This window comes from Muscardinus avellanarius (assembly GCF_963383645.1).
Source record: "Muscardinus avellanarius genome assembly, chromosome: 11".
Taxonomy (NCBI): domain Eukaryota; kingdom Metazoa; phylum Chordata; class Mammalia; order Rodentia; family Gliridae; genus Muscardinus; species Muscardinus avellanarius.
The window spans coordinates 7342384-7482300 of record NC_137797.1 but is presented as its reverse complement, the minus strand read 5'-3'; the positions used below and the strand labels follow the sequence as shown (position 1 = coordinate 7482300).

The 139917-nt window shown below is 52.2% G+C and overlaps 7 protein-coding genes across 9 annotated transcripts in view; 4 read left to right on the top strand and 3 right to left on the bottom strand.

Annotated features, from left to right (window-relative positions):
- Positions 1-5685, bottom strand: part of CENPM (centromere protein M) — a gene marked incomplete at both ends in the record, with an annotated part of 11946 nt that extends 6261 nt beyond the window's left edge. Inside the window, 4 exons of the mRNA XM_080706228.1 lie at positions 1410-1489; positions 2882-2974; positions 5043-5122; positions 5629-5685. Of these exons, the coding sequence (XP_080562354.1) occupies positions 1410-1489; positions 2882-2974; positions 5043-5122; positions 5629-5685 (310 nt within the window). The remainder of the gene's footprint in view (positions 1-1409; positions 1490-2881; positions 2975-5042; positions 5123-5628) is intronic.
- Positions 5686-34760: 29075 nt separating this feature from the next.
- On the top strand, positions 34761-60054 carry SEPTIN3 (septin 3; the record flags this gene model as incomplete). Of its 3 annotated transcripts, XM_080706517.1 has the most annotated exons (11): positions 34761-36126; positions 44587-44778; positions 47885-48013; positions 48672-48753; positions 48917-49054; positions 50321-50438; positions 51220-51315; positions 53510-53609; positions 57576-57627; positions 57863-57956; positions 59989-60054. In XM_080706517.1, the coding sequence occupies 11 exons, from the start codon at positions 34761-34763 to the stop codon at positions 60052-60054; spliced, it is 2433 nt and encodes an 810-aa protein (XP_080562643.1). The 3 variants fall into 3 exon arrangements, with proteins under 3 accessions (XP_080562643.1, XP_080562644.1, XP_080562645.1); XM_080706518.1 differs by lacking the exon at positions 34761-36126 and having other exon boundaries at positions 44592-44778; positions 53513-53609; XM_080706519.1 differs by lacking the exons at positions 34761-36126; positions 47885-48013 and having other exon boundaries at positions 44592-44778.
- A 5821-nt stretch (positions 60055-65875) lies between these two features.
- Positions 65876-97106, top strand: WBP2NL (WBP2 N-terminal like; the record flags this gene model as incomplete). The annotated part of the gene is made up of 7 exons (XM_080704771.1): positions 65876-65937; positions 81581-81689; positions 82177-82318; positions 82498-82590; positions 89285-89479; positions 89568-89648; positions 96979-97106. 7 exons carry the CDS (start codon positions 65876-65878, stop codon positions 97104-97106), a joined length of 810 nt encoding a protein of 269 aa, XP_080560897.1.
- Positions 97107-101296: 4190 nt separating this feature from the next.
- NAGA (alpha-N-acetylgalactosaminidase) lies at positions 101297-109235 on the bottom strand (the record flags this gene model as incomplete). The annotated part of the gene is made up of 9 exons (XM_080704770.1): positions 101297-101443; positions 101882-102025; positions 102938-103135; positions 105696-105857; positions 106965-107059; positions 107219-107396; positions 107857-108028; positions 108415-108550; positions 109220-109235. The coding sequence occupies 9 exons, from the start codon at positions 109233-109235 to the stop codon at positions 101297-101299; spliced, it is 1248 nt and encodes a 415-aa protein (XP_080560896.1).
- Positions 109236-114835: 5600 nt separating this feature from the next.
- On the top strand, positions 114836-118039 carry PHETA2 (PH domain containing endocytic trafficking adaptor 2; the record flags this gene model as incomplete). The annotated part of the gene is made up of 2 exons (XM_080704769.1): positions 114836-114883; positions 117248-118039. The coding sequence occupies exons 1-2, from the start codon at positions 114881-114883 to the stop codon at positions 118037-118039; spliced, it is 795 nt and encodes a 264-aa protein (XP_080560895.1). The 5' UTR covers positions 114836-114880.
- A 2130-nt stretch (positions 118040-120169) lies between these two features.
- Positions 120170-123085, top strand: SMDT1 (single-pass membrane protein with aspartate rich tail 1; the record flags this gene model as incomplete). The annotated part of the gene is made up of 2 exons (XM_080706342.1): positions 120170-120355; positions 122948-123085. The coding sequence occupies 2 exons, from the start codon at positions 120170-120172 to the stop codon at positions 123083-123085; spliced, it is 324 nt and encodes a 107-aa protein (XP_080562468.1).
- A 3278-nt stretch (positions 123086-126363) lies between these two features.
- On the bottom strand, positions 126364-133958 carry NDUFA6 (NADH:ubiquinone oxidoreductase subunit A6; the record flags this gene model as incomplete). The annotated part of the gene is made up of 3 exons (XM_080706126.1): positions 126364-126495; positions 128131-128246; positions 133820-133958. 3 exons carry the CDS (start codon positions 133956-133958, stop codon positions 126364-126366), a joined length of 387 nt encoding a protein of 128 aa, XP_080562252.1.
- Positions 133959-139917: the final 5959 nt, after the last annotated feature.

Sequence of the window (139917 nt, the reverse complement as noted above, 5' to 3'; positions counted from 1 at the left end):
TATTTACTTATTTATTCATTCATTCATTTTAATCTTTTTTGGGGGGTCTGGGGATGGAACCCAGGGGCATTTGACCTTTGAGCTACACCCCCAGCCCAATTTTTTATTCTTTATTTTGAAATAGGGTCTCACTAAGTTGCTGAGAGCCTAAGTTGCTGAGAGCCTCACTAAGTAGCTGAGGCTGGCTTCTAACCTGTACAATCCTCCTGTCTCAGCTTCCCAAGTGCTGGGATTACAAGCGTGTGCCACCATGCCCGGCTATTTATTTATTTACTTACATCCCCCCCCCCCCAGTATTGGGGATGGAACTCAGGGTCATTCTACTTCTGAGCAATAGCCCCAGCCTTATTTTTTATTCTTTATTTTGAAATAGGGTCTCACTGAGTTGCAAAGGGCCTAAGTAACTGAGGCTGTCCATGAACTGCGATCCTCCTGTCTTAGCCTCTCAAATGCTGGGATTACAAGTGTGCACCACCACGCCTGGCCTCAGCCCTGTTTTATTCTTTTTATACTTTATTTGAAAACAGGGTCTCACTGAGTTTCTGAGAGCCTCACTCAGTAGCTGAGGCTGGCTTCGAACCTGTGCGATCCTCCTGTCTCAGCCTCCCAAGTGCTAGGATTACAAGCATCCGCCACCACGCCCAGCTTATTTTTTTTATTATTTTGAAACAGGGTCTCAATCGTGGAGGGCCTCGCTAAGCTGCTGAAGCGGCCATAAACCTGTGATCCTCCTGTTTCACCCTTCAAGTGCTGGGATTACAGGTGTGCACCACCATGCCCAGGCTCAGGCACACATTTATTCCGCAAGGCTTACTGAGTGCCAGGCCTTCCCCTCTAGGAGCTCACAGTTCGGTTAGGGAGGCAGACCCCATGTCCTTGGTGCCGGAGAGGACCCTGGTGCCCAGTTCTAAGGTATTTGTAGGGATTGCCAGACAAGGGGAACTAAGTATCTGAGAGGGGCCCCACAGTAGTCATTAAGAGGATGGGCATGGACTCGGGCTCTCTGTGAAGCTCAGCTCTAATGCTGTAATAGCTATGGGGTCTCCGAGTCATCTAACCTCAGGACCAGTTTCTTAAGTTATAAAACCAGGATGATACCTGCCTCAAAAACTAAAGATACTGCAGGGCCTGGTGCACAGCGAGAGCTCAATAAAGGCCAGCTACCATTCTTTCCACTGTCCCTTTTGCAGTCTCAGGCAGAGCAGGATTTTTTTTGAGAACTATAGCTGACCCAAAGAACGGGAGTAACGGGGTGGCACCAGAGGGCGGAGGCCGGACCACACAGCACTGTGCCTTTACTCTGAGGATTTCACTCTGAAAGCGGCAGGGAGCCGTGAGGCAACTCCAAGCAACAGCAGCAGTTACGGACTCATAACTAGGGGGGCTGGCGGCAGGGCAGCTGCGCTTACCGCCCGTGGCGAGGAAGCACACCTTCCCCAGGAAGAAGTTGGCGTCCACGTGGTGCAGGGAGTCCTCCACATTCTTCAGGCTGGGGTGGCCGGCGGGGCGAGAAAACAAAGCAGATTTCACAACAGATCCAAGAGAAGAGTGACAGCAAACAGCCCTGGAGGGATGCTCCTGTTTTTATCCCTCCCTCCCTCTTTCTTTCCTTCCTTCTTTCCTTCCTTCTTTCCCTCCCTCCCTCCCTCCCTCTCTCTCTCTTTCTTTCTTTCTTTCTTATACTGAGGATTTAACCCAGGGGCGTTCTACCTCTGAGCTACACCCCCCAACCCTTTTTATCTTCTATTTTGAGACAAATTCTCACTCAATTGGTGAGACTCTAGCTAGATTGCTGAGGCTGTCCTAGAACCTACGATCCTCCTGTCTCAGCCTCTAAGCGCTGGCATAGCAGGTGTGTGCCCCACCCAGCTCAGAGCTCCGAGCCCACGTCCCACCGCGGCCTTCCTTACAGTACTCTTCTTTTGGACTCTAGCTGCCCACGCACAGGGAGTCTGCTCCCCGCTGCTTGCGCACCCTGCGGGGACAGGACCTCTTGTTTGTGTCTGTCCCTGCTCTTGGGTATACAGAGATTTCAGAGGCTGTTAATTAAAAGATCAGATGACACTGTTGGAATCTATTTATTTTATTTTATTTTTTGTGGGACTGGGAATGGAACCCTGGGGCATTCTGCTTCCTAGCTACACCCCCTGCTCTATTTTTTATTCTTTATTTTGAAACAGCGTCTCACCGAGGTGCAAAGGGCCTCACTAAGTAGCTGAGGCTGGCCATGAACCGCGATCCTCTGGTCTCAGCCTCCCAAGTGCTGGGATTTCAAGTGAGCGCCACCACACCCAGCTTTTAATTTTTTTTTTTTAATATTTTATGGCACTGGGGGTTGAATCTGGGGTATTTCACCTCTGAGCTACGAACCTATTTCCTTTTATTTTTGTTTTGAAACAGGGTCTTGCTAGGTTGCTAAGAGTTTCATTACATAGTTAACATCGTCTCTGAACCTGTGATCCTCCTGTTTAGCCTTCCAAGTATAGGAATTATAGGCATGCACCATGCTTGGCTGTCAGTATTTTTTATTTTATTTATTTATTTTTGGCAGTACTGGGGATTGAACTCAGGGGCATTCTACCTCTGGGCTAGATCTCCAGCCATTTTTTATTTTGAAACAGGGCTTAAGTTGTAGCGGCCTCTAAATGGCTAAGGCTGGCTGAGAACCTGCCATCCTCCTGTCTTCGCCTCTCAAGTACTGGGATTACAAGCGTGCGCCACCACGTCCGGCTTGTCAGTGTCTCTTAAACACCAAATACTAGCGGCTGGCTCCTCAGGGGTTGCCCCAGGCAGCCTCCCCCGCCTCCTCCCGGTCCTGGCCCAGCACGCTCCCTCGCCAGCTCTGCCCGAGCCCTGGCAGCCCCTATCCTCTGGTTCTTACCTGTATTTGCTATGAAGGTTAATCACAAACACAATCAGGTCAATTCGGGGACGATGTGCATTGGAGGGCAGGGGGAGGGACTTTGCCAAGTGGCTGAAAAAAGAGAAACCACATGATTAGAGACCTGTACCCATCTGGAACATGGCTGTCACCATGGGGAGCACAGGGCCCCCGGAGTTCTCCTGCTACCAATGACGTGCAGCACTGAGGAGAGGATCATCTTTGCTCACACCTCATTGGCCAGGACTAGTCACATGGCCCCACACACCCACAAGAGGCAAGAAGTCCTCTTAAGTCCTTCTGTGTGCTATAAACACAGAGCATGCAAATCTGTACAATGGAGAGAACAGATGACCATACAGGTGATTTGTTCTTCTAGATTAAAAGTCTTATTTACCCTTCAATTTTTTTTTTTTTTTTTTTTGGTGGTACTGGGGGTGGAACCCAGGGGCTTTCTACCTCTGGGCTATACTCCCAGACCTATTTTATATTTAATTGGAAACAGGGTCACACTAAGTTGCAGAGGGCCTCACTCAGTAGCTGAGGCTGGCTTCAAACCTGTGCGATCCTCCTGTCTCAGCCTCCCAAGCGCGGGGATTACAAATGTGCACCACCACGCCCGGTTTACCCTTTGATTGTGTGTGTGTGTGTGTGTGCGTGTGTGTCTGTCCATGTGGTACTTGTGATTGAAGCTCTGAGCTACACTCATCAAACAGGTTGATGAGTCTCACTACTTGCTGAGGCTGTCCTCGAACCTATGATCCTCCTGTCTCAGCCTACAACATATTGGGATCACAAGCATGTACCACCACACCAATTTTTTTTTTTTTTTTTTGGTGGTAGTGGGGATGGGACCCAGGGGCATTCTACCTCTGCGCTACACCTCCAGTCCTATTTTTTTGTCTTTTTATTTTTTGAAACAGGGTCTCACTGAGTTGCGAAGGGCTTTGCTAAGTGGCTGAGGCTGTCTGGGAACCGCGATCCTCAGGTCTCTGCCTCCCAAATGCTGGGATGACAAGTGTGCGCCACCACGCCCTGTGCCACCATGCCTGGCACCCACCACCACATCAATTTTAATAACTTAACTAGGATATAACTTGACAACAAGTATTCTTTTTTCTTTTTTTGTACTAGGGATTGAGCCAGGGCATTGTACCTCTGAACTACACCCCAGTCTTTTTTATTTTATTTTGAAACAGGGCCTCAGTTGCTGAGGGCCTCACTTGGTTGCTGAGGCTGGCCTCGAATTTGTAATCCTCCTGTTTCAGTCTCCCAAATACTAGGATTATAGATGTGCACCACTGTACCCGCTGACATCAAGTATTCTATGGCCATTTTTCCTGGGACAAGATATTTATATTCTCCTTTTAATGCAAAAATTCAACTTTTCATTCATTTCAGGAAACTTTCTCTTATTATATCTTTGGACACTTTTGCTCTGATTTTTCTCAAATCTTCCTTTTTTTTTTTTTTTTCTTCCCAGAACTGGGGATTGACCCCAGGGGTATTCTACCTCCGAGCTACACTCCCATCCCTATTTTTTATTATTTATTTTTGCAGTAGTGGGGATTGAACTCAAGGGCATTCTACCTTTGAGATACACCCCCAGCCCTATTTTTATTCTTTATTTTGAAACAGGGTCTCACTAAGTTGCAGAGGGCCTCACTAAGTAGCTGAGGCTGGCCTCAAACTTGTGATCCTCCTGTTTCTGCACCCCAAGTACTGGGATTATAGGCATGTGCCACCACCCCAAGCTGGACAGTTGATTTCTTTCTTTCTTTCTTCTTTCTTTTGTGGTACTGGGAGTGGAACTCAGGGTCTCACTGAGTTGCTGAGAGCCTCACTAAACAGCCGAGGCTGGCTTGGAACCTTTGCGATCCTCCTGTCTCAGCCTCCCAAGCACAGGGATTAAAAGCGTGCGCCACCACGCCCGGCTTGGACAGCTGATTTCTTATGTTGATAAAATACTAAGAGGAAAACAGAACAAGCGTGGTAACAGAAAGATGGGGTGCTCAAGTGTGGAGGAGCCAGCTTCGGGAAGAGGTCAGGCTCAGGGAGGGCTGCAGGCGGCTGGGAGACGCCGGCCACGCGCCACCTCACCCGCCCCCTTCCCTGTCCTCCACACCCGGCCCGAGTGCAGGCCACAGCCTCGGCTACTTACACTCTCAGCTCGGATTTACAGTCCTCCTTAAGCATCGAGTCCGCCAGCTGTTGCAGAAGAGCATCCTCTGTGCCCACCAGCTGCCCAGGGAGAGAAAGCAGCGGGTGAGACGGGGGCAGGACAGGGCCTCCCTCGGGGACATCGAGTCACAGCCCGAAGGGGGCGTGGAAGGCGCCATTTCCGGAGAAGAGGACCCCGCGAGGAGACGCGGGTTGAGGGCCTGAGGTCTGGATCCTTTCCAGGCCCGTGGGCACGGCACTGACCCTCCCACGCCTCCCGGCCTCTCCCCAGGCCAGACTCGACGACTCGGAAAAATCACCCGCTGCTCAGTTCCGCCGGACCTTGGGGCACCCCGCCCAGCCGCCCCACCAATCACAAGCAGGGAAAGATCCCGCCGCGCACCGATTGGCGGGTGTGTGGCCAGCCTCCGAGGGCGGCGACTCTGATTGGCTCAGAGTGTGCCTCCCGCCCGCCCCGCCCCGCCGGAGAAGCGCACGCCACAGTTCGGGAAACGCGGGGCCGGGGCGGCTGAGCCAGGGCCAAGGAGGGAAGGAGGGCAGCCCCGGGAGTGGGGCCGCGGCCTCACCAGGATGGCGGCTGTGTTCAGGCCAGGCAGCTTGTCCAGAGGCCGCAACACCGACATCCTGGTCGCAGGCACAAACCTCGCTCCCGCGGCGCGCGCAGACCTTTCGAACTGTCAGAGCCCCGCCCCAGGGCGCGACGGAGGGCCACGTGGCTCTCTGTGGGCGGGGCTTATGGGGCGGGGCCTTCTTAAAGGAACAGTTACCGCCTTTTCTAAGGGGGTGGTCCCACTTTAGCCCTAGGTAAGGAAAAAAGGTTTTCAGTGATTGATTCATAATTTATTTTCCTCCTTTCGGTCTTGTTCATGGTTCCTTCCAAACCTGTTCTGCCTATATCTTCCCATCTCTTCTCTGTCCTTGCAGTTGGTTAGAACAAAGGGTGTGTGTGTGTGTGTGTGTGTGTGTGTGTGTGTGTGTATTAGGGATTGAACCCAGATGCATTCCATGACTATACACCAGCCTTATTTTATTTTATTTTATGTTAGACACTGGAGATTGAACTGGGTGGCATTTTATCTCTGAGCTACATCCCCAGCCCTATTTTATTTTTTAGTTTGGAACAGAGTCTCACTAAATTGCTGAGGCTGGCTTCAAACCTGCAATCCTCCTGTCACAGCCTCCCAAATTACCACTACACCTGGGTTTTGATAAGTAAAATAAAAAATTAAATGCGAGTAAAATAAAAATAATTGAGTACGGCGGAGTGTGAAAAACACGAGAGAGGTCCGGTACACATGGCATGTAAAGTTTTAATGGCACGGCTCTCCCGGGGATCAGGGCGAGGCACCGTGGGGCCCGCGCGCCTGTCCGAAGCTTGAGGACGTGGGCTCCTTTTAAAGGCATGCATCCCGCGAGATGAGGGTTTACTCGCGGGAATGCCCAATTCTCGCGGGGGTTTCAGCCCCTCCCTTGCCCTGCAGAGGTCATGTGACACAAAGTCACAAGAGTGCAGGACCCAACTTAACATTCCGGCCTTTTGATGGTAGGGATAATGGATGACGATTGGACCCTCTAGCTTCTTCCTGCTGTCAAGGGGCGTCGTCAGGGGCCCCAGGCTGGGAGGAGTCGGGAGTCCAGTCCCCCAGAAGGGGGTGCAGGTGGGTGCATAGCTGCAGTGCGAATTGGAGGTTACCCTGGACAGCTTAGTGATGTGCGCTTGAGGAGGCTTGAACAGGCAAGGGCTATTAAAGAAAAAAAACAAATTATGAGATTGAGCAGGCGACCAAAAAGGAGACTGGTTTACTCAGTACCTGGAGAGCTACCCTGAGCTGGCAAAGAGGATGGAGGTTGAGGGATCCAGGAGCCATCAGTCTTCAGCCAGGCTGAGTAGGGCCAGCGGCGGGGCCTGGTCTGGAAAGGTGCTCCCCCTGTGTTGAGGCACCTGGGGCTCACCCTTTTCCAAGGGCATTGTTCCAGTGGCCCTCCTGGCCACATGCCGAGCAGTTAGGCGTGGCTTTGCCCCACTTGAGGCAGGCTCCTGGAGGTAGTTGTTGTTGCAGTCCTCCACACCTAGGTGGCGCTCCAGGGGGCTGAGCCGCCACCGCCAGCCGAAGGGCAGCTACCAGGGATCTGCTTTTTGGCAAAGTCAAGAGTGTACGCTCCATTTCCGCCTGTTTCTCTCTGGAATTAAAACTTAGATGCTATGTTAAGGTTCTGTCAGCTGCGACGGACCTATACTCACAAAGAGCAAGTCCCGAGACGGGTGTCCAGCAAGAATGGCAACGCGGACTCCGCACGGGCAGACAGAGAGTGTCGCCCCAGCCCCGGCCTGTCGTTTCCCGCAGCACCTAGGGCGCGCCCGAGCGGGCCACCCAGCAAAATTGCAGTCTGGCGCAGGCCAAGATGGTGACTGTGACATCACCAGGCAGTGACTATGCGCCATCACAAAATGGCAGCTGGCAGGAAAATAAATGGAAGCTGATGGGGGAGAGCATTTGGAAGGATACCAGACCGCTTATAAAAGTTCCTAACTATTCCTGGGCCACCGCAACCTATTTCCCAACTCGTATCAAGGCAGACAGGGTCTCAGGGCATCTGCTAGTATAAAGGTTCGACTCCCCATAATTGGTTCGCGGGCGGAAACGAAGAACAGGAAATGGGCGTCCCCGATTTCCCTGCTCAATCGTTCGGAAACAGAGGTTAAGAGATAGGGAAGAACGTCTTCATTCCTTCTCAAAACCGGAGGATGACCTGGTCATCCGCAGCGTGGTCCCAGTGGACCGGGGGACAATGGGTCACCAAGCGCTTGGATTTTTAGGTCCCAGTGGACCGGAAGACCCAAGTCCGGAACCCGCTAACCAAGGGAAGGAGGCAGTTTACCGGAGTGAAGTGTTGCCAGCCAGCGCTGGCTGCGACAGAAGCGCTGAGAAGCTGCTGGGAGCGTGGTGGAGCTGGGGCGCGTGGATGCCGGTGGCTGGTGTGGACGGCACTGGCGGCTGGCGCAGGTGGGATCAGTGGGGGTGCGCAGGAGGCATGGCTTGCCGGGCCCGTGGCGTGGAGACAAAATGGCTTCCAGATACGCGCCAGACGCTGAGGCTGGGCCCCGAGGAGCACCGCCAGTGAGCCTGGCTCGGGGCGGGTGGGGCAAACCGGCCAGAGGTCCCGGCGGTGACCGGAGAACCAAGCTGGAACGGTGCTTTAGGAGGTCCAAGCGGCAGGCAGAGGTCCTGGCCCGCGCAGGCGGTTGGCAGGCAGAGCAAGTGCCAAGCTGCCTGGCTCGGGCCGGAAAGATGGCCGCCGACTCCTAGGATTGGTTAGGAGTGGAAAGTGGGAGGGATTAAAGATTGTGAGGCCTCCAGTGAGGCCATGAGGTGGGAGGGGTTAAAGATGGCGAGGCCTCCAGTGAGGCTATGAGGTGGGAGGGGTTAAGGATGGCGAGGCCTCCAGTGAGGCCATGAGGTGGGAGGGGTTAAAGATGGCGAGGCCTCCAGTGAGGCCATGAGGTGGGAGGGGTTAAGGATGGCGAGGCCTCCAGTGAGGCCATGAGGTGGGAGGGGTTAAGGATGGCGAGGCCTCCAGTGAGGCCATGAGGTGGGAGGGGTTAAGGATGGCGAGGCCTCCAGTGAGGCCATGAGGTGGGAGGGGTTAAGGATGGCGAGGCCTCCAGTGAGGCCATGAGGTGGGAGGGGTTAAGGATGGCGAGGCCTCCAGTGAGGCCATGAGGTGGGAGGGGTTAAGGATGGCGAGGCCTCCAGTGAGGCCATGAGGTGGGAGGGGTTAAGGATGGCGAGGCCTCCAGTGAGGCCATGAGGTGGGAGGGGTTAAGGATGGTGAGGCCTCCAGTGAGGCCATGAGGTGGGAGGGGTTAAAGATGGTGGGGCCAAGATGGCGGCCCCCCAGTGATTCCACGTGTCCAAGATGGCGGGCCAAAGCTGGCGACCCCCCCCCCAGTAATTCCATGTGGCTGCTTACCGGAATGGCCAGGCCCAGGCAGCAGGGGTGGGCAGGCACAGGGTGAAGGGCGCCAGGGTGCGAGTCCGAGTGGAGGAACCAGCTGGAGCGCGGGCTGGACTTGGCGGGCTGGGGGCTGTTTAGCAGAGTGGCGGCCACCTAGATGGAGGAGGCAGGCGGCCCCGGCAGGCGGGTCTAAGCAACGCCAGGCGCGGAGAAGACATAGGCGCGCGGTGTGGCGCAGTCCGCGGGCGGCGCGGTCCCATTCCAGCGGCGGGCAGCGTGGGCAGGCGGGAACGGCGGTTTTAGGAGGTCCAAGCGGCAGGCAGAGGTCGGTCCAGGCAGGCACGGGGCAGCAGTGGCGGCAGTGGCGGGAGCAACGCCTGCAAGCGGAGCGCTGGTGTGGGACCTCACAGTCGAGCTGCTGGCGGGTCGGAGAGTCCGGGGCTCCAAAAGAGAGTAAAAATAAAAAGAGAAAACAGAAAAAAAAAAAAAAAAGGAAAAAAATGGGGAGGGACCCAAGAGTTCTCCCGGTTCGGCACCAAATGATAAGTAAAATAAAAAATTAAATGCGAGTAAAATAAAAATAAGTGAGTACGGCGGAGTGTGAAAAACACGAGAGAGGTCCGGTACACATGGCAAGTAAAGTTTTAATGGCACGGCTCTCCCGGGGATCAGGGCGAGGCACCGTGGGGCCCGCGCGCCTGTCCGAAGCTTGAGGACGCGGGCTCTCCTTTTAAAGGCATGCATCTCGCGAGATGAGGGTTTACTCGCGGGAATGCCCAATTCTCGCGGGGGTTTCAGCCCCTCCCTTGCCCTGCAGAGGTCATGTGACACAAAGTCACATGAGTGCAGGACCCAACTTAACAGGTTTTATTTATTTACTCAGTACTTGGCATTGGACTCAGAGGTATTCTACCTCCAAGCAACACTCCCAGCCTTTTAAAATTTTTTTCTTTTTCTTTTCTTTCTTTCTTTCTTTTCTTTTTTCTTTTTTCCTTTTTCTTTCTTTCTTTCTTTTTTTTTTTTTTTGCGGTACTGGGGTTCCTGGCAGCCCTTCTACCTCCGGGCTACACTCCCAGACCTGTTTTATATTTTTATTTAGAAACAGGTTCTCTTAAGCCAGCGCAGCTGGCTTCAAACCTGAGCGATCCTCCTGTCTCTGCCTTCCAAGCGCGGGATTACAAGCGTGCGCCACCACGCCCGGCTTTAATTTTCGTTTTTAAAACAGGATCTTGCTACATTGTTGAGAGTCTCACTAAATTGTTGAGGCTAGTCTTGAACCTGGGATCCTCCTATCTCAGTTTCCCAAATAGGAATTACAGGTATGCACAATCATGCCTGGCTTATTTTTTATTTTGAAACAGGATCTCACTATATTGCTGAGATTGGCCTGGAGCCTGCAATTCTCCGGTCTCAGCCTCCTATGTCTTGGGATTACAAGCATGCTCCACCACGCCCAGTTCCATAGGACTTGCTATTTTAAGTAAGTCTTTAAGAAAGACCGTTCCGCCGGGCGTGGTGGCGCACACTTGTAACCCCAGCATTCAGGAGGCTGAGACCAGAGGATCACAGTTCGTGGACAGCCTCAGCTACTTAGTGAGGCCCTCTGCAACTTAGTGAGACCCTGTTTCAAAATAAAGAATAAAAAAAAAAATAGGGCAGGGGTGTAGCTCAGAGGTCGAATGCCCCTGGGTTTCATCTCCAGACCTGCAAAAAAAAAAAAAAAAAAAAAAAAAAAAAGAAGAAGAAGAAAGAAAAGAAAAGAAAGGAAAAAAGGAAAAAAAGGGAAAAAGAAAGAAAGGCCCTTCTGATAAGATGGCGTTGGACTGAGGGCTGGACCGACTTCGAGAGTGCCGGGGAAGTGCTCTTATCATTGAACTCCAGCCCTACCCCACCACCCCTGTTTTCTGTTTCTGCTGTTTTCTCTGTGGCACTGATCATAGCTGGGCGCCGTGGGGCACGCCTGTAAGGCCAGTACTTGGGAGGCTGAGACAGGAGGATCGCAGGTTCGCGGACAGCCTCAGCAAGTTAGGCTGTCAGCAACTTAGTGAGAACCTGTTTCCAAATAAAAAATAAAATAGGTGTGAGAGTTGTAGCTCATAGGTAGTTCTCTGAATTCAATTCCCAACACCACAATTTTTTTAAAAAAGGAAAGCTGGGAGTATAGCTTCGAGGAAGAATGCCTGTGGGTTCAATTCCCCAGTACCACAAAACGTGTGTGTGTGTGTGTGTGTGTGTGTGTGTGTGTGTGTGCCTGGTACATAGTAGTTGCTCAGTAAATATTTGTTGAGCCAGGTGTAGTGGCGCACGCTTGTAATCCCAGTACTTGGGAGGCTGAGACAGAAAGATTGCGGGTTCGCGGCTAGCCACAGCAACTTGTGAGAATGTCTGCAACTTAATGAGACCCTGTTTCAAAATAAACAATAAAAATAGGGCTGAAGGTATAGCTCAGAGGTAGAATGCCCTTGGGTTCAATCCCCAGTACAATCAATCAATCAATCAATCAATCAGTATCTGTTGACTGAACGGATTGATTTTCATCCAGCCATTCATTGCCAACAGTCATCCATTCATCAGTTCCAGACCCACCCTGGAAATACAGCCGAACCAGACCTCATTGACGGGGCCGTGATGGGGGACAGCGTGCTGGCAGTGTGCTCTTTGCTGCCATATCTGCGCGAGTGAAGGCACACGCCGTTACTCCACGCCCACCCCGAGTCCTTACTGCACACTCAGCTGGTCGTCTTGTTCACAGAAGCAGGAAGTCCGTAGCTTCATGGAGCCCGCCCCCGGCACGGCAGGGCTCTGGATCCTCTTGGCAGGGGGTGTGGAGGGGGGTCCCTGAAAGCCGGGTGCAGGGGCACTGTGAAGATCGCACAGCGAAGGCGGAAGAGTGATGGGTGGGAGGAAGACACTGCCGGCCGGGGCCTCCGTGGCCGAGACGCCCGTGAGCAGAGAGAGGTCGGTGGAGGGCCCGGGGGTATGGTGGGGAAGAGGTTTCAGGCGGAAGCAGGTGCAGAGACCCGGTGGGGATGCTCCTGGCACTGATGAGGCTAGAGAGGACGTTGAGGGCCAGGCGGCTGGTGTCCTTAGTCACAGGCCGTGGAAAGGCTTTGGACCCTGGCCAGGGCCTCCCAGGAGGGGCCACGCTGAGACCCATTCAAACAACAGCTGCCGAAGGTCTGCTGCGGGCCGGCCCAGTGCTGGCACAGGGGACCCGGGCTATGGAGGTGTCGCCTTGCCTCTGGGACTTATCAGAGGCAGACAGCAAAAAAACAAGCGCAGCGCAGTGGCTGAGAACCACCCGGGAGCAGCCAGGGAGCAACAGGTGAGGGGCATTAAGCGTCCCTGCGGAGCCTGCGCTGGGCTTCACCAGGGTGGGGATCGTTGGCTGAAATGCCAGGGGGCAGTTGGTGCTTGCCCCATGGGTGGTGGAATAGAAGATAGAGGTGTGCAGGTTCCGTACTCCCATGATGAATAGGGATCAGCAGGAAGGCCAGACCCAAGCCTGGGGGGTCGTGTATGTGCACACTCGGAGCTGGCAGGTCACCGGAGACCTCTGGGCCAGAGTTCGTCAGACTGACTTCTCTGGAGTCCTGCGGAATGCCTTGGGGCTCCTTGAAGGGCAGGGGAAATATGACGGGGTGGGGCCTCTGACCTCCCATCTCTGAACAGAACCCTGGTTTTATTTCTATTACACTTTGAGCTTCCCAGCTTTTGTGTGAATAAAGAATCAGGGGCTAGAACAATACCTATAGGCATTGATCACCTTTTGCAGATATTTCAAGGTGTAATTGACATAAAATACTACTGGCTAGGTAGCCAGGCGTGGTGGCCCACGCTTGTAATCCCCGTGCTTGGGAGGCTGAGACAGGAGGATCGTGCAGGTTCAGAGCCAGCCTCAGCTGGCTTAAGAGACCCTGTTTCCAAATAAAATATAAAATAGGTCTGGGAGTGTAGCTGGAGGTAGAAGGCCCCTGGGTTCCATCCCCAGTACCACCAAAACAAAAACAAAAACATCTACTGGCCAGGTATGGTGAGGCACGCCTGTAATCCCAGTACTTGGGAGGCTGAGACAAGAAGATCGCAGGTACAAGGACAGCCTCAGCAAGCAGTGAGACTAAACCGGGCATGGTGGCACATGCTTATAATCCCAGTATTTGGGAGGCTGAAACAGGAGGATTGCAGATTCAAAGTCAGCTACTTAGGTCCTTTGCAACTCAGTGAGACCCTGTTTCAAAAATAAAGAATAAAGCTGGGCTTGGTGGCGCACTTGGGAGGCGGAGACAGGAGGATCGCGCTGGTTCGGAGCCAGCCCCGCTGGTTTAAGAGACCCTGTTTCCACAGAAAAAGTAAAAAAGTAGGTCTGGGAGTGTAGCCCGTGAGAGTGTATGTCGGAGGTAGAAGGACTTCCAGGAATCCCAGTTTGGTGGTTCCAGGAAACCACCAAAAAAAAAAAATAAATAAATAAATAAATAAATAAAGAAAGAATAAAGCCGGGTGTGGTGGCGCACGCTTGTAATCCCTGCGCTAGGGAGGCAAAAACAGGCGTATCATGCAGGTTCAAAGCCAGCCTCGCTGGCTTAAGAGACCCTGTTTCAAAATAAAAATATAAAAAATAGGTGTCTGGGAGTGTAACCCGGAGGTAGAAGGGCTTCCAGGAACCCCAGTACCACCAAAAAAATAAATAAATAAATAATAATAATAAAGAATAAAAACTAGGAATAAGGGTGTAACTCGGAAGTAGAATCCCCCTAGGTTTCACCGGGCGTGGTGGCGCACGCTTGTAATCCCTGTGTCTGGGAAGCTGAGACAGGAGGATCACACAGGTTCAAAGCCACAGGCTACTTAGTGAGACCCTGTTTCCAAATAAAATATAAAATAGGTCTGGGGGTATGTATAGCCCAGAGGTAGAAAGCCTCTGGGTTCCACCCCTAGTACCACCACCAAAAAAAGAAAGGAATCCCCCTAGGTTTCATCCCAGTACCGCAAAATAAATAAATAAATAAATAGTGTAATTTGATGTTCTGACATATGTATGTACTGACCACCACCATCACTACCAAGGTGCCCAAAATATCCATTACCCCCAAATGTTTCCCCCTGTTTCATGGACTCCTCCTCTCTGCCCTCCCACCCCAAACAAACCGTTAAGCGCTTTCTTTGTGTGTGATACTGGGAATTGAACCCAGAGGCATACTACCTCCAACCCACACTCCCAGACCGACTTAATTTCTTATTTGGAAACAGGGTCTCACCAGGTTGCTGAGGCTGCTCTGAACCTGCGATCCTCCTGTCTTAGCCTCCCAAGTACTGGGATTCCTAGCGTGCGCCACCACACCGGGCTGTTAAGCACTTCGACGGCCTTGCTCATCAGAGTCCCACCCTGGAACCAACCTAAATGTCCTCTGGTGGCGAGCAGACCAACAGCCGTGGTGGACGGTCACATGTGACAGCGCGGGTCATCTCAGAAGCTATGCTCTCGTGCCTGAAAGGTGTGCACACTGAGTGATCCGTCCGTATGAGACCCAACCCCAGGCAAAACCTATCTGTGCGGGCAGAAGTCAGAGCAGAGGGTGTCTTGGGAAAGGAGTTGTGTCTCCGGCCCCCAGGTTCACCCCCAGGGCCTCTAAGCACTCTGAGTGGCGAGACGCAGGAGGGTCCTCCCTGGGTGGGAAGAGTCCTGTGCCCTGGTCCGGATGGCCGCTGAACAGGTGTATACACAGGTAAACATCTATCACTTACGATTTGTGTTTTATGATATATACCTTATACTGAATTTAAAGACATCCCTCTGTATATTCAAAATCAGCCCTTGCCCCTTGCGCTGGAGAAGATCCCCCACCCTGGCAGGACCCCCAGCTGGCCCCGGCTGGCAGGGTGTCTGTGGGTGGGATGAAGGGTCCTGAAGTCACTCCGCTTATAGCCTTTTGCACCTGCCGGTCCTCAGGTGTCTGGGAATAGCCCCTGGGAGCCTCTTCCCCGCACTGTGGGCCCTGGGGCTGCCCTCTCCTCCCGAGACAGCGGTTGTTTGTGGAATGGTCCCTGGGTGCCTGGCAGTCACTCCCGCTTACTGCCCCCAGGGGTTAGGGTCCAGGCTTGGGAGGGGCCCGTGCTCTCCACACCCCAGCTTAGCTTTGAGTTGCAGCCTAGTCACAGTCACCCAGCTGCGGAGCGCCCTACACGGGGAAGGCCAGTGCTCCCCTTGGAACTTGGAACCTCACAGCCTCAAACCCACACAGCGGGGAGGACCGAATGAAGGGCCCTGTGGAGCCATGCCTGGCAGGGGTGCCGGGCGCCAGGGAGCCAGGACCCTCGCAGGTGAACCCAGCCAGGGGAGCTGAGGGGCAGAGGAGGCCGTTGGGTGGGGAGCCCTCCATGGGGGCCCGAAGGCCGGGCTAGGGCTCCAGCCTCGACATTGCTGTTGTCTCCCTGTGTGACCTGGAATGAGGATTGCATGAGTTAATAAGCCGGTCATGGTGGTGTTCACCTGTAATCCTAGTACCTGGAGGCTGAGACAGGAGAATTGCAGATTCAAGGACAGCTTTAGTAAGTAGTAAGACTCGTCAACCTAGCGAGACCGTTTCAAAATAAAAATAAAATAGGGCTGGGGGTATTGCTCAGAGGTAGACTGCCCCTGGGTTCAGTCCGCAGTCCCCTTCCACACACAAATAAGTTAGTAGAAGGCGGGTGTGGTGGCATGCACCTGTGATCCTAGTATGTGGGAGGCTGAGACAGGAGGATCATAGCTTCAAAGGCAGACACACACAGACACACAGACACAGACACAGACACACATACACACGAGTTAATATAATTAAAGCCCCATAAAGTGTCCTGACATGTTAAGTGCCAGTGTGTTCAGGCTCTCAGTCTCAGACCTGGTGCTTTCTCTAACGTGTGACCCTCATTCGCTCTACTGGTCACTGCTCTGTGTCCACCCACCTGCCAGAGACCCCAGCCTCTCCCTACTTCCAGTGGGCAGACCACCATCCCTCAGTTATCGGCTGGGTGCTCGCCTGCCAAGTGGTCCTTACCGCCCCCATCCTGCCTTCTTGTCATTTGCTGCACCACGTGCACAGTACAGGGATCCTGAAAAGGAGGCTGGTTGCCAGGGCAACGGAGGATAAAACCGTTGCTCTGCCTGGCTCCTGATTGGCTGAGGCAGGTCCCGCCTCCTGCCATCCTGAGTGTGTGTGGGGGGTAGAGGAAAGGGTCTCCGGTGGGCAGGGAGAGGTGCCAGGGTGTTGAGGCATCCTGGGACTGTCCCCTCCTCGGCCCACAGAACTCCTGGGTCTGAGAAGCTCCGTCTCCTGTGGGGGGCACTGGCCTCGCCCCATCTCTACCTCCAGCACCCAGAGCGGCCACAGATGGCAGTGTCTCTGGGGACAGCAGCTGCGGCTGAGTCCACGGGCCGACGCTGAGCTGCTCAGGCCAAGGCGGTGCGCTCAACGCAGAGACCCCGGAGCAGGCGTCTGCAGGGTGCGAGGTGGGTCTGCGGGCACGCAGCGGCGCTGGGTGGTGCCAGTGGCCTGGGAGGCAGGGAGGCTCTGCAACCTTCACACTGTCCTGCAGGGGACCTTGGCTGAAAGGGGCCTGGAAAACCTCTTGGGATCATCTGGTGATCCCCATCCCCACCTACCACTGTGCTCAGGGCCCCTGAAGCCCAGAGACGGGAGGGCTGGCCAAGGTCACACAGCGGGCCTGTGAGCGCGTTGCATCTAAGCTTAGGCCAGTCCCCGAGAAGCCTGGAAAGGCCTGGGGGTCCTCTAGCTGCCCACAGGGTGGGAGAGGTTGGGGGACCCTGAGCTCTGCCCACAGATCCATGACACCGCAGCTGAAATAGCTGTGTTCCGCTCGACCCCCCCCCCACTCCATTCTCATGCTTAAGTCAGAAGGTAATGGGTCCTGGCTGAGCCAGGGAGGGGGCACAGACAGCTTTGACCTAGTGGAGACAGTTCGGATCAGCCTTCCCACCTGGGGACCCCTCCTGCCTCCCCCTCCAGCCCTGACTGCACCAGGCACCTCTGAACTCACTTTGTCTCTTCAGACAAAGAGGTGCTGGCCCCCCAGCTCTGCTGCACTAGTCCTGACTGTGGACAATTAGTGCCCTCGTCCTTTTCTTCTTCTATGCATAGGACACCTTAAAACTGGGCATGGTGGCACACACCTGTAGTTCTAGTACTTGGGAGGTTGAGACAGGAGGATCGCAGTTCGCAGACAGCCTCCGTTACTTAGTGAGGCCCTTTGCAACTCAGTAAGACCCTGTTTCAAAATAAAGACTAAATAATAGGGCTGGAGGTGTAGCTCAGAGGTACAATGCCCCCCTGGGTTCCATCCCCAGTACTGCAAAATAAATAAATAAATAAATAAATAAATAAATAAATGAGACCCCGAAGCCAGGCATGGTGGCACACACTTGTAATCCCAGCATTTGGGAGGCTGAGACAGGAGATCATGGTTCGCGGACAGCCTTAGTTTCTAGTGAGGCCCTTTGCAACTCAGTGAGACCCTGTTTCAAAATAAAGACTAAAAAAATAGGGCTGAGGGTGCAGCTCAGAGGTAGAATGCTCCTGGGTTCCATTCCCAGTACTGCAAAATAAATAAATATATAAATATTAAAAAACAGAGACCCTATTTTTAAAAAAAAAAAAAAAAGAGGGTTGGGATGTAGAGCGCGTGTGCGCGCACGCGCACACACACACACACACACACACACACACACACACACACACACACACACAGGGTACCTTAAGATGCTGTCCTGTGTTTCAGAACAGCCAATAGGGAAGGGTGGTGGGTGGTGCAGGCTGGCCAGACTGAAGCAGGACCACGCCCACCTGGGATTAGGGGCACAGGAGGAGCTGGGGTTTGGAGACAGCTCAAAGGAGCCAGGGCTTCTGCAGCCTGTCCTGGAGAGCACTCCCTCCCCCACCAGCTCATTTCGTCCATTGCAGGTGTCTGTCCGGCCCTGGAGGCCTCAGGACTCAGGATGTCGCTGGGGCTTGGGGCTGAGGCCTGCCACTTCGCAGGTGGGTAGCCCAGGCAAGCGAGCGAGCCTGTCTGAGCTCCATTCATCTGTGAGCTGCAGACAGTGACACCCCCCCCTGGCCTGGCCTGAGGGCTGTGGTAAATGAGTCCTGCCCGTTCTCCCTTTGGAGGAGATGATCTGGGTTATGGCTTTGAAGTATGAATAGGAGTTTGCCCAGTGATCATGAATGCAGAGAACGTTACAGGGAAGCCGGGCGTGGTGGCGCACGCTTGTCATCCCCGCGCTCGGGAGGCTGAGACAGGAGGATCGCAGGTTCGAAGACAGCCTCAGCTACTTAGTGAGGCTCTCAGCAACTTAGTGAGACCCTGTTTCAAAACAAACAAACAAACAAAAAAGAACATTTTCCAGGGAAAATGAAAGGCGATGCCAAGGTGTGTACTGCATAGCAAGGTCGTGCAGGTGGCTGACGGGTCCTTCTGTGGAGGCGCGTGGGGCCCAGAGCCTGGCCAGCCTGCAGGAGCAGGTGTGCACCTGCAGGCTGCTTTAAGGAAAGCACTTTCCTGCTTTCTCCACCTCTGGTTCACTGGAAATAACAATAGCTACTATTTATTTTTTTTGCATGTCTGGAGATGGAACCCAGGGGCATTTGACCTCCAACCTACACTCCCTACCCTAATTTTTATTATTTATTTTGAGACAGGATCTCACTAAGTTGCAGAGGGCCTCGCTAAGTAGCTGAGGCTGAATGTGAACCGCGATCCTCCAGTCTCAGCCTCCCGAATGCTGGGATGACAAGCGTGCGCCACCATGCCCGGCTAATAGCTACTATTTGTTGACTGCTGATTCTGTGCCAGGCAGCACAGCTTGAAATACTCTTGAGCCATTATCTCATTAAAAATTCATGAGCCAAAGCCGGGCGTGGTGGCGCACGCTTGTAATCCCCGCACTTTGGAAGGCTGAGACAGGAGGATCGCGCAGGTTTGAAGCCAGCCTCAGCTACTTAGTGACACTCTCAGTGGCTTAGTGAGATACTGTTTTCAAATAAAATATAAAAATAGGACTGGGAGTATAGCCTGGAGGTAGAAAGCCTCTGGGTTCCACCCCCAGGACCACCAAAAAAAAAAAAAAATCACAAGCCAGGCTGAGTGTGGTGGTGCACACTTGTAATCCCAGCGTTTGGGAGGCTGAGACAGGAGGATTGCACAGGCTCGAAGCCAGCCTCAGCTACTTAGTGAGGCCCTTTGCAACTTAGTGAGACCCTGTTTCAAAATTCAGAATAAAAAATTGGAGCCGGGTGTGGTGGCACACACTTGTAATCCCAGCATTCAGGATGCTGACACAGGAGGACTGCAGTTTGTGGACAGCTTCAGCTACTTAGTGAGGCCCTCTGCAACTTAGTGAGACCCTGTTTCAAAATAAAGAATAAAAAATATGGCAGGGGTGTGGCTCGGAGGTCAAATGCCCCTGGGTTCCATCCCCAGACCCACCAAAAAAAAAAAAAAAAAAAAAAAAAAAAAAATTGGGCTGAGGTGTAGCCTGGAGGTAGAATGCCTTTGGGTTCAACCCCCAGCACCACAAAAGTAAATAAAAAAGTAAATAATAAAAAATAGGAACCAGGCATGGTGGCACACGCTTGTAATTTCAGTACTTGGGAGGCTGAGACAGGAAGATTGTGGTTCACCACCAGCCTCGACTACTTGGTGAGGCCTCCACAACTTAGTGAGACTCTGTTTCAAAATAAAGAATAAAGCTGGGCGTGGTGGCACACACTTGTAATCTCCGCGCTTGGGAGGCTGAGACAGGAAGATTGCACAGAAGCCAGCCTCAACTGCCTTAAGAGACCCTGTTTCCAAATAAAATATAAAATAGGCCTGGGAGTGTAGCCCGGAGGTAGAATACCCCTGGGTTCCATCCCCAGTACCACCAAAAAAAAAAAAAAAAAAAAAAAAAAAAAAAATAGGACTGGGGGTGTAGCTTGGACATAGAATGCCCCTGGGTCCTATCTCCAGTACCACACACACACAAAAAAAAAAAAAAAAAGAAAGAAAGAAAGAAAGAAAGAAAGAAAGAGAAAAAGAAAAAGCCGGGCATGGTAGAGCACGCTTGTAATCCCTGTGCTTCAGAGGCTGAGACAGGAGGATCGCACAGGTTTGAAGCCAGCCTCAGCTACTTAGTGAGGCTCTCAGTAACTTAGTGAGACCCTGTTTCCAAAAATAGGTCTGGGAGTATAGCCCAGAGGTAGAAAACCTCTGGGTTCCACCCCCAGTACCAAAAAAAAAAGAAAAAAAAAATCAAACCAGGTATGGTGGTGCACGCTTGTAATCTCAGCATTTAGGAGGCTGAGACCAGAGGATTGTGGTTCGCAGACAGCCTCAGCTAGTACTTAGTGAGGCCCTCTGCAACTCAGTGAGACCCTGTTTCAAAAAATAAAGAATAAAAAATAGGGCTGAGAGTGTAGCTCAGAGGTAGAATGCCCCTGGGTTCCATTCCCAGTACTACAAACACACACACACACACACACACACACACACCACAAAAAACACAAGCTAGGTGTGGTGGTACACACCTGTAATTCCCGTACGTGGGAGGCTGAGACAGGAGGATCTCAGGTTTGAGGCCACATTCAGCAAGATAGCAACATTCCATTTCAAAATAAAAAGGGCAAAAGGTGTAGCTCAGAGGTAGACTATCTCTAGGATCAACCTGAGGGGGAAAAAAAAATCCTAGTGCCCAGCTGGGAATGGTGGCACATGCCTGTAATTCTAGCCCTTAGGAGTCTGAGACAGGAGGATCACGGGCTCCAGGCCAACCTCAGCAACTTAGTGAGACCCTTAAAACTTAGCAAGACATTGTTCAAAATAAAAAAAGGTCTTGGAGTGTAGCTCAGAGACACAGTGTGCCTGGATTCAATCTTTAGTGCCAAAGGGGGGGGGGGAGAGAAAAGACAAAGCAATCTATTTACATTCACCTAAGAAGGTGGGTCATTTCTCTCCCTATTTTACAGATAAGAAAACCAAGGGGTAAGAGCTCAAGAATAAACTTAACTATGTAGCACTTGGGTGCCAGCACTGGTTCTTAGCATTTAACATAAATCAACTCACTCCGTAATATTGGGGATGAAACCCATTCTACCTCTGAGCTACACCCTCCCCCCGCCCTATTTTTTTTTTTTTTTAAACAGGGCTTCACTAAGTTCCTGAGGCTGCCTGCAAATCTGCGATCTTCCTGTCTCAGCTTCCTAAGTGCTGGGATTACAACATGTCCAGGTTTTATTTTTTATTTTGAAACAAGGTCCTGCCAAGGTGCTAAGGCTGGCCTCGAACCTGCAATCCTCCTGTCAGCCTCCCAAGTACTGGGATTGCAGCTATGTGCCACCGCGCCTAGCCTAAGAGCCCAGGCCTCCGCGAAGGGAAGGGCGAGTAGGAGCTGGTGTCCCCTGAGATGCGCAGCTTGGCTGCTAAGTCACGGCGTGGGTTTTTTTTGTTGTTGTTGTTTGTTTTTTGTGTTTTTTTTTGGGGGTCTGGGGATGGAACCCAGGGGCATTCTACCTCCGAGCTACACCCTCAGCCCTATTTTTTATTCTTTATTTTGAAACAGGGTCTCACTGCGCTGCAGAGGGCCTCACTAAGTAGCTGAGGCTGTCCTCCAGTTTCAGCCTCCCGAAGGCTGGGATTACCAGCGTGCCCACCACGCCCTGCTACGGCGTGGTCTTGATCAGGCCCGGCCGCCGCCCCCTCTCCTGGGCCCCAGGCTCCCCGATGCAGAGTGGTGCTGGGGCCCCCAGCCTCGGTGATGCCCGCGGGTCTCTGGGTGGGCGCGACAAGGGGCCCTCGGCCGGCCCTCACGGCCCCTGCCTTGCAGCCGAGGCCGCCGCGATGCCGCACTTCCTCGACTGGTTCGTCCCGGTCTACCTGGTCATCTCCGTCCTCATCCTCGTGGGATTCGGCGCCTGCATCTACTACTTCGAGCCGGGCCTGCAGGAGGCGCACAAGTGGCGCGTGCAGCGCCCCCTGGTGGACCGTGACTTCCGCAAGACGCTGATGGTTCGAGACAACCTGGCCTTCGGGGGACCCGAGGCCTGAGCCGGGAAGCCCGGAGACCCTCGGCAGAGGCGAGCGACCCCTCGGTCCTTCGGGCCATCCCCCTGCAGCCTGGGCCCTGGGCTGTGGAGGCCGGGCGCCTGGGGGCCTCGGGTCTCATTGCTGCTGCTGGCTCTCCATATCACGCCGGCTCACCCCACCCGCCCTCCCCAGCCCTGGGCACATCCCCTGCGGCCCCGGTGCCTTTGCGCTGCCCGGCATTCTGACCCGATCCCTGGCCGCAGGTCAGGGGCCTCGGGATCCCCTCCTCCCATGGAGTCGGCAGTTACCCCCAGCTCCCCTCTGCACCCAAAGGCCCAGCCTGCGGACACAGGGGCAGGCCTCAGAGCAACTGGGCAGGGGCCGCAAATGCAGGGCTTCGGCGCTCAGGTCCAGCCCGGGCCTGCGGGGCTCCGGCCCTAGGCCGAGGACGCACGCGTGGTGGGCGGCCGCGCAGAGGCGAAGATCTTAGGAACCGCAAAGTGGGCCCCCTGGCGGCGCTGTGGGGTGAGGGCTGCGCTCTGCAGGGTCCAGCCCCTCCTGCTGGCCTTCCTAGTCACTTCCCCCGGCCTAAGGCAGCTGGCAGGAGCCCCTGCCCTCCCTCCATCCCTCCCTGTCCCAGGCTGCACTTCTAGGGCTAGTTCAGCCCCCTTAAGCCAGGACCCCAAACCCCAGGCCCACCCTGGAGCCCTCTCCAGAGCGGGGCCTCCGTGCCTCACCTCCGCTGCAGAGCAGCCGCCGCCTCTCTCCTCCGCCGCGGCGCCAGCTTCACTCTATTACGATAATAAAGACTTCATGACTATCTGCAGGACTGCCCTTCCTTCCTCCCTCCCTCCCTCCCTTCCTCCCTCCCTCCCTCCCTCCCTTCCTCCCTTCCTTCTTTCCTCCCTTCCTTCTTTCCTCCCTTCCTTCCTCCCTTCCTTCCTTCCTTCCTTCCTCCCTTCCTTCCTTCCTTTTGTATCTGGGATAGACCCCAGGGTCATTCTACCTCCAAACTACACCCTAACTCTCGTGTGTGTGTGTGTGTGTGTGTGTGTGTGTGTGTGTGTGTGTGTGTTGCTAGGGATAGAAGGGGCATTCTACCTCCAAGCTACACCCCCAGCCCCATTTTTTATTCTTTATTTTGAAACAGGGTCTCACTGAGTTGCAGAGGGCCTCACTAAGTAGCTGAACCTCGATCCTCCTGTCTCAAAGCCCAAATGCTGGGATGACAAGCGTGCGCCACCGCGCCAGGCTTTAAATATTTTTATTTTATTTTTATTTATTTATTATTATTATTATTATTATTATTATTATTATTATTATTAGTGGTACTGGGGTTCCTGGAAGCCCGTCTATCTATCTCCGGGCTACACTCCCAGACCTATTTTATTTTTGGAAACAGGGTCTCCTAAGCCAGCACGGCTGGCTTCGAACCTGCGGGATCCTCCTATCTCAGCCTCGCAAGCGCGGGGATTACAAGCGTGCGCCACCACGCCCGGCTAAATATTTTTATTTTAAAATAGGATCTATGTTGGTGAGACTCTAACCCTGCCTCGGCAACTTAGTGAGGTCCTGTCTCAAATAATAAAAAGGGCTGGGGTGTAGCTTGAAAGTTGAATGACCCTGGGTTCAATTCCCAGTACCAAAAAATAAAAATAAAAATCAATAAGCCAGCCATGGTGGCGCACGCTTGTGATCCCAGCATCGGGAGGCTGAGACAGGAGGATTGCGGTTCGAGGACAGCCTCAGCTACTTAGGCCCTTTGCAACTCAGTGAGACCCTGTTTCAAAATAAAGAATAAAAAAATAGGGTTGGGGCTGTAGCTCGGAGGCAGAATGCCCCTGGGTTCCATCCCCATTACCATAAAAATAAATAAATATAAAAATAAATAGAGCGGGGAGACACTGGAGACAGCTACCAGGTTATTTTGGTGTGATTCTGCCCACGGTCACAGGCCAATGGGCTGAAATGTGTACCACATCTACCGTCCTGGGAGCAGCGGACCATCCTGGGAGCAGCGGAGCCGCCCCTCGCGCCTCTTCCTCCACTGGGCTGATCCCGGCGGCCGGCGAGGCTGCTTTGCAAAGCTGGGGCTGGGATGAGGCCGGCCGGCCCCTCAGGGGCACACTGGTGCTAGCTAAGTTTTGTGCCCTACTGGCCTCTTCCTCACCCCACCTGGCCCTCGCCGCCCTAAAGCCATCCGAAGACCATTCTGTGGCTCCAGGAGAGTCCCGCCCTTGCCCCCCCCCCCCCCCAGGGAAGCTGTACAGCCAGAGGGGCTTTCTGTCTTTCAGGCTCAAGTAATGGAGACCAACGGCTTTGGTTCCAGACTCCCGGCTGGGCCCAGGGCCGAGGATGTCAGCGGGACCTTCCGCCTTGTCTCTTCCTCTGACTCCATCAGTCCTGACTTCCTCTGCGTAGGTCTCCCCACCTGGCCGTGCAGGTGCCCCGACAGCCCCAGGCTCCCGGCGCCCCAGCCTGGTGCGAAGGCGCGGTGATTGGCCCTCGCGTGAGGAGCTCAGGGAGGGGGGCCCTGATTGGCCAGCGCTGGTGCCCCTGCGCTGCGGGGCGGAGCCAGCTGTGCCTGTCCGCTGAACTGGGGCGCCCTCGGCGGGGGAAGAAGAATTGGGGTCACCGTTTTACAGAGGAGTAAGCATGTTTGGAGCAAAGAAGCAGACACCTAGGGTCACCAGGGGCATACCGCCGCCTGGGCTTGAGACGGGAAGTCTGGGTGTGTGGCGGCGAGTGGACAGGACCCCTAGGACATCTGCGCTCTGAGTGTGGGCTGCAGGGCAGGCAGGACATGGAGAAGTAGTGGCAGGGGCGCCATTTTCTTTCTTTTTGTGTGTGCGTGTGATACTGGAGATTGAATCCAGGGGTGTTCTACGTCCGAGCTACAAACCCCCCCCCCCCGCCCCAGTCCTATTTTTTGTTTTGAAACAGGGTCTCTCACTAGGTTAATGAGAATCTCACTACTACTGAGGCTGTCCTTGAACCTGGGATCCTGTCTCAGCCTCCCAAATACTGGGATTGCAGGCCTGGGCCACCATGCCTAGCTGTGAGACTTTGTTTCAAAATAAGAAAATAAAAAGGGCTGGAAGTATAGCTCAGAAGCAGAATGCCCCCAGGTTCAGTCCTCAGTACCCCAAAAATGTAAAAAAAAAAAAAAAGTAAACTGGACATGGGGGTACATGCCTGCAATCCCAGTACTTGGGAGGCTGAGACCGGAGGATCACAGGTTTGAGACTTGCCTCAGCAACTTGGACAGGCCCTCAGCAACTTAGCAAGACCCTGTGTCAAAATAAATAAAATTGGGCTGGAGTGTGGCTCAGAGGTAGAATGCCCCTGGATTTAATCTCCAGTATGAAAAAAGAAAAAAGATTAAAAAAAAAAAAGAGGGGGCTGGGATGTAGCACAGATGTAGAACACCCCTAGGTTCAATTCACACACACATACACAAAGCCAGCCATTGTGGTAGCATGCACTTGAAGTCCCGGTCCTCGGGAGGTTGAGACTGGAGGATCGTAGGTTTGTGGTCAGCCTCAGCTATTTAGTGAGACCCTGGTTCAAAATAAAGAATAAAAAACAGGGCTGGAGGTGTAGTCCCCCTGGGTTCAATCCCCAGTGTCGGGACCCACTCGGCTGGACCGAGATGCCACCCAGGCTTGTTGCCAGCGTGGACTCAAGATGGCGCCTAGGCTTGCAGCCAAGTCACGAGGCTCACGAGGCTGGCGGTGCCCTGAGCCTGCGCAGTGAGCCCTATCAGGCGCCCTACGGATGATCAGTGACGCAGCGCCTCGTGCTACCACCAGCCCGCCTATGAGAGGGTTAGAAATGCGCACGCCCTAGCTGTGGGAAGCTTGGGGTTGGTGGAGTGATGAGGGAGGGGTTATGAGACTGATATATATTTGCCTGCTGTGCGCAGCAGCAGCAGCAGCAGCAGCATTATTATTATTGAGAAGGAGCATTAAAAGAGGAAGTAGCTTCATCAGTAGAGTCGGCGTTCGTTTGTTTCTTCCCTAGGCTCTGCTGGTCAGAGCCTTAGGGATGCGATACCCCAGTACTGAAAAAAAAAAGTAAAGTAAAAAATAAAATAGGGCTGGGGGTAAAGCTTAGAGGTAGGGTAGAACCCCACTGGATTCAGCCACCAATACCATGAAGAGAAGAAGAAAAAGAAGAGGAGGAGGAAGAAGAGGAGCAGGAGGGAAGGAGGAGGAGAGGAGCAGGGGAGGAGGAGGGCGGTGGCATCCTGAGGACACTGGGATATCTGGTTCTTTTTGAAGCCAGCCGTGGTGGTGAACACTTGTAATCCCAGTACTTGGGAGGCTAAGACAGGAGGATCTGGCCAGCCTCAGTTGCTTAATGAGACCCTACTTCAAAATAAAAAGAATAAAAAACAGGGCTGGGGGGTGTAGCTCAGAGGTAGGATGCCTCTGGGTTCCATCCCTAGTACTACAAAAAAAAAAAAAAAGAAAGAGAAAGAAAGAAAGAAGAAAAAGAAAAGGAAAAAGAAAAAGAAAGAAAGTAGCTGGGCATCGGGACAGCTGGAAGCAGGCACAGGCAGGCAGCGTCCTGCCACCACCACCGTCTTCTCCCGCTGCCAAGCTGACGATCTCAGGGCTCCAGCCCTGGAGAGCGCTCCCCGTCCCTGGCTCCTGCCTCGCCGCGGGAGCAAGCCCCTCGGGAGAGGGAGCTGTGCCTCATCTAGGTCAAGAGCCCGTTTTAGCTTATTTATTTTGGTACTAGGGCTTGAACCTGGGGCGTTCTACCTCTGAGCTACACCCCCAGCCCTGTTTATTTTGAGTCTCCCTAGGCTGCTGAGGGGCTCACTCAGCTGCTGAGGCTCGTCTCCAACCCACAGTCCTCCAGTCCCAGCCGCCCTAGTCACAAGTGGTTGTTTTAAACCAATCACATGAGGGTGTAGGGGGTCCTGTGTGTGGCTCTGCTGGGGTTTGGGGCTGGAGCCCACCCGGGCAGCCAACATGACCTGGGCTTCAGCCGTCTCAGAACAAGGCAGCTGTCTCGAGGGGAAGGCAGGTTCCAGGGGAGCAGGTGGGCACCCCTCCCTCCCCTCCCCGGCCCAAGCCCCTGCCAGCAGACTGGGGTAGGGAGGGCTGGGGTGGTCTGTCCTACAGGGTGTTTTGAAAAGAATGCAAATTGGTGGCCAATGTTTGCAGGTCAGGAGACTTGACATTAAACTTCCTTTCCTGACTTCTCTTTGAAAATAGAAATTCTAGGCTCTGAAGTGCGAAGTGTTCATGGTTATGAGCTTTGCATCGCAGCGGGGAGGGTGTCTGACCTCCCGGAGTCCTGGAAGTGGCCAGTCCCCTGCCTCTGTACCAGGACACCAGAGGGGGGAGGGAGGGGAGAGAAGGGAGGGAGGGAGAGGGGGAGGAGGGGGAGGGAAAGGGAGGGGAAAGGAGGGAGAGAGGGGGGAGGGAGAGGGAAAGGGAGGGGAGGAAGGGGAGGGAGGGGGAGGGAGGGCCCCTTCCGGAGCCTTCTGCTCCCCTGCCCTATTACATCAATGTTGGTTTACACCTGCTCTTCCCTCTAAGGACACCGAGGTCTGACCTGGTGGAGTCACTTCCATGTATGTGAGAAGGAAATACAGGGGGCCCCCAACTTACTATGGTTTGACTTAACTTTTTTTTTTTTTGCAGTACTGGGGATGGAACCCAGGGGCATTCTACCTCCAAGCTACACCCCCAGCCCTATTTTTTATTCTTTATTTTGAAACAGGGTCTCACTGAGTTGCAGAGGGCCTCACTAAGTAGCTGAGGCTGTCCGCGAACCACGATCCTCTGGTCTCAGCCTCCCGAATGCTGGGATTACAAGCGTGCACTACCACGCCCGGCTAGATTCAAGATTTTTCAACTTTATATGGTGCAAAAGAAATGCCCAGACCAAGCCAGGCGTTCTTGTCATCCAGTACTTGGGAGGCTGAGACAGGAGGATCACAGGTTTGAGGACAGCCTCAGCAAGTAGTGAGACTCTCATCAACCTAGTGAGACCTTGTTTCAAAATAAAAAACAAAATAAAATAAAATAGGGCTGGGGTGTAGCTCGGAGGTAGAATGCCCCTGGTCTTAATTCCCAGTACTGGAGAGAGAGAGAGAGAGAGACAGACAGACAGACAGACAGACAGACAGACAGACAGACACACGGAGAGAGAAAGAGACAGCGCGCGCAGGAGAAGAGAATTGTTCCTCAGTGTGGGTATCTCTGGTGGGCCTCAGCTCCCAGTCGGACCCAATCACAGGGTGGGGGACGTTCTACCCTGTTGCTATGGTGTTCCATAGGTTGGGAGTATTAAAAGACTTTTAGCCATATATTTTGAGGGGTGCTGGGATTGAACCCAGGGGCGTTCTACCTCTGCGCTCTACTCACGGAACTTATTTTATTTTTTTGATACAGGGTCTGTGTCGCCGAGAGCCTCGCTAAATTGCTGATCAAACTAAATTGCTTCAAACGTGTGATCAGTCTCCGAGTACTGGGCTTACAGACGTGCCACCGTGCCTGGCTCAGCTTGGTGTATTTTTTTGTTTTGTTTTGTTTTTTGGTGGTACTGGGGTTCCTGGAAGCCCTTCTACCTCCGGGCTACACTCCCAGACCTATTTTTACATTTTTTATTTGAAACAGGGTCTCCTAAGCCAGCACACGTGGCTGGCTTCGAACCTGTGCGATCCCCCTGTCTCTGCCTCCCAAGCGCGGGGATTACAAGCGTGCGCCACCACGCCCGGCATGCTTAGTGTATTTTGAATTTACAATAGGTTTATTGGGCTGCAGCTCCATCATAAGTCAAGAGCATCTGTGGGGGTTCTTTTTTTTTGGTACTGGGGATTGAACTCAGAGGCATTCTACCTCTGAGCTAATTACCCAACCCTTTTTGGGGGGGGGCTGGACTGGGGATGGAACCCAGGGGCATTCTACCTCTGAGCGACACCCCGAGCCCTGTTTTTTATTCTTGAAATAGGGTCTCACTGAGTTGCAAGGAGCCGCACTAAGTAGCTGAGGCTGGTCCTCCTGCCTCCTCCTCGAACCGTGGTCCTCCTGCCTCCTCCTCCCAAATGCTTTTCAAGTAAGGTTTAGCCCTAGGCAGACAACCTGGCGAGTTTGCGGTTGCCACCTCCCCCAGGAAGCCTCCTCAACCTCATGGACAGCTCCCCATCACAGCCACGGCTTGTGTGCGATTTTGTCCGCCTGTCAGTCAGGGGTGGCAGCGTGACCCCATCTTGTCACTGGGCCACAGCCTGCCGGGCACTTGGCAGGGTCCCTTGAAGGCTGGGGCAAGATGAATTGGCGCGATCTCTTTGGAAGTCTTGCCAGCGGCTGCCTGTCTGCCTAGAGACCATGATTTTAGAGATGCTTAGAGGCTTCCTGGGGCTGAGGTTGTGCGGGTGTTTTAAATGTTCTGGGGTTTTTTGCAGCGTCCTGGAAGCCATCAGGGTAGGGAAGGGTGGGTGTGTCTGGGCTTGGCCCAGAACAGGAGGCTGGGAGGCGGGAATGTGCAGGGTCCCCGCGTGGGAATCGCTGCGATGTTCGGACTCCGGTTGTGAGGGTGGCACAGGCCGCTTATTGTTCCTCCTCTGCCACGTTGTCCAGGGCACAGAAGGGCCAGGGAAGGCTGAGAGCCCAGCTCTAGAAGGGCAGAGGCTGCGGGCTCCTCAAAAGATGGCCACAACCTGGTGTGGTGGCGCGCGCTTGTAATCCCAGCATTCGGGAGGCTGAGATGGGAGGATCGTGGTTGGAGGACAGCCTCAGCAACTTAGTGAGGCCCTCTGCCACTCAGTGAGACTCTGTTTCAAAATAAAGAATCGAAAATAGGGCTGGGGGTGTAGCTCAGATGTAGAACCCCTGCATATGGAAGCCCGGAGACCTGGGTGTCCTGTTGCTGATGTGCTGTGCAAGCTGCGGGCAAGTCCATGTCTGCAGCTGTGAACAGCTGGAACTGATGTAGAAGTCACAGGAAATTATGCAGGGTAATGAAGAGGGAACTCAGGATTGCAAGGTAACAGGATTTGGGATCACCCATGCTAAGCACAGGCTCACAAGCAAGCTGCACCCCAGCCCCAAAGGCAGCCATTTTCACAGCTCACTGGCAGGCAGCTGACATGTCTCACCACATTCTTACAGCCGCCTGCCAGTGGGTCCTCACTGCTGCTACCAAATATTTGTTTGCCCAGCACTCAGCGCACAACAGAATTAAACCTCCCTGTGATATGTGGGCCGTCCGGCTAGTTCTGGCCAATGAGTTGTAATGAGAGGCCAGTTAACAACTCACCAGGCTTGCTGTCCTCTGCCACAATGACCAGCAAACCTCTAGAGGGTCACTGCTCCCTCAGCCAGAGCCAAGCCTAGCTGACCCCTGGTGCACAGGAGGCACGGATGAGGAATCAGCCTTTGGTGTTAAAAGCTCCTGAGGATTTGAGGATGCTTGTTACTACAGCATAACTTAGCCCATCCTGCCTAATCCAAACCTGGTTTTACAGACAAGAAATGGGAGCTCAGAGAGATTTGGTGACTTGTTCAAAATCACACAGCTGTGACAGATCCAAGTTGGAGCGACTCCGGGGCCTGTGCCCCATATCTTAGAGCCTACCACAATGGTTTCCTGCTTGAGTGGAGGTCTGCTGGGCCTTGAATAAGTCTTTCCTTTGGTGGGAAAGAGGCATGTGTACAGACGCAAGGAGGTCATTGTAACTTTAGGCCACTAGAGGGCAGCTGGACCCAGGCCTGTAGTCAGCTGGCCATCCTGTCCCTAAGGTGCTAACACCAGGAGAGAGAGCAGGACTGGGCGCAAAGACTCAGGCCTTGCTCTCAAGGGGGCAAAGAGAAGGATGCTACGTCTTCAAGCTAAAAGACGCTGCATGGTGCATCTGGTACCTATTCGAAAAGGTAACAGGCTCAGGAGGGTAAATGACGAGAGACCAGTCACACTAAAGTGGGAAGAGAACCCAGGGCCCCTGACTTCAGCCAAGACTGCTGTACCTCCTCGAAGAGGCAATTAACGTGCTCCAGCAGGGGTGGGTCCCGGCGGGACTGGCTCCTCCCTCCGCCATCTCAGTTCTTCCTGGGGCCTCAAAGAAAGGCCCCAGGGGGGAGAACCCCAGACAGCTCCCTTCCCCTCCCCCGACTTCTAGCAGGTTGCCCTGGTAACCAGAGTGCAGCCAACTTTGAAAACTTAAAGCTCAGAGAGGAGAGAATGGCTAGGAAGGGGAGAAGCCTCGAGGCCCAGGTGTTCACCATCCACTCATTTTATTCATTTATCCGTCCTATAGAAACTCACTGAAGCCAATTCTGGCCCAACCCTGGGACCCAGAGAAGAATCAAACCCAGGCCCTTCAGCGCTGTGCTGTCCCATACGGCAGCCACTGAGCGCAATAAAATAAAATTTAAAAATTCGGTTCCTCGGTCACCGTAGCTACATTCGGAGCGCCCGGCAGCCGCCCCGGCTTATGGCTATTGTGCTAGACAGCACAGATATAGAACATTTCCATTATCACAGAAAGTTCTATTGGCTGGTGTGGCCCAGAAGCATACTCGCCAGAGAGCAACGCTCAGGAGAGCAGACCAGGCCCCACCCCGTGTCGCCCGGGCTGCAGCGTCCTCATCGGCCGGGAGCAGGTGGCCAGGAGAAGGTCCAAGGCGATGCGGGAGGATGCTTAGCCTGGCTCCTGGTCCAGGGTGAGTGCTCAGAGGATGTCCACAACACTGCTACGCGGCAGCTCCAAGGATCCGTGTCCATGCCCGCCTCCCTGAGCCGGCCGTGAGCCCTTGGCCTGGCACACAACAGCATGCGGCATAAACGGTGACTCATTATTATTTATTAGCAGCATCATTACTATGCCGTGGCTATGCCAGAGGCAGCCCGGGGCTCTGGGAAGAGGGCGTGCAGCCGAGCCCAAGGGCCCGGGTCTGCTGGGAGTCTGCGCTGGAGGAGCTAGGCCGCCTGGCCCAGGGCCGGGTCATCTTTAGCCGCTCAGGGTCTTAGTACGAGGTCCAGCTGGAATGAGCTGGGGTTCAGAGAATAGTTGTCAAAGGGGACAGACGCAGGCTCCAGAAGCTCAGCTGGCCAGAGGGAAGACCTCAGGCATGTGGGCCAGATGGTGGAGGGTCGCAGACCCGGACAGGGCCTGGGGGGGCGCAGAGGGAAGGCAGGAGCGAGGTTGGCTCCGGGACCACCAGCGCGATGCCATCTTTGAAGTACCCCTTTTCTTCCTGGAGTCGGGGGCAAGTCGGTGGGAGACAGAGCACATCTGGGGGGCACGGCCAGCAGGACGTGCCACCTCCCAGGCGGCCCTGAGTCCCGGGCAGCTCGGCCTGGCTGTGGTGAGCCTCCCATGACCCTGCAGGATTCCAGAGACTCAGAGCAGCCATTCACTGCCACCCACTCCTCAGGAGCTGGCCCCTCCCTGCCCTGAGCCCAGCCGGCTGCTGGCTGCTGGGACTTGGCTGGAGGGACAGGGCGGGGCCTAGCTAGGCCTGGGGACTGTGGTCAGGAGGCTGATGGGAGCCCAGAAGGGGACCAGAGGAACGAGGCCACCATGGCCAGCTTCTGGGTCCAGAGATGAGTGGCCTACCATTGCCCCAGCTTCCCAGGCCAACAGCTGCCACTACTTCTTGGCTTTTGATAAAGGTAGGCGAGTGTTTGTGTGTGGGGTGGTATAGGATTAAGGGGTCCTGAGGGAAGGGATCACTGAAGGGATGGGGATCTGCTGACATGGATCGGCTGGGTGTGGTGGCACGTGTCTATAATCCCAGTACTTGGGAGGCTGAAACAGGAGGATCTCAGAAGCAAAGACAACCGTAGCAACTTAACAAGACCCTCAGCAACTTATGGAGATCCTGTTTCAAAAATTAAAAGGGCTCCGGGTGGGGGTGTAGCTTGGAGGTAGAATGCTCCCGGGTCCAATCACTAGTACCATAAAACAATAAAGAAAAACAAAACCAAGAACAAACGGATCTCAGATACCCCGTCCTGGACCGGATCCCAGGGTGGCTGCGCACAGCAAGCGTAGACGTTTGCAGTGCATGTCAGAAAGTGGGCAGGAGAGCAGTGCTGCGGGGTGTGCCAAGTGGGGAGGGGCAGGGGCGGGAGAGAGACAAGGGGCTGGGGACAGGGCTGGGAGGCAGGGTGCCATCCAGAGCTGGCTGGGAGGCCCCGCCCCACCACTCCCCCCAGAGGGTCCAGGCTGCTGTGTTAAAAGCAACAGGAACTGCTTTGTCCCAGAAGATGGGCCATACAGATCCCAGAGGGGGCACCAGCCAGCCCTGAGGCCCACCTCAGGGAGCAGGCCCTCTCCCCAGACCAGCAGGCAGCACCCTGAGCCTTGTCCTCCTCGACACGCCCCCATCTCTCCTCCCCACCTCTAGGCAGCCTTCACCAGTCCATCTGTCACACCCCCTGCGCGATCGGTCCTATCTGCAGATTGGGTTAGGTGGTCTCCTGGGCCTAAGCATCTTTGTAGCCTGGCCTGGACCCTGGCTCACCTGCGGCCTGTCTCGCCCTCGCTCCGGGAATGGCCTGGGAGCCCGGTGTTGAGTTTTCAGAAGGAGGCTGCACTCCTCACCTCTGGGCTGTCTGTAACAGGCTTGCCCCATACGACCTTCCTCAGGACCCTGTCCACCTCCCTGCCTGGCAGCACTGGGGTGACAGGCTCCTCACGGCCAGGGGCCGTGGCTGCTTGTGGGACAGTCTCCTTCTGCAAACACCCATTGCTTCTCCATTTCCCAAGCCCTGCTGTGTCCAGGGGCCTCCCAGCTCTATTTCTGATTCTAATTCCACACCAGGCCAGCCCAGATCTCCCTGGTGGTTTGGGGCAGAAACCCCAGATCCAGACCTGTTCTCAAACCAACTGGTCATCTCTGGGCTGCTGGCCAGGATGCCTGAAATTTTTTTTTTTTTTTTGTACTGGGGATTGAGCCCAGGGGTATTATACCTCTAAGATACACCTCCAGCCCTATTTTATTTTATTTTATTTTATTTTGGTGATACTGGGGATGGAACCCAGGGGCCTTCTACCTCCAGGCTACACTCCCAGACCTATTTTATAGTTTATTTGGAAACAGGGTCTCTTAAGCCAACAGGCTGGCTTCGAACCTGCGTGATCCTCCTGTCTCTACCTCCCAAGCGCGGGGATTACAAGCGTGTGCCACCACCATGCCCGGCCCTAATCTAGTTATAATTTTGAAATAGGTTCTTGCTAAGTTGCTGATTACGAACCTGTGATCCTCTTGTCTCAGCCTCCCCAGTACTGGGATTACAGATATGTGTACTGCACATGGCTGGGATGTCCAACTCTAATTTGGCCTGCTGTGGGTGGGAACCCAGAGCAGAGAGAAGGAGGAAGACTTCTACGAGGTTGTCCACAGAGAGGGGGTCACACTCAGGCCCAGGAAGAGGGAGAGGCGGACCCCACCCCACCCCTGCCTCCTCTCGTCGGGGCAGCCCGTTCACTGGCTGCACCTGTATTGCGCTGGTGGCGGCCTGGCTGGGCGTCGTGCAAGGCAGGGCTGCAGGAATTTACCTGTGTACTACCTAGGGACTGGACAGGCCCCAGAATAAGACTCCTGCAGACCGAGAGCGCCAGCTGCCAGTTGGGAGCAGGAGGGCTGAGGTGTCGAAGCCCGAGCCCCTGACCCTGCCAGCTCCTTCTTTCTGTGATTGTCCCAGGAAAAGCCAGACGGCCTGGATGAACCTTGACTTCGCACCTGCTCCCCCAGAGATGCAGCCTCACGGAACCCCGGGCACTGGGACCTCCTTCTCTCGCAGCCATATGCTGGGGCGCCACAGCCACTCTTCCAGGCTCCCTGGACGGGTGTCCCCCCTCATCCCTGTCATCAGAAAGACTGTTCACCTGGATGCCTTCCCCCAAAGCCATGTCCCGCAGACTTCCAGCAGACCGGGCCTTAGAGCCAGGACTCTGAGCGTGCCCCAGCAGGACACGGGCATTGCCCCCGGGGCTGCCCTGAGTCCCTTGCCTGCCAGCAGCCATGGGTCCAGGAAGCTCAGCTCCATCTCCCTAACTATCCGTCAGAACAGCCAAGGAAGGCCCTTGGACCCCCACCTTTCCCAGTGGGAAGAGCTGCTCACCCTGGGCAGGGAGGCAGCCACCCATGGAGCAGGGAGTCAGTCCACTCCAAGCCCACCACCCAGGACTATAGCCCCAGAGGGCAGGCTCCACTCTGAAGGCCCAGGGAACCCAGGTCTGCCCTCACCCAGCAGGGTGTCGGCAGTGGAGAAGCCCCTGGTGGGCTCCTACCTGGCTTTACCTTTCCGATCCCAGCTTGCCCAGGATCCAGCATGCCTTGCAGAGCCTGGCCCGGGGGGCCAAGGGCACATCAAACCCCCAGGAAGAGGCAGGTCCCGGTCCAGGGGTATCCCCAAGCCCCGAACATGTCTCCAAAGGGCCAGCCCCATTATGAATGAGGCTGCCGTGGGCACCACGAGGTCAGACATAACCAGGCATTTAGCCACCAACAGACCTGGCTTGGTTATCAATTTGGCCACACCAAACATATCCAGACTGGAGACCGGCACAGAGTTCCCTGCTCTGGATGCCAGGCTGGGCACAGCCATGGATTCGTCGACAGCAGGCACAGCCAAGCCAGGCAAAGCCATGAACTTGACTACGGCAGGCACGACCAAGCCAGGCGCGGCCATGAATTTGGTTAAAGCAGGCACAACCAAGCCAGGCAGAAACCTGGATTTGACTATAGACCCAGAGAAGCCAGGCAAAGTCACACTTACGGCAGACACAGCCAAGCCAGACATGACTATTGGTGCCACAGCCCTGGCACTGGAGAGGGCAAATAGAGCCAAGCCGGGCACAACTGCGGGTTCTCCTGCTTTGGACTCAGGCAGGCTCGGCACAGCCATGGGCTCAGTTGTGCTGGTCACCACAGACCCGGCCATGGGTGAGACCAAGCTGGACAACGTCAGTAACCTGGCCACATCAGACATTGTGACCGGCCCACGGATGCCAAGGAGCGCAGACGCAGCCCAGGACCGCGTCACAGCAGAGCCCGCTGCGCTGGACCTGGCCAGGAAAGCCACAGGTAAACAAATGCAGGGACCTGGCAGGGAGCTGCTGTGGGCCAAGGGCTGTATGAGCCTGGGGATGGAGCATGCTTGGATGGGCTGGGAAAGGGGAGAGGGAGCACACGAGGGCCAGAATTGAGTGGTGGGAAAGGGAACTGGGGTCCCTGAAGCAAAGAGAGGAGGTTTACCCCGAGCTGGGTCCCAGCCTGCCAGTCAGAGGCCAGGCTGAGGAGAGCCAGTGGTAAGAAGGTTTGCCGGGTAACTTGTGCAGAAGCCACTGTGCTGAGTCCTCCTTTAAGCATCTCCCCTTGTCTCTTTGTTCTTTGGAGAGCCAAAATACTCAGGTGAACAAGAGGTGAGTCCATCTTTAAAAGCAAACCTCCTGCTGGGCGCGGTGGTGCATGCCTGTAATCCCAGGATTTGGGAGGCTGAGACAGGAGAATTATGGGTTTGAGGCCAGCCTCAGCAACCTAGTGAGACCCTCCGTAAAGTGAGACCCTATTAAAAAGTTTTTTAAAAAAAAAAAGCCAGTGTGGTGGCGCACGCTTGTCATCCCCGCGCTTGGGAGGCTGAGACAGGAGGACCGCCAGGTTCGAAGCCAGCCTCAGCTACTGAGTGAGGCTCTCAGCAACTTAGTGAGAACTTGTTTCCAAATAAAGTATAAAATAGGTCTGGGAGTGTAGCCCGGAGGTAGAAAAGCCCCTGGGTTTAACCCCCAGTACCACACAAAAAATAAAGACGTTAAAAAAGGGTTAGGGGTATAGTTTAGAAGTAGTGGGAGCAGAGCATGATGGCACACACTTGTAATCCCAGTACTTGGGAGGTTGAAACAGGAGAATCACAGGTTCAAAGCCAGCCTTGGCATCTTAGTGAGGCTCTCAGCAACCTAGTGAGACACTGTTTCTAAATAGAAAAAAAAAAAATCGGACTAAGGGTGCAGCTTGGAGGCAGAATGCCTCTGAGTTCAACCCCTAGTACTAAAAAAAATAAAAAGGTAGTAGAGGGCCCCTGGGTTCAATCCCCCCCACTGCCCCCCACCCTGCTCAAAAAAAAAAAAAAAAAGCCAGCCTCCCGCATGAAAATGAGACTAATTTCAGTACGTGGTGATTTGCCCGTGTCCTAACTCCATTCACACTAAGCCTTTAGGAGGTTATCTGTTGCTGAAAAGATGTTTTACCTAGATGTTTCTTTCTTGGCACCTCAGTCCTTTAGTCTTGGAAAGCAATTTGGAGACTTGTTATTTTTATTCTTGTAGCGCTGGGGATGGAACTCAGGGCTCCTGTATACTAGGCCAGTGCGCTGGCACCCAGGCTCATGCACACGGGGCTGGGGACAGGTGAGCACAGGATGGCTGTGGCGTGCCTGAAGTCCCGCCGAAGCGGGCTGGTGGCAGTAAGCTCATTGGTACTGCGTTTTGTTTTGTTTTTCAGTGCTGGGGATGGAACCAGGGCCTTCTATCTGCTAGGCAAGTGCTCTGCCACTGAGATGTATCCCCAGGCTGGCAGTAAGCGGACTGGGACTAGAATTCGATTTCAGCAGCCTCATTCCCACTGCTCCAAAGGCCCAGAGACTCTGGGTCAGCCAAGAGGCTTGGAAATCATCTGGTCCAGTGCCTGAACTGGACTCTGGTCAGCCCCTTCTCATCTCCCCACGGCTCAGCCTGGGCACCTCCTCCCGGGCTCCTTCCTCCTCCTTCCTCCTCCCTACGCGACCTCAGCTCTCCTCTGCCTTCAGCCCAGCCCTCTCTCCTGAAAGGCAGGTGTGGACAGGCCTGCGGGGCTCCCCGCCCTGGACATCTCCTGGCCTGTCCAGAGGCAGCCCACTCTTCAACAGACTCCTGCCCTCCTCCATCTCTCTCTCAGCCACAGACACCATCCACCTTCTATGCACTGATTACAAACCTGGGCGCACGCTTGTAATCCCAGCATTCGGGAGGCGGAGACAGGAGGATCGCGGTTCACGACCAGCCTCAGCTACTTAGTTAGTAAGGTTCTTTGCAACTCAGCGAGACCCTATTTCAAAATACAAAGTGAAAAATAGGGCTGGGGGTGTAGCTCGGAGGTAGAATGCTCCTGGGTTCCATCCTGAGTACAGCAAAAACAAACAAACAAACAAACAAACAACGTGGGGATCCCCCTCTCCCTCTGCATCTCCTGCCTGCCACCCACTCTACTCCTGAGCCCCTGGGTACTCGCCCCTGCCTCTCTGTCCCCTTCTCCACCCCTCGGCCTCTTGGGACTCCGCTGTGTTGGAAGCGCTTCACCAGCGCTGGTGGCTTAGCTTTACAGCTGCCACCCTTACTGCGCCCTTAGCTGGCTTCCAAGACGGCCACTCCTCTAGCCTCTTAGCTGGGTAGCACCATGCGTGACCGTGACCGCAGCCCCGCCCAGCGCTCAGGTGGCCCACCAGGGCAGCTCTCCCTCTCCCCGCCTCCATTTCCTTTTTTATCTTGGCCCCCTCCTAAGTTTTCCACACCCGCTCTCCTCACCTCTCGCCCCAGATTGGTGCCAGTGTTCGCTCAGTGCAAACGCCATCTAGCTTTCTGTGCCCCGCACTGGATCCCCAACCTTTGAGGGCAGGCACGGTCATCTCGGTGGTGCCCTGCCGTCTGCCAACACGCTATTAATCTTTTTTTTTTTTTTCCAGTACTGGGGATGGAACCCAGGGGCATTCTACCTCCGAGAGGCACCCGCAGCCCTATTTTTTATTCTTTATTTTGAAACCGGGTCTCATGAGTTGCAGAGGGCCTCACTAAGTAGCAGAGGCTGTCCGCGAACCGCGATCCTCCGGTCTCAGCCTCCCCAATGCTGGGATGACAAGCGTGCCCACCACGCCCGGCTGCAATACGCTATTGATTTTGCCTGTATGCATGGACGGCTTTTTCTGATGGGGAAATCGAGGCCTGGGGAAGCTCCTGACTAGCCCCAGGTTACAGGGGTTCATCGCCCGGGCCTGGGCCTGGAGGCCGGCCCCACGCAGGGCAGCGCGGAGCCCCTCCCGCGTGCCGCCGTCAGCGCCCCGCATCCCTGCCCCGCCCGGCGGGGTGCGGGCCGGGTGCGGGGGGCGGGCCGCGGCGGTCACGTGGCGGCGGCGGCGGCGGCGGCGGCATCCGTGCGCGGCGGGCAGCGTCGCGGGAGCCGAGCCGAGCCGAGCCGGGGTCCCGGGGGGCGCGGGGCGCAGGGGGGCGCGGCGGGGCCGGGCGGGCGGAGAGCGCGGAGGGGCGAGGCCCGGGGGAGCCTGCGCCCCGCTCAGCCTGGCAGCCCCGCGCCCTGACATCTCCCGGAGGAGCGGAGACAAAGGAGGATTCATGTCCAAAGGTAGGGCGGCCGGCGGGCCACGGCGCGGGCGGAGGAGGCTGCGCCCCCCGCGCGGCCGGGATGCTGGGGGGGGGCGCCGGAGCCCACGCGCCGTGACAGATGCGTGCACACGCGCGCACACGGCGGCACACACCTCGGGACGTGCGGTCTCGGGTAGAAAGCACGCACAGGAACACGGCGACCCAGACACGCAGCTGGGACCCACATTCCCGCAGAAAGCCCCGCGCACACACATGTACCCCATTCACAGGTCCCACCTCCAGCCTGTCAGAGACCTGTGCGCTGACACTTCGGCCCCTTCCCCCACGCGGCCACACGCTGAGCCTGGCACCAGCTGGGGGTCTCCAGGGGAACCGGCTGGCCTCCCGAGGACGGGGATGGGGGCGGAGGGGGCAGGGCCCTTTGCTCCAGTGAATGGGGACGGTTAGGAATCTGTCGTGGTTCCCAGGGCCCAGGCCTGGAGCTGGGGAGACTGGAATTGCCTCTGTGGGTGGGGGTGGGGTCTTGAGGGCTGCTGGGGGCTGCGGAAGACCTCTAGTTTGGGAAGGGAGGAAGGGGGGCAGTACTCTGTCTTTCAGGGAGGTAGGAGCTATTCTGGATCTACACTGCCACCTTCCCAAAGAGGGGTGGGGTCCCTGGGCCAGACAAGGACCAAGCCATTCATTCGGCTTTGTCTGCACAAGAAAGCACTAACGTCCTGGCCTGCCACAGAGCCGCTCCTGTGGGCAGAGCTGAGTCAGGTGGACAGCTCCCCCCGGAGCAGGTGGCTCCTGGCAGGGGGCACTGAAGACAGACAGGTCCTCCCGGGGCCCTGGGAGAGCCAGGAGCTCAGGAGGGGCCCCCAGGACCATCTAGCTAGGTGGCATACCCCAGCTGCATCCTGCTGTGACCCGGTCCTGAGCTGTCCCCACCTCTGGGGAGCCCCCTCCAATCTCTCGCAGTGGAGGGAGGAGAGGCTCTCAACAGGACTGCCCACCTCCCGCTGGACGGGCTGGGGAGCTGCTCTGCGGGGAGAGCATCTGAGGGAGGAGAAGGTTGCGGTTCTGCGGCGACACTGGCTTGCCCTGGGCTTTCATTCCTGCACCGTCCATTCCCCCATGGCCGAGTGCTGACGGGTGCCGGTGCACTAGAGCAGTAAGACATGGTGGTCCAACTTCCACTCATGAGCTCCTTTCTTTTTGTGTGTGTGTCCATATTTTGTATAACCTTTGCAGCAACCTAGCAAGGCACAATCTGTCTCAATTTTTCAGAGGAGAAAACTGAGGCCCAGGCAGTCACCCAGCCAGGATTCAAGCCTGGACCAGCTGGCTACCAACCTAAGCTGGCCTGATGGGACCGGGGGCCTGTAGGGCAGAGAATGGAGCTAGGTAGGGAACCCAGCTCTGGGGTAGCGCTCGCTCCATGCCCCAGAGGTCCTGGTGTACTCGTCAGGCGGCCTCACCAGACAGTGGGCCCTGGGGGAGGCAGTGACCTTGCCTGGGGTACTTAAGTGTCCTTGCCTTTTAGAGCAGGGCTTGGCTGAGGTGGGCCTGCTTTTGCCAGCATATGGAATGGACTGGGGTAAATGAGTGAATAAAAACCATATCTAGTGAGTAGCAGCGCACTCGCAGGGGGCCCAGGCAGCACAGAAGAGGGGCATCTGCATCAGAGGAAGAGAGAAAGTAGGAGTTAGCCTGGAGCTGGAGATCACAGGGTCTCCAGCAGAGCCTGGGGCTGATGACCCCCAGCGGGTCTGCGGTCCTTGTGGCTAAGGCTGTTCGTCTGCGCCTGGCATGTAACTGGCGTGTGCTCGGGAGGCTGACTCGCCCCCAGGTGCTCTGTGCAGTTCACACAATGGTGCTAATATGTGCTCACCAGAGGAAGGAAACACCTGAGCAGACTGGCAGCAGGCCTGCCACGGCCCCTCGAAGTTGTCTGGGAATCAGGTCCCCCTCTTTCTCAAGCAGGGTCTCTTCTTTGGGAGTGCTTAGGATGCTGCAGTTGGCCAGCCAGGGCCGAGCAGGCCATGGTGTAGGCACCTGCTTTCTGAGACTCCCCCCATAAATAAGTACAAGGTTTGTTCACCCCGTGTGGAAAGGGAAAGTGAGACCCTCCCTCCAGCTGGATCGATCTCACAGTCCACGTTGTAGACACCAGATGGGTTTAGCGGTTGCAGGAGGGACATGGGAAGGGGCAGCCGGTGTGAACAGCTGGGCAGGGGAAGTGGGGCGCCAGCACCCCTGTGCAGGTGTGCTGGGGGGCGTGAGGCACGTGCGGGGGTGGAGGAGCAGCGCCAGGCGGCTGAGAGTCAGCTGGCGCAGGCTCAGCCAATCTTGCTGCCGCCTGGAGCCACCTGGCTGGCAATGGCTTCCTGGCAAGCCAGAGGGAGCCATGCCAGGTCCCGGGGAGGCCCACAGACTTTGTCAGATTTGGCTGGGCCCGGGAGTGTCAGGGGAAAGGACAGCTTTCCATTGAGAGAGAGGGTCTTGCCAGTACCGCTGGGAGGAGCAGGTGGTGGGGTACAGGGGCTGATGCCTGGCTGGGCTTGGAGGCGGGGAGGGAGGCACTCCCCCTCTCTCCTGCCCGTCTGCTGCTCCATCAGGGGTTCCTGGAAGGCTGAGACTTTTCAGGGTGGTAGTCATGAACCACAGGACTCTAGCATAGCCAAGTTGGAAGGCAGGGTCCAGAGAGCATCGAGTCCAGTAAACCATTGTGAAATGAACGTCAGGGGCACCTTCCTTTCACAAGTGACATCCTCTGCACAGCCACCCCCACAGACACCCACCCCACAGACAGGCAACTGGTGAACCTGAAAGGGGAAGGGGCAAGAGGGTCTGGGGCTGCAAGGTAGGGCGCTTGGTGCCACAGAGCAGGCGGGAGTGGGCCGGGCTCCTTCCCCTTGGCCCACACATCCATCGGATAGATTGGGAAATGGAGCCGCTGTATTCTACTCTGATGACTGGTCTGGTGAGGACACCCACGGATTCCTTTTGTGTGTGACTCTGACAGACCTGGGGAGACTTTGTCCCCTGCCCCGAAGGGCTGTTCCCACAGCCTCTCTTTTTTCAACTGCCTACCACACCAAGAGCACCCTGTGCCATCTTAGGTAAATGACCATTCGAATCCTCTCCCTGCTGGACCTGTAACTCAAAACTACAGCTAGCCAGGCCTGGGGGCACACGCTTGGAATCCCAGTGCTCGGGAGGCTGAGAAAGGATGATCACAGGTTTGTGGCCAGCCTCAGCAACTTAGTGAGGCCCTGTGCAACTTAGTGAGACCCTGTTTCAAAATAAAGAATAAAGCCGAGCCTGGTGGTGCGCGCTTGTAATCCCCGCACTTGGGAGGTGGAGACAGGAGGATCGCGCACGTTCGAAGCCAGCTTTGCTGCCTTAAGAGACCCTGTTTCCAAATAAAAAATATAAAAAATAGGTGTCTGGAGTATAGCCCGGAGGTAGAAGGGTTTCCAGGAACCCCAGTACCACCAAAAATTAAAATTAAAATTAAAAAATAGGGCAAGGGGTGTAGCTTGTGGTTGAATGTACCTGGGTTCCATCCCCAGACCCTCAAAAATAAATAAATAAATAAATAAGGCTGAGGGTGTAACTCAGAGGTAGAGTGCCCCTGGGTTCAACCCCCGGTACCATAAACAAACAAACAAACAAACAAACAAACTGGAGGTGTAGCTCATAGGTAGAATGTCTCTGGGTTCAATCCCCAGTGTCTGTCTGTCTGTCTGTCTGTCTGTCTCTCTCTCTCTCTCACACACACACACACACACACACACACACACACACACACACACGAAGCAACTGAGGTCAGTGGCAGGATCCTAAAGTGTCTTTGCCCTTTGATTGGCAAGGCAAGACTCGAGCATGAGTAGCCCGAGATGTCTTCTAGACCAGAGGCTCTCCGCCGGGGGGATGCTACCCTCCAGGAAACATTTGGTATTGCCTAGAGGCGTTTTTGGTTGTCACAGCTGGGGCGCTACTGGCATCAGTAGAGACCTCTAAACATCCTACAAGCTGGGCGTCGTGGCACATGCCACGGCTTGGGAGGCTGAGACAGGAGGATTGCAGGTCCACAGCCAGCCTCGGAACTTGACAAGGTCCTCTGCAACTTAAACAGTTTCAAAATAAAGCATAAAAATGGGCTTGGGGTGTGGTTCAGAGGTAGAACCCCTCTGGGCTCAATCCACAGCACCAGAAACAAACCATAAACATGTTACAAGACACAGGACGGCCCCCCACGCACAATAATCATCTGCATGTCTGTTGTGCCAAGGCGGAGGCGCCCTTGGGCTCGACACACATGAGGGGCTTGGAGCTGTGAGGTGCCGTGTGCGGTGACGGTATTCTAGCCAATGAGGTCTACCCAAGGTGTGACTATTGATAACGGAAAACTTTTTCCAATACCCTGTGGCGATAACTTCCAATTATAATGTCTTTGGTGGTACCGGGGATTGAACCTGAGGCATTCTACCTCTGAGCTACATCCCCAGCCCTTGGTATATTTTTGTTTTGGAACAGGACCCTGTTAGGTTGCTGGGAGTCTTACTACTTGCTGAGGCTACCCGTGAACCTGTTCTATTTCTGTCTTAGCCTCCCAAGGACTGATATTATAGTCATATGCCTCCACGCCCAGATAAATTTTGACTGGCTACTGAGACTGGGAAAAACAAAAAAAAAAACAAAAAAAAAAAAAGGAGGGAAAGAAAGAAAAGTAATGTCACAAGTGGAAAACCTGGTGCTGGTGACTTTTATTTTTTTGAACCAGGGATTGAACCTAGAGGCATTCTTCTTCCATCCTCCAACCCCAGCCCTTTTTATGTTTTTGTTGTGAAACAGAGTCTGGCTGGGTTGTTGAGGGTCTCACTACATTGTTGAGGCTGTTCTCGAACCTGTGCTCCTCTTGTCTCAGCCTCCAGAGTCCTGGGATTACAAGTGTGTGCCGTCACGCCCAACCCTGGTGTGCACAAACCCTGGTTTCACATGTGATCTGCTATGCATTCCTCAGCAAGTCCTTCCCACCCTGGGCCTGTCTCTTCATCTATGCAAGGAGGTATCCGGACTGGACGATATCAAGGTCCCTTCCAGTCCCAGTTCATTATTATTTCTGTATCAAGAGAAAAATCCTGCGTCTTCCCTGTGACCTCTGCTCTCCCGCTTCCCCCTGGCTTCGCAGGGCTCCCAGAGACCAGGACGGACGCAGCCATGTCAGAGCTGCTGCCTGAGCCCAGGCCTAAGCCGGCAGTGCCCATGAAGCCCGTCAGCATCAACTCCAACCTGCTGGGCTACATCGGCATCGATACCATCATCGATCAGATGCGCAAGAAGACCATGAAGACGGGCTTTGACTTCAACATCATGGTCGTTGGTATGGACGCCATGGGGTCACGGGGGCCTCGCGGTGGGCAGCCCCTCTCTCCCCTAGGATGGGCTGCCTAGCTCCCAAGGCTGGCTGGTCCAGGGGTGAGAGCTTTGCATACGTGGCCTAGCGGGTTGCAAACAGGCAGCCTCTTTACTGCTCGGAGCCCAGTTGAGCCTGCGTTTAGGTGTGTGGCATGAGAGAATCGTTGTCCTTCCCAACTCCAAGAGCTGATGGGAGGATCCGATGAAAGGTGGGCATTTCTGATATTCTGTAGTGCCTTAATGCTTTGAGAGAGCTGGGGGTGGGTGGTGCATGCCTGTAATCTCAGTACTTGGGAGGCTGAGACAGGAGAGTCCCAAGTTCGAGGACACCCTCAGCAAGTAGTGAGACTCTCATCAACCTAGTGAGACCCTGTTTCAAAATAAAAATAAAATAGGACTGAGGGTGTCGCTTGGAGGTACAATGCCCCTGGCTTCAATCTTCAGTCCTGAGTTGCACCACTGGGTCATAGAAGGTAACCTTTGCGTGTCTCCAAGAGATACTCACTGTGCTGAGGCGGGAGCTGCAGGGCATCCGCCTGCCCACCTTCCTTACCCTCTAACCGATCATCAGGCCCTGCCCCTTCTCCCGCCTAGCTCCAGGGGCTGACCTGCCGCCAGATAAGAAGCTTGGGCCAGAGTGTAAATCATGTGGACGGTCTTGCGATAAAAACATCAGCTGAGCTAAACAGTGTGCTCGGCGACATGGATGACTTACTTTCTGGTTTATTACTTCCTATCTCAAGAAGGAGTAGTCAGGCCGGGCATGGTGACACGTGCCTGTAATCCTAGTACTTAGGAGGCTGAAACAGGAGGATGACACGTTTGAAGCTAGCCTCAGCAACTTAGCTAGACCCTGTTTCAAAATTATACACAAAGAGGACTGAAGGCATAGCTCTGAAATAAAACGGCCCTGGGTCCAGTCCTTGTGCAGACACACCGAAATAACACAACCCAGCAGCAAGTGGCTCCTGGGCCCTGGGGGCCAGGCGCAGGCCGCCCTGGAGGGGCACCAGCCCTCCCGGCTCGCTCTTCTCCCTCCAACCACTGCCCACCAGCATCAAGTCACCCACCCTACTGAAAACCCTTCACTAAGTCTCCTTCAGCCTCAGGGAGGCTTGGACTCCTCGCGTCTTGCCACTCCTGCCCCCACTGCTCTCCCCACGCTCGCGGTCTCCCTGCACACACAGCACGTCTCTTTCCTGCCTCTGAGCCTTTGCACAAGCTCTTCCTTCTGCCTTGAGCCCCCCTCCTGCTCCTCGCTCCTTCAGCGTCGTCTTTCAGGCGTCTGCCTCCTCCTCGTTGCTTCTTCTGCGGTCTTCCTCGGTCCCAAGAGAGTGGACTGGATTCCTTTGGCGACGCCCTTCCGGTGATCTCTCTTTCACAAAACTTCTCACAACATATTGTAACCCGCTGCTTCTGTTTTGTTCTCCCTCACGCTAAAGAGCTCCTTGAAGATAAGGATGCTGTCAGAGAGAGCCCCTGTCCGCCCCTTCCAATCCTAGGCCGGTACTTGGCACTTAGGAACACTTAATGAAAGCTGGGCGTGGTGGTGCACGCTTGTAATCCCAGCACTTGGGAGGCTGAGGTAGGAGGATCGCAGTAGCCTCAGCTACTTAGTGAGGTCCTTTGCCTCCCAGTGAGACCCTGTTTCAAAATCAAGAATAAATACTGGGTTCCATCCCCAGTACTGCAAACAAAACAAAACAAAACAAACAACACTTAACGGACGTGGGTGTAATAGCACATGGCTGTAATCTCAGCCATTCAGGAGGCTGAGGCAAGAGGATTGCAAGTTCAAAGCCAGCCTGGGCAACTTAGTGAGGTCCTGTCTCAAAATAAAAATAGGGCCAGGCGTGGTGGTGCACGCTTGTAATCCCAGCATTTGGAAGGCTGAGACAGGAGGATCATGCTTAAAGGACAGCCTCAGCTATTACTTAGTGAGGCCCTTCACAACTCAGCGAGACTCTGTTTCAAAATAAAGAATAAAAAATAGGGCTGGGAGTGTAGCTCTGTAGTAGAGAACCACTGGGCTCAATCCCCAGTACCACAGTACATAAACAAATTAGGCTGGGTGTGATGGCGCACACCTGTAATCCCAGTACTTGGGAGGCTGAGACAGGAGGAGTGCAGGTTCAAGGACAGCCTGAGAAATTTAGTGAGGCCCTCTGCAACTTAGTGAGATCCTGTTTTAAAATAAAAATAAAGTACATCGGGGAGTAGCTCATAGGTAGAATGTCCTTGGGTCCAATCCCCAGTACCACAAATTAATTAATAAATATGTTAATTAAACAAACAACCCTAGAATGTTAAATATGGGTTGACCATCTCTTATCAAAGGTGCTTCAAACCGGGCCTGGTGCGGTGGCGCACACCTGTAGTCCCAGTACTTGGGAGGCTGAGACAGGAGGATTGCAGGTTCAGGGCCAGCCTCAGCAACTTAGTGAGGCCCTTTGAAACTTAGTGAGACCCTGTTTCAAAATAAAATAATAAGCCAGGCGTGGTGGCTCGGGCTTGTAATCCCAGCATTCGGGAGGCTGAGACCGGAGGATCGTGGTTCGTGGCCAGCCTCAGCTACTTAGTGAGGCCCTCTGCAACTCAGTGAGACCCTGTTTCAAAATAAAGAATAAAAAATAGGACTGGGATGTAGCTCGGAGGTAGAATGGCCCTGGGTTTCATCTCCAGTACCGAAAAAAATAATAATAAAATAGGGCTGAAGGTATGGCTGAGGGTGTGGCTCAGAGGTAGAACGCCCCTGGGTTTCATACCCAGTACTACAAAAATAAAACAAACCCCTGCTCTGTTAGGCGAATGCCGCGGTTACTCCCTGTTCCAATGGTCCTGGGGCCCCAGGAAGGAGAGGATGTGGACCCCAGCTGACATAGCCCGAGGCCCCCTCCAGTAAGCAAGAAGCCAGTCTCAGGCCCCACTGGGCCCCTCCGTCCACTGGTTAGTAACTGGAATGTTGGCCTGGGTCACAGACCTGGGATTCTCTCAGCTCCTGGAGAGCCGCGAGGCTCGGGAGGGGGCTGCGGCCCGTCCCCACGCGGCTCCCTCCTCCTGTCTCGCTGCAGGCCAGAGCGGACTGGGCAAGTCGACGCTGGTCAACACGTTGTTCAAATCCCAAGTGAGCCGCAAGGCCTCCAGCTGGAACCGGGAGGAGAAGATCCCCAAGACGGTGGAGATCAAAGCCATCGGGCACGGTGAGCGCCAGGCGGACCCCTGGACTCTGTCCAGAGGGGCCTGTGCCAGGAAGGGGAGGAATGGGAACACCGGGATCCGCACACGGCAGGCACCCGCAAGACAGCGAAGCCCTGGGCTCCACCAACCAGTTCCTGAGACTGCTGGTCCAGGAAGGAGACAGGGACCTAGGGTGGGAAGAAATGGGCCTTGAGCTGGATGATAAAGCATGGATAGGGCTTAGAAGTAGAAAGAAGTAGGGCTGGGCGTGCTGACGCACACCTGTAAGGCCAATACTTGGGAGGCTGAGATAGGAGGATTGCAGGTTGAGGCCAGCCTCTGTAACTTAGCAAGACCCTCATCCACTGAGACCCTCGGCTGTGTTCTTTTAGTATTATTAAAAATAAAAAAGGGCTGGGGATATGTCTTGGAGGTAGCATATCCCTGGGTTCAGTTCCCAGTATAACAAATCAATAAATCCGAAAACAAAGAAGTAGAGACAGCAGTCTAGTGCAGAGAAAAGCACGTTCAAAGGCACTGAGGTAAGGGAGACCCCAACCTTGACTTTTCCAATAACCGTTCAGCAGGAAAAGGGGCCTGGGTCTCGCCTGCTAGCAGCGCGGGGGTCTGGGATGCGCTGTGGGGCTGACTTCTCTGATGTCTTTTCTGTTCATCCCCCAGTAATAGAGGAAGGTGGTGTCAAAATGAAGCTGACTGTCATCGACACCCCGGGCTTTGGAGACCAGATCAACAATGAGAACTGGTAAGCGTCTGCCGGCGAGTGCGCTCGGGCTGGGAGCCGCCTGAGAGCTGGGGCGGAGGCCGGGCCCTGGCGCGGGAACTCTGCCCACAGGGCGGACGTCCAGGGGCTGGAGAGACGCAGGAGGGACACTCCTGAGGCGTCCCGTGGCCTCTCCCGCCCTCAGCTGGGAGCCCATTGAGAAATACATCAACGAACAGTACGAGAAGTTTCTCAAGGAGGAGGTGAACATCGCCAGGAAGAAGCGCATCCCGGACACGCGCGTGCACTGCTGCCTGTACTTCATCTCCCCCACCGGGCACTCGTACGTACCGCCCCGGCCGCCTCCGCCGGACACTCAGTACCCGACTCGGCGCGGGCGGGCCACGGGCCCCCGAGCGATCGTGGCCACATCCCCCAGACTTCGTGCAGGAAAGCCTGGCCTGCCTCCAGGAGGGCGAAGCTGCCGTCACCAGTGCCCACGGGGTCCCAGGACCGCGGCACTGTCCCGGGAGAACTTGGTACCTGTGCGCAGAGGGCTCCGCATTTGTCGGACAGAGAGATGGCTGCTCTGGGAGGCTCGGGGCCATAGGGCAGCAAGAGGGGATGGGTAGCGAGAGGCTGGCATCTTGGCGGCACGTGGGACCCAGCCACAGGCGTGTGGAAGGCGGCCCAGCCTGGGGTCTAGAGACGGAGGCTGGCCGTAGCCGAGCGTGCGGGACCCAGACTGTGAGGAGCGGTGGGCCGTGACGGGAGGCGTGGGCACGGGCTGAGGCGGAGGCTCCACTGGTATCTCACGCGGCCTTCCTGCGGGGGGACGTGCCCGAGTCCCAGTCCAGAGCTCACTTCCTGGGGACGGCAAAGCAAGGCAGGCTCCGTGGCATGGAGGAACCAAGTACGCCTTGGGTGTTCGGTGTTGGGAAGGGGATGTAGAACAGGCACCTTGGGGTGAGGCCCAGGACCTCAGCAAGCTCAGCTTTAGCTGGGTGTGCCGGCGCATGCCCGTAATCTCAGTACTTGGGAGACAGGAGGACTGCGGGTTTCGGGGCCTGTCTCAACAGCTTCACAAGACCCTCAGCCACTTAGTGAGGCCCTGTTTCAAAATAAAAAATAAAATAAGGCTGGAGGTCTAGCTGAGAGGTAGAACGTCTTTGGATTCAATCTTCAGCCCTTAGTAGTACACACACACACACACACACACACACACACCATCTTTCTCTAGAGCTTGACCCACAAACTAAAGTCAGGTGTGGGAGGGCCAGGCCTTCCGACCTGGGGAGGGGCAAGACCCCCACTGGACTGTGGGGCAGGGAGGAGGCACACACAGTTGTGCAACCACAACACAAGGACGTGCGTGGGTGGAGGGGGACGACCCTCCCTGATGCTCCAGGAGAAAGCAATCCCCCAGTCAGAAGAGGTGTCGGAGCATTTGAGGGGCATGGAGAGAGGGCCGTGTGCTGGGGACGCCTGCAGGGGGCCGGGCAGCTGGAGGGCAAGAGAGAAGATGAGCAGCCAGTCCTCCCAGGGGCCCTGGCGGCAGCGGTGGCCGAGGGGCAGGTCGCTCTGACGTTCCGCCTTCTCTGGGCCCCAGCTTGCGACCCCTCGACCTGGAGTTCATGAAACACCTCAGCAAAGTGGTAAACATCATCCCTGTCATCGCCAAGGCCGACACCATGACCCTGGAGGAGAAGTCGGAGTTCAAGCAGAGGGTGAGGAGCCCCCGTCGCCTTTCCTGTCTCCAGCCCACCTTTCCGTTCCCTGGAGCCAGGCCATTTCTCAGCCCCCATCCGCTTTCCCCCCGGGCCGCTCTCCACCTGGGCCAGCCCAACCTGGGGTCCACAGCTAAGAGAAGCCAGGCAGCTCTAGGCTGCCTTCTTCCCGCCTCCATCCTGCCTGCAAAGACAGCTGGGAGCCCGAGTCACCGTGGACATAGGTCTTAGACTTGAGCTCACTTGAAGGACTAATGAGTCAACAGCCCGCTAGCCTCAGTAATATCTCTATGAGCCTAGCCTAGTGCTCGATGCCTGGGGAGGGGGGTGGATAGGACAGAAGGCATATGAGAAGAATATAAAAACAGTTACTGCCTTTAAGAAAATTACAATCAAGGAAGGAAGGAAGGGAATTGCAATCAGAACACTGATGGCATCCTGGAGGAGGTGGCACCTAAGCTGGCCTGAAAGAAGGCGAATAGAGGAGGCTGGGGTGGGGCCTCACCCCTCTTCCTGGCAGACAGGAGCAGAGCACGCGGGCCAGGGGCACTGGCCCAGCTCGCCGCCCGTCCCTGAGATGCGCGCACTGGTGTGCGGAGACCGAGGTGCCCCTCCCCTCGGGTGGGCTGTGGGAACCGCATCCGCCTTGGTTTACTCCCGCTCTTCCGGCCTCAGTTCAGAGATGGCCGGGAGTTTTCCAAGGCCGGCTTCCTCTCTCTGCCTGCCCCTCACACGTGAGCATGCTCACGGACACCCCTCCTCCATCTGGACCCGCCTCTAGGTTCGCAAGGAGCTGGACGTGAACGGCATCGAATTCTACCCACAGAAGGAGTTTGACGAGGATTTGGAGGACAAAACAGAAAACGACAAGATCAGGGTGAGTGCGGGGCCTCTGTCCGTCCAAGACGCCCCTCAGGCCCCGGATGTGTCCCTCTCCAGACCCCTAGGCCACCTTGCCAGAGCCAGACCAGAGTGACGGGGGAGGAGGAGGAGGGTGGCCCTGGCCGGGCCTGAACCCCACAGGGCCCCAGCATCCAGGGAGCCGCTTTTCCTTCCATCCCCAGACCACAGAAGAGCGTCTTCCCCTGGCTGGTGACGTCAGAGGGTGAGTGGCAGGACACCAGGCAGACACTGGGCTGGGGCCCAGGGGAGTCTGTGCCCCAGTCAGACGCGGCCTCAGTTTCCCCTCTAAAATGCAGGGACCAGGCCGGGTGTGGTGGCGCACGCCTGTCATCCCAATACTTGGGAGACTGAGACAGGAGAACTGCAGGTTCAAGGACAGCTCAGCAATGTAGGGAGACTCAGCTGCCTGGACCCTGTTTGGAGATACAAAATAACCGGGCGTGGTGGCCACCCCTGTAATCCCAGGACTTGGGAGGCTGAGATAGAGGATCGCACAGGGTGGAAGCCAGCCTGGCTTCTTAGTGAGGCTCTCAACAACTTAGCGAGACTCTGTTTCAAAATAAAATATAAAGTAGGTCTGGAGGTGTAGCATGGAGGTAAAAGGCCCCTGGGTTCCATCCCCAGCACCACAAATAAATAAATAAATAAATAAATAAATAAATAAATAAATAAATAAAATACAAAATAAAGAAGGGTGGGGTGTAGCTTGGAGGTACCAAGGTGACCCAGATGTAGAATGCCCTTGAGTTCAATCCCTGATAACACACACACACACACACACACACACACCCTTGCAGGGGCCACTAGGCAAGTGGTTTAGAGGCTTTCCCCCCCAGAACTCCAAAACACAAAACATAAGAACTGAGCTGCTTGGCTAAGTCTGCTAGTGACACAGGGCACAAGGCCGCCCTCTTGGGATCCACTAGGAACCCTGCTGTGGCCCTGCTTGGACACCACCCGCCTAAGTGATTTCCAGGGTCCCTCGCAATTCAACATTTCTACAAATCTGTGATTCTACAGTAGACGCCTGGGATCTGGTCTGGGATTTTTTTTGTGTGTGTGTGTGGTACTGGGTGTAGAACCCAGGGGCTTTTCTACCTCTGGGCTATACTCCCAGACCTATATTTTATTTGGGCCAGGCGTGGTGGCGCACTCTTGTAATCCCAGCATTCGGGAGGCTGAGACTGGAGGATCACGGTTCGTGGACAGCCTCAGCTACTTAGCGAGGCCCTCCGCAACTTAGTGAGACCCTGTCTCAAAACAAAGAATAAAAAATAGGGCAGGGGGTGTAGCTTGGAGGTCGAATGCCCCTGTGTTCCATCCCCAGACCCGCAAAAAATAAAATAAAATAAAAAAATAAATAAATAAATATATTTTATTTGGAAATAGGATCTAAGTTGCTGAGAGCCTCACTAAGTAGCTGAGGCTGGCTTCGAACCTGTGTGATCCTCTTGTCTCAGCCTTCCAAGCACTATGGTTACAGACATGCACCACCACGCCCGGCCCCATGTTTTGGTCCACAAAGGGCCACATGTGATAGTGGTTCCATGTGATGACATCACCTTGCGATGTAGCCATCTTCGTTTGTGTAAGTGCACGCTATAATGTTTGTACAACACAACTGCCCAGTGGTGTACTTCTCAGGACTTAAACCATGTCACCAAGCAACGCTTGGCCAGTTATTGATCCAGTGACAGTAACTCTGTTCACATCAGGCAAATACATTTGGGAGCAAACAGCTGACGCTTGGCAGACACACAGCCCACCTGGTGGGGCAGGGGCCTCGCACAGTGAGGCTTCCGTAGACCAGGACGTCGCCCAGCGGGTTTGTGGAAACCATCTGAAGGTATCTGCAACTCTGGAAAGAACCGAGGGGTTCTCTCGGTCCCAGCCAGCTCAGTCATTCCAAATCAAACAAAACGCATGTCGAAGCCTATAAAATGTACAAGATGCTCTCCAGTAAAGGGATAGTGCTTCCCGAGTTGAACTCAGGACTCCTCCGCCAGCGCTCTTCTCCAGGGACAGAGCCTTGCTCTTGCCAGCAATAGGACTGCCGAGTGAGCGCCAGGACCGTGTGGGTCACGGATAGACCGTTTGCGGTCCTGCCCTGGGGTGTTCGGGTCGGCGGAGGATGGCACAGGTGTTTGCTTTGTTTCTGCCCCGTCCAGCAGGAGAGCATGCCTTTCGCCGTGGTGGGTAGTGACAAGGAGTACCAGGTGAACGGCAAGCGAGTGCTCGGCAGGAAGACGCCCTGGGGGATCATCGAAGGTAATTAACCCATCTTCTGGAAGATCTGGCTGCTGATCAAGCGTCCAGCGACATTGTGTGTGTGTGTGTGGGGGGGGGTACCGGGGATTGGATGGGGGGTATTCTACCTCCGAGGCATACCCCCAGCCTTCTTTACTCTTTGTTTAGAAACAGGGTCTGGCTGGGTTGCTGTGTCACTACTTTGCTGAGGCTGGTCTTGAGCCTGTGATCCTCCTGTCTCAGCCTCCCAAGTCGCTGGGATTGCAGGTGTGCGCCACCACGCCCGGCTCCAGCAGCTATTTATTAAGCATCTGTGGGTTGAGGCACTGTCCTGGGATAAATGGTAAACGACGAACGCCAGCCAGATCCTGCCCATGAGGCGCTTCCTGTCGACTTGGGAAGGCCCTACTCACGGGTACGAGGCGAGGAGACCCAGTCAGCACCTGACCCGGGGGCACTGCCCTGATGTGGCACCTGAGCTCAGACCACAGACGGGGTCAACCAGAGAAGGTGTCCCTGCTCAGGAGGGTGCCGTCTGACAAAGTGCTGAGACCGCTCCTCTGCGGTTTCCATTGGTTACAAAGGGGACTGAGGGGGTGTGACCTGGAAGCTTTTCTTTTGTGTGTGTGGTACTGGGGTGGAACCCAGGGGCTTTTCTACCTCCAGGATATACTCCCAGACCTATTTTTATACTTTATTTGGAAACAGGGTCTCACTAAGTTAGAGCCTCACTAAGTAGCTGAGGCTGGCTTCGAACCTGTGCGATCCTCCTGTCTCAGCCTCCCAAGCGCGGGGATTACAAGCGTGCACCACTACGCCTGGCTCTAAAGATTTTCAAACAACCCTTTCTATGACCTCATTCAATATGATAACTCTGTGTGGGATGGGGCAGGTGATCCATTCTCAGATCACCCAAGCGCGGGGATTACAAGCGTGCGCCACCACGCCCGGCTTAATGGTGATTTTTGAATTTCAGACTCAGATATTTTGGCTCCTGAACCAAAGCTCATCCCATTATCTTGAATTGTTTCTTGTTTTCCAGTGGGCTCATTGTTGCAAATTTTATTTTAATTTAAAAATTTTTTGTTGTATGGGGGATTAAACCCAGGCTCTCACACATGCTTGGCAAGCACCCTACCACTGAGATAAATCCCTAGTCCTTTTTTTTTTTCTTAGTACTGGGGATTGAGCCCAGGGGCATTCTACCTGTGGGCTATACCACCAGCCTGATTTTTTATACTTTATTTTTATTTTTTTATTTTTTGGTACTGAGAATTGAACCCAGGGACATTCTACCTCCAAGTTATATCCCAGCCTAATTTTTTATTCTTTATTTCAAAACAGGGTCTCACTAAGTTGCAGAGGGCCTCACTAAGTAGTTGAGGCTGGCCATGAACCTGTGATCCTCCTGTCTCAGCCTCCCAAATGCTGGGATTACAAATGTGTGCCACCACATCGGCTCTTAGACTTAAAAAAAAATTGTATGTATGTATGTATGTATGTATGTATGTATGTATGTATGTATTTTTGCAGGTCTGGGGATGGAACCCAGAGGCAAATGGCCTCTGAGCTACACCCCCTGCCCTATTTTTTTTTTTTTTTTTTTGGTGGGACTGGGGTTCCTGGAAGCCCTTCTACCTCCAGGTTACACTCCCAGACCTATTTTTATATTTTTATTTGGAAACAGGTCTCTTAAGCCAGAGCGGCTAGCTTCAAACCTGCGTGATCCTCCTGTCTCTGCCTTCCAAGTGCAGGGATTACAAGCGTGTGCCACCATGCCTGGCTCTTAGACTTTATTTTGAAACAGGGTCTTACTAAGTTGCCGAGGGCCTCACTAAGGAGTTGAGGTTGGTTGCGAACCTGAGATCCTCCCAAGTACTGGAATTACAAGTGTGTGCCGTCATACCCGGCTGAGTCCTATCATTTCAATCTTACTCCTGTTCCCACAATCCTTGGCAGATGGTTTGCAAATAGTAGGTACTCCATCTATGTTGACTTGCATTTATCCTCATCCCCAAGTAGCTGGGACCACATGTGTGCGCCACTATGCCTGGCTGTACATAACCTTTTAAAGACAGCTCAGGCTGGGTGTGGTGGCGCATGCCTGTAATCCCAGTACTTGGGAGGCTGAGACAAAAGAATCTCAGGTTCAAGGACAACCTCAGCAAGTACTGAGACCTTGTCTCAAAATAAAAAAATAAAATAAAATAGGGCTGGGAGCCGGGTGTGGTGGCACATGCTTGTAATCCCGCCATTTGGGAGACTGAGACAGGAGGATTGCAGTTGGCGGCCAGCCTCAGCTACTTAGTGAGGCCCTTTGCCAACTCATTGATACCCTGTTTCAAAATAAAGAATAAAAAATAGGGTTGGGCGTGTAGCTCGGAGGTAGAATGCCCCTTGGTTCCACCCTCAGTACCGCAAAAATAAATAAATGAATAAATAAATAAGTAAATAAAAACAGGGCTGGGGGTATAGCTCAGAGGCAGAATGCCTCTGAGTTCAATCTCCAGTATCACACACACACACACACACACACACACACACACACACAAATTTCTTTAATTGCTGGACATGGTGGCACATGCTTGTAATCCCAGAACCTAGGAGGCTGAAACAGGAGGATTATAGGTTCAAAGCCAGCCTCGGCAACGTAGTGAGGCTCTCAGCAACCTTGTGAGACCCTGTTTCTGAGTAAAGAAACAAAATCAGGCTGGGATGTCTTAGAGGTAGAAAGCCTCTGTGTTTTATTCCCAGTACAAAAAAAAATTAATTTGATCAATGAATAAAAGCGAGTGCACTGAAGTAAGGAAAGTAAAATCCAGTGCACTGGAAGGGTTACAAAATGACCCGTCCCTGCCAGGCATGGTGATGTATAGTCCATAATCCCAGTCCTTGGGAGCCTGGGATAGAAGGATCACAGGTTCGAGGGAAGCTTCAGGAATTTAGTGAGGTTCTCCGCAACCCTGTTTCAAATTAAAAAAAAAAAGAAAAAAAAAGGGCTGAGGGTGTAGCTCAGAGGTAGACTGCCCGGGGTTCAATCCCCAGTACCAGAAGCATAACAATCCCACAGCCCTCTCCCCGCTCTTTAAAATGCTTCCATGAAGCCGGGCGTGGTGGCGCACGCTTGTAATCCCTGCGCTTGGGAGGCTGAGACAGGAGGATCACGCAGGTTCAAAGCCAGCTCCAGCTGGCTTAAGAGACCCTGTTTCCAAATAAAATAAAATAGGTCTGGGAGGGTAGCCCGGAGGTAGAAGGCCCCTGGGTTCCATCCCCAGTATCACCAAAAATAAAATAAAATAAAATGCTTCCATGAATTCTACTCGGCTATAAAGAAGAATAAAATCATGTCATTTGCAAGAAGATGGAAAGACCTGGAGAACATTATGTTAAGTGAGATCAGCCAAGCACAGAAAGAGAAGGGACATATGTTTTCTCTAATATGTCCAAACTAGGGAGTATTAGGGATACCAGAGGGACTCCAGACAATGGAGGGGAGACCTCAGCAAAGCTAGAATGGAAGGATGGGAGAGGAAGAAGGCTGAGGTTGATTAATGGAGGAGGTACATCCAAATATTTGTAAAAATATAGCATGGTTAACCTGGACACTCATTGTTGTGCGGGGAGAGGGTACCAAACGTAGTCTGAATGTATGCCATTTTCAATATGTTCCACATTAAAAAAAAATTTTTAAAATGCTTCCATGGACCCGGGCGTGGTGGCGCACGCTTGTAATCCCAGCATTCGGGAGGCTGAGACGGGGGGATCGCAGTTGGTGGACAGCCTCAGCTACTTAGTGAGGCCCTCCGCAACTTTGTGAGACTCTGTCTCAAAACAGGGCAGGGCGTGTAGCTCAGAGGTCTAATGACCCTGGGTTCCATCCCCAGACCTGCAAAAAAAAAAAAAAAAAAAAAGCTTCCATGACCAAGCAGAAGTCCGCCTTCTGGGCACTACATTAATGAAATGACCACCTCTTTTTATTTTTCATAGTGGAAAACCTCAGCCACTGTGAGTTTGCCCTGCTTCGAGACTTTGTCATTAGGTAAGTTTCCCACTCCCCGCCCACACGGCAGGCTGACTATTTGGGGTCAGGGGCCACCTAATCAGATTCGGGCGGCACTCTCGAGGCAGAGGGGGCTCTAGGAGTTCCTGGGTTCTCTGGAGCAGGTCCCATGTGGCGTCTGGGTCCTGTCTCTCGACATGGCCCACAGAGGTGGCTCAGCTCCTGCTCTTCCGCCCCTAACCTCCTCCCCATGTCTTCTCACCCGTGCCCTCAGGACCCACCTGCAGGACCTCAAGGAAGTGACACACAACATCCACTATGAGACCTACAGGGCCAAGCGGCTCAATGGTAGCGGAGGCCTCCCCCCGGTGAGCGCGGACACAGAGGAGGGCCCGCACAGTGAGCCCTGAGGCCGCCTCCCCCATCCGCCTCCAACGCCCCTCCCTTCAGCTCTGCCCCACAGGCCTGTCTGGTATTTGTGAGCCTCTCGTCTGCGTTGTGTGTGTGCGCGCGCGTGTGTTTGTGAGAGAGAGTGTGCGTGTGTGCACATGCAGGGGTGAGGCACTCTCACTGCCCTCCCTGGAAGGTCCCGTATTCTGGTTCCTCCATGACTCTCATTCTTTTGTGTCCCAGAGCAAAGCCACACACCTCCCTCTCTCAACATCTCAAGATGCCTGGGGAGGTTTTGTTTAAAAAAACGATGGGAGCAGGTAAACCGCCAGGAGACTCCACCTTACTTCAAACCCGGCCCACAGTCGGGGGCTGCAGATTCTCCAAGGATGGGGGGCTGAGCTAGTCAGGCGGGGTGGGGGGACAGTGCAGGGCCACCCCCTCCCTGTGAGCCGCGGGTGGTCCTGGGTTAGGCTAGGTCTTCCTGGGAAAAGGAAGGTCCAGGGGACCAAAGAAGTATGCTTGAGCTAGGTTCCTGCAGCTGGAATTAGTGCCTGGAAGTGGAGCTCCACCCTCTGGTCTCTGTCAAGGTGGCCCTCACAGGCTGCCGCTCGGCTCCTTGCCTCTTCCCGCGCACTTCCCAGCGGCCTCTCCTCTCCCTGTCCCACCCTCCTTCCTGCATTCCATTCTCCCTCCTCTCCTGACACCTTCCACTTCTTTTAGACCCATTCCTCTATCAATGGAGACCTTATGCCCAGCCTACGTAAACAAGTCAATAAAAGACCATCCTAAAGTCCTCCAGGCCGTCCTAAAGTCAAACACAACCTAAAGCCCAGGGAAAGCACGAGCTGAGTTCACGGGAGAAGTTAGAGCCAGGGAGAACTAGGAAAGATGGCGGCCAGGGCCGCGCTGAAGCCTGCCCTGCCCTGGGCAGCACAGGACCGAGGCGCACGTGGTGTCACTCAGCTGCTGGTGCCCTGTCCAATGACTGAAGCTGACCAGTGGAGACAGCCTTCTGGGGCTGGGGGAGGCAGTAAACTCTAGAAGGAAAGGAGCATCAGAAACAAGAGACAGTGTTTCTCTTTGGCCGCAGTTGGGCTTCCGAGACAAACTTTAGGGCCCACCTCCCTTTCTCCATCACTGCTCTCCCTGGAGCTGGCTTCTCTGTGGTCCTTTCTCCATGTGCACCTGACTCCTTCATGTCTGTTCTTCCCCACTCTTTTTCTGAAGTGGATGATATTTGCGTCTGTCTTTCCCTGCTTCCCCTCTCCTCCTGACTCCTACAGACCTTTCCAGCAATACCCACAGTCACTGAGCCTTTCCCATAAGCCCTTTATTTATTATTAATGCGTAGACGTCCCCTACTTAATTGTATAAACAAGTTCCTCTTTTTTCTTTGACTCTGTAAGGTTGCTGAAATTTGGGGCTGGGGAAACATGTAGCCTTAGGACAGGGAAAACACCGAGTGATAGGGTTTCCAACAGCCTCATGTGGTCTCCTAACCGGCCTCCTGGTCCAACCTGTGTCTAACTGGCCCTCCAAGAATGCCAGCACTTACAATCCCAGTTCTTTATCACTCAGGTGCTAGGAAAATAAAAGAGACGTAGAACCCAAGATACAATGGACCAGGAGAAAGGAAGGGCGATCAGATGGCCAGTGCCCCCTCCCCTACAGGCTCAGTCTAAAGTACACCGGTGGCGGAGGTACCAATCCAACCTTCCTCTTCCTTTGCCCAAGAGTTACTTGAGGGTAGGCACCGGTCAGGACACACAGCAGCAGCATTACACATCTCAGTCTAAAAGAGCTCACTGGCTCCTACAGCGAGTGGTCCTGCACCGAGCTGTGGGGCTGGGTCCCCAGGACCAGCGGGGGAAGATGGAGGGGTGGGGGTGGCGGGCACTGGGAGGCTACTTAGGAGAAGCCTGGTCCCAGCCTCCCTGGAGAAGCTGTTCTGGGTGTCTACTGCCAGCGGCTGGTCTCCATGCCCTCAACTGTTCTCACCCCCTGCAGGGAGAAGGCCTCCTGGGCACTGTCCTTCCGCCCGTGCCAGCCACCCCCTGCCCTACTGCTGAATGAAGGCCATCCCAAGCACCGCTGCTCCCTCCATTTCTCAGCTGCTATTGCTGCAGGGCCACGCCCCTTTAGTGCTGTGCTGCCCCGCCCCGCCCCTCTCAGCCCTCAGCAGATGCCAAACCCACTACATCTCTCCTCTGGCCCTGCTGATGGATGCCCTGCTCTATGTGTGTGTGTCAGCCGGTCCCAGCCCATCTGCAGGGAGAAAAAACTCACCAAGAGCTTCTTCTGCCCTTGCAACCCACACCTGCTTGTACCCATCCCCACGGCAACGGCGCTGCTCCCCGCCCATCCATCCGCATGAGCTCCTCTTGGCTTCCTTGAAGGGCCAAGAAAGCAACTCTTCTGCTTGTCAGATCCATTGAGACCAGCCGTGTGAGCCCCAGTGGGCGGCGAGGGTGTCTCCTCCAGTGCTTAAGGGGACTTACGAGGGTGGGTCACTGCAGACACAGGGGAGCAAGGGCTAGCGTCGCTTTTAAGAACTCTCCGCCCGTGGCTGGCCCGGAGTGTGGGTGCACACCCCCGCGCCCCATAAATCAGCCATTGCAAAGAGTGGTTTTCCTGCAGAGAGATTGCTGGAGTTGACTTCCTCGTCCCCAAACTAAAAACAGACCTAAACACACACACATGGAGTCCTAGAAACCCACAAGCTCTACCCTGTAGGAAGAAAGAGAGAGCACCCTTCTGTACACTGAGCAATACGAGGGCTCTATTTCCACCCACCACCTGCCCCTACCCCACTCCCGTCCCTGTTAATGTGAGTAATGGATTAGCCCGGCCACGAGTGGTCCCCGTGGCTACAGAAAACACCCAGCGGAGGGCAAGGACCCGTCAGATGCATGAATGTTTGCGAATGTCGGCTGCCACTGCCCCACACAGTGTCCTTACGGAACCCTCCCTTCCCTCCTTGCCCCCAATCTCCACCGGAACACAACTTGCTAATGGCTGGTGACTGGTGACTGGGCCACACACCTGCGACCCAGTGCTGATGGAACAGCAGCCCCAGGCCTCGGGGTGCAAGGACGACCATTTCTTAAGTGTCACCAGTCCCAGTCAACCTTCTGGTGACATTCTGATTAGGTTTCCCAATGAAAAAAACGAGCCAACAGACACTCACACTGGACGTGTAGATGTTGCTAGACTTTGTGTGTTGTACAACTAAACATTGCTGTTTGAACAATACCCGCCTGGCCTGTGTCTTATTTGTGCCCCTTGACCATCATACATCGTCTCACTCTTGTATGGAGGGTGAGCCAGGGACAATCTCAGGAAGAAGTAGCCACCAAAACAACACACACACACACACACACACACACACACACACACAGGAGGGCATTCTACCTCTGAGCTACTTCTCATGGTCTTTTTATTTTTATTTTGAAACAGGGCCTCACAGCCGGGCGTGGTGGCACACACTTGTAATCTCAGCATTCAGGAGGCTGAGACAGGAGGACCACAGTTTGAGGCCAGCCTCAGCTACTTAGTGAGGCTCTTTGCAACCCCGTGAGACCCTGTTTCAAAATAAAGAATAAAAAACAGGGTTGGGGGTATAGCTTGCAGGTAGAATGCCCCTGGGTTCCATCCCCAGTACTGCAAGAAAAGAAGAAGATAAAGAAAAAGAAAGAGAGCCTCACAAAGTTGCTGAAGCCGTCCTCGAACTTGCCATCCTCCTGTCTCTGCCTCCCAGATACTGAGATTGCAGGCGCGCGCCGCCACATCCGGCTAACACTGGCTTTCTCTGAAATGATCTTTCTTGAACTTAAAGCGAGCCTTCCCCTCCTCGAGGCGCTGCTTTGCTCTCAGCTGGGAATCATCACTTCTTCGAGTGTGACGCGTGTCTGCAACGATGTGCGGGGCCCCAGCTTTCTGTAGGGTGGGCCCTCGGTGTAGCGGGATGGTGGGAAGGGGTGTGGAGGGGTCGGGCTGGAGTCAGAGGAAGGGGTGGGGGCTGGAAGCCGAGTAGCAACACAGAGATGGGGAAAAGTGACAGCTTGGCGGACATCAAAGGTCGCAGCAGGAGAAACCTGGAGCAACTCGGGGTCTGTGCCTTCCTACAGGGGCAGAAGCTGAAGGCCAGAGAACCATCCCGTCCGCCCCAGGCTGCACTTCCCCGTGAGCAGAGACGTTCCGAGGCTGCTTCCAGAGATTTCTGCTATTCCTGTGGCATTTCGCTTCTTCTCCTGGGGCTGGAACCCAGGGCCACTCTACCCCTGAGATACACCCCCACACCTACTTTACTTTTTATTTTGAAACAAGACCTCACTAAATTGCTGAGGCTGGCCTCAAACCTCCCGTCTCAGCCTCCCACCTAATGGGATTATAGGTGTGGGCCACCATGCCCAGCTTATTTATTTTTGTGTTACTTGGGATTGAACCCAAGAGCAATCTACTACTGGGCTATACCCCCAGCCCTATTTTTATTCTATTTTTTAGTTTTTATTTATTTTTTTGGTGGTACTGGGGTTCCTGGAAACCCTTCTACCTCCGGGCTACACTCCCAGACCTATTTTTATACTTTTTTAAAATTTGGAAACAGGGTCTCTTAAGCCAGTGCGCGTGCGGCTGGCTTCAAACCTGTGCGATCCTCCTGTCTCTGCCTCCCAAGCGCAGGGATTACAAGCGTGCGCCACCATGCCCAGCTTTCTATTTTTTATTTTGAAACAAGGTCTCACTAAATTGTGGAGGGCCTTGCTAAATTCTTGAGTCTGGCCATGAACGGGCAAGCTTCTTGAAGCAGCCTCCCAGGCACTGGGATTACAAGTATATACCACCACGCCTAGTCGACATTTCACTTGTTCTATCCAGGTGTGGTGGGGCACACCTATAATCCCAGTTCTTGGGAGACTGAGACAGGAAGATTATAGGGTTAAGACCTAGCTAGACCCTGTCTCAAAATAAAATAGTGGCACATTCTTGCAATTCCAGCATTTGGGAGGCTGAGACAGGAAGATCCTGGTTTGCAGACAGCTTCAGCTACTTAGGCCCTTTGCAGCTCAGTAAGACCCTGTTTCAAAAATAAAAAGACTAAAGCCGGGCGTGGTGGCGCACGCTTGTAATCCCCGCGCTTGGGAGGCTGAGACAGGAGGATCACACAGGTTCGAAGCCAGCCTCAGCTACTTAGTGAGGCTCTCAGCAACTTAGTGAGACCCTATTTCCAAATAAAGTATAAAATAGGTCTGGGAGTATAGTCTGGAGGTAGAAAGCCTCTGGGTTCCACCCCGGTGCCACAAAAAAAAAAAAAAAAAAAAAAAGACTAAAAAAGTTGGGATGGGGGTGTAGCTCAGAGGTACAATGCCCCTGGGTTCCATCCCCAGTACCATAAATAAATAAGTAAATAAATAAATAAATAAATAGGACAGGGTGTGAGACTCAGAGGGAGAATGCCCCTGGATAAATATATATACCTTGTCAGGCATGGTGGCACACGCTTGTAATCCTAGTGCTTGGGAGGCTGAGATGAGAGGATTGCAGTTTCAAGGACAGCCTCACAGACTGAGGCCGTCTGCAAATGAGCGGAGTCAGGCTACACCTCACAGTCGCAGCGTGCCATCTGTTTGGCTGCTTTCCTCCTCACTGACGCGTTAACAGGTCTTACAGTCGGCAGCATCTTAGATCTGGTGAGATACTGTTGTCAAGATGCTTGTGAAGTTCAAAGGAAATAAATAAGAATGTGTACAGTGTCCTAGTCCTCAAGGCAGTGCCGTACGGTGCTTTCTGCCGGATCCTCGAAACGCCTTTTGGAGGAGGCGGTACAACGGTGATGCCCGAAGGCTCCGTCTCCAACCGGCCTGAGTTCACTCAGGCTGAAGTGTCTCTCTCTTCTCTTTCTTTCTTTCTTTCTTTCTTTCTTTCTTTCTTTCTTTCTTTCTTTCTTTCTTTCTTTCTTTCTTTCTTCCTTGTAGTATTAGGGATGGAACCCAGGGGCTTTCTACCTCCAGGATACACTCCCAGCCCTATTTTTATTTTTATTTTTTAATTTATTTTTATTTATTTATTTTTTGGTGGTACTGGGGTTCCTGGAAGCCCTTCTACCTCCGGGCTACACTCCCAGACCCATTTTTACATTTTTATTTGGAAACAGGGTCTCCTAAGGCAGCGTGCGCGGCTGGCTTCGAACCTGCACGATCCTCCTGTCTCTGCCTCCCAAGCACGGGGATTACAAGCGTGCGCCACCACACCCGGCATTTTTTTTTTTTTTTTTTTTTTTGCGGGTCTGGGGATGGAACCCAGGGGCATTGGACCTCTGAGCTATACCCCCTGCCCTATTTTTTATTCTTTATTTTGAAACAGGGTCTCACTAGGTTGCAAAGGGCCTCACTAAGTAACTGAGGCTGCCCATGAACCACGATCCTCCGGTCTCAGCTTCCCAAATGCTGGGATTACAAGTGTGCCCACCACACCTGGCTCCTCTGCCTCTTGACTGCCACCGTGTGTGTGTGTGTGTGTGTGTGTGTGTGTGTGTGTGTGTGTGTGTGTACTGGGGATGGAACCTTTCTACCTCCGGGCTACACTCCCAGACCTATTTTATATTTTATTTGGAAACAGGGTCTCTTAAACCAGCGAGGCTGGCTTTGAACCCGTGCGATCCTCCTGTCTCTGCCTCCCAAGCGCGGGGATTACAAGCGTGCGCCACCACGCCTGGCTTCCTCTGCCTCTTGACTCTGCTCACCATCCTTTCCTGGATGCTGTTTCACAAGACCAGCTGATTGGATTCTAGCCTTTATTTATTTATTTTTTTGTGTGGTACTGGGGATGGAACCCAAGGGCATTGCACCTCCAAGCTACACCCCTAGCCCTATTTTTTAGTCTTTTTTTTTTTAAACAGGGTCTCACTGAGTTGCAAAGGGCCTCTATAAGTGGTTGAGGCTGTCCGCAAACCATGATCCTCCCGTCTCAGCCTCCGAAAATGCTGGAATTACAAGTGTGCGCCACCACACCCAGCTTCTAGTTCTTTTCTGATGGAAGGAAGTTCGGCTGGTCTTAATGGAGGAATTATTCTGGAATCTTACTAGGGAAGGCAGCAGCTTACTGACAGGGGTGAAGGTAGGCACAGAGTGATCCTGCTAGAGGTTCTGGGGATGACTGACTGTGTGTGTGTGTGTGTGTGTGTGTGTGTGTGTGTGTGTGTGTGTGGTCTGCACGCGCTCTCGCTCTGCTGGGGATTTAACCAGGTATTCTACCTCTGAGCTGCACCCCCCAGCCCAGTTTTATTTATTTCTTATTGCTTTTTTTTTTTTTTTTTTGGTGGTACTGGGATTCCTGGAAGCCCTTCTACCTTCGGCTACACTCCCAGACCCATTTTTACATTTTTATTTGGAAACAGGGTCTCCTAAGTCAGCGCACGCGGCTGGCTTCGAACCTGCGCGATCCTCCTGTCTCTGCCTCCCAAGCGCGGGGATTACAAGCGTGAGCCACCACGCCCGGCTTCTTATTGTATTTTGAAACAGGGTCTAGGTTGTGGAGGAACTCGCTAAATTGCCTTGGCTGGCCTCAAATCTATGAGCCTCCCGTGTAAACATCCCGAGATTACAGGTGTGCACCACCAAGCCCAGCTGGGATGACAGCTGGTGATGGACACCACCTGGCAATCCCTCAGGCCTCCCCCGCTCCTGGGCGGAGCCATCCCCTGGCCCGCCCACTTCATCGGGGGCGTGCCTCAGCCTTGACCCCGCCTGCTCCGCTGGAGCCCCACGTGACCAGCCGCCTCGCCCACTCACTGCCCGGCTTTGCGCCACAATCTCCGCCCTCCACTTCAAGGCCCCGCCCAGCCCGGCGAGGCCCCGCCCCTTCTCCGCTGAGGGGCGGCGGGAGGGGCTGGAGCACGATGGCGGTGAACCAGAGCCACACGGAGGACCGCCGCAGGGTCGCCATTCCAGTGGGCGAAAGGTGCCTGAGGGGCCGTGGGGAGGAGATGGACGAAGCGCTCAGCAAATCAGGGACGTTCCCGCCATTTGGGGACTGGCGCGCTTAGCTCGGCCCCCAGCGTGGCGAGCGCCCCCTCGCGTGCTTTGGCCGGGAGGGTCCAGTGGCCGGAGCGCCCGTGAAGGCAGGAGCGGGAGTGACCTTCCCCGTGGGCACCCCGGAGTGCGCCGGTGTGAGGAGTGGGGCGCGCCGCGGCCGATGCGGCCGCCATCAGGGCAACCACGGCCTGGAGCTGGGCGCCAGGGACGCCCAGGAATAAGGGCCCCAAGAGGGAGAAGGAAGCGGAGTGTGGGTCCTTTTGGAAAGATCCAGAACTGCCAGGACCCTCCCCTGGCTCTCAGAACCCCCCACCCCGTTCCCGGTGGCCCAGGGTGAGCTACACACCAGCACAGGGTGCTGAGGCTGTCCACCAGGGCGGCGGGGGGTGACACGCCAGCCGCCCTGCGCCCAGCCCGCCAGGCCAGCCAACCACATCCTGATTTCTAACATCCAGGCCCTCGAGTCGGGCATCATGCTGCACACAAGGATACGTGCAGGCTATAAGACAGCTGCGGAGGAAGCCGGGGAGGTCTGGAGCCCACTGGCCTCTGTGGGTGGCGGGACAAGGGTGTAACCATCCCACGGCAGTCAAAGCCAGGGTGCAGAGGGCTGAGGTTTCAGAGCGTCAGCTCCAAGTGTCTGCTCGGACCGGGCTTGAGTTGTCACAGGAGGGAGAAACTGACCTGAGCTGAGGTGCAGGACAGAGAGCTGGAGAGTCACCCCCGGGGTCCTCCCCGGGCGGGGCGGGGCTCGGGGACGTCAGCCGTGGGCAGTGTGGTCTGCCCAGTCTCCTTTTATTGCTGTCAGGTGAGGGAGTTGTGGCTCGTGAGGTTGATAAGATCCTCTGTCTGGTTCCTGACACGCTTTGGGATGTCCAGGTGTCTGGGTACTCCAGATTTAGTTTGATAAATTGGTACAAACAAGTTATTTATGAGTTTGTGCCTTTATGGTTGTGCTGGGGAGATGGTGATTGTTTGCTTGCTTTATTTATTTATTTATTTATTTAACTGGGGATTGAACCCAGGTGCATCTATCTTTGAACTACACCCAGCCCTTATTTATTTGTATTTATTTATTTTGTGATACTGGGGATTGAAACCAGGGGCATTCTACCTCCAAGCTACACCCCCAGCCCTATTTTTCATTCTTTAATTTGACATAGGGTCTCACTGAGTTGCGGAGGGCCTCACTAAGTAGCTGAGGCTGTCCGCGAACCGCGATCCTTGGGTCTCAGCCTCCCAAATGCTGGGATTACAAGCGTGTGCCACCACGCCCGGCTTCGAAACATCTTTTTTCATTCTTTTACTTTCAACCTGTTTTTCACTTCTCTGGATCTATTGTTAGTCTCTTATAAACAACATATAGTGATATATATCCATACATACTGGAAAGCAGAGGCAAATGTATAAAATTGTAATTATGCACCTGCAATGATGTGCCTACAATGTATAACGATATAACATAACAGTAACAGTAGTACATATTACTACTGATTTCTGTCTTTTAATTGGTTAGCTTAATCCATTTTCATTTAACCTAAATTTTTTTTTGTGTGTGTGGTACTGGGAATGGAACCCAGGGATAGTCTACCTCCGAGCAACACCCCCAGCCCTATTTCCTTCCTCCCTCCCTCCCTTCCTCCTTCCTTTCTTTCTTTCTTTCTTTCTTTCTTTCTTTCTTTCTTTCTTTCTTTCTTTCTTTCTTCTTTCTTTCTGTGGTACTGGGGTTCCTAGAAGCCCTTCTACCTCCGGGCTACACTCCCAGACCTATTTTACATTTTTTAAATTTGGAAACAGGGTCTCTTAAGCCAGTGAGGCTGCTCCGAACCAGCGCAATCCTCCTGTCTCCGCCTCCCAAGAGTGGGGATTACAAGCGTGCACCACCATGCCCAGCTAAGTCTTTTTTTTTGGTGGTACCGGGGGTGGAACCCAGAGGCTTTCTACCTCCGGGCTATACTCCCAGACCTATTTTCTATTTTATTTGGAAACAGGGTCTCACTAAATTGCTGAGAGCCTTACCAAGGAGCTGAGTCTGGCTTCGAACCTGTGCGATCCTCCTGTCTCAGCCTCCCAAGCGCGGGGATCACAAGCGTGCACCACCACGCCTGGCTTTAATTCTTTATTTTTGAAACAGGATCTCACTGAGTTGCAAAAAGCTTCACTAAGGAGCTGAGGCTGTCCATGAACTGTGATTCTCCTGTCTCAGCCTCCCAAATGCTGGGATGACAAGCGTGTGCCACCGTGCCTGGCTAGTAGTATTTTTAAAATAATTCTTATTGGTGCATTGTAGTCATACATCTTAATGGGATTAAAAAAACTTGTGGAGAACTCCGGGTGTGGTGGTGCACGCTTGTAATCCTCGCGCTTGGGAGGTGGAGACAGGAGGATCACTCTAGTTCAAAGCCAACCTCTCTGACTTAAGAGACCCTGTTTCCAAATAAAAATATAAAATAGTTCTGGGAGTGTAGCCCAGAGGTAGAAGGGTTACCAGGACCCCAGTACCACCAACAAACAAACAAACAAAAAACTTGTGGAGATACACATGCACACATCACCCAATCAGCCCCTACCCAATCCCTCCCCCCTTCCCCCCCCTCCCTCCTACCCAGGCTTGGCTTCTGATTGACTTTGATGTGTTTAAGTACATCATGTACTTTAAAGAGTTTCCCTTATCCTCCCTCTTATCCCCTCAGATATGTCACCTTCATTGCTCCTCCGTAGGGTCCTTTCTTCATCTAGAGTTCCTCCTGTTACCCATTTCTCCCTAAAATTTTGCACATTAAGAAAAACATCTGATTTCTTATTTTTTTGAGACAGTTCACTGTAAATGCCAAAATTTTGTTCTCCCTTATGGCTGGGCAAAATTCCACTGTGTACCCATCCCATAGTTTTGAAATCCACTCATCTGTTGAAGGGCATCTTGGCTGGTTCCACGGTTCGGCGATGGTGAACTGTGCAGCTGTGAACATGGTTGCTCACGCATTCGTTTGGTGTTTTGGTTTTCGTTCTTTCTGGTAGACACCCAGAGGTGGTATGGCCGGGTCATGTAAGTTCGTTTTCCTTCTTCTGAGGATCTTCTATACTGTTCTCCAAAGTGGTTGCACCAACTTGCAATCCCACCAACAATGTATTAGAGCTTCTACTTCTCCACATCTGATCCATTACAGTTTCTTCCTTGGAAGTCCTTCTTTTAATTTCCACACTGATTAGCACGTACTGAAATCCTGAAAGCCAGAAGGTGAGTAACACTGACAGGATGATCCACTCACAACCAATTTTTTCAATAGAGATCACTTGGATCTGGCAATCTGCTGAGGGATGAGGTGAGGCGGGAGCAGCTTCTAGTGCTTCCTGGCCGCTCGGTTGCAGGGACCCACTGGCCCTTGGCTGTGGAGCAGGCCCCGGTCTCGGGTCTGCCGCATGACAGGCTCCGGCCCTGGCCTCACTGGCTTCAGACCCGGCCTCACCACGCGGCAGGCTCCAGGCCTGCCCTTGCTGGCTCCAGTCTTGGCCTCACCTTGTGACAGACTCCAGGCCTGGTCTAACTGGCTTCAGACCTCCCCTCGCCACGGGGCAGTCTCCAGGCCCAGCCTCACTGGCTCCAGACCAGGCCTCACCCTGCGGTAGGCTCCAGGCCAAGCCTCCCTGGCTCCAGACCCAGCCTCACTGGCTCCAGACCTGGCCTCGCCACGTGGCTGACTCTGGGTTCAGCCTCGCTGGCTCCAGTCCTGGCCTCGCTGGCTCCAGACCCGACCCTGCAGCTCAGCAGGCTCTGGTCCTCGTCACCATGGGCAGGACGTTTACAGAGGTTCCCATTTTTTTATTCATTCATATATATATATATATATATATATATATATATATATATATATATATATATATATATAGTGTGTGTGTGTGTGTGTGTGTTTTATATATATATATAGTGTGTGTTTTACTGGAGATGGAACCCTTCTACCTCTGGGCTATACTCCCAGACCTATTTTGTATTTTATTTGGAAACAGGGTCTCTTAAGCCAGAGAAGCTGGCTTCGAACCTACTCAATCCTCCTGTCTCTGCCTCCCAAGTGCAGGGATTACAAACATGCGCCACCACACCCAGTATATATATATATATATATATATATATATATATATATATATATATATATATTTTTTTTTTTTTTTTTAAGTAGGAGAAAACAGCATGTGTCATTTGCAGAAGCTAGGAGCCCAATTCCCTAGCAGCAATGGATTTTATCTCCCCACCGAAAGCAGAGGCCCACAGCCTCACCATGGTGAGCAGGATCCACTGTTCCAAGCACACCTCCACCCCCAGCCTTGAGCGCTGAGGTCTCCCAGGATGCCCAGTGCAGTGAGCTGCCCCGGCTATATGGGTAGGGCTCCCTCCAATTTTCCCCAGACATTTTTTTTACATAGTATGTTGTCCAGAATTCCTGAGCATGTGTGGCAGGAGCAGTCTACTTTTGGGGAGATTTCTTCAAAAATTCAACGTGGAGCTGGGCATGGTGGCGCACGCTTGTATTCCCCGCGCTTGGGAGTCTGAGACAGGAGGAGCGCATGGGTTCGAAGCCAGTCTCGGCTACTTAGTGAGGCTTTTGGCAACTTAGTGAGACCCTGTTTCTAAATAAAATATAAAAAAAAGGTCTGGGAGTATAGCCCGGAGGTAGAAAACCTCTGGGTTCTACCCCTAGTACCACCAAAAAAATTCAAGGTGGATTGGATTGAATCAGTCTGCATCTCCCAAATACTGGCGCCGCCGCTGCTACCATCTTGGTCCGTCTCCATGAAACTTTTTCTTACATAGTATGTTGTCCAGAGTTCCTGAGCATGTGGGGCAGGAACAGTCTACTTTTGGGGAGATTTCTTCAAAAATTCAAGATGTGTTGGATTGGATCTGTCTGCCTCTCCTCAATACTGGCTGCCTTCTTGGTCTCTTCTAGAGTATGTTGTTGTTAAGTATTCCTGTGCATGTCTGCTTTCTGATCTCTTCTGGGATGTCCCTTCAAAAATCACTTTTCTTGCAGTGGTGGGTGCCACACTGCTACCTTGCCTCTAATTCCTCCATTTTCCACTCTCTCCTATATTTTAGATAGGAAGTCATGACTGGAAATGTCTCCCTATCTTATCCTGATCAGCTATTAAACCAAAATCTGTTGTCCAGGGTTCCTCAGAGAGATGCATATCCTATTCGGCCTCTGCCAAATGTTACTGCTGCGGCCTCGGCCGCTGCCATCTTCCTCATATATATATAATTTTTTTTTTTTGTTGTTTGTTTTGTTTTGTTTTGTTTTGGTGGTACTGGGAATGGAACCCTTCTACCTCCGGGCTACACTCCCAGACCTATTTGTGTGTGTGTGTGTGTGTGTGTGTGTGTGTGTGTGTGTGTGTGTGTGTATATACATATATATAATGTTTTTTTTAAATTTTTGTTTTGGTGGTACTCCCAGACCTATTTTATACTTTTTAAAATTTGGAAACAGGGTCTTTTAAGCCAGTGCGACTGACTTCGAACCTGCATGATCCTCCTGTCTCCGCCTCCTAAGTGCGGGGATTACAAGCGTGTGTCACCACATCCAGCTTCAATATTTTTTAATAAAAGAAAACAATACGTGTCTTTTGCAGAAGTTGGGGGCCCGAGTACTTAGCAGCAATGGGTTTTATCTCCCCGCCAAGAGCAGAGGCCCATAGCTTCACCACAGAGAGCAAGTCCTGCTGCTCCGAGCACACTCCAGCCTCCTTCGCAGCGCAGAGGAGCGCGGTGGCCAGGAGCACCTTTGTCTCCCGGGACTTGTGGCGCGCTGGTGACCCAGCTATGCAGGGCTCCCTCTGATGTGCCCTGAACTTTTTTCTAACAGAGTATGTTGTCCAGAGTTCCTGGGAATGTGGGACAGGTGCAGTCTACTTTCGGGGAGATTTCCTCAAAAGTTCAGGGTGGATTAGATTCAATCTGTCTGCCTCTCCCCAAAACTGGCCGCTGCTGCTACCGCCATCTTGGTTCTCCCGAGCATTTTTCTTACATAGTATGTTGTCCAGATTTCCTGGGCATGTGAGGCAGGAGCAGTCTATTTTGGGGGAGATTTTACCAACGGTTCAAGGCAAGTTGGATTGTATCTGTCTGCCTCTCCCAAATACTGGTCGCTGCCGCCATCTTGGTCCCTCTCTTCTCTCTTATATTTTAGGTAGGAAGTCATGGCTGGAAATGTCTCTGTATGTTGTCCCAATCAGATATTAAACCAAAATCTGTTGTCCAGGGTTCCTCAGAGGAATGCATGTCCTATTTGGCCACTGCCAGCTGTTGCTGCTGCAGTCACGGCTGCCACCATCTTCCACTTGTTGATTTTCTTCTGGTTGTTTTGTCTTGAACATTTGGTGTTCGTTTCTTCTTATTATTCATCTTTGAATTTTGATGGTTTACTGTATTAATAATGTTTGTTTTATTCCTTTTTCTTTTTTTTATGGTACTGGGGATTTAATCCAGGGTTCTACCTCTGAGTTATACATGAGCCATATTTTTATTTATTTATTTTTATGCATTTTGTGGTACTGGGGATGGAACCCAGGGTCATTCTACCTCCAAGCTATACTCCCAGCCCTATTTTTTTTTTTTTTTTTTTTGGTGGCACTGGGGTTCCTGGAAGCCCTTCTACCTCCGGGCTACACTCCCAGACCTATTTTATATTTTTGAAACAGGGTCTCTTACGCCAGCGCGGCTGCGCGGCTGGCTTCGAACCTGTGCAATCCTCCTGTCTCCGCCTCCCAAGTGCGGGGATTACAAGCGTGCGCCACCACGCCTGGCCCCCAGCCCTATTTTTAATTCTTTATTTTGAAACATGGTTTCACTGAGTTGCGGACGGCCTCACCAAGTAGCTGAGGCTGTCCTCGAACCTGTGATCTTCTGCCTCAGCCTCCTAAATGCTGAGAGTACAAGCATGAGCCACCACGCCTGGCTCTTTTATTTTTATTTTTGAAACAGGGTCTCAATAGGTTGATGAAAGTCTGACTATTTGCTGAGGCTATCCTTAACCTCTGATCTTCCTGTGTCAGCCTTCCAAGTACTCGGATTACAGGTGTGTGTCACCATGCATGGCTCCTCTTGAAGCTTTTTTCTTTCTTTCTTTTTTTTTTTTTTGGTACTGGGGAGGGAACCCAGGGACATTCTACCTCTCATCTATACTCTCAGCCCTATTTTTTATTCTTTATTTTGAAACAGGATCTCATTAAGTTGCAAAGGACCTCAGTAAGTAGTTGAGGCTGCCCATGAACCACAATCCTCCTATTTCAGCCTCCCAAATGCTGGGAATACAGGTATGCACCACCACGCCTGGCTCTCTTGAAGCTTTTAATGTCTTTTCTTTGTTCTATTCTTTTGACAGTTTAACAATGTAAAATATTATGGAAAGGTACTTTCCTGATCCATATCTGTTTGGGCTTTAAAGGCCACCTGTAGTAGATGTCCATGTTTTTTCAAAATTTCTATTATTTCACTGAATATGTGTGTGTGTGTGTGTGTGTGTGTGTGTGTGTGTGTGTGTGTGTTTGTGTGTGTGTGTGTGTGTGTGTGTGTGTGTGTGTGTGTGTTTTGTTGGGGATTGAATCCAGGGGCAATCTGCCTCTGAGATAAATTCCTAACTCAATTTTATTTTTTATTTTGATAAAGGATCTAAGTTTCTTTTCTTTTTATTTATTTATTTTTTTTATTGGTGCACTGTATTCATACATCATAGTAGGATACATACTTTTGTAGACATACATACACACTTTTCCCAGTCAGCCCCCACCCAATCCCCACCCCATTCTCTCCCTATCCCTCCCTCCCATGCTTGGCTTAGTAGTTGACATCTAGTATTATGGCAATTTATCTAAAATTAAAAATGATAATCTCACATAACAGTTTCATTTGTCTGATACCAAGCTTTTGATGACTTAAAGATAACATTTCAATATTTCTTTTTGCTTTCTTTCTTACCAGAGAATATTTTTTTTCTATTTTTTAGGTGAAACTATCATATATTTATATATTTATTTTTCAGAAAAAAATCTATCCTAATATGGAATATGGACTCTAGGTACCCAAAATGATCTTGAAAAAGAACAAAGCTAGAATATATATATTTTCTGATTTCAAACCATATAAAGCTACAATAATTGAAACAGTGTAGTACTATTCTAAAGGCAGATATATAAACCATTGGAGTTAAATAAAAGCCTAGAGCTAAATTCTTCCCTATATTGTCAAGTTATTTTTGACAAGGTTTCCACGAACATTTGGTGGTGGAAATATTAATCTTTTAACTAAATATTGTTAAAAAATAATAATTACGCCGGGCGTGGTGGCGCACGCTTGTAATCCCCGCGCTTGGGAGGCAGAGACAGGAGGATCGCGCAGGTTCGAAGCCAGCCGCGCGCGCTGGCTTAGGAGACCCTGTTTCCAAATAAAAAAATGTAAAAATAGGTCTGGGAGTGTAGCCCGTAGGTAGAAGGGCTTCCAGGAACCCCAGTACCACCAAAAAAAAAAAAAAAAAAAAAAAATAATAATTACATGGAAAAGAATAAAATTGGACCCTTACCTAATCCCATATACAAATATTAACTCAAAATAGATAATAGACCTAAATATAAATCTTAAGACTATAAACTTTTAGGAGAAAATCTGGGTCATTAAACCTCACAACATTGAAATTGGCAGTGATTTCTTGGTTATGATTTCAATGGCACAGGCAACAGAGGAGTATACAAACTCCCTAAAAAATAAAAAAAAATATTGTATATCCAAAGACAATGTAAACAGAGTTAACAGTTACTAATAGAATGGGATAAAATATTTCCAAATGCTATATCTGAAGGTACATTAATATTCCAACTAGAAATCCTAGAAATTAACAACAATAAAGGCAAACAATACCCTTTAGAGATAGGTAAAAGACTAACATAAATAACGAATCTTCACAGATAACCAATCTTAGTTGTCTGTTGGATGGAAAATCTTGTTTCTCTGGTTCTGGTGTGTGTTACCTATTTCTTCTTTGTAGTTAATCTCTTTGAGTATTTTCTCTAGTGCTGGTTTTGAAGACATAAATTCCTTCAGTTTCTGTTTGTCATGGAAGCTTCTTATTTCTCCATCTAATTTGATAGAAAGTTTTGCTGGGTAGGACATTTTTGGCTGAAAGTTGTTTTCTTTCAGAGTTTGGAATATGTTACTCCAAGCCCTTCTGGCTCTCATAACTTGGTTTGGGAAGTCTGGAGTGATTCTAATTGGTTTGCCTCTGAATGTCACTTGGCCCTTTGCTTTTGTTGCCTTTAAGATTCTCTGCTTGGCTTCCACATTGGTCATTTTGACAATTATGTGGCGTGGGGATCCTCTTCTCCGATCCTGTCTAAAGGGAGTTCTATACGTTTCCTGGACCTGCGTATCGACCTCTTGCTCTATGTCTGGAAAATTTTCTGCTATTACTTCCTTGAAGAGATTGTTGATCCCTTTGGTTTCACCTTCTTTTCCCTCCTCTATTCCAATTATTCTTAGGTTAGCTCTCTTAAAATGGGCCCATATTTCTTCAATATCAGATTCCTGCTGTCGGATATTTTTTTCTAGATTAGAAACTATGCGTTCATTTTTGGATTGCTCATCTTCTAAGAGCAAGATTCTGTTCTCCATGTGTTCTAATCGGTTGTTTGTGCTTTGAATTGAGGCCTTTACTTCATTAATTGCATCCTTTATCTCTTTTTGGCTCTCTCTGAGTTCTTTTCGAAGCACCTCTATTATTTCTACAGTTATTTTCCTGCTTTGATCTTCTAGAAATTTCTGATTTTCAGTTTTATCGGGTTCTGATGTTGTGGGGTTGTGGGCATTTATTGCTCCAGTATTATTCCTCTTTCCCATGATTTTGGATGTTTGTGCCTTCTCTGGATTCTTCCCTTGGGTCACTATGACTTCATTTAAGGTGTTCTGGATCTCGAGTCAGTAGTATCTCAGACCCCACTACTCCTTTACTGGGTTGTATCACAGAGTCTCCGACCCAGAGAGTCGATAGAGGCTGCTTTAGACCATGGGGGGATGCCAGGTTGCACGTTCTCCTATGGTGTGATATCTCTGCCACCGCCCCTCCCCCACTGGGTCAAGTCCCAGGGAGTACAGTACTGGGATTTCTCCTCTGTGGCCCGCAATTTGACTCACTGTTCTTGAGTACGCAGATGTAGCTGTACTGGCCTCGCTGAATTCGGTGCTGCTGCCGCCGGTGGCAATATGGCGCCGCTGCTACGCCCTCGGCTGTGGGGCTGGTGTTTTTCTTCTTGGTTTTGATTTCCACTCTGAATCCCTGCAGTGTGTGCTGAGCTCGGCCACTGGGAGCTTTAGATGCTCTCTGCGTGGAGAAATCCCACCTGGCTCTTCCGCAGTGGCTCACTTCGGCTTGTTGTAGCCATCCCGTGAATTCGCCGGTGCCGCCGGCAGTATGGCGCTGCTGCCGCGTCTGCCGCGTCCTCGGGCGTGAGGCCGGTTATCTCCTCTGTGGCTCTGTTCTCAGTCTGCTTTCTCTCTGGAGCCTGGTGATTTTTTGTTTCACTGGTGATGGTGTTTTCTGGCTATGAAAGGCGCTGATTTTGTGGTAATGGAGATTGGTTGTTAGTGGGGCTCTTAAGCCCCGCTTTTCTCGGTCGCCATCTTCCCGGAAGTCTGGATCTAAGTTTCTGAGGCTAGCCATGAACCTACAATCCTCCTGTCTCATCCTCCCAAGTACTGGGATTACAAGCGTATGCTACCATGCCCAGCTAAAATAATTCTTTTGAATTCCTTGGAATTATATCCGTGTTGATATCTTTGGGCTCTGTTATTGTGGAATTGTGAATTTCAAGAGGTGACCTATTACCTTGTGTTTAATATTTCTTGTGTTTCTAGGTTAGGATTTGCACATCTGTTGAGGTGGCTATCGCCTCTGCCTTTTTTTTTCTTTAATTTTTAGTGTGTGTGTGTGTGTGTGTGTGTGTGTGTGTGTGTGTGTGTGTGTGTGACTGTGAATTGAACCCAGAGGCATCCTACCTTCAAGATATACCCCTAGCCTCTTTTTCTTATTTGGAAACAGGGTCTCACTACCTGCTTAGGCTGTACTTGAGCCTGCAACCCTCCTGTCTCAGGCTTCCAAGTACAGGGATTACAGATGTGTGCCACACGCCCAGCTCTCGCCTCTGCTTTTAAGTGATGGCTTTCATATTATGTGAATTTCTTCTGTCAACTTGCCTTGCAATATCAGTTTGTTGCATAATGTTGAGTTTATTTCTAGCTGCGCTTCCTGGTGCAATATCCCTGTGCCTTTTTCAGTTGTGATTCATGGGTTTTGGCTCAGAGTGCCATGAAGGGGTCAGAGCAACCCACTATCTCTGCAAGCCTTAAAAGAGTGGGGACAAGCCGGGCATGGTGGCGCACACTTGGAATCCTAGTACTTGGGAGGCTGAGACAGGAGGATCGCAGGTTCAAGGCCACCCTCAGCTACTTAGTGAGGCTCTCTGCAACTTTGTGAGACCTTGTTTAAAAAAAAAAAAAAGCCAGGCATGGTGGCTCACACTTGTAATCCCAGAATTTGGGAGGCTGAGACAGGAGGATCGCAGTTAGTGCACAGCCTCAGCTACTTAGTGAGGCTCTCAGCAACTTAGTGAGACCCTGTTTCCAAATAAAATATAAGATATAAAATAGGTCTGGGAGTATAGCCCGGACGTAGAAAGCCTCTGGATTCTACCCCCAGTACCAGAGAGAGAGAGAGAGAGAGAGAGAGAGAGAGAGAGAGAGAGAGAAAGAGAAAGAGAGAAGGAGAAGAGAATCTAAGAATAAAAAATAAAATAAAGCCGGGCTTGGTGGTGCACATTTGTAATCCCCGCGCTTGGGAGGCGGAGACAGGAGGATCGCGTGGTTCGGAGCCAGTCTCTCTCTGGCTTAAGAGACCCTGTTTCCAAATAAAAATATAAAATAGGTCAGGGAGTGTAGCCCGGAGGTAGAAGGGCTTCCAGGAACCTCAGTACCACCAAAATAAATAAATAAATAAAATAAGGTAAAATAAAAATAAGAAAAATAATGAGAAATAAAGAATAATAAAACAGTAGAAAAATTAGTGAAAACCCCTCCTGGCCGAGGCGGCGTGGGGCAGGGCGTGGGGCACACTTGCCACTTGTTCTGCGTCCTCTCGGCTCCAGCCAGACGCGCTGGGACCGAGCGAGGCTGTGCCCACGGCGTTCACTGGGCAGGTCGAGGGACTGTTGAGTGTGGCAGGTGCATATTCTGTCTGAGCGGTTTCAGTCTGCACACTGGGGCCAAGCCACCGCAGATCCCTGGATTGCTCCCAAGGGGGAAGCATGGAACCACTGTGTCCTGCGCTGGGGCAGGGGTGCGGGGGCTGGCAGTTTACTAGCCTCCATTCTGCATCTTCTGTCCTGCTCCCCAAACCACATGTGGCTGGTGTGGCTTCAAGTCACTGAGGGCGGGATCACGGATCCGCGGCGCCCTCTCCCTTCCCCTACTCAGCTCCTGCAGTATAAACGGCGCGGACGGCTGTGTTGCAGAGACTCCCAAGCCAGTCCATGCAGCGAGAGATGTCCACGGGGACCCTGAGATGTGACTGTGGTGGGATTTCTGACTCCCAGAGCAGTTTAGACCCTAACAGAAGAGCCCTTCTCCCTCGAGAGTACTGGATTTGCTGAGAGATGCAGTGAATTTATTCTCTAAAGCTAGCTGTGCAGGCTCCAAGTCACTTATTTATTTGTTTGTTTATTTTTGGTACTAGGGATTGAACTCAGGGCATTCTACCTCTGAGCTACACTCCCAGCCTCTTGTATTTTTTTTTTTTTTTTTTTTGGTGGTACTGGGGTTCCTGGAAGCCCTTCTACCTCCGGGCTACACTCCCAGACCTATTTTTTATACTTTTTTTATTTGGAAACAGGGTCTCCTAAGCCAGCGCGCGCGGCTGGCTTCGAACCTGCGCGATCCTCCTGTCTCTGCCTCCCAAGCGCGGGGATGACAAGCGTGCGCCACCACGCCCGGCCCTCTTGTATTTTTATTTAGAAACAGAGTCTCGATAAGTTGCTGAGGCTGTTCTTGAACCTGCAATCCTCCTGTCTCAGCCTCCCAAGTGCTGGGATTACAGGTGTGTACCACCACACCTGCCCTGGTCACATATTTTATCTATCAGTTTATTTATTTGTTTGTTTTTGTGTGTGGTACTAGGGATTGAATCCAGAGTCATTCTACCTCTGAGCTACATCCCCAGGCCTTTTTCTATTTTTATTTTATTATTTATTTATTTATTTATTTATTTATTGCGGGTCTGGGGATGGAACCCAGGGGCATTCAACCTCTGAGCTACGCCCCCTGCCCTATTTTTTATTCTTTTTTTTTTTTTGAAACAGGGTCTCACTGAGTTGCGGAGGGCCTCACTCAGTAGCTGAGGCTGTCCATGAACCGCGATCCTCCGGTCTCAGCCTCCCGAATGCTGGGATTACAAGCGTGCGCCACCGCGCCCGGCTCCTATTTTAGTTTTGAAACAAGGCTTCACTGGGTCGCTGAGAGTCTTGCTAAATTGCTGAGGCTGGTCTTGAACCTATGATCTTCTTGTCTCAGCCTCTCAAGTACATGCCACCGTGCCCAGCTCATTCATTCTTTCAATATTTATTAAAATCTACTTTCTTTTTTTTTTTTTTTTTTGGTGGTACTGGGGTTCCTGGAAGCCCTTCTACCTCCGGGCTACACTCCCAGACCTATTTTTTACATTTTTATATGGAAACAGGGTCTCCTAAACCAGCGCGCGCGGCTGGCTTCCAACCTGCGCAATCCTCCTGTCTCTGCCTCCCAAGCGCGGGGATTACAAGCATGCGCCACCACGCCCGGCAAAATCTACTTTCTATAGTGGCAAAGAAGGCAGTTATAGTTCCTAAAAATCATTAGGGAAGATGTGGAACAAAAGCCGGGCGTGGTGGCGCACGCTTGTCATCCCCGTGCTTGGGAGGCTGAGACAGGGGATCGCACAGGTTCGAAACCAGCCTCAGCTACTTAGTGAGGCTCTCAGCAACTTAGTGAGACCTGTTTCAAAATAAAATATAAAATAGGTCTGGGATTATAGCCTGGAGGTAGAAAGCCTCTGGGTTCTACCCTCAGTACCACCACCAAAAAAAAAAAAAAAAAAAAGATGTGGAACAAATAAACACCTATGTTGATGGGGTGTGTCCATACAGCGCCCAAGGAGATGCAGCCTTCCTCGGCCTGAGCGGCCTACAGCCTAAGGCAAAACTTTAAGTGATTCAGCAGAAAAGGGGCAAAGATGGCGCCTGGAGGAAGCTATGAAGGCGTGGTTTCCCCATTCATTATGGGTGGGGAGACTGAGCAGTTTTCCCTTTAAAGGAGGTTCCACACACAGGAATGGCTCATGTACTAGCCTGGGATTGGCTGTGAGCTACGTGTTAGTGATCTTTATCCCGGATAGGCTAGGCTATTTCCCATGGGAATTCCCCTCGTGGTTTGGTGCTATATATATGATTGCTTGGAGAGAGATAAATGAGATCTTGCTTGACTCAACTCCCGGCTCGTGGGTTTGTGTTCGAGTCGTTGGTACTCCTCATCTCGCCAGGCCCCATCAGCTGTCGGGCTGGATTCCCGCCGCTATGTATTCTAACAATTCTTAGGAAAGAGGAAACCCCAATAGGATCCTATGACTGAGAAAGGATGGGTCCAGGTTTCCCAGGTCGGGGTGGGAGAGAACACAGCCGGCTGTGGGAATGGGCTGTTGGGGTGCTGGGGCTTTATCTTCTTTACCGTGTTCAAAGAAACATCTCCGTTAGCCCAGTGCTTTATTCTTATTGCACAGGAAGTCGGATAATTAGTGAACAACTGTTGAGAATAGGAGTAGATTTGAGAAGAAAAAGAAAATTAAGGCTGGGCATGGTAGCACACGCCTGTAATCCCAGTCCTTGGGAGGCTGAGAGCAAGGTTAGAGGCTGATACACAGTAATTTAGTGAGACTCTGTTTCAAATTAAGAAATAAAAAGGACTGGGGTATGGCTTGGCAGATGCCCTTGAGTTCAATCCACAATACCACATACACAAAAATGGGGGAGATAAATAAAATTAATTGAGTGATAAAGAGGGAGAAGAATGTGAGTAGACTGTCAAAGAATAAGATCAATTGAATTTCTTCTTATTTCATTAAAATTGTAGCTGCAGGTGGGCGTGGGGGCACACATTTGTAATCCCAGCATTTGGGAGGCTGAGAGAGGAGAATATGGTTTGCAGATAGCCTCAGCTACTTAGTGAGGCCTTCTGCAACTTAGTGAGACCTCATTTCAAAATAAAGAATAAAAAAAAAATGGGGCTTGGGGTGTAGCTCAGAGGTAGAATGCCCCTTTTCTTCCTTCGGGCTATACTCCCAGACCTATTTTATATTTTATTTGGAAACAGGGTCTCACTAAGTCGCTGAGAGCCTCACTCAGTAGCTGAGGCTGGCTTCGAACCTGCGCCATCCTCGTGTCTCGGCCTCCCAAGCGCCGGGAATTCTGTGTAAATTCTGCGTCGCGTGCTGTCTGTCCTTCCTTCCCAGTGTCCTGAAGCAGTCAGCCGACGTGGAGCTGTCCTTCCAGCAGTACCCCGAGGACTTCAGCTTCTTCCGTGGCAAGAAGAAGGGAACACTGTTTCTCACTTCCTACCGGGTAACTTCTACTTCTCCTGTGACTTGCTGACTCCCTCCACATTCGCTTTTCCTAAAATTGGAGCAGAGCCGGGCGTGGTGGGCACACTTGTAATCCCAGCATTCGGGAGGCTGAGACCTGAGGATCGCGGTTCGTGGCCAGCCTCAGCTACTTAGTGAGGCCCTCTGCAACTCAGTGAGACCCGGTTCCAAAATAAAGAATAAAAAAATAGGGCAGGGGGTGTAGCTAGGAGGTCGAATGCCCCTGGGTTCCATCCCCAGACCCGCAAAAAAAAAAAAAAAAAAAAATTGGAGCAAAGTTAGAAGTCAAATGTTGGCTCTCCACGTGTTTTAAAATATCTGCACTTTGAGGTTTTCCGTGTTGAGGAGGAGTGGGAGAAAACGGGTGACCTTTGGGAGTGAGGCCAGAATGCCACTGCCGCCCGCACTCGCTCCGTCAGCCTCGGGGTGACTTCTGAATTCCCTCCCAAGCCTCTCTCCTCCCTTAGGTGACTTTTGTGACTTCGCGCTCAGTCAGTGACCCCATGTTGTCTTTTACGATGCCATTCAATCTCATGAAGAACATTACTGTCGAACAACCGGCCTTTGGTTCAAACTACATCGCAGGGACCGTTCAGGCCGCGCCAGACGGTGAGTGTTTCCCCTCGGAAGTGGCTTTTTGTTTCCTCAAAAGATCCCAGAAGGGTTAAGATGCAGACGGGGCTCCTGTTGCAATTCAAGCGAAAGCCGCCTACTTCTCTGAGCGCACCCGCCGGTGTCTGTGCCGCTGCGCCAGCCTCCTAGTAAGTGTGCGCCTGTTGTTTCCCCAGGTGGCTGGAAAGGACAGGCTACTTTTAAATTACACTTCAGATCAGGAGGTGCTATCGAATTTGCAGAGTTGATGATAAAAGCCGCTGCTGCTGGTGAGCGATGCTGACACAGATGGGGAGCTCTATGGAGTTTGGGGGAGATGGAAACAGGCAGCGCGCAGGCCCCTCTGCTTAGGCGGTTGCCATTTGCACAGTATTCAGCAGGCTTTCCTGAGCACACCTACTGTGTGCCGAGTCCCATACCACATGCTGGGAGCACTCTTCAGTCCCTCCCCATCCGCAGGAGAGGGCAGTCTAGTGGGAGCTTAGTCGGACGCCCAGTGACCGGTGGTGCCTGGTGTCTGTTGCCCGCGCCCGGCCGGCGCCTCTCCCCGACATCACTTGGCTCTTCCTTCCTGTCTGGCTCCTCACCTCTGCTTCTCTCAGGTCTAGTCCTCATCTTCTATGAGAGGGGAAGAGAGATATTTATCGCCCCCACAGCCGTGATCCCGTAGATGTCCCTTCCAGAAAACACTTTCCAATTTTGCTTACAAATAATCCCTGTAGGTAGATTCTACACAGTTTAGCCTCACTTCATGTCCTCACTCTCTTACTTTTTTTGGGGGGGGGGTACTGGGGATTGAACCCAGGGACATTCTACCTCCTGGCTACACCCTCAGGCCTTTTTAATATTTATTTATTATTTATTTATTTTCTTGTAGTACTGGGGACTGAACCTAGGGGCATTCTACCTCCAAGCTACACCCTTCAGCCTTATTTTATTTTCATTTTTTTTAAGAAAAGCTCTCACTAGGTTGCTGAGGCTGTCCTCAAGCCTACAATCCTCCTGTCTCAGCCTCCCAAGTGCTGGGTTTACAGACATGCATTGGCACATCTGCTACTCTCCCTTTTATACTCTAACCAAACTAGGTTTCTTTGTGCCTATTCTCTCATTTCTGAGCCTTCAGGCTATTTTCTCTGTCTAGAATGTTTTTCCCTTTTTCCCTTGCCTTCTGCCCTGGCTTCAGTGTGGTAAACAAATACAATTAGATTCAGACATAAGCAGACACACACCTCACAGAGGCGTGAACATAATTCTGGGGACATGCAGAGGAGAGCACGAAGCTCCTAGCTTACAGTTTTGAAGCTCACGATGTTGTAAACCATGGTTAAGAATATGAGCCAAGCGGGCATGGTGGTGCACACCTGGAGGCTGAGACAGAAGGATCACAGGTTCAAGGCCAGCTTCAGCTACTTAGTGAGGTCCTCCACAACTTAGTGAGACCCTGTTTCAAAATAAAGACTAAAATAGGGCTGGGGATGTAACTCAGAGATAGAATGCTCCTGGGTTCCATCCCTAGTACCACAAAAAAATAAAAATAGGCAGCCGGGTCGTGGTGGCACACTCTTGTAATTCCAACATTCAGGAGACTGAGACAGGAGGATCCTGGTTCGCAGACAGCCTCAGCTACTTAGTGAGGCCTTTTGCAACACAGTGAGACCCTGTTTCAAAATAAACACTAAAAAATAAGGTTAGGGGTGTAGCTCAGAGGTAGAATGTGCCTGGGTTCCATCCCCAGTACTGCAAAATAAAATAAAATAAAGAATAAAAAATAAGTCCGGGCCGGTCATGGTGGTGCACGCTTGTAATCCCCATGCTTGGGAGGTGGAGACAGGAGGATTACATAGGTTCGAAGCCAGTCTTGCTGGCTTAAGAGACCCTGTTTAAAAAAAAAAAAAAAAATATATATATATATATATATATATATGGCTGGGGGGCAATAGCTCAGAGGTAGAATGCCCCTGGGGTCCAGCCCCAGTACTGCAAAAAAAAAAAAAAAAAAAGGCAAACATATAAGCAAATAAAATGGTTTCTTATTGTGGGGACATACTATAAAAGGACAGTATTTATATATTGAAAAAGAGGCCAGGAGTGGTGGAGCAGACCTGTAATCCCAGTACTTGGGAGGCTGAGACAGGATTATTGAAGGTTTGAGGCCAGCCTAGAAACGTAGTGAGACCCTGTTTCAAAATAAAAAATCAAACAGGCTGAAAAATGTATCTCAGAGGTGGAATGCCCCTGGTTCGACCTCCAGTACCCAAACAGTAATACACAAGGAGAGTAACCGGATAAGGAGGGCAGTGTAGAGTGGTTAAGATAACTGCTGCTAGCTGCTGAAATAAATAAACCCCAAGTTATCCCTGCTTAAGAGAGTAGCTGTTGCTGTTTAATAAAGGCCAATCAGCAGGGCCAGGGGAGGCTCTGTTCCAGCCATTCAGGGAGCCAGGGGAATGGAGTCTCTGCCATCTCTGACACCTGATTTCCAGCAGGGAAGGAGGAGAGTAAAGCTTTCGCTGGGGAGGTTCTCATGGGCCAGGCCTGGAAGCTGCGTACATTACTTCCGGCCACAGGCCAGAACTCCATGAGGCAGACTGATAATAAATCCCAGAGATGATGCCCATGTCCTAGCCCTTGGACCTGTGAGTATTATCTTATTCATAAAAGGCTGTTAGTAGATGCAGTCAACTCAGGGATCTCCAGATGATGAGATTACCCTGTATTGCCCTGGTGGGTCCTCACTGCCACCCAGGTATCTTTAGAAGAGAGAGGCACAGAGGGAGACCGACAGCACTCTCCTCTCCGCCACTCTACCATGCTGCCTGTACATTGATCTTTTTTTTCTGTTTGTTTTTTTCAGTACTGGGGGTGGAACCCAGGGGCATTCGACCTCCGAGCTACACCCCCAGCCCTATTTTTTATTCTTTATTTTGAAACAGGGTCTCACTGAGTTGCAAAGGGCCTCACTAAGTAGCTGAGGCTGGCCATGAACCGTGTTCCTCCTGTCTCAGCCTCCTGAATGTTGGATTACAAGTATGTGCCACCATGCCCGGCTCTCAGACCTATTTTTTATTCTTTATTTTGAAACAGGGTCTAGGTCGGGGAGGGCCTCACTAAGTAGCTGAAGCTGGCCTTGAACCCAGATCCTCCTGTCTCAGCCTCCTGAATGCTGGGATTACACGTGTGCACCACCATGCCTACATCGGTCTTTTTCTTTCCTTTTCTTTCTTTCTTTCTTTCTTTCTTTCTTTCTTTCTTTCTTTCTTTCTTTCTTTCTTGTCTTCTTTTTTTGGTACTGGGGATGGAAATGAAACCGGGGCATTCTGCCTCTAAGCTATACTTCCACCCCAACTTTTTTTTTTTGTGTGTGTGTGGGTCTGGGGATGGAACCCAGGGGCATTCTACCTCCGAGCTACAGCCCCTGCCCTATTTTTTATTCTTTATTTTGAAACCGGGTCTCACTGAGTTGCAGAGGGCCTCACTCAGTAGCTGAGGCTGTCCACGAACCGCGATCCTCTGGCCTCAGCCTCCCGAATGCTGGGATTACAAGCCTGCGCCACCATGCCCGGTCTTCCACCCCAATTTTACTCTTTATTTTGAAAAAGGGTCTCACTAAAGAGCCGAGGCTAGCCTTGAGCCTGCAATCTTCCCGTGTCAGTCTCCCAAGTACTGGGACTATAAGTGTGCACCACCATGCCTGACTACGTCATTAATGGAAGTAGCCGGTCATCTTGTTAAAGTCTTCACGTTTTTTCCTGCATACCTATTATAATAGGTACTATGGTAGGCCCTGAATCACCACAGGCCAATGAGACCAAAGCCCTGCCCTCGGGGAGCAGCTCACAGGTCATAGATCTTTTTTTATTTTTTTAGTGGTAATGGGGACTGAACCCAGGAGTGTTCTACCTCTGAACAACATCCCAAGCCCTATTTTACTTTTATTTTTAAACAAGTTTTTACTAAATTGCTGAAGGCCTTGCTAAGTTGCTGAGGCTATCCTTGAACCTGTGATCCTCCTGTCTCAGCCTCCCAAGTACTGGGATTGCAGGCGCGCGCCACCACGCCCGGCTCCTAGGTGCTGGACGTGTATGTACAGTGGTGGTTTAGACTTTCTCAATTGTCCGGTTGACAGCTGTCATATAGCTGATTTACAAAGATAATGAAAAGATCTCCTGTTTTGCCAAACTTGTCTTCTCAGCTGCCCGGGGAACCCCACTTGGAATTGTACATTTTTGGGTGAGCCATCCAGCAGTTTATGTCGTTTCTGGGCAAGGGAATGCGTGTACTCCACAGACACCTTGTCAAGGTAAGGCAGGGTGGGAAGGTTCTTCTTGGACGGTGGACAAGCACGCCGAGGCTCGCGGATCTGTTTACCGCAGCCTTGCGTCAGCCCTGCTGCAGGAGAGGCAGCAGAGGTCGGGGGTTTGGAAAATGGTTGAGTCTATGGCACTTTCCAGACTGAAACCCAGCAACAGGTCGGCAAACAACTAGGCTTACATTTCAGACCTTTCTGTGTGTGTGCGCACACGTGCACGCACATGCGCGTGGAACTAGGGATTGAACCCAGGGTCGTTCTACCTCTGAGCTACACCCCTAGCCCTTTTTATTTTTTGTTTGGAAACAGGGTCTTGCTAGGTTACTGAGAGTCTCACTAAATTGCTGAGGCCATCTGCAAACCTGAGATCCTCCTGTCTCAGCCTCTCAAGTACTGGGATTACTTGGGAGTAATTCCACTGTGTCTGGCCCAGACTTACTCTTTTTTTTTTTTTTTCTGGTACTGGGGGTGGAACCCAGGGGCTTTTCTAACTCCAGGATAGACTCCCAGACCTATTTTTATTTTATTTGGAAACAGGGTCTCACTAAGTTGCTGAGAACCTCACTAAGTAAGTGAAGCTGACTTCGAACAATCCTCCTGTCTCAGCCTCCCAAGTGCTGGGATTACAAATGTGCCCACCATGCCCGGCTCCGAAGCTGGCTTTGAACCTGCAATCCTCCTGTTTCAGCCTCCCAAGTACTAGAATTACAAGCGTGCACCGCCATGCCCATCTTGGAAAACATATATTCTGGCCAGGCCCCTCCCCATTTCACGTGCACTGCGCCTCCATACCCTTCTAGCCCGCTGGGCTTGCACGCCCCGCACGTCATGCTCCTTGCCCTTTAACAGCTGTGCCCATCCACTGTTGCCAGGTCAGTGATAAACCAGTGACTCTTCCATCTCAGCCTCCCAAGTACTGGGATTACAAACTTGTGCCACCACGCTCAGCTTTTATTAATTTATTTGAGCTGGGTATGGTAGCGCACACTTGTAATCCCAGCATTAGGGAGGCTGAGACAAGAGGATCGGGGTTCGCAGCCAGCCTCAGCTATTTAGTGAGGCCCTCCACAACTTAGTGAGACTTTGTTTCAAAATGAAGAATACACAGCGGGGCTGTTATCCCTTGTGTTTTTTTTGTCAAAAGGTAGACATTGACATATTGACCTATAGAAACCGAGGTGTTTAGGTTTTAGTGTGCCCTTTCCTATCAGTCTGGCTAGGAGTCAGGCTGCGTTTGATGTTTGCGCTGGTGTAGGGACCAGAGGCTTCAGTTTCTTCTAACAGCCCTCCCCCCATTATCTTTGATTTTCCCTAAGAACTCTTTCTTAAATAAAGTGTGTATCGTGAACTTCTCAGCTAGCATTCAAAAATCCAGATACTGGCGCATGCTTCAGGTAAGGTGTAATCCCAGTACTTGGGAGGCTGAGACAAGAGGATCGCGGGTTCATGGCCAGCCTCAGCAAATTACTGAGGCCTTCCATAAGTTAGAGACCCTGTTGCAAGATAAAGAATAAGAAAACAAAAATAGCCCTGGGTGTCGGGGTCCAGCCCTAGCAAGAGTCGAGGTCCGTGTGTGGGTGAGAGGAGAGTCGAGGTCGTGAGAGAGGCACTGACACGCGAGACCAGATGGCAGCGTCTCGAACTTTATTTTGATGGAAGCTTCTCCAGCTTCTCATTTTTTTTTTTTAGGATTTGTTATAATCTTTATAGTCATGCAAACAGGAACTTCAAGGACTGAAAAAGTTTCTTATAGACTTCAGGGCAGGGTGCCAGACATTTAAATAATCATAGAAAGTCTGCTTCGTCTCACTTCTCAAGGTCAACTTGAACTTAATCTTATATATTGGCCCAAACTAAGGTCGGTTTGAACTTAATCTTTGGCCCAGACTTTATTTTGGGGAAAAAACCTTTGTTGTCTGAGTCTCTTATAAGCCGCTGCCCATCAATTTTAGTTATAATGTTTATGTATAAAATTTTAATTATACATATCGATTCAAATAATCCTAAAATAATTTTTTGAAGACGGGAATGTCAGACATACTTCATGGGGGATCTGCGCCTTTGCGGGTCTCCTGATCGAGCTTTATCAAGATCTGCGTGAGATGCCGTAGCAACTGGGAGCGTAGCTTAGAAGTAGAACACCTCTGGACTCAAACCTCAGAACCCCCTCCAAAACAAAAGCCAAAATACTAAATATTTGTTTTTGGTGAAGGACTTATAGATGACTTTTTTTCTTTATTCACCTCTTTTCTTTCTTTTTTTTTTTTTTTTTTTTGGTGGTACTGGGGGTGGAACCCAGAGGCTTTATACCTCCGGGCTATACTCCCAGACCTTTTTTATATTTTATTTGGAAACAGGGTCTCACTAAGTTGCTGAGAGCCTCACTAAGTAGCTGAGGCTGGCTTCGAACCCGTGTGATCCTCCTGTCTCAGCCTCCCAAGCGTGGAGATTACAAGCCTGCGCCACCACGCCGGGCTCTTTTTCATGTTAATTTGAATCTCTCTACAACAAGAAATGAGAGCTAAAGAAAAGGTTTTAGCCTTATTCTGCCTGAATTCTCTTCTTAGTTTCCTTTGGTGTTGTTTATGTTTTTCCTTCTTATTTATTTTTTGTCCCCAGGGTAAGTGAACTTTTTTTCCTTCTGATATTCTCAGTTGTTGTCTATGGAGCATCACCTGCAGGATCTGGTGCTCCCCCAGGATACAGCGCTCCCCCAGGATACAGCGCTCCCCCAGGATACAGCGCTCCCCCAGGATACAGTGCTCCCCCAGGATACGGCGCACCCCCAGGATACAGCGCTCCCCCAGGATACGGCGCACCCCCAGGATACAGCGCACCCCCAGCATACGGTGTTGCCCCAGCATATGGTGTTGCCCCAGCATACGGTGTTGCCCCAGCATATGGCGCCCCCCCAGGATATGGGGGGGCCCCTTCAAGATACGGAGGCCTTCCTACATACGAACTTCCACCTGGCGCCTACCAGTCCCAGCCTCCCACGAACGAAGTCCCGCCTGCGGGGTACGGAGCCTCCACGTCAGGACCCAGGATCTCGCCTTCTGAGTCACCTGCGAGCAGAGAAGCCCAGCCTTCAGGATCGAGGGTGGGGAATCCCAAACTCGGGGCTGCCCCTACTCCTACAAGTGAGGCCTTCCCCTCCGCCTCATCCCAGGCCCGCCATCCCCCTGCCGGGATGTGAGCCTTGCAAAGCCTCAGCCTGACGCTGAAGTCAAGATAAGGGAGGAGTTGGGGTGTGCGTCACACCTGCCTCACTAGTCCCCTCCTCCTGGAATGACAGTCTCACGGAGGCTAAGCTTAGCTTGCATGTCTAGATTTTAGAAGCAGAGTCAACTCTTGATCAGCTAGGGTAAAGCTGTAGGGCTAATTCCCCCATGATGTGATTGTTAAATATAGCTTACATGTGAGTTCGGAAAACACTTGCGGCCTTTCTCCTCACCCCGGCTCAAGAAGCACGGGGCTTCCTTCGCCAGGCACTAGGATATGTGTAGGAACATCGTGTTGCACGCGGCTGCTCTTCACAGCGTTCTGTACACGAGGGAAAGGATGTAAGAACCTGAATTTCAAATAATGAGAGAGAAGTTTATTTATTTATTTATTTAGGTGGTACTGGAGGTGGAACCCAGAGGCTTTCTACCTCCAGGCTATACTCCCAGACCTATTTTCTATTTTATTTGGAAACAGGGTCTTACTAAGTTGCTGAGAGCCTCACTAAGTAGCTGAGGCTGGCTTCGAACCTGCGCCATCCTCCAGTCTCAGCCTCCCAAGCGCGGGGATTACAAGCGTGCGCCACCCCGCCCGGCTTTGAGAGAGAGAATTTTATAAATTATGATCTATCCACACAATGGAATATTACGCATCTGTAGGAGATGATGTCTAGTGGTAGAAAAAGCAGCCTCTGGGAAGACTCTAAAGAACGAAGCTAGCCCCAACCCTTTTTATTTTTTATTTGGAAACGGTCTCGCTAAGTAGTTGCCGAGGGCCTTGCTATGTTGCTGAGGTTGTTTGAGTTTCCTTGAAACTGTGATCTTCCTGCCCCAGCTCCAAGTCCTAAAACTATAGAGATTAGAGGCATGTGTTCCACATCCAGCATGAACCCCTTTTACAAATGTTTATTGTGTAACAAGTATTTTGTTATACGTCCTTTACTTCAATGAAATTGGTAGACAGTTGCTCACGAAGCTACACTGTTTCAACCAAAATCAATATGATACCATGAAAGTGATGCTGCCGGGCGGGCGTGGTGGCGCACGCTTGTAATCCCCGCGCTTGGGAGGCAGAGACAGGAGGATCGCGCAGGTTCAAAGCCAGCCCCGCGCACTGGCTTAGGAGACCCTGTTTCCAAATACAAATGTAAAAATAGGTCTGGGAGTGTAGCCCGGAGGTAGAAGGGCTTCCAGGAACCCCGGTACCACCAAAAAAAAAAAAAAAAAGTGATGTAAAGAGAAAATAAAAGCAGTTTGCAGTAAAAAAATAAATTATTTTAATATATAATGTAGTAAGTGCTCACCTTATATAGATTCACTGCAGGTAAAAACACTAGAAGATACTGACAGACATGAGTGTGTCATATTGGTGTTTTGAATACCATTCCATTGGCAATATTGTTTTCCAAATGGTGAACAATTGAGCCGGGCATGGTGGCACATGCTTGTAATCCCCGCTCTTGGGAGGCTGAGACAGGAGGATCGCAGGTTCCAGCCAGACTCAGCTACTTAGTGAGGCTCTCAGCAACTTAGTGAGACCCTGTTTCCAAATAAAGTATAAAATAGGTTTGGGAGTATAGCCCAGAGGTAGAAAGCCCCTGGGTTCTACCCCCAGTACCACAGGGAAAAAAAAGGTAATTTCTGGGGATGGAACCCTTCTACCTCTGGGCTACACTCCCGGACCTATTTTTATATTTTTTATTTGGAAACAGGGTCTCCTAAGTCAACGCGGCTGGCTTTGAACCTGCATGATCCTCCTGTCTCAGCCTCCCAAGCATGGGGATTACAAGCCTGCGCCACCACGCCCAGCTGAAAAAAAAATTTTTAAATTTTCTTGTAGGCTCATGAAACATGAAGCCTTAAAAATATTATACCAGGGTTTGTTTGGGTTTTGTTTTTGTTTTTGTTTTTGTTTTTGTTTTGCAGGTCTAGGGGTGGGACCCAGGGGCACTCTACCTCTGAGCTACTACCTGCCCTACTTTTTAAGTGTATTTTGTTGTTGTTGTTGTTTTTTGTTTTTGTGGATCTGGGGATGGAACCCAGGGACATTTGACCTCCGAGCTACACTCCCTGCCCTGTTTTTTATTCTTTATTTTGAAACAGTCTCACTAAGTTGCGGAGGGCCTCACTATGTAGCTGAGGCTGTCTGCGAACCGCGATCCTCTGGTCTCAGCCTCCCTAATGGAATGCTGGGATACAAACATGCTCCACCACGCCCAGCTTACCTGCCCTGTTTTTTTTTTTTTTTTTTTTCTTTCTTTTTTTTTTCTTGCGGGTCTGGGGATGGAATCCAGAGGCATTCGACCTCCCAGCTACACCCCCTGCCCTATTTTTATTCTTTATTTTGATACAGGGTCTCAAGTACTGGGATTACAAGCATGTGCCACCACGCCCAGCTGCTATTTTATTTTTTATTTGGAAAGAGGGTCTCACTAAGTTGCTGAAAACCTCGCTAAATTGTTGATTCTGGCCTTGACTGTGAGCTACCTATCAGCATCCCAAGCACTGGGATTAGAGGGGTATGCCGCTGTGCCTGATTTATTCCAAGAAGTTTTAGGTATTACATAGCAGAAAGGTTTCGGGAGTCCTAAGTTCTATAATATTACTAGACTCACAGTATGTTTTTGTTTTGTTTTGTTTTTTGGCGGTACTAGGGGTGGAACCCAGAGGCTTTCTACCTCCGGGCTATACTCCCAGACCGATTTTTTATACTTTATTTGGAAACAGGGTCTCACTAAGTTGCTGAGAGCCTCACTAAGTAGCTGAGGCTGGCTTTGAACCCGTGTGATCCTCCTGTCTCAGCCTCCCAAGCGCGGGGATTACAAGTGTGCGCCACCACGCCCGGCCTGACTCACAGTATGTTTAAGTCAATTTTTTCCATGCCTATTTTGTATATAGTTGAAACTATGCTATATGTACAATGCTTCACCTGAAATTATTTTACATTTCATTGCTTTTGTTTTGTTTTTGGTACTGGGGATATTGCTAGTGTCTGTAAAATATTCTAAGATATAGTTGCAACATAATATTTTCTTAATACCTATTTTAAGGAATTTGAAATTTTTTCAGGTTTTTGCTATTAGAACTTTGTGATTAACTTTTTTATATATAGAGGTTTTTTTTTTTTCTTTTTTGCGGTACTGGGATGGAATTGAGGGGCTTTCTACCCCCGGGCTACACTCTCAGACCTATTTTTTAATATTTTATTTTGATTACAAGGTGTCACTAAGTTGCTGAGAGCCTCACTAAGTAGCTGAGGCTGGCTTCAAACCTGTGCAATCCTCCTGTCTCAGCCTCCCAAGCAAAGCGTGCGCCACCATGCCCAGCTAAAAAAAATTTTTTTGATGAGTCCCTTAAGACAAGTTAGATTAATTGATCCTCAACAGAAAGATTAGGAAACATCACATTCTCCAATGTGGTCAAGAACAACTTTCCCCAAGAAACCAGGTAAATTTTTCCTTTAATCTTTTCTTTCTTTCTTTCTTTCTTTCTTCCTTCCTTCCTTCCTTCCTTTCTTTCTTTCTTTCTTTCTTTCTTTCTTTCTTTCTTTCTTTCTTTCTTTCTTTCTTTCTTTTGTGCTGGAGACTGAACCCAGAGGCATTGTACCTCCAAGTTACACCTCCAGCTCTATTTTGTATTCTTTATTTTAAAACAGGGTCTTACTAAGTTGTAGAAGGTCTCACTAAGTAGCTGAGGCTGGCTGTGAACCTGTAATCCTCCTGTCTCAGCCTCCCGAGTACTGGGATTACCAGCGTTGCCACCATGCCCAGCTGGACACCAGGTAAATATTAATGGGTGTTATGTGAAGAGGGTATTCCTGGCTCAAATACATTAGAAAAAGCCAGAGAAATTGGTTTCTTTACTTTGCAACTTCCCAGAACCTCGAGTATACTAACGAACACTATCAATCTCCACGAGGAAGAAAGAAATCTTCAAAATTTACAGTGTTTTCAAAATTACTTGACCTAAAAGCACTTTATTTATTTATTTATTTATTTATTTATTTATTTATTGGTGGTACTGGGGTTCCTGGAAGCCCTTCTACCTCCGGGCTACACTCCCAGACCTATTTTTACATTTTTATTTGGAAACAGGGTCTCCTAAGCCAGCGCGCACGGCTGGCTTCGAACCTGCGCGATCCTCCTGTCTCCGCCTCCCAAGCGCGGGGATGACAAGCGTGCGCCACCACGCCCGGCTAAAAAGCACTTTATTATTTATTTATTTATTTGGTGGTATTGAGGGTAGAACCCAGGGGCTTTTCTACCTCCGGGCTACACTCCCAGACCTATTTTATACTTTATTTGGAAACAGGGTCTCGCTAAGTTGCTGAGAGCCTCACTAAGTAGCTGAGGCTGGCTTCGAACCTGCGTGATCCTCCTGTCTCAGCCTCCCAAGCGCTGGGATTACAAGTGTGCGCTTCCATACCTGGCTTGACCTAAGAACATTTTATTGTGGAAAAGCTACTAGTGAAACAAACTTTTTTGTGTGTGTGTGAGTGTGGGGATGGAACCCAGGGGCATTCAACCTCTAAGCTACACCCTTTGCCCTATTTTTTTATTCTTTATTTTGAACCAGGGTCTCACTAAGTTGCAGAGGGCCTCAGTAAGTACCTGAGGCTGTCTACGAACAGCAATCCTCAGGTCTCAGCCTCCCTCCTGAGTGCTGGGATTACAAGCATGCGCCACCACGACTGACCGGCTCTGGAATTGCTAAATTTTAAGCCTCTTTCTAGCAATGAAGACAATCAAAGACCATTCAAAGGCCTGCTTCTGACCTTGGCAGCTAACAGGTGGCCTGTTTATTTATTTATTTATTTTATTTTTGGTGGTACTGGGGTTCCTGGAAGCCCTTATACCTTCGGGCTACACTCCCAGACCTATTTTATACATTTTTAAATTTGAAAACAGGGTCTCTTAAGCCAGCGCGGCTGACTTCGAACCTGCACCATCCTCCTGTCTCTGCCTCCCAAGTGTGGGAATTACAAGCATGTGCCACCACGCCCAGCACAGATGGCCTGCCGGGCGTGGTGGCGCATGCTTGTAATCCCAGCATTTGGGAGACTGAGACCAGAGAATCGTGGTTCGTTCGAGGACAGCCTCAGCTACTTAGCGAGGCCCTCTGCAACTCAGTGAGACCCTGTTTCAAAATAAGGTATTAAAAAAATAGGGCTGGGGGTGTAGCTTGGAGATAGAATGCCCCTGGTTTCAATCCCCAGTTCTGCAAAGAAAAAAAAGTTGATAGTTTTTCTCCTCCCCTCCTCGGTCTTGCCCTTCTCCATCTCCCCTTGTTAGCAACTAACATGCTGTTATCAGTCCAGAGGGGTGAAGAGCTGGTGCCGGTGCCTGTGGGTCAGAAAGCGCCAGCTCCAGGAGGACTTAGACGTGGAGCACGCCCCTTCTGATGAGCACACCGCGTGGCCCTGAAGAGCAAACTCGTAAAAGGGATTTGATTCTTTCTTTTGGGGGAGAATCCAGGGCTTGTTCCTGAATACTTAAGTTCACTGGTTTCTCTGATTTGCTAGCAAATCAATAAATAGCTTTTTTCCTTCTTCCCAAAGTCTCGTCCCAATTATTTGATTTGGCAAATTGGGGAAGGTACCAGGTACCAGAATTTGGTTACAATTGGAGGTCCCATTCCAAAGAAAAAGAGCTTCATGTCCAGTTTATCCAGAGCAGAGAGCTCCTTGAAGATCATATATAACAACACAGAAAGTAACTGCTTTTTCCTTTAGAAATTGCTGTCACAGTCGTGGATCCAGGAGGCTGGAAGAGCACAGGGGCCACCACCCTGTTGTCTAGGCTGCTGGCGCGAAGGGAGGGCGGCAGGGAAAACAGGTTAACCTTTTCCTTTTTTTTTAATTTCTTTTTTTCAGTACTGGGGATGGAACTCAGGGGCCTTCTATCTCTGAGCTACACTCCCAGTCCTATTTTTTAATATCTTATTTGAAAACGGTCTCACTGAGTTGCCGAGAGCCTCACTAAGTAGCTGAGGCTGGCTTCAAACCTGTGTGATCCTCCTGTCTCAGCCTCCAAATACTGGGATCACAAGTGTAAGCCACCACATCTGTCTGTAACCCCTTTTTTTTTTGGGGGGGGTGGTACTGGGGTTCCTGGAAGCCCTTCTACCTCCGGGCTACACTCCCAGACCTATTTTTACATTTTTATTTGGAAACAGGGTCTCCTAAGCCAGCGCGCGTGGCTGGCTTCGAACCTGCGCGATCCTCCTGTCTCTGCCTCCCAAGTGCGGGAATTACAAGCGTGCGCCACCACGCCCGGCTGTAACCTTTTTTTAAAGTTCCAAACTGGGAGTCCAGACCATATTAAATATGGGTCTTGATATATGACTCCTTTTGTCCAAAAATTTTGGAGGAAAATGCCAAGATTTTTTTATTCTTTTTTTTTTTTTTTTTTTTTTTTGGCGGTACTGGAGGTAGAACCCAGGGGCATTCTACCTCTGAGCTACGCTCCCAGCCCTCTGTTTTATTCTTTACTTTGAAACAGAGTCTCATTGAGGCAGAGGCAAGGAGGGTCGCAAGTTCCAGGCCAGCCTGGGCAACTTAGCAAGATGCTCGTCTCAAAGTTTAGAAAAAAGAAATGCTGGAAGCCGGGCGTGGTGGCGCACGCTTGTAATCCCAGCATTCGGGAGGCTGAGACCTGGAGGATCGCGGTTCGCGGACAGCCTCAGCTACTTAGTGAGGCCCTCTGCAACTCAGTGAGACCCGGTTTCAAAATAAAGAATAAAAAATAGGGCAGGGGGTGTAGCCCGGAGGTCAAATGCCCCTGGGTTCCATCCCCAGACCTGCAAAAAAAAAAAAAGAAATGCTGGGATGTAGCTCAGTGGTGGAGGCCCCGGGCTCAGTCCCCAGTACTGGGTGGGGACAGGTAAAAACTAGACTTTCTCTTCTACTCTTTCTTAAACTAGTCCTTATATCAGGTAGAATTGAGGTAAGGTCCAATCATCTGCCAATGGTAGCAGGTCTGAGTCTCTTTTGATTTTGTTTGTTTTTACAGGGCCGAGGATCAAACCCAGGGCTTTGTGCGTGCTCAGCAAGTGTTCTTCCACTGAACTAAGCCCCCAAACCCCGAGTCTCCTGGATGTGGGGGTCTGTCATGTTCTCCCCTGCACAGGGTACTGCTCACCTGGTCCAGCTTCTCCAGGACAACCGAAGACTGTGACTGTCCGGGGCCAAGCAGAGCTGCAGCTGGGAACGCACGGCGGCACGGCCATCTCCCCCGCCTGGTACAGTGATTTCTGAGGTTCTGTTAGGGGCGCTGCTAGGAGACGTGCACTGTGTTCATATATTCAAAGGGGCCATTTGCTCTCCCAGGCCAAACACAGTGAGGATGGAGCTCAGTGCACTCTCGCCGGGTCCCACCTGCCCACTGATGTTTGAGGTACCTCTCCTATGCTGGCGAATTCTACTCTTGCCGTCTGCCCTCGCCGCAATCCAGACGCTCCGGTGTTGCCCACCTTGCGGATGAAAATTTGCATTGGAAATGCAAAGGGATGGGAAGAAGGCCTTTTAGTCCTGGTAGTGGACCCACAAAATGAGCCCCCAATTCTCTTCATGGCTGAGTTCATGCCTAGCAGCCTGCCAAGCCAAAGCCTTCTTTGCTTTAACTGTCCTGAGGAATCAGAAAAATACATACCTGAGGTGATTTTTCAACCCATAGAGTAATATATACAAGAAATAGAGTACTCCTAGCCGGGCGTGGTGGGGCACGCTTGTAATCCCCGCGCCTGGGAGGCTGAGACAGAAGGATCGCACGGGTTCGAAGCCAGCCTCAGCTACTTAGTGAGGCTCTCAGCAACTTAGTGAGACCTTGTTTCCAAATAAAATATAAAATGGGTCTGGGAGTGTAACCCAGAGGTAGAAAGCCTCTGGGTTCCACCTCCAGTACCACCAAAAAAAAAAAAAAAAAAAAGAAAAATAGAGAACTCCTTTGTTTCCATTAAGTTGTTAACAAGAAGCCATGCAGTGATGGCCCACACTTGTAATCTTAGTACTTGGGAGGCTGAGACCGGAGGATCACGGTTCGTGGACAGCCTCAGCTACTTAGGCCCTCTGCAACTCAGTGAGACCCTGTTTCAAAATAAAGAATAAAAAATAGGGCAGGAGGTGTAGCTTGGAGGTCAAATGCCCCTGGGTTCCACCTCCCAGTACTGCAAAAAAATAGAAAGAAAGGAAGGAAGGAAGGAGAGAGAGAAAGAAAGAATGATTATAAAGCTGGGCATTGTGGCACACGCTTGTAATCCCAGAATTTGGAAGGCTGAGAAAGAAGGATCGCTGTTTGCAGCCAGCCTCAGCTACTTAATCTGCATCGTAGACCTTGTTTCAAAAATAAAGAATAATAATTAAAAAATAGGGCTGGGAGTGTTGCTCAGAGGTAGAATGCCCCTGGGTTCCACCCCCAGTTCCGAAAAAAAAATGCTACCAAGACCCCCACCATCATTTATTGGAGAGTTCCCCCAAATTCAAGATTATGTAAAGCTACCCAGATTTTATGTGGCATCAAGATGCTGAGGCCGAGACAGCTTCTGGAACAGCCACTGGCCAGTGCTGCCGGTCCCTGCCAGTCTAAGCGCTCGGCTTTCTTGTAATCCCAGGCTTGAGTGGGGCATCAACCTGGGTGTCAGAGAGCCAGCCCTCTGCAGCACTGTGCCCTCAGCCCTGTGGAGCAGGACCCCTGCTCCACCGAGCAGCTCGCAGTTCCTTCCCACCCTCCCACACCCTGCCCCCAGCTGTGCAGCCGCCCCTGCAGCCTGGTGACCTCAGGATGTGCGAGGCTGACGGAGCCTGTGTCTTCACGTTGACTTAGCTTTCCTTGCCAGGCGCCTTGCCTGGAACTCGCGTATGTGTGAATATGTGTGAAATGTGGAGATCAAATGCAAACCCAAAATTACTCCGTGACCCAGCTTACCTAGTCACTGGCTCAGAAGGGAATCTTTTATTTATTTATTTATTTATTTATTTATTTATTTATTTATTTATTTAGCGGGTCTGGGGGTGGAACCCAGGGGCATTCGACCTCCGAGCTACACCCCCTGCCCTGTATTTTATTCTTTATTTTGAAACCGGGTCTTACTGAGTTGCAGAGGGCCTCACTAGATAGCTGAGGCTGTCCACGAACCGAGATCCTCCAGGTCTCAGCCTCCCGAATGCTGGGATTACAAGCGTGCACCACCACGCCCGGCTGGGAATCTAATTTTTAGAGTAGAGATGGTGGGGCAGCCTTAACCAGGCACTGCTGGAAAATGAAATCTGTGTGAGTGTGTTTTTTACTAGGAATTGAGCCTAGGGATATTCTCCCTCCAAGCTACACTCCCAGCCCTATTTTTTTACACTCCCAGCCCTATTTTTTTCTTATTTCTTTTTTTTTTTTTCTTTCTCCTTCCTTCCCCCCCCCCCCTCTTCCTTTTTTTCTTGCAGTACTGAAGGTAGAACCCAGGGGCATTCTACCTCTGAGCTATACCCCCAGCCCTATTTTTTATTCTTTATTTTGGAACAGGGTCTCACTGAGTTGCTGAGGGCCTCACTAAGTAGCTGAGGCTGTCCGAAAATCACGATTCTCCAGTCAGCCTCCCGGATGCTGTGATTACGAGTGTGTGCCACCACTGGCTAAGAGAGTTCTTAAATGGATCATGAGGCAGGTACTTTGCCTCAAGGAGAGCATGTATAGATGTGAGCAGCAGTCTAATTAGTTTAGGTGAATATTTAGTAGCCAATATAAAAACCTTGGATAATTCTTAGTAATTAGACTTCATTATATAATAGAATAGTATTAAGTTGCTTATTAATCAGTAGCTTTGAATACTGGACACAGTGAATTGGTTTTTATCTTTTAAATTCTTTATTCTGTGACAATTTAAATTTTTTAGATAAAATTGTATCTATTTAAGATATGAAAGGAGTTTTTTGTTGTTGCTGCTACCAGGGATTGAACCCAGGAGCATCCTACCTCTGAGTTATACCCCAGCCCTTTAGCCCTTTTCATTTACTTGTTTTGAAACAGGGTCTTTCTAGGTTGCTGAGTCTCTGCATTGCTGAGGCTGTCCTGGAAACCGTGCTCCTCCGTCTCAGCCTCCCAAGTACTCGGATTACAGGTGTGCACCGCCACACCCAGCTTTGGTTTTTTGTTTTTTTGTGTGTATGTGTGTGTGGTACCGGGGATTGAACCCAGGGGCATTCTACCTCTCATTCTACCTTTTCTACCTCCGGGCTATACTCCCAGACCTATTTTTTTATATTTTATTTGGAAACAGGGTCTCACTAAGTTGCTGAGAGCCTCACTAAGTAGCTGAGGCTGGCTTCGAACCTGCGCGATCCTCCTGTCTCAGCCTCCCAAGCGTGGGGATGACAAGCGTGCGCCACCACGCCAGGCTTCTCAGCTGTTTTATTCTTTATTTTGAAATGTGTTCCCCTGTTTTGAGACTCCTTTCCTTGGGGGCAAGAGCAGGAAACAGATTTTAAGACACAGGGAATTTGAAGCTTCTGTGTAGTTAAGTTGAGAAAGATATTAAAGTGGGGCTGGGGCTGCGAGGGGAGTGTGGGCTGGGGCGGGGCCTCAGTGTTCCCAGGGCAGCGTCAGGAAGAGCAGGGTGGCTGTGAGGCCAGCCTGGCACTTCCAGGAAGCAAGGCCTGCGGGTCACTGTGGAAATAAGGCCCAGAAGATGCCACGCACCTTCCACACAAGGTGAGATTTGTTTTCATTATTGTTCGGTTGGGTTTTGTGGTGCTGGGGATTAAACCCAGGGGCATTCTATCTCTGAGCTCTAGCCCCAGCTCTTTATTTTGAAATGGTCTCACTGGGTTGCCAAGGCTGTCCTTGAACCTGAGATCCTCCCACCTCAGCCTCTCAGGTGCGAGGATGACAGGCATGCACCACCATGCCCGGCTATGAGGTGAGACCCGAAGCCAGCGCTTGGCGCGGGGCCGCCGGAGTCCTTAACTGAAGGTGCCCGAGTCCCGCGCTCAGGCCCATAGCGCAATCACGTGACTAGAGAAAGGCTTTATTGACCTCAGGGAGCCAAGGTCTCCTTTCTGACCCGATCCCAGGTAGAGTCAGCCTGCAAGGCCTTCCCCAGGTAGGAAAGCCAATCACATGATTCATGAGAGTTCCAGACAAGAGGTCAGACCTCTTCTCCTAATTAGATCAATCCCAAATCCTGAACAGTCAACAACAAGGTCGGAGGCTAGGGTCCCGGTGGGCGTGAGTGCCTGGCCTGTGGGGCCCAGGAGGCCGGCCGCATCCAGCAATGTCTGTGGGGCCGTGGAGGTGAGACAGAGGCCACAGGAAATCTCCCCAGAGAAGTCCCAAGAGGTCCACACTTGGGCAGGGCGTGGAGCCTGGCCCCGCAATCGCGCCTGGCGCACGACGGCGCCAAGCCCGCTGGCCCTCGTGGTCTGGGCTCTGGGGCCACCGCAGTCTGACACATCCCGGCTCCTTACTCCTGGGACCGCCGCTCGGGTAGATCCAGCTTCTTGATGGGATACAGGTACCACATCACCACCCCCGAAGGGTTGATGATCACCGTGAAGTTGGTCTCATCCCGGAGGCCGCTAATGATGTCCCCCGAGAAGACGTTCTGGGCCTGCGGAGGGGAGGGACATCGCCGGCGCCAGCGTGAGAGGGCTACGGGGGCCGTCAAGGCGGAGAAGCCTGGGCCTTGGCCCTCTGTGCTCAGCCTCCAGTGTGCCCTGTGGCTACGGGAGCCCTGGATTTCCCCTCAATTCTGCGTCAGCAAGGCTGACAGTGGCCCAAGCACAGGCAGGGAGCAAGCCCAGCCCACAAACCCTCAGGACCAGGACTAGCTGGTGAGTGAGGAGAGACTCCTTGAGGGGAACTGTTCATACATGGCAGTTCTGTCTGCACTGCTGGAGAACACGGGGCAGAGGGCAGCACCAGCCACAGCCCTCAGAGCCTGCAGCGGGGAGGCCTGGCAGCTCTCGGGGGGGGGGCACCCAGCCACGTCCTCCCCGGGAAACCAGAGGCCAGAACGCTGGGCCAGGCCACAACGGCAGATGCTCACCTCGTACGTGCCCGAGCTCGTGTAGTTCAGCTGTGCGAGGGAGGTGTGGTAGTGGAAAGGCATGTCCTTCCTGCGGCTGAAGAAGACCAGGGCGCTAGTGCCCTCGGACAGGGGCCGCTTGAACACTTCGATGTGGTCTTTATCCTGGGCACAGAAGATGGCTACTGGCTGCAATCTCTGCTCAGGGAGGCTAAGTCCCTTCCCGGCCCTCCCTTGAGCCCTGGGCCCTGCAGTCCAATGCTGTACAGTCCTCTAGCACCCCAACTTATCCAACCCTACCTTCCTTCCCTGACTCAGCAGACACCACACGGCAGCTACGCTGCCAGGCCCAGGCTGGGACCGAGACAGATGCTGAGGGGGCCTCCCTCGGAGGACCCCAGGATCACGGGAAGGATAATGGTGAAGCAGAGAGGACAGTGAGAGGGCTGCCCAGAGAGCCCCAGGGCCAGGGCAAGGGCACTGCCCGCAGGCTGAGAAGCCCTGCTCTGGGAGGATACTCCTGGAGCTGGCCTTGAGGGTGGACCCCACCCACCCCCCAGAAGGTTCTCCAGGCCCCTACAGTTCTGTGGGTTTCTTTTTCCTAGAGCCAGGGATTCTGTAAAGACCAAATGTCTTGGGGCAGCACTGCTGAACTCATCTGGTTTGTAACTGTGTAGCCTTGGGGTAGAACGCTACTCAGATCTGAAGAGTGTCCAGCCTGCTGAGAAAATGTACCTAGAATGCCCAGCATGCAGCAGGTGCTCAGTAAGTGGCCAACACTAGTAGTAGCAGTAGTAGTCACCGTCCTTGGCTAAACCAATCCCTGGGAAGCCCAGGTTCTCTGCGGGATGTCACACGCCTCAGCAGCCCCAGCCTCCCCGTCCCCTGTGCGCGTGCGTGCTGACACACTCCCTGCCCGCTCCCGGGAGCTGGCCCGCTGACCTGCCCTCACCAGGCGAGATGGGGGCTTCCCAGATCCCCCCCACGCCACCCCCAGCTCTCCTGCAGGCCAGCGGCCTCGCTCAGGCAAGCCGAGCTCCCTGGCCCTCTCCTCGTCCTTCCCAGTCACCCCAGTACCCTGAGAATCCTGCGTCCCTGGATGCCTAAGGGATCCTGGCTGATTTTGATCATGAGTGGATTCTGCAGAATGTCCATGTTCTGGGGGGAGATGGTGCGCAGGTCCGTGGACATGAAGAGGGGGGCCGCCAGCACGGTCCACAGCGCCATCTGGGCCCGCGCTTGCTCAAAGCTGAGGCCAAAGTTCCCAATGAGCAGCTGGGAACGGAGGAAAGGAAGAGTCAGCAGGCGTTCCTCAGGGAGGTGGGCCCGGGGCCCTTAGCGAACTCGCCAAGGTGGGAGCAGAGCCGACGGACTGGGGAGAGACAGCCACGGGGCCCGGCTTGGCACAGCCCCGCGGCCTTGAGGGAGCAAGGCACCTTCCTAGTGCACACCAGCTTCTCACCTATCAAGAGCGTGGAGTGATGATATTCCTCCATGACCAGATGGGATTTTTTTTTTTTTTTTTTTTTTTTTTTTTGGTGGAGGTGGTACTGGGGATTGAACCCAGGACCTTGGGTATGCTAGACAAGTGCCCTACCCAGGCTCTCACATGTGCCAGGCAAGCTCTCTGCCACTGAGCATACGTCTCCAGCCCTTTTTACTTTTTTGCGGAGGTGGGGGGCTGGCGGTACTGGGGATGGAACCCAGGGGCATTCTACCTCTGAGCTACACCCCCAGCCCTATTTTTTATTCTTTATTTTGAAACAGGGTCTCACTAAGTTGCAAAGGGCCTCACTAAATAGCTGAGGCTGGCCACGAACTGCAATGTCTTAGCCTCCTGAGTGCTGGGATTACAAGCGTGCGTCACCACACCCGGCTCCCTATTTTTTATTCTTTGTTTTGAAACAAGGGCTCACTAAGTTGCAGAGGGCCTCACTAAGTAGTTGAGACTGGCCCAAACCTGCACTTAAAGTCTTCCTACCTAGGCCTCCCAAGTACTGGGATCACAAGTGTGTGCCACCACACCCAACTCCTTTTTACATTTTGAGACAAGGTCTTAAGTAGCCCAGTCTTGAACTTGTGGTCTTTCTGCCTCAACTTCCTGCTTAGCTGGTATTAGCTTAGCTGGTATTACCGGTAGGTGCCACTAAACCACTCAGATGGGACCCTTTTTTTTTTTTTTCAGTATTAGGGATGGAACCTAGAACATTCTACCTCCGAGCCACACCCCCAGCCCTATTCTTTATTTTGAAATAGGGTCTCAGTGAGTTGCAAAGGACCTCACTGAGTAGCTGAGGCTGTCCTTGAAACTATCCTCCTGTCTCAGCCTCCCAAAGGCTGGGATTACAAGCGTGCGCCACCACTCCCAGCCAGATGGGACCTTATTTGCCAGAAGGTTTGTTTGTAAATGGGGTAACAAGCCAAGAAATACGCCCAGGGCACAGCAGTAGGACATCAGACCTGGACAGAGTCCCCACACCTCCAGTGACCACCCACACACTCCCACCAGAGCTGAATGGGCCGAGGGGGACACTGGGCGCGGGCAGCCACACAACCCACAACCAGGACGTAACGGGGCACTCAGCGATAATGACTTAACTAAGCCTGGTACGTGCCAGACCCTGTGGTAGGCATTTTACGTTATTTCGTTTCACCCTCAAAGCTGCCCTGTGTAAAGTAACTGCTATCATTATCTCCATTTTCCAAATGAGAAACGAAGGTTCAGAAAAAATGAAGACTCACCCAGGGCAGGTGGCAGAGCTGAGGCTAGAACTCCAGAGCCGGAGACTTCGGCTCCTCCGGGCCCCTCCACCCGGCTTAGTATTCCCAATTATGACACGGCCACTGGTGGTAAATGTGTGCTGACTAAATTAACAGCTACCCATTATACTATTTTTTCAAAGTTACCAGGGCTGCTGGGCACAGTGGTGCACACCTGTAATCCCAGTACGTGGGAGGCCGAGATAGAAGGATTGCAGGTTTGAGGACAGCCTCAGCAATTTAGTGAGACTCTGTTTCAAATTTAAAATAAAAAAATAAAAAGGGCTGAGGGAGCCGGGCATGGTGGTGCATGCTTGTAATCTCAGTACTTGGGAGGCTGAGACAGGAGGATCTGAGTTCTTGGACAGCCTAAGTTACTTAGTGAGGCCCTCTGCAACTCCATGAGACCCTGTTTCAAAATAAAGGATAAAAAACATGGGGCTGGGGGTGTAGCTTGGAAGTAGAATGCCCCTGGGTTCAATCTCTAGCACCACCAAAGGAAAAAAAAAGGGCTGGAGGTGTAGCTTAGAGGTAGAATGCCCCTGGCTGTAATCCTCAGTGCCCCCCCCTCCAAAAAAAGTCAACAGGGTTAAGAATGAGCTAGGGCTGAAGGGCTATTAGTGGGACTGAGAGCGAGCTGCCTGCCGGGGGCTGGACAGGCCCGGGCAGGGCTGGGCACCTTCACAGAACAGCACTGCCCACAAGATTAAAGGGCTCCAAAGGCAGACGGGGAGAGGGCAGCCGGGCGCTAGGCCGCCAGGCCAGCCTGGGGCAGTCAGGATCTTCGCCCTGCAGGGGAGTTAAAGCCCACCGGAGGGTGGCTGCTGCTGAGTTCTGGCCTTAAGAAACAATGGCCATTCCCATGCCCTCGCCCGGAACATTCTGAGGCCAGGGGGCGGGGGAGGGGCCATGCCCGGAACGCAAGCAAGCTTGGGAGGCTGGTCTGACCCCTTCCCCAGTTCAGAGGCACATTTCAGACCCGCTGACCTAGAACCTGGCGCCGAGCATCAGAGAAGGAAGAGAGGCAGGCAGGGCAGCGGGGCACGGGCCTGGGCACGCCCCTTCAGGCTGATACCATGTCTGGGTCGTTCCAGTGCCCAGGGCCGGCCACTGGCTGCAGGATGTCCTGGTACTTCACAAACCAGTCCAGGATGGTGAGCACGTCCGTCCAGGAGTCCTGGATGTCGTCGTAGTTGCGCCAGAGGTTGCAGATGTCGGCCAGCAGTTTGTAATCCACCTGCGTGGGGGAGGCCAGCAGCGGTCAAGCCCTCTGCCTGGGGCCGGGGGCTCAGCAGGAGACAGGGTGGAAAGGGAGCAGCCAGGTCCCCAAGCTCACGTGGGACCCGGAAGCCCTAGAGTGGCCCTTCCATGGGGCTGCCCGGGCTCCCACAGGGCTGGAGCCGGACCCCAGCCTGCCCCTCATGGCAGCTGGAGTGGAGTCCAGGGTGTGGGCCCAGGCTGGTGTACACACAAGCACCACACATCACACACACACACACACACACACACACACACACACACACACAACACATATTACACGCCACACACATACACCATTTTCTTTCTTTTTTTTTTTTGTGGTACTGGGGGTGGAACCTAGGAGCTTTCTACTCCAGGCTACACCCCCGGACCCATTTTATACTTTATTTGGAAACAGGGTCTCACTAAGTTGCTGAGAGCCTCACTCAGTAGCTGAGGCTGGCTTCGAACCTGCGCGATCCTCCTGCCTCAGCCTCCCAAGCGCGGGGATTACAAGCGTGCGCCACCACGCCCGGCCCACATACACCATTTTCTCTTGGAGTCCGTCTCTGTCAGCCATCTCCCTCAAATCTAGAGGTCTGAGCCCCAACCTTCCTCTATGTCAGATGTCCTAAGGGAGGGGGCTGGCAAGATGCCCGTGGGCTCTTCCTCCGCTCAGCCCACCGGGCCTCACCAGCCTTCTGAACATCCCAGCCCACTGGTCCCACTGGGGTTCTGACCACTTGGCTGGCTGCTGTGTGCTGGCACCTGCGGCTCCCCTGCCTTGATTACCAACCCCGTCAGCCCACTCGACGGGGGCCTTCTCTAAGACCCTGGCTGAGCTGGGTGTGGTGTACTGTACTCAGTACTAGGGAGGCTGAGATAGGAGGAGGTATAGATTGGAGAGAGAATGCCCATAGGTAAAATCTCCAATACCACAAAGAAATAAAGTAAGAATAAGACCCTGGCTGCTGAGGACCCCTTTGGGGTCCCATAACTCTCTGTCAACCCTTACAAATGAGCACACGGGCAACTGTGGAGGGAGCACCCCGGCTCTGTCGGCCACTCCCTGTGGCCAGAGTGTGGGAGCCCCGCCGGGACTTACCAAGGGGGGGAGGCCCCCTTCATAAGCTGGCCAGCTACAGGAGAAGGCGATGGGGCGGCCTGTGGCATTCAGGGCAGCAGCCATCTTGGGGTACCCTGAGGAAAGCTTGGCTGAGCAGGCGTGTCTGGGGCCTCGGCTGACACTTCTTCCCGCTCTGGCGCCACCCCACCTTTACACAGCCTGGGCGCCGCCGTCCTTTGGGTGAGGGCCATCCCTTGGGTGAGGACCGCACGCCGGGCCCCTGCAGAGCTCACCCTGGGCCCGCTCCTTGGAGGTGGAAAAGCAGCCGTCCAGCTTCAGCATGTCCACCCTCCACTCTGCGAAGGTCTGAGCGTCCTGCTCCACCTTGTCTAACGGAGTGCCGGGATAACCCATGCAGGTCAAGTTACCCATGTCCGCATAGATGCCCAGCTTCAGGCCCAGGGAGTGAGCCTGGGGGAGGGGGAGGACTTGGTAACTCAGGTGGGAGGCTTGGGGAGCCTGGTCACAGGCATCTGAGCAGGCCCCTGGGAGCCGCCCACAGGCACCTCTGAGCAGGCCCCATTGAAACCTCCGTCTGCCACTGAGCAAAGGAGAGGCGCTGGCGGGCCTCTCTGCCGGTGGCGGCCCACCCTCCCTCCCAGATACTAGTTCCCTTCCGCTGTTTCTTGCCCTGAGGCCTTTACTTCCGCCTCAAGGGCCATTTCTCCAGAACTGGCTCAAGAACTGGGGATCTTGGAGTCCCAGGCAGAGCAGGGTGCCCTTCCTGGCTCTCACCAGGGCGGTGTTCGCTGGTGCGCTCTCCCTGCCTGCCCCAGACTCAGTTCCCAAGTAGGGGCTGTATAAATGAGCCCCAAGCAGGTGGGGTCAAAGGAGCGGAATGGCCCAAGGGGCAGGGCTGGCTAGGGCTCACGTAGTCGGCCAGGAAGGCAATGCCGTGGGGGAAGCGCTCCGGGTCAGGCACCAGGCGGCCTTGGGCGTCTCGCCCGCCCATCCAGCAGTCGTCGATGTTGAGGTAGACATAGCCCAGGTCCCGCCAGCCATCCTGCGCCATCCGGTCGGCCATCTCCATGAACAGCCGCTCACTAGCAAGGGGCACGGCGGCTCAGTCACCCGGCCTGGCCCCCAGCCTTCCCCTTCCCGGCTTGAGAGCCCTGAGTCTGCAGTCAGCTGAGGACTGAGCCAGGTCACAAGTGTGAATGAGCCCAGGTGCTGCGTCAGGAGCCACGGCAAGGTGGGGTGAGGGGTGGCCTGGCTGCTGGGCCTGCTGGCCTTGTAAGGCCGGTTATCTGAGAGGCCAGGTGCCCTGCAAGGACCCTGCCCCACGGAGGCCCCAGGCTGGTCATGAGGCTGCTGCCAGATATCCTCCAAGACTCCTGCCTGCGTCTCTCAGGGATGGGCTGACCTCGCCCTTCCGCGGGCTGCGCGGGCCCTGGGCAAGGCTGGCCAGCTGGGCGTCGACCCCATTCACCTGATGCAGTTCTTTGGGTCCTCGTCACAGTCAGTGTTGCAGCGAAAGCGCTCCCAGGCCAGCCAGCCCATGGGTGGTGTCCGCATCAGCCCGTTCTCCAGCACCAGCACCTGAGCCACCAGGGCCAGCAAGAGACCTGGGGGAGGGAGCGGGGAAGTGATGGACTGGCCCCCGCGGCCCTGGCCTGCAGCCCACAGAGGCTGCCTGGGGAGTGGGGAGACCAGAGCCCTGGGCTTGGTGTAGAGCTGGCCCTTCCTGCAGTGGCTGGCGGGTGCAGCACAGGAAGGGATGGGGAGCCTGGGGCAGGACTGTGTTTGAAGCCTGACTCCTCGCTTGCTACTGCCAGAGCTGGGCGAGAATTGGCAAAATGGAGCCTATGTCCTGTACTTCCGACACCCCTGACCACCTGGTATTCAGAGCTGGACACAGTGCTGCCGCCAGACTCTTTCGGGCTCTTTGCTCTCAGAAGGCTGGCCAGGAAGAACTCGCACCCAGCCTGCTCACCAAGGTGAGCCCGCCCCCTTTGGTTTTCATTTCCTTACTGTAAGAGGGAGTTACTGTATCCGCTTTACATAGCTGTTCTCAACACAGGGTGGTTTCACACAAGATAGAGCCCCTGCGCTCAGCGGAGGGCCGATGGGGCGATCCCTGGGCAAGGAGCATCTTACCTGCTCTAGCCCAGCTCCAAGAATAAGAGGCACACACCCCCACCCCCTCCCTCAGGGAAGGAGGCAGACACCGGAGGGCTGGAGCGTCCTCCGGGCCCACCTGCCCCACCCCATCGCACCTGCGGCGGGGGAGATACCTGTCCTCAGCAACATCGCGTAGGACTCGCGTCCGGGGAACTGCCCAAATCTTCTCTGCCTGTATCAGCTTTACGCTTTGGGTTCTGGAAGAAGAAAAGCAGCGGCCGCGACCGTCTGGGCCCCGCGCTCGGCCCCCACGTCCATCCCGGCCCTCGCTTCTGGAGCCTGGGCTTCCTTCAGAAACACTAGACCAGGCTTTCTCGGACCTTACCCCCCACCCACTCGGCGGAGCTGGGAGCGCGGGGCGCCACGGACGATCCTCTGCCCGGCCAGGCCTCGAGGACGCCCGGCCGGAGGCGCCTTCCGGGTCGGGGTGACCGCTCCGGCCCAGCCCCGCAGGCCGGCGCCCCGCGCGCCCCCGGGGTCCCCGCCGCCGCACTCACCGCTCCAGCCCGCCCCGCCGCCCGCCCCAGCCTCGGAGCCCCCTTCAGTCACCTGATTCGCCGGCGGCGTTCCAAGGGGCGGGGCCTCGAGGAGCAACCTTTCGTCGTAACCTATCAGAATGCCCCTAGCAACGCCGTGCCCCGCCCTCCAGCGCCCCGCCCCCCTGGAGCTGCAGCTCCGCGCGCTCCCGCGGCGGGCACGAGCGCGGGCGGGCTTGGGGTCCGGGAACCGAGTGGCCCCGACTCCCACGAGGCGAACAGTGCTCCCCACGGTGCTCCCCACGGTGCTCCCCACGGTGCTCCCCACGGTGCTCCCCACGGTGCTCCGCACATGGCAGGCTCTCGGCGGCCGAACGCGCGCTGAGGGCCTAAGAGGCCGGGAGGGAAAGCCTGTAGCGGGTCCCCAAGTCCGCCAGCCTGAACCCGGCCACCTTCCCGTCTCAGCTGATGCAGCTCCGCCTCTGGGCGTCCCGGCCAGACCTCGGAGTTGCTCCCTGTGCAAGTCCTGCCGCCGTGCCCGCGCTGCTGCAGCGGCCCCCTCGGCGGCTTCCTCCTCCACCTACGCTTTTCTTTTTATTTTTTTGGAACTAGGGATTATTTATTTATTTATTTATTTATTTATTTTGTGGTACTGGGGTTGGAACCCAGGGGCTTTTCCACCTCCGGGCTATACTCCCAGACCTATTTTTTAATACTTTATTTGGAAACAGGGTCTCACTGAGTTGCAGAGGGCCTCACTAAGTAGCTGAGGCTGTCTGCCAACTGGGATCCTCTTGTCTCAGCCTCCCAAATGCTGGGATTACAAGTGTGCGCCACCACGCCTGGCTCAGCGGCTCAGCGGCTCAGCGGCTCAGACTTTTTTTTTTATTAATTAATTAATTTTTTAAATTGGTGCATTGTAGTCATATATCAATCACATTGGAGTACAAGACTTGAGAGGATATACAAGCACACATCATCCAATTAGCCCTCCTCCAGCCCCCATCCCATTCCCTCCCCCTCCCTCCATCCCAAGCTTCTTTGGTGATTTACTTTGATACATTTGTTTATGTACCTCCTGCGTTTTAAAGAGGCTCCGTCCTCCAGTATTACATACCCTCTGATTGGTCACATTAGTTGCTTCACTATAGGGCCCTTTCTATAGCTCAACCTCTTCCTGTTGCCCCTTTCCTCCTGGTTATTGCTGATTAAGAGAAGCGTCTGATTTATATTTTCTACGATATTTCTCTGTGCATGCTGCGTTGCAAGTACCGATCCCACTCTTGATGGCCCCAGTAGTGGCCTGGCTACTCAGTGGACTGATCCAGACCTCGCTGGCTCAAGCAGCGGCCTTGCCTCATGGGAGGCCCCGGTTCTGGTCTCGCTGGCCCCTACACCGGCCTAACCCCTCAGCTGGCTTCGGTCCCAGCCTTGGAGGCCCCAGCACCGGCCTAGCCTCACGGCAGTCTCCGATCACGGCCTTGGAGGCCCCAGCACTGGCCATGCCTCATGGCAGGCTTCGATGCCGGCCTCACTGGCCCCAGCACCGGCCTAACCCCGCTTCGATGCCGGCCTCACTGGCCCCAGCACCGGCCTAACCCCTCGGTAGGCTCTTATCCAGGCCTCGGAGGCCCCAGTACTGGCCTTGCCTCAAGGCAGGCTCAGATCCCGGCCTCAGAGGCCCCAGCACCGGCCTTGCCTCACAGCAGGCTCCGATGCCGGCTCAGACTTTTTTATTTTACTTTTTTATTTTACTTTTTTTTGTGTGTGGGTCTGGGGATGGAACCCAGGGGCCTTCTACTTCTGAGCTACACACCCTGCCCTATTTTTTAGTTTGAAAAAACAGGGTCTTGCTAAGTAATTGAGGCTGTCCCAGAACTATGATCCTCCAGTCTCAGCTTCCTGAATGCTGGGATTATGAGCATGCACCAACAGGCCCGGCTGTTGTTGTTTTGAAACAAGTTTTTGCTAGGTTGCAGAAAGTCTGGCTCTGTGGTTGATGAACCTGCAGCCCTCTAGCCTCAGCCTCAAGTACTGGTAGGTATAGACCTGACCACCATGTTTTTTTGAGACCAGTCTGTTTAAAATGGTGACCTCAGCCAGGCCTGGTGGCGTACCTTGTAATCCCAGCATTCGGGAGGCTGAGGCCTCTGCAATTTAGTGAGACCCTGTTTCAAAATAAAGAATAAAAAACAGGGGAGGGGGTGTAGCTCAGAGGTTGAATGCCCCTGGGTTCCATCCTCAGACCTGCAAAAGAAAGAAAGAAAGAAAGAAAGAAAGAAAGAAAGAAAGGTAGATAAAGTCGGGCCTGGTGGCATACACTTGTAATCCCAGCATTTGGGAGGCTACGACTGGAGGATCATGGTTCGCGGACAGCCTCAGCTACTTAGTGAGGCCCTTTATTTATTTATTTGTTTGTTTATTTATTATTATTATTATTATTATTATTATTTTTTTTTTTTTTTGGTGGTGGTACTGGGGGTGGAACCCAGAGGCTTTCTACCTCCGGGCTATACTCCCAAACCTATTTTATATTTTAATTGGAAACAGGGTCTCACTAAGTTGCTGAGAGCCTCACTAAGTAGCTGAGGCTGGTTTTGAACCTGTGAGATCCTCCTGTCTCAGCCTCCCAAGTGCAGGGATTACAATCGTGCGCCACCACACCCGGCTAGTGAGGCCCTTTACAACTCAGTGAGACCCTGTTTCAAAATAAAGAATAAATCCCAGCGCTTGGAAAGCTGAGACAGGAGGATCACACAGGTTTGAAGCCAGCCTCAGCTACTTAGTGAGACCCTGTTTCCAAATGAAATATAAAATAGGTCTGGAAGTATAGCCAGAGGTAGAAAGCCTCTTGGTTTCACACCCAGTACCACACACACACACACACACACACACACACACACACACACGAATAAAAAAATAGGGCTGGAGGTGTAGTTCAGAGGTAGAATGCCCCTGGGTTCCACCCCCATTACTGGAAAAAAAGAAAATATATATATTGTCCATTTCCTCTGTAGGCCAAGAAAGCTACTGGCCTCTGGTGCCCACTCCTATCATCAGGGAGCCAACTTGCAGGCGAGGGCGGGCCTCCCAGGCCTCCAGCCCCGCCACGCTGCTGTCACCCGCCACACTTATTCTAGTTTATGCAACTGAATGGAGTTTAGTAAGAGAGCAGTACACAGAGATAAACGCAGGAGTGTGGGTTTCCTGGAGCGGGCACTGCCCGGGGCTGTGCTAGGCGGCCCGGGGGCCTGGGCGGTGGGTGCGCGGAGGAGCCCCGGGCCTCCGGGCTCGGGCGTGGACCCACCCGGGCAGAACCTGGGACCCAGAGAGGAGGCTGCAGGCCCGCGGGGGCGGCAGAAGCAGAAATGGCTAATTTCCCGACGCAGAGCTGGGGCGGCCCCAGAAGCCGGTCGGCTGCCCCGCAGGGCTCCGCAGGCTGCATAGGAGTTCGCCTTGGGGATGCTCGGGGCGGGGTCTGGCCTGGAGGGGCCCCGGACCCCAGGCTGGCGAGGGGAGGGTCTGCCGGGGAAGGGCGGCGCGGTGGGGAGCTGGGGCGCCGCCCCGCGGCCCCGCCCGTGCTCGGGCGCCCCCCCTCCCGGCGGGCCCAGGCCTGCGGCGGCGCGGGGCGGGATTGCGGGCGGGGTCTCCGGCCCCCGCGGCCACGTAGCGCGGCGATCGCCCGGCCTGCAGCACCCATGGGCGGTGGCCGGTGGGCGCCAGGTGAGCGGGCGGCAGGCGGCGGGCCGGAGGGTGGCCGCGCCCAGCTCCTCCGCCGAGGCCGGGGGCGCGGGTGGGCGGCGGGCCTGGGCGTCGGGCCCCCGGGCCCCCTCCACCGCCCCACCCGGGCTTCCTGCTGCTCACTACTGCATTGACTATTTAGCTGACTTCATTACATTCTGTGTGTGTGTGTGTGTGTGTGTGTGTGTGTGTGTGTGTGTGTGTGTGTGTGTGTGTGTGGTGCTGGGGACTGAACGCGGGAGGATTCTCCCTTGGACCTACACCTCCGGCCCTATTTTATTTTTGTTTTGAAACGGTCTGGCTTAGGTTGATGAGTCTCACTGCTTGCTGAGGCTGACCTCTAACCTGCAGTCCTCCTGTCTCAGCCTCCCAGGGACTGGCATTACAAGTGTGCACCACCACGCCTGGCGTATTCATTTGTTTTGGTTTGCTTGTGGTCTGTCTTCCCCACTAGGCACCCTGAGGGCGGGATTTCTTTCTTTCCTTCCTGTCTTTTCTTCTTTCTTTCTTTTGCAGTTCTGGGGATGGAACCCAGGGGCATTGTATCTCCGAGCTACACCCCCAGCCCTGTTTTTTAGTCTTATTATTTTTTTAATTTTTATTTATTTATTTATTTATTTATTTATTTATTTACTGGCGTTCCTGGAAGCCCTTCCACCTCTGGGCTACGCTCCCAGACCTATTTATATTTTTTATTTGGAAACAGGGTCGCCTAAGCCAGCGCACGCAGCTGACTTCGAACCTGCGCGATCCTCCTGTCTCCGCCTCCCAAGCGCAGGGATTACAAGTGTGCACCACCACGCCCGGCTCGTCTTTTTATTTTTGAAACCGTCTCACTGAGTTGCTGAAGGGCCTGCTGTAGCTGAGGCTGTTCCAGACCCACTATCCTCTGGTCTCAGTTTCCCAAATGCTGGGATTACAAGCGTTTAATGTGCAAGTGCCAGCGAGGTACTTTCTTTTGCCCACTCATGTATGTATCCCCACCGATCCAGGCCAGCCACTTGTGAGGGCCTCCGGAGCCGCAGGGCGTCGGGTACAGGGATCCTCTGGGAGCCAGGGCTAGCCCTAGACGGGCTGGGGCTGGGCACAGCCCTGTAAATGAAATGAGAGCGACATGGGACAGAGAGGCCAAACCAGAGGGAGGCACTGCTGGTCAGTCAGGTCAGGCCCCTGGGTGGCCAGGGCCTCCAGGCAAGCGCTCTCTGGGTAGGTGACTACATGAAAGGCTACAGCTAAGCTGTGTGGCCAGTCAGAGGGGAAGCAGGGCCGGGGCGCCCGCCGCTGACCCAGCCGTGGGCCGTGGGGCCTTGGGGCCGGGAGCTAACAGTGGCGACCTGACAGCAGGAGGGGGACGGAGTGGCTCCCTCGTGCCTGGCCTGGGTGGCGGGCGGGGCCAGGGGCCAGGGAGGGCTCCCTGGAGGAGGTGGTGGTCCCACTGGGCCGGGTGGCAGCGGAGGAATTCTCACCCTTTGAGAATTGTGTTACAGGCTCCCTGGGAACCAGGCGGCTGAGCTGTGTGGCCAGACAAGAGGCCCTGCCCTCCCCCTGTGAGTTCTGATGGTAAGCTTAGGGCGCCAAGCCTGCCCCCAAGTGTGCGGGAGGGAATGAGGACCGGGTCCCAGCGCCATGTGCCTCCGGCAGTGCCCCTTCAGTGCCCCGGATCTGTTTCCCTGAGCAAGGGACGCTGGGATTGGGTGCCTGATGCGATCCCGGGCATCAGCATGCCGTGGCCGTGGCTGGTCCTTCTGGGCCGCACCCTGACTTTGTGCCACACTCTTGTTCATGGAGAGGGCCCCCATCTGCACTCTCGCTGTGAGCAGCCCCCTCCCCACGCCCCATTTGGTCCTGATGCTGAAGATTCGCAGTAAGGACAACCGTGCTGTAACCAGAGAGAGGCCAGAGAGGCCCAGGAAGGCCTTGGGAGCTCCAGAGGGCTTTCCTCAGCCTTAGAGTGGAGAGCACCCCAAGTTAGGGGATGGCAGAGGCAGGTGGTCTCCGTGGGATTGGCGGCCCAGCAGGGGCCAATTTCTTTGGGTTTTAAAAAGCCATGTCTAGCTGGGTGAGGTGGCGCACGCTTGTAACCAAGTACTTGGGAGGCTGAGACCGGAGGATCAAGGACAGCCTCAGCAACTGAGGCTCTGTTTCAACATAAAGATTAAAATATAGGGCTGGGGCCCGGCGTGGTGACTCACGCTGTAATCCTAGTACTATAGAGGATGAGAACAAGAGACTGGGCTCGCAGCCAGCCTCAGTAACTTAGTGAGACCCTGTTTCAAAATAGAATAAAAAAGAGGGCTGGGGATGTAGCTTAGAGGTAAAATGCCCCAGTACTGAAAAAAAAAAAAAGGCCAAGCTTCAGCTGGGCGTGGCGTCACAAGCCTGTAATCTCAGTACTTGGGAGGCTGGGGCAGGAAGATGGCAGACTCAAGGCCAGCCACAGCAACTTAGTGAGGCCCTCTCCTCTCCTGCAAATTAGGGAGACCTTGTTTCACTATAAAACATAAAGCTGGGCATAGTAGCACACACTTGTAATCCCAGCATTTGGGAGGCTGAGATAGGATCTGGGTTCGAGGCCAGCCTCAGCTATTTAGTGAGGCCCTCTGCAAGTTAATGAGACCCTGTTTCAAAATAAAGCATAAAAAGAGGGCTGGGGGTAGAATGCCTCTGGGTTCCAAACCAGTAACACCAAAATGAATGAATGAATGAATGAATAAATAAATATAATAAATAAATAAAACAAAAAGGGCTGGGGATGTAGCTAAGGGGTAGAATGTCTCTGGGCTTCATCCTCAGTACCACAGTCAAACAATCAATCAATGCCACGTCAAAGCTGGGCACAGTGGCACATGGTTGTGATCCCAGTACTTGGGAAGCTGAGACAGGAGGATCACTGCCCCTGTAGTCCAGTGGTAGCATGCCCCTGGGTGCATCCCCAGCAACACACACACACACACACACACACACACACACACACACACACACACACACACGTCAAGGTCCTGCCACCTGGTCTGCTATGGTCACATTTTTTTTTTTTTTTTTTTTTTTTTTTTTTTTTGCTGTTCTAGGGATGGAACCCAGGGGCATTATACCTCTGAGCTACACCCCCAGTCTGAGTTTTTACTTTTAATTAATTATTTTTGTAGTACTGGAGATGGAACCCAGGGGCATTCGACCTCCGAGCTACACCCTCAGCCCTATTTATTTTTTATTTTGAAACAGGGTCTCACTGAGTCGCAAAGGGCCTCAACTAAGTGGTAGCTGGGGCTGGCCGTGAACCTGAGATCCTCCTGTCTCAGCCTCCCAAGGACTGGGATTACAAGTGTATCTTTTTTTCTGAGTCTTCTGGTGTTCAGCTTTTGTTTATTTTGAGTTACTGGGGATTAAACCCAGAAGAAGCACTCTTATCACTGAGCTATGTCCCCAGCCCTTTTTACTTATTTATTTATTTAATTTGTGGTACTACAGATTAAATCTAGGGGCATTTTACTTCTGAGCCACACCCCCCCAGCCTGTTTTATTTTTTTATTTTGAAATAGGGTCTTGCTGGTTGCCAAGGGTGGCCTTGAGTCTGCAATCCTCCTGTCTCAGCATCCCAGATACAGGGATTACAGATGTGCACAACCACACCTGGATTTTTTTTTTTTTTTTGAGATAAGCTCTAAGTTGCTCAGGTTGGCCTCAAACTTGCAATCCTCCTGCTTCCGCCTCCTAAGTAGCTGGGATCCCAGTGGGCTCTACTGCATCAGGCGATACTCGGTTTTCGGCCTGACCACCCACATCCCTTTGGGAGCAAAGGCAGGGAAGCCTAGCCCATTTCGTACACGAGGATGGCGAGTGGGGCCACCGCGCAGGGGCCCGGTCTCCAGAGCGGCGCCCTTCCCCGGGCACCTGCCTCCCTAACCCGGCACCTCTCGCCCACAGTCCTACAAGGCCATGAAGCTGAACAAGAGGAGCATAGCCCACTATGCCCTGAGCGGCTCCCCAGCGGACCACACGGGCTTCCTGCGCACGTGGGGGGCGCCCGGGGCTCCACCCGCCCCCGGCGGCACTGGCAGAAGATGTTGGTTTGTTCTCAAGGGCAACCTGCTGTTTTCCTTCGAGAGCCGCGAGGCCCGGGCCCCGCTGAGCCTGGTGGTGCTGGAGGGCTGCACGGTGGAGCTGGCCGAGGCCCCGGCGCCCGAGGAGTTCGCCTTCACCATCCGCTTCGACGCCCCGGGAGTGCGCCCGCACCTGCTGGCGGCGGACGGGCAGGCGGCCCAGGAGGCCTGGGTGAAGGCGCTGTCCCGTGCCAGCTTCGGCTACATGCGCCTGGTGGTTCAGGAGCTGGAGTGCCAGCTTCAGGACGCCCGCCAGAGCCTGGCCTTGCATCGCCGCGCAGCCCAGAAGGCCGTCGCCGGCTGTCGGAAGCCGCAGGCTCCAGACCACCGGTCTGCGGGGCCAGAGAATGGCCACGCTCCCCCCAGGGACGGCAGCCCCGTGGGTCGCGTTGACGAAGGGAGAAGCCAGCGCGCAGGGCGGGGCTCGGCCGAGGGGGAGTTGCAGGGCCCTGCCAGCCTGCTCCTGAGCAAGGGGCACAGCCCCGTGTCCCCCGAGACCTCCTGCTTCTCTACCCTGCATGACTGGTACGGCCAGGAGATTGTAGAGCTGAGAAGGGGGTGGCAACAGAGATCCCAGGAGAGCCCGCCGGGGCGCCAGCAACGGGACAGGCCCTGAGCCTGGGCCGGGGAGGCCTGGCCCGGCCTGCTGGTCGGGACTCGGTGCCAGCGCTTCTCAAGGAGCTGAATGTTTACTCGTTTCCAGTGCTGCCTTTGGGGGTAGGGGAGAGTCTCTCTCTCCTACTGTTCAAGTCCTTTTCCAGATTCCAGATCCTTCCTGGCACCTGGAGGGGCCTGAGTATGACTTCCAACCTCTCTCTCTCTCTGGGGTTGAACCCAGGGGCATTGTACCTCGGAGCTACACTCCCGGCCCTTTTTATTTTCTCCTTTGAAGCAGGGTCTCACTAAGTTGCTGAGGCTGGCCTCGAACCTGCAATGCTCCTTCTCAGCCTTCCATGTACTGGGGTCACAGGCGTGTGCCACCATGCCTGCCTCACTTCCAACTTCTATTTCCCCAAGGCCCAGAGAGGAGAGGTGGCTTGCAGAGTAACCTAGAGCAGACCCGAGTCTCCGACCGCGCTGACTGCGGTCTCTTGGGGTGCTAATGAATGGAAGCGGGCCGTCCTACCTTGGACCTACACACCTGACTCCATAGCTCTCATATCCACCATGGGGAGGAGTCTGGGTGCCTTAAATAGCACAGGCTGGCTGTGTATTGGCTTGAGGGGCTGACATCAGAGAAAGTAGATGTATTTACTGTGTTACAGGGATTTCTGGACCCCGTTCTTCCTAAGAGAGGTGGGAAGATTAGACCTGGTACCCTCCCATCTTGTGGTTTGGACAGGGCCTTTGGAGGAGAGAGCCCTCAGCCAGAAAGGAGGGATTTCTTCTGCTCTCCCAGCCTGCCCTGTCAACAGATGGTGCTGGACATTGCCCTGGGGCGGGCTGGGAGCCTGGACGTCAGCAGAAACCCTTCCTGAGCTGTCCTCAGCTGCCAGCTCCAGAAGCTGCCAAGCAGGAGGTTGGGAGGCGGCTCCCCGGGGAAGAGCCAGTTTGCTTTCTTGGTTCTCGGTCCTGGGCACTGTAGAAGCGTGGGCACAGGCTTCTGTGATAAACCCTCCTCCCCTGGCTGGGCTCCCACCAAGGTGTTCCTGCTCTGAAGTTGCCACATCTGGGAACTGTCACAGTCCTGCTTGTCCCCTGGAGTTTACCTGCCAAGAACCCTCACTGCCACTCTCCCCAGCATCTGCCAGGTGTTTTTTTTTTCCTGTTCTGAAAGGCAGAACGGCTGGGTGGACAAAACCAGAGGCTGGGCCAGCCTGCTACCTTAGGGATGTTGTCACAGTGGCTGGTGGAAAGATGCGTGCCGGCCAGAGACGCCCCTTCCCAAGCACACCGAATCTGCCCCCTCACCTGCCTCTCCTTCCTGGGGCGTCGGGCAGCAGGACCAAGGCCCAGCTCTGCCTGTGGCTCGGTCGCCTGAGAGGTACACCTGCTCCTCTTCTGCAGGGCGTTCCCGCCCTGTACAGGAGCCCCACAACCCACTCGCACTTTATTTTATACGTAGATACTACAGGCCTTTGCTATCTTTGTTACCGTTACAGTGTTTTTATACAATTACAGCATTAAATAAAGTTTTGAAGATGGTATTATTTATTTCAGTTATTACAATCAATTTTTTGGGGTCTCTTATAAGCGTAGAATCACACCAGAGCTGTGAAGCCAGAGGCCAGCAGCCGTGGGCCCTGGGTTTCTTGCTGGCCTCCCCTCCCCGGGGTCCACCCTGTTTGAGTCCACTTCGCGGCAGGCACTGCAGGCCCTCTGCCCGCTGCACCTGTCGTATGGGCACCCAGGTCCTACCGACCTTTGCTAACTCTTCTATTGTTAGTGTTTCCTATACGATTCAATCGCTAAGTTTTTAAATTATTAGTAATTTTGGTTCCTCGAGCTCATTTAAGTCCCCAGGCAGTGCGGTACCGGCACACTGAAGGTTGCTCGCCCACCCCGGGTGACTGCCCCTGCCCAGGGCCCGGGAGGCGGGGGATGGCACGTCGGCTGGCTCTCCTGACGTCACCACGTCGGGCGGGCGACCCACGCCTACTTCCCACCGCAGGCGAAACTGGGGACACTGCGCAGGCGTGAGGGCTGAGCTGCTCGCGCGCACCCACAAGCCTCGCGAGACTTCGGGCCTGCTCCTCCTCAGGGCGGGCCGCTGGGCGCGGCACCCGGGCGAGGGGCGGAGCTGGAGATGGCGGCTGGAGCGGCTCGCTGGCCGGCGCTGGCGCCCGCCCGATTCGGGGCCCTTCGGAGTGGACTGTGCTTGAGGAAAGGTGGCGATGTCTCCGCCGTTCAGGGTGGCTCAGGTCGGAGCCTGGTACCGTCGAGGTCAGTCATCGTTACCCGCAGTGGCGCCATTTTGCCTAAGCCGGTGAAAGTGAGTGTCTGCCTGGAGGCGGGGCGAAGGGGTGGAGGCCAATCATTGCGGGAAGTGCGAGCGGGGGCGCTGATTGGCAGGAGGAGAGGCCAATCAGAGCACCCTCGTAGGCTGGAAGGCGGACCAAGGACAAATTTTTGCGTTAAGGGGTCGATTATTTTGGTTTATAGCAGATGATCTTGGAATCGCTGCTTGCAGAGTTAATAGGGTGAAATCTTGAATTGTGGAAGGCTTTCAGAGACAAAGTGGGGCAAGGCCCTATCTTCTCGGGTGTGACCTGGTATATATAGTCATGAGAAGTGTGTAGGTAATTATAATCAGTTAATTACAAATGAAAACTCGAGCCAGAGTGCTAGGAGCAGGGGGTTCAGTCCCATCATCCAGGTTTCTCGATGATACGATACTGAGTAGGTACTGGTTTTTTCCCCTACATATCCTTGGATCTTTTTCAGGGGATAGAAACAGTTCCTTTTTATCACACACAGGTGTGCCCCCCCCCTTTTTTTTTTTGGTGGTCCTGGGGGTGGAACCCAGGGGCTTTCTACCTCCATGTTATACTCCCAGACCTATTTTATATTTTATTTGGAAACAGGGTCTCACTGAGTTGCTGAGGCTGGCTTCGAACCTTTGCGATCCTCCTGTCTCAGCCTCCCAAGCGCGGGGACAGGCGTGGGCCACCATGCCGGGCTACAGGTGTGTCTTTTGACGTCAGGGCTGTATAGGAACATTTAAAAAATTCCTCAAAGCTAGTCTGACCTCAGCAACTCACAGTTGACCACAGCTGGTTTCACAGCAAGACACATGAAGGTGCAGTTAACAGCTGGATTTTCTTTCTTTTTCTGCACTGGGGAGCGAAGCAAGGGTCTATTGAATGTTAGGCAAGCGCTCTGCTACTGAGCTACGCCCCGGCTCTATTAAAATTTTATTTTTAGGCAGGGTCTCACTAAGTTGTTAGAAAACTATAGAACCTCTCTTCATATCTTTCTGTAATTCCTTTTCATATACGTGGTGTCTTTGTCAAGTAGAGCTGACCATGGTACTTTCTCATCTAACTGCAGGTATCTGCAAGAATTTGCAGTTGTGCCCTACTTTTTAGATATCGAGGCTGCCTTATACTTTTCTTTCTGGCATCTCTTTTTGGGGGGGATCTGGGGATTGCACCCACGGGCATTCTACCTTCCAACTACATCCCCAGCCCTATTTTTTATTCTATATTTTGTTTTTATTTTACTTTATTTTTGGTGGTACTGGGGATGGAACCCTTCTACCTCCGGGCTTCACTCCCAGACCTATTTTATATTTTTATTTGGAAACAGGGTCTCTTAAGCCAGAACTGCTGGCTTTGAACCAGTGTGATCCTCCTGTCTCCGCCTCCCAAGTGCAGGGATTACAAGCGTGCGCCACCACGCCCGGTTTATTCTTTATTTGGAAACAGGGTCTCACAGAGTTGCAGAGGGGCTCATTAAGTAGCTGAGGCTGGCTGTGAACCTGTGATCCTCCGGTCTCAGTCTCCCAAGTCCTGGATTACAAGCGTGCCCACGATGCCCGGCTCCCTCGCTTCCATTTTTATGGCCACAGTAATCTTCATCTCTTCTAATTATTTTTCTCACTCTGAATTCCCAGGGACTTTAAAATTACGTTGCTGGCTGGGTGTGGCTGGTGGTGCACTCCTGTAATCGCAGTAACTGGAAGGCTGACACAGGACGATCTTGGGTTCGAGGACAGCCTCAGCTACTTAGTGAGACTGTTTCAAAATAAAGACTAAAAAACAGGGCTGGGGCCCAAAGTGGTGGCACATGCTTGGAATCCTAGTATTTGGGAGGCTGATACAGGAGGATCTGGGTTTGCAGACAGCCTCAGCTACTTAGTGAGGCCCTCCACAACTTAGTGAGACCCTGTTTCAAAAACTAAAGCATACCCAGCATTTGGGAGGCTGAGAAGGGAGGATCGCGGTTCGTGGACAGCCTCAGCTATTTAGTGAGCCCCTTTGCAACTCAGACCCTGTTTCAAAAAATATAAATACTAAAAATTAGGGCTGGGGGTGTAGCTGGGAGGTACAATGCCCCAGTACCACACACACGCACACAAAAGGAATAAAAAAATCAGGCTGAGCCAGGTGTGGTGGTGCACGCCTGTAATCCCTGCGCTTGGGAGGCTGAGACAGGAGGATCGCACAGGTTCGAAGCCAGCCTCAGCTACTTAGTGAGGCTCTCAGCAATTTAGTGAGACCCTGTTTCCAAATAAAATTATAAAATAGGTCTGGGAGTATAGCCTGGAGGTTGAAAGCCTCTGGGTTCCACCCCTAGTACCACCAAAAAAAAAAAAAAAAAAATCAGGCTGGGGTTGTAGCTCAGGTAGAATGCCCCCCTGGGTTCAGTCTCCAGCACCACACAAAAAAAAGGGGGGACTGAGGGGTGTAACTTGGAGATAGAATGCCCCTGGGTTCAATCTCTAGTACAGAAAAAATAAAATAAAAATTAAGTTGCTTATGGAGAGTCTGGGGTCCACAGGAGGAAACGCTCGAGGGCCACGGCCTCCTGTGGTTCCGCCACAGTGGACTCGAGCTGAGGCCTCCGCTCTGACCCTCTGCAGATGTCCTTTGGCCTTCTCCGTGTGTTCTCCATTGTGATCCCCTTCCTCTATGTGGGGACGCTCATCAGTAAGAACTTTGCTGCTTTACTTGAGGAACATGACATTTTCGTCCCAGAGGACGACGACGACGACGACTAAGAGGTACGCTTGCCTTTCCCTGGATAGGAGCAGGAAGTGGGGAGCACGTGACCTGGGATGCCCGCGGCCCCTGTGTATGTGGACGCTGGGGAGGAAGCTTCAGTGAACGGACCCACTTGGTGTTTGGTGTTTTTATTTTGACTTTCCCTCTGCTGGTCCAGGTTAGCTCAGTTGGCTTACAGACTCACTGGTCTCGTCCTGCTGGTTCTGGATGCTCTTGCCCTGGACATACCCCTCAGTCAACTCGCATCTTCTTGACAATGTGCCTTACATGCCGACCACCAACAGCCGCATTCCAGCGGCCCCTTAGTGAACTGAGAAACGCAAGGCCTCGCTCCTGTCGCTCTGCTTACTGAGTCTACCAGCACAGCCTGAACATGAGCAGGAGCGCCTGCGTCACACACTGCCCTCGAGCCGCGCCCCAGCGTCCAGTCCTCTCCCACCTGCGCCTTGTTGATCTCCCGTGTTCTAACGCGCGCTTTGTGGCAGCACCGCATCATGGACACGCTGGCTCAGCCTGGCACGAAGGCTTGCCATCATCCAGTCCCACCTTATCCCATCCTCCTTCAGTCCCAGCCACAGAAGAAAGTGCCCCCCCCCCGCCCTTCTTATTTTGAAACAGGGTCTTGCTGAGTCTCACGATGTTGCTTCAGGTAGCCTCAAACCTGTGATCCTTCTGTGTCAGCCTCCCAAGTCTAGGATCACAGGCATGTGCCACCAAACCCAGCAAGGGCCAGGTTACCCATGGTCCTGCCACACAGAGGACCATTCCCAGGTGTGGGGAGCCATTAAGGCTTTCTCCTAATATTTCAGACTCAGCTGACTGTCCTTCGCCCAGAGTCGACAAGGTTTGGGGTCATGGAAAATTCAAAATGGAAGGTCTGGGAGATCAGATGGTGATGGCACGAGGGTGCTGATTAACCTACCTGTAATATATGTGCTTTGGATTGGTCTTTACTGTATTCTGGTGGTGGTAGCATGAGGCTCTTGATTGACCTGTAACTGTATAAATATCTCTGGAAAAACAAACCCAGCGTCGGCACAATAGAGATGATATTGACCCAGAAGTAGGCGTTGGCTAGTAGGTATCAAACCCAGCAAGGGCCAATAAGTCGACACAACAGAGAATACTATCGCAATAGAGAATACTGACCCAGGAGTAGTCGTCGACCAGTAGAAAATACTGAAAATACTGACCCAGGAGCAGGGGTCGGCCAGTAGAAATAGTGGGCTGGCGCCCCCCCACATTAGTTAATATTCTGAGAATCAAATTCTTAGAGTTGAATTCTTCATCCTCACGCCTCTCTTCAGAACCCGTACTTTTGCCGGCTGGCTCCGGCACCCAGGATGCATCTCACCCTTACTCAGCCCCAAGCACTGGCTCGTTGTTCTTCCCACCGCTGTTTTAATTCTACCCATTCTTCAGTGTCTTTCATGAAGTCTCCCTTTCTCTATCTGAAAGCGGCTGCTGCTTTGTCTGAGTGACTCTTCATACTTCTCCTATGGCACTAAGTATTATGTGCTTAAAACACCCCACCAAAATTCTACCAGACCATGAGCCTTGCTACCAGGGAACATGTTTGCTGTTGTTTTTTTTTCAACCCCTAATGTCTAGCTGTGGTGAACGCCCAGTAAATGTGTGGATAAATAACCAAAGGTCCTAAGCCAGGCGTAGAGAGACACACGCTTGTGATCCCAGCATTTGTGAGGCTGGGACAGGAGGATCGCGGTTCCCGGCCAGACTCAGCTACTTAGTGAGGCCCTCAGCAACTCAGTGAGACTGTTTCAAAATAATAGGGCTGGGGGTGTAGCTTGGAGGTAGAATGCCATTGGGTTCCATCCCCAGTGCCAACAGAGAACAAAAAAACAAAAAACAAAGGTCCTGAAAACCGCCTTCCTCTCACCATGCTTGGTGGAACCAGCACGTGGATTCTCTTGCAGCACGTGGCCGGAGGACAGGAGGACTATTCCCGATTCACTGCTGCTCTCCTTTCTTGCAGGCAGAGGAAGTGCAGACAGGACAGAGCAGCAGCTGGACGGGTGGTGATGCCCTCGGCGCTCCTCCTTCCCGCCAGCAGAAGGGCTCGGGGAAGCCCGGTCTTGCTCCCGCATGGTCCTGCCCACCCAGACCCCAGGTCCTGGCGGCTTCCTCAGATGTGCCGTCCACTGAGCACTGGAAAAACTAACTATGCGTAAGTTTAATAAACATCAGCTGTGTGACTGAAAGAGGCTGAAGCCATCCGAGCAGACTACTGTTGCAATCTTTTGTCTCTGCTATCCCTTCTCTATTGGAGAAATATAAAGGCCTTTGGTTTACAGCCCAGGATGTCCAGGCCTCTGTGGACCCGCTAAGGTAATTAGGGGCTGCAGCCTGTGTTTTAAATTTATAAAAAACCCAACAGAAACAGTTTCCTCTCAAAGCTGCACAGGCTAAATTTAGCACCAAAGACTTGTGTTACCACGTGCCATCAGGAGGAGCTTTTGATTGTTAGTTCACAACTACTTAAATATCATTAATCTTTCAAAACGTGGGTTCCTTGTTTGAAAGACAGAAAAGGGACCCTTCGTGCTGAACATGTGGAGTCCTCAGAGTGATTGTACCCACAGACACTGACCCTTCTGGCATTGGGGCTGTTCAGGGGCTCCAAGTACATCCAGAGCAGAGCGCGCTTCTTTACGCCACGCTGATGCTCGTTCTCCTGGCAGATATGGCAGTTTGCAAAACCAGGCGCCCTTCTGTTCTTGTGTGCATCCAGCAGCTCCGCCCTCGCAGCTGCCTGAGGAGTTCATTTCGTTTCAAGGGCCGTGTTCACTGCAGGCAGAGGGGCCTCGGAGAGCCATGTTCTTCAGAACCTGGGGGATAGCCTGTCTGGCCAGCTCCACTTCCATGCCTGGTAACACTGCCTGGATCCCTCTCTGATAGGAAGTGCTGGCTACTTTTGGACCACCTGCCCTGACACCAAAATGTCCAATTGTGCAGGCTGTAGAAGCACAACTAGCAAAGTCACTCTGCCTCGCAACCAGCGGGACAGTTTCTGAGCAGACAGCTTTGTCCCTTTCTGGTTACTGATATACAGGGCTTGGGGAAAGGCTCCAATCTAGTTTACACCAACCGCACTTCAAAAAAAAGAATGAATAGATGGTACGTACATCCAAGCTTAGAGAGAGACTGCAAAAACCGTTTCAGCAAGAGACTCCCATCACAAAGTGACTGTCACATAATTTATTTGTACTCCAAAAGAATCACATATCAACATGGACCTTTCCACTGAGTGGCTTCATGGGTCGTGGCCCATATAGAACTTGGACAGGAAATCCTTGGGCCTGGGCGTTTCTGTTTCATGGAAGAACCGCATAATATGTGTCCGCTGCTTCCACACTTTAATTGTTTCCTCCAGCTCCATCTTTCCCTGCACAAGGAAGGGGAAAGGTGGTCAGGCAAAAGGAACACAGTGCTGACGTCCAGGATTCTTTTCTGCTTGGCACTGACTTCCTGAATTAACTAGTCTAGTTTCTACAACTGGAAGTGAGGTGGGGCCTTTCAAGGATCCTTCAATCTGGCTGACTGGTCATAAGAGAATAACAGATCTCCAGAACTGCATGACCTGACTGCTTTAACTCGTTTCTGCTTTACGTTTCTCACATTATTTACGGGTCCACACTGAAGCTCTTTTGGTGCTAGTTGGCCGGCCAGGGAGTCAACTAGCCCAGGATTTGGCCCCATTTACACAGGACTCTCGGCCGACCTGCCTGCTTCTGCCAGCTCTAAGCTGCCATCCACATAAAGCAGGGACTTCAGCTGGGCGCGGTGGCCACGCTTGTGATCCCAGGACTTGGCAGCTGAGACAGGAGAGTCACAGGTTTGTGGCCAGCCTCTGCAACTGAGCAAGGCCCTCTGCAACTTGGCGAGACCCTGTTTTAAAATAAAGTCAAAACAGGGCTAGGGGTGTGGCTCAGAGGTAGAAGGCCCCGGGCTCAGCCCTCAGCACCACACACAGACAGAAAACAGCAGTAAGTTCTGACTTCCAGGGGGTGGTGTTTGAAAAGAGCTCAAGCTTTCCTCTTTGTATTCTTTTTTTTTTTTTTTTTTTTTTTTTTGTGGTACTGGGGGTGGGACCCAGGGGCTTTCTACCTCCGGGCTATACTCCCAGACCTATTTTTTATATTTTATTTGGAAACAGGGTCTCACTAAATTGCTGAGAGCCTCACTAAGTAGCTGAGGCTGGCTTTGAACCTGTGCGATCCTCCTGCCTCTCAGCCTCCCAAGCACTGGGATTACAGGCGTGCCCCACCTTTTATGTTGTTTTTTAGTTACAGGGTGTTAAGCCCCTGTAGATATTCCCTTCAGCAGTTTTATAATCTATTTATCCAGGCGATAAACTCCAAATACTACTTTGGTGGTTTTTTTTTTTGGAGGTGGGGGTCTGGGGATGGAACCCAGAGGCATTCAACCTCCAAGCTACAATCCCTGCCCTATTTTTTATTCTTTTATTTGTTTGCTTTTTTTTTTTTTTTTTTGCGGGTCTAGGGATGGAACCTAGGGGCATTGGACCTCCAAGCTACACCCCCTGCCCCATTTTTTACTCTTTACTTTGAAACAGGGCCTCACTAAGTTGTGGAAGGCCTAAGTAGCTGAGGCTGTCCACAAACCACAGTCCTCCGGTCTCAGCCTCCCAAATACTGGGATTACAAGTGTGTACCACCACACCCGGCTCAAATACAACTACTTTGAAACAGAGAGCAACAATTGCTGAACTGAAAACTGCTTTTTTTGGTAGTACTAGGGATTAAAGCCAATGGGCACTCTACTTCCGAGCTCCACCTCCAGAACAATTTTATTTTTTTATTTGGAAATGGTCTTGCCAAGTTGCTGAGGCTGGTCTTGAACCTGCAATCCTTTTATCTCAGCTTCCTAAGAACTGGTATTACAGACGTGCACCACCCTTGGTGGTTATTTTTTACACCTGAGAGACAGAAACGTTCATCTGGGAAAACTGAGAAACATCGGACAAGTTGGACAGAGTTGGTTGGAGAGGGCCGCTTACCTTAATGACCAGAAGATCAACAACCCTGGGGTCTGAGACGTGGGCATTCTTCATAAACATTTCTCGGACTTTATCTCGTCCCTGTTTCGTAGTGATGTCTAGCTGGAATAAGTGCACTAAGGAGAAAACATGATTCAGGGTGGAAACTATATGGCTGAAATACTTTTTTTCTTTTTGGTGTTTTTGAGGATTGAGCCCTGGGACAGTCTACCTCTAAGCTACACCCCAACCCTATTTTATTTTTATTTTGAAATGGCCTCGCTAGGCTGATGAGAGTCTCACTACTTGCTGAGGCTGTCCTCAAACCTGTGATCCTCTTGTCTCAGCTCCCACGTACTGGGATTATAGGCATGCATCACCACACCCAGCTTGTTAAACACTTATTTTTTGGTACTGGAGATAGAACCCAGGGGCCTTCTACCTCCAGGGTACACTCCCAGACCTATTCTATATTTTACTTGAAAACGGTCTCACTAAGTTGCTGAGAGCATCACTAAGTAGCTGAGGCTGGCTTCGAACCTGTGAGATCATCCTGTCTCAGTCTTCCAAGTACTGTGTATTTTCTATTCTTTTCTTTGAAACAGTCTCACCAAGTAGCTGAGGCTGGCCACAAATCCGTGATCCTCCTACCTCAGTCTCCCGAGTACCGGGATTATAAGTGTGTGTCAGCACACCTGGCTAGAAAATAGGGTTTCTGATTCCATCAAGAAATAAAGAATAGCAGAAAGCTAACAGACTGGCATCCCAGCTTGATACGGAAATGTTCTCTCACACTAGAAATGACACGTGTGGTCACTAGGTTGTGCTGGACCAGGCTGTCAGGGACAGCCAATTACATACATCCCTTCCCAAGCTGGCCTGCACTTCGGTACTCCCACCACCGTGGTGGGGCATTTAGCCATGGGAAATGATACTGCAAATGTAGGTTTCTCCCTTGAGAACTGGTCGCCAAGGTCTATATCGGGGATTTCAGGAAAAAGCACAGAAAGGGACAATAAAGTGAAGATGCAAAAACAAATGCATGCTGACTTGGAATGCAGAAGCCTACCGCTTGGGAGAAGTCAGGCCTAAAACACCGAAAAGGTCATACAACTGGTCCCTGAAAATGCGGGCTTAGAACACAAGTTAGGTTTTTGTTTGTTTGATTGGAGGGTCTGGGATGGAACCCAGAGGCATTTGACCTCTGAGCTACACCCCTTGCCCAATTTTTTATTCATTATTTTGAAACAGGGTCTAAGTGGGGGAGGGCCACGCTAAGTAGCTGAGGCTGTCCGCGAACTGCGATCCTCTGGTCTCAGCCTCCCAAATGCTGGGATTACAAGTGTGGGCCACCACGCCCAGCTATGAATTGGTATTCTCTTATATGAAGAATCTTCCCTTGCAATCAGTGATTGCCCTTCCTGAATTTTTTTTTTTTTTCCAGTACTGGGGATTGAACCTAGGGGCATTCTATCTCTGAACTACACCCCCAGCCCTATTTTATTTAATTTTTTGGTGGTACTGGGGATGGAACCCTTCTACCTCCAGGCTACACTCCCAGACCTATTTTATATTTTATTTGGAAACAGGGTCTCTTAAGCCAGCAAGGCTGGCCTCGAACCCGAGCGATCCTGTCTCCCCCCACAAGCGTGGGGATTACAAGCGTGCGCCACCATGCCTGGCATTATTTTTTATTTTGAAACAGGGTCTCACTAAGTTGCAGTGGGCCTCCCTAAGTAGCTGAGGCTGGCTGGGAACCTGTGATCCTCCTGTCTAAACCTCCCAAGTTCTGGGATTACAAATGTGCACCCACCATACCTGGATCTTCCTTCATTTTTATATCAGATTCTTACCCAACCTCTTTTATTTATATATTTATTTTTAGTGCTGGGGATGAAACACTAGCTAGGCCAGTGCTCTACCACCTATATTCCTGCCCACCCTTGAGAATAAAAAGACAATACTGCTGAGCATGGTGGCATATACTTGTAATCTTAGTACTTGGGAAGCTGAGACAGAAGGATCATGATTCGTAGCCAGCCTCAGCTACTTACACCCTCCCTCCACAACTTAGTGAGACCTTGTTTCAAAATAAAGAATAAAAACTAGGGCTGGGGGTATAGCTCAGAGGTAGGATGCCCCTGGGTTCTTAAAAAAAAAAAAAAAAAAAAAAGACACAAGTGCTTCTAGACATACCCTGGGAATTGGTGCCCATCAGCTCCCCTTCCTTATGATTTCCTGGGCATCACATCAGAACACCAGGTGTATGAATCTTTGTTTTCAAAATGGTCACCTAGCCAGGCGTGGTGGCGCGTGCTTGTAATCCCAGTATTTGGGAGGCAGAGACAGGAGGATCAATGGTTCCTGGCCAGCCTCGGCTACTTAATGAGGCCCTCTGAAACTTAGACCTTGTTTCAAAATAAAGAATAAGCCTGGCATGGTGGCGCATGCTTGTAATCCCCGCGCTTGGGAGGCAGAGACAGGAGGATCGTGCAGGTTCAAAGCTTGGGAGGCAGAGACAGGAGGATCGTGCAGGTTCAAAGCCAGCCACGCGCGCTGGCTTAGGAGACCCTGTTTCCAAATAAAAATGTAAAAATAGGTCTGGGAGTGTAGCCCGGAGGTAGAAGGGCTTCCAGGAACCCCAGTACCACCAAAAACAACAACAACAACAAAGCCAGCCTCAGCTACTTAGTGATGCCCTTTATAACTCAGTGAGACTCTGTTTCAAAATAAAGACTAAAAAATAGGGCTGGGGGTGTCGCTTGGAGGTACAATGCCCTTGGGTTCCATCCTCAGTACTGTGAAAAAATAAAATAGAGCTGGGGGTAGGGCTCGGGATGCCTCTGGATCCAACTCTAGTGCCACACATCACACACACACTCAAAGCTCACCTACCGGCTCAGTGTAGAACGCTCACCTGGTATGTACAAGGCCCTGGGTCCGATCCCCAGCAACACACACTTCACGTGCACAAATGTACAGTTCTGCTTATAATTCCAGTAGGTTCAGAATGCCAAGTACCCATCCTCCCAGGTTAACTTCTCTACAGAGACAAATTCCATGGCGTTGTGGGAAATCAAGACTCCATCCTCCCACCTTAACCCCCAAATGTACCCATCCACCACCAAGAAAGACTGCAGGAAGCCAAGTAGACAGAGCCTCACCACCGCCCGCTGAATTGTTCTCTTGTCTAAATCAGTGGTTCTCAAACTAGTCATGATCTTGTTCCCCAGAACATTTGGTAATGTCTGCAGGTATTTTCAGTTGCCACAACTAAGGGGAGAATGCTACTGGCATCTAGTAGGTAGATGCCAGAAATATGTTAAAACATCCTACAATGCACAGGGCAGCTCTGCACAAAATTATTACCTAGTGCAAGCCAGGCGTGGTGGCGCACGCTTGTAATCTTAGTATTGGGAGGCTGAAACAGGAGGATGGCAGGTTTGCTGCCAGCCTCAGCTACTTGGTGAGGCCCGCCGCAACTTAGCGAGACCCTGTTTCACAATAAAAGAATAACGCTGGGCGTGGTGGCACACGCTTGTAATCCTAGCATTTGGGAAGCTTCGAGTGGAGGGTCGCAGTTTGCAGACAGCCTCAGCGACTTAAGGCCCTTTGCAACTCAGTGAGACCCTGTTTCAAAATAAAGAATAAAAAATAGGTCTGGGGGTGTAGCTCGGGGGTAGAATGCCCCTGGGTTCCACCCCCAGTACTGTTAAAAAAAAAATTATTACCTAGCACAAATGCCTTCTGGGCCCCTACTTTTTCTCCTGTCTCCGGGATTATTTCCCTTAACATTTGAGGCACGGTCCTGGAGGAAGTGGGTAAGAAAGAGCTGGATCCTGAAAGTCACAAGATCTGAGTTCTATCTACTTCAAAGCAGCCACTGACTTTTGCCCTTCCCAAGCCACTCTTCAGAATTTGGTCCCCACTTCACCTCTCTCCTGCACAAGAAAAGGTCTGGGAACTCATAGAAGTATTCTGCTGGACAAACGGTCTGTTATTTATTTATTTATTTATTTATTTATTTATTTATTTATTTTGGTGGTACTGGGGTTCCTGGAAGCCCTTCTACCCCTGGGCTACACTCCCAGACCTATTTTTATATTTTTATTTAGAAACAGGGTCTCTTAAGCCAGCGCCACTGGCTTCGAACCTGCGCGATCCTCCTGTCTCCGCCTCCCAAGCGCGGGGATTACAAACGTGCAAACGGTCTGTTTTAAACATCTGATTTTGAATGCACCCCTCTATACTTGCTACTGTCACCATCACACTCCTATTACCTGCTTGTCCCCCGAAAGGGGCTGGAATCTGCAGGCCCTAATCATTTCCTCCTTGGTTCCTCCCTCTAGTATCAGATGGACTTACGTTCTGGTCACTAGCAATCTCTCAAAAAGTCAGCCTGAAGCCAGGTGTGGTGGTGCACACCTGTAAGCCTAGTACTTGGGAGGCTGAGACAGGAGGGTCACAGGTTTTGAAGACAGTCTCAACAAGTGAGACTCATCAACCTAGCAAGACCCTGCTTCAAAATAAAATAACATTGGGCCGGGGGCGTAGTTTGAAGGTAGAATGGCCCTGGGTCCAGTCCCCAGAAACAAACAAAGCTTGAGCCGTGGAGCACAATTCTCCTACATCAAAGAACTGGGTTCTACATGGAAGATCCTAAGGTAAGCCCGTAAGCAGCAGTTAGCAGCAGCAGCCACCAATGTTTATTGTTAACAGAGTGCCAGGCCCAGTTCTGAGCACTTATTAGCCTATCTAACACAGTAACTCTCTGAAAAAGAAACTATCATTATTCCCCCTTTCAGATGAGGAAACCCAAGTAGAGACAGACTAAGACACTCAAGGTCAGGCTAGAGGTCGGAGCCTGATCACATGCTACTGCCTCCACACAGCCAGGCGGCCTCGGTGCCCCCGCACAGACACCTTCCCCCTCAGACTAGCAGTGATGGCCCAAGTTAAAACACTAAGTCAAGTCAGCAAATAAAATACGTTCAGTCTCTGACACTGGCTGTCATCTAAGGGGCGGGGTGGGGCGAGAGGACGAGGAGTAACAGGAATCCCAAGGCAGGCCGAGCTTAGGAGCGAGCTGGAGACGCGACAGAGGCCCCACTTACGGACGACCTCGGGAAGTCACCTCCCTTCTCTGGTTCAGTTTTTCCGGTGAGGGCAGGGGTGAGAACCTGGACAACTGCTCAAATCCCACGGCCACTTTGCTCACAAAACCTAATGGGTAGCCGGGTATGGTGGCGCACGCTTGTAATCCCAGCATTCGGGAGGCTGAGACCGGAGGATCGCGGTTCGCGGACAGCCTCAGCTACTTAGGCCCGGCTTCAAAATAAAGAATAAAAAATAGGGCAGCGAGTGTATTTCGGAGGTCGAATGCCCCTGGGTTCCACCCCGAGACCCGCAAAAAACCCCAACAACAACCACAAAAACCCTAATGGGTGTCTGGAAACATTCTCTGGGACCTAGAGCCGACTCGTTCCAGACCCACCAGAGACCAGCTCTGCGCAGCGTCACTTCGCCATCCGCGCCACAAACGAGCCTGGCATGTCACCAGCAGCGCCCGTCCTCCTCCCAGGCTCCGTGCGGACGCGGGCAGGGACCCAGGCTCGGGGCCTCTTTCCCCCGCAGCGCCGAGTCGGTGACCTCGGCTCGGCGGTGAGACCTTGGCGCTGCTGCGGGCCCCGCGCGCGCCGCCGCCTCTTACCAGTGTTCGGCACCTCCCGGTACCAGGCTCGGTAGAGCTCGCGCACCCTCCGCTTGGCCTCCTTCATGTCGCGACTGAAAATGGGCTTCACGGAGGTGCTGGCCGTAGCCGCCGCCTGGCGGAGGCCGCTCGCCGCCATCTCGCCCGCCACCTTTCACCCCGCCTCCCTCGCGCGCGCATGCGCCCCGGCGAGGATAGCTTCTGGTTGGCTCCCGTGGAACGCCACGCCCCCGAAGCCTCTGATTGGCTGGAAGACTCGCGGGAGAGAAGGGGCGGGTTGGTGGAGACTGCGCATGCTCTCCTATAGAACTCCATCTCCGCTGCCGGCATCCCGCGCCGCCCCGCGGTCCCTGGGCGGCGCCTCTTGGCGCGCGGGCTTGGGGAGTTTCTTGGGACAGTTGCCCGAGTGAGGGTCGGGGGTCCCCAAATGACGGCTGAGATACTTAGTGGCGCCCAGATTGCAGTGGCGCGGGCAATTTTTTCCCCTAAAAATAATTATTCTGCAGCGCAGTGTAGAGGTTAGAGTACCTCCTGGTTTTAGTTCCTGGTTTTAGCTTCTTAACCCTGGGAGATAGGTTATAGATAAGCACCCCAAATCTTGAAGCTGGAAAGAACGTTAGCTTGTCCTTTCTGGGTAGCGCTGTTTGCTGGCATTTTCTTGCTGCGCTGGACAGCAAAGGGAGTCTAGAAGTGAAAAATTGACAGCAATCCGATAGGCGGCACACTAGATATCTTAAGGATCCAGGTAGATACTGTTAGCATCCCGTTACACAGGTGAAGAAACAGACGGCTCAAAATCTAGGTCACTTGCCACATCAGGGAGCTTCTCTGCCTGATTCCTGACTCGTCTTCACTGGCTTTTTTTTTGGGGGGGGGATACTGGAGATCGAAACCAGAGGCATTCTACCCCTGAGCTACACCGTCAGCCTTATTATTTATTTATTTATTTATTTATTTATTTATTTATTTATTTGGGTACAGGGGATGAAATGCCAGGGCATTCTACCTCCCAGTTACACTCCAAGCCCTATTTTAATTTTTGAAATAGGGTCTTGCTAAGTTGCTGAGAGCCTCACAAAGTTGCTGAGGTTGGCTTTGAACCTGTGATCCTCCTGTCTCAGCCTCCCAAGTACTGGAATTACAGACGTGTACCACCACACCCAGCTGTCTTTTTTTCTGAAAGTGCAATTATAGGCACCTTGGAAGTATTGGGAAAGAGGCAAGGCACAGGGCTGAACTCAGCTATCAGGCTTTAGATGGCAGGAATATGGCCAACATCACCCTACCTTTGACCTTTTAAAGGGTGATCTGAGCCGGGCGTGGTGGGCACGCTTGTAATCCCAGCTCTTGGGAGGCTGAGACAGGAGGATCGCACAGGTTCGAAGCCAGCCTTCGCTACTTAGTGAGGCTCTCAGCAACTTAGTGAGACCCTGTTTCCAAATAAAGGTCTGGGAGTGTAGTCTAGAGGTAGTGAAGCCCCTGGGTTCCACCCCTAGTACCACACACAGACAAAAAAAAAAAAAAAAAAAATATATATATATATATATATATATATATATATATATATATATATATATATATCTCCAGGTGTGGTGGCGCACACTTGTAATCCCAGCATTCAGGAGGATGAAACTGGAGGATATCGGTTCATGGCCAGCCTCAGCTACTTAGTGAGGCCCTCTGCAACTCAGTGAGTGTAGCTCGGAGATCGAATGCCCCTGGGTTTCATCCCCAGACCTGAAAAAAAAAAAAGGCTTAATTAGGCAGGGGATGTGTTCGAGTGCTTGCCTACCACATGTGAGGCGCTGAGTGTTTTTTTTTTTTTTTTTGGTACTGGGATTCCTGGAAACCCTCTACCTCCAGACTAGACTCCCAGACCTATTTTTTATATTTTTATTTGGAAACAGGGTCTCTTAAGCCAGCAAGGCTGGCTTCGAACCCGCGCAACCCTCCTGTCTCTGCCTCCCAAGCGTGGGGATTACAAGCGTGCGCCACCACGCCCATCTGAGTGTTTTTTGTTGTTTTGTTTTGTTTTGTTTTTGTTTTTGCAGTACTGGGGATGGAACCCAACGGCATTCTACCTCCAAGTTACACCCCCAGCACTATTTTATTTTTGTGGTTTCAAAAATAAAAAATAAATTTTTTGTGTGTTTCAAAAATAAAGAATAGCCAGGCGTGGTGGCGCACGCTTATAATCCCCGCGCTTGGGAGGCAGAGACAGGAGGATCACACAGGTTCGAAGCCAGCGCGCTGGCTTAAGAGACCCTGTTTCCAAATTTAAAAAATATATAAAAATAGGTCTGGGAGTGTAGCCCGGAGGTAGAAGGGCTTCCAGGAACCCCAGTACCGCCAAAAAAAAAAAAAAGAAGAATTAAAAATAGAAATAGGGCTGGGGGTGTAGCTCTGAGGTAGAATGCATCTGGGTTCCATCCCCAGTACCACACACAAAAAAATTAGGTGCACGCTTGTAATCCCCGCGCTTGGGAGGCAGAGACAGGAGGATCTCGCTGGTTCAAAGCCAGCCGCGCTGGTTTAAGAGACCCTGTTTCCAAATAAAAATATAAAAATAGGTCTGGGAGTGTAGCCCAGAGGTAGAAGGGCTTCCAGAAATCCCTGTACCACCAAAAAAAAAAAAAAAAAATTAGTCCCCAATAATATCTGTTCTTCATATGAGTCTGGGCCAGTATATCTTCAGAGGGTCTTAGTTAAGCGCCCCAGAAACACAGCAGGATTTTCATCTTTTCCTGTGTTATCTCTCTGGTCTCATAATTAGCTGACCTATTCATACATCTCCTCAGTCCTTCAATTAAACACGTGACCATATGATTTCATTCCTTAAAATCCTCACTCACCGGGATCAGAGCCTGCTGAGGGGTTAGGCCGGTGCCGGGGCCACTGGCCGGCATCAGAGCCTTCCATGAGGCAAGGCCGCTACTGAGGCCTCTGAGGCCGGGATCGGAGCCTGCTGAGGGGTTAGGCCGGTGCCGGGGCCAGCGAGGCCGGCATTGGAGCCTTCTGTGAGGCAAGGCCGCTATTGAGGTCTCCAAGGCCGAGATCAGAGCCTGCCGAGGGGTTAAGTTGGTGCGGGGGCCAGCGAGGCTGGGATCGGAGCCTGCCGTGAGGCAGGGCCGGTGCCGGGGTCTCGGAGGCCGGGATCAGAGCCTGCCGAGGGGTTAGGCCAGTGCCAGGGCCAGCGGCCGGCATCGGAGCCTTCCATGAAGCAAAGCCGCTATTGAGGCCTCCGAGGCCTGGATCGGAGCCTGCCGAGGGGTTAGGCCAATGCTGGGGCCATCGGCTAACATCGGAGCTTGCGGTGAGGAAGGCTGGTGCTGGGACCTCCAAGGCCGGGATCGGAGCCAGCTGAGGGGTTAGGCCAGTGTTGGGGCCAGCGAGGCCAGAACTGGGGCCTCCCATGAGGCAAGACCGCTGGTTGAGCCAGCGAGGTCTGGATCAGTCCACCGGGTAGCCAGGCCACAACTGGGGCTGTCAAGAGTGGGATCGGTAATTGCAATGTAGCATGCACAGAGAAATATCGCAGAAAATTAAAACCAGATGCTTCCCCTAATCAGCAATAACTAGGAGGAAAGGGGCAACAGGAAGTGGTCGAGCTATAGAAAGGGCCCTATAGTGAAGCAATTAAGGTGACCAATCAGAGGGTATGGAATAGGGGAGGATGGAGCCTCTTTAAAAAGCAGGAGGTACATAAACATATGTATCAAAGTTAATCACCATACAAGCATGGGATCGAGGGAGGGGGAGGGGATGGGATGGGGACTGGATGAGGGCTAATTGGATGATGTGTGCTTGTATGTCCTCTCAAGTCTTGTACTCCAATGTGATGTATGATTACAATGCACCAATAAAAATAAATTAAAAAAAACAAAAATAAAATAAAATCCTTACTCAAAGCCAGGCGTGGTGGCGCACGCTTGTAATGCGCATGCTTGTAATCCCCGCGCTTGGGAGGTGGAGACAGGAGTATCACGCAGGTTTGAAGCCAGCCGCGCTGGCGTAAGACACCCTGTTTCAAAAATATAAAATAGGTCTGGGAGTGTAGCCTGGAGGTAGAAGGGCTTCCAGGAACCCCAGTACCACACACACAAAAAAAATAATAAATAAAATCCTCACTCAGCCTTTGATAATTCAAGTTGGGGTTTTGACCAGGGACAGCCTCTTAGCCTATAGGCTGGCTTTGGTCTCAGACATAGATCTCGTCACCATACGCCTTTGCTGCTTCTTGTATATGAGTCTTCAGGAGTGCAGCAAGCAGAAAGGATGCCATGAAGAAGCATCCATGTTAGATCAAAAATAATAGGCAGGCCTTGAAGCCCATTTATAAATTTATCAGGATCTTTGGAAAATTGATCCAATTTTTCTTTACACTGGACCAGATCAGTGAGATAATTTTAACTACAAGTCTGTGTGGGTTAAGAGCACAAAAACACAAAGAATAGCTTTATGTTTTTTTATAAGTGTAAAGAACAGCATGAATAATCAGAAATAAGCTTATTACCTGATAGGTGGTTGTATTTCTTATATACAATAATAAGACATTTCTTCATTCCAGGCAAACATGTAAGCCAGGTCTTAATGATATATTCCTGAGTGAAACTAAACATAGATTACAGAAGTTTTAGTAACAAGGTACAAATTCAATGCACACTGCGTAATAGATCACTTATTGGTTGGCTTCCATGTATATGAAGCACATTCACCTTAAACTATATAAGCTTTTTTGCCGTGTGTGTGTGTATTCATATATCCATCAGAACCTCCTTTAACTCTTAGTGACTGATGTTAACTTATGTTTAATTAACATTCTAAAGAATGTAATTTTATTTTTTAATTTTAAATTTTTTGCAGTACTGGGGATGGAACCCAGTGGCATTCTACTTCCAAGTGACACCACCAGCCCTATTATTTATTTATTTATTTATTTATTTATTTTTTCGGGTCTGGGGATGGAACCCAGAGGTATTTGACCTCCGAGCTACACCCCCTGCCCAATTTTTTATTCTTTATTTTGAAACCGGGTCTCACTGAGTTGCAGAGGGCCTCACTAAGTAGCTGAGGCTGTCCGCGAACCGCGATCCTCCAGTCTCAGCCTCCCAAATGCTGGAATTACAAGCGTGCGCCACCACGCCCGGCTTCCTATTTTTTATTCTTTATTTTGAAACAGGGTCTCACTGAGTTACAAAGGGCCTCACTAAGTAACTGAGGCTGTCCGCCAACCACAGTCCTCCTGTCTTAGCCTCCCAAATGAAGAATGTAATTTTAAATTGATATATGTGGTCCGGGCGTGGTGGCGCACGCTTGTAATCCCCGCGCTTGGGAGGCAGAGACAGGAGGATCGCGCAGGTTCGAAGCTAGCCGCGCGCGCTGGCTTAGGAGACCCTGTTTCCAAATAAAAAAAATGTAAAAATAGGTCTGGGAGTGTAGCCCGGAGATAGAAGGGCTTCCAGGAACCCCAGTACCACCAAAATAAATAAATAAATAAATAAATAAATAAATAAATAAAATTTAAAAAATAAATTGATATATGTGTTCTATTTGGTGTTTAAACTGCAATGTTCATTGCTTTTTAGGATTTATTTTTTTAAAAGCTGAACATCAACTGCTAAATATAAAGTATGTTTGGGCCGGGCGTGGTGGCGCACGCTTGTAATCCCCGCGCTTGGGAGGCTGAGACAGGAGGATCGCACAGGTTCGAAGCCAGCCTCAGCTACTTAGTGAGGCTCTCAGCAACTTAGTGAGACCCTGTTTCCAAATAAAGTATAAAATAAGTCTGGAGTATAGCCCGGAGGTAGAAAGCCTCTGGGTTCCACCCCCAGCACCACAAAAAAAAAAAAAATAAAGTATGTTTGGCCTAATATCATCAAAAGACAATATATTTGAGTCTATTAAATGTGTGTGTATGGCCAGGCATGGTGGCGCATGCTTGTAATCCCCACGCTTGGGAGGCTGAGACAGGAGGATCGCACAGGTTTGAAGCCAGCCTCAGCTACTTAGTAAGGCTCTCAGCAATTTAATGAGACCCTGTTTCCAAATAAAATATAAAATGGGTCTGGGAGTACAGCCTGGAGGTACAAAGCCCCTGG